This window comes from Bufo gargarizans, chromosome 3, assembly GCF_014858855.1.
Source record: "Bufo gargarizans isolate SCDJY-AF-19 chromosome 3, ASM1485885v1, whole genome shotgun sequence".
NCBI lineage: Eukaryota > Metazoa > Chordata > Amphibia > Anura > Bufonidae > Bufo > Bufo gargarizans.
Window position 1 is genome coordinate 84,179,180 of NC_058082.1, and position 144,179 is coordinate 84,323,358.

General features: G+C 44.4%; 1 protein-coding gene across 1 annotated transcript; it reads right to left on the bottom strand.

Moving 5' to 3' along the window:
- Window positions 1–4,708: 4,708 nt before the first annotated feature.
- TNFRSF19 (TNF receptor superfamily member 19) lies at window positions 4,709–75,460 on the bottom strand. Its single transcript, XM_044285684.1, has 10 exons — window positions 75,337–75,460; window positions 56,800–56,903; window positions 49,817–49,927; window positions 44,254–44,432; window positions 30,226–30,311; window positions 9,037–9,198; window positions 8,460–8,579; window positions 8,257–8,350; window positions 6,509–6,846; window positions 4,709–5,798 (listed from the first exon to the last, which is right to left on the bottom strand). Exons 2-9 carry the CDS (start codon window positions 56,800–56,802, stop codon window positions 6,525–6,527), a joined length of 1,077 nt encoding a protein of 358 aa, XP_044141619.1. The 5' UTR covers window positions 56,803–56,903; window positions 75,337–75,460; the 3' UTR covers window positions 4,709–5,798; window positions 6,509–6,524.
- Between the last annotated feature and the right edge of the window lie 68,719 nt (window positions 75,461–144,179).

Below are 144,179 nucleotides of genomic sequence, written 5' to 3' on the forward strand. Positions count from 1 at the left end.
TGAATAGTTCAAAATGAATTTACGGTAGTAGTTAGTGAATCCCAAAAACCGCATAAGCGCTTTCAGATTTTCGGGTCCATCCCAGTCCAACACCGCACTGACTTTTTCGGGATCCATACAAAAACCTGAGGATGAGAGCAGGTAACCCTGGAATTGCACTTCCTGATCAGCAAAAACACATTTTTTCATCTTCGCATACAATTTATTATCTCGTAGTATCTGTAACACATGATCCTGATTAGTCTCCATGTCTGGAGAATAAATTAGTATGTCATCCAGATATACAACAAATCTCGCCACCAGATGATAAAAGATGTCATTGACAAAGTGTTAAAAAACCACTGGAGGATTGGTTAACCCAAAAGGCATCACCAGATTCTCAAAATGACCCTCAGGGGTATTAAAAGGCAGTCTTCCATTCATCCCCCTCTTTGATCCTTACGAAATGATATGCCCCCCTCAAATCCAATTTAGAGAACACCTTGGCACCGACAATTTGATCAAACAAATCCGGAATCAAAGGAAGGGGGTAAGGATCACGGACGGTAATACGGTTGAGCTCACGGAAGTCAAGACATGGTCTAAGGGTACCATCTTTTTTTTTTTTTTTTTTACAAAGAAAAACCCAGCAGCCACTGGGGATTTGGATGGTCTGATATGACCCTTCGCCAAGCTCTTGGTGATATACTCTTGCATAGCCTTTCTTTCGGGATCCGAAAGATTATACAACCGAGATTTGGGCAGTTTAGCTCCAGGAATAAGATAGACGGGACAATCATACTGACAATGCTGGGGTAACTCCTGGTTACCACTCTCAAAAAACACATTAGAAAATTTGGAAATGAACGAGGGTACAGTTTTAGTGGTGACCACAGAGAAAGACGCATTAAGACAGTTGTCCATGCAAAAATCACTCCAATCGAGAATCTGTCTTGCTTGCCAGTCGATGGTAGGGTTATGTTTGCTTAACCATGGTAAGCCCAAAATCATCGGAGCAGGCAGACCCTCCAACACATAACATGAGAAAGATTGCTGATGGAAATCACCCACTCTTAAATGGATGTCATTTACCACCTGCGACAGGCATTTTTGGGTAAGAGGTGCAGAATCAATTGCAAAGAGAAATGCTTTTCTCTAGTGCACTAGTAGTCAACCCATGAATACAAAAACTGTCCATCAATCAGGTTAACCCCAGCCCCACTGTCGATAAATAACTTGATTTCCACAGTTTTGGACTCAAGCGTCACCTCGGCAGACAGGAGAAATCGGGTACTACCAGTAAATGACAAAAGTAAGTTTTCTTGCTCCCCACCCACACCACCAATAGTAATTTGTGGATTAAGCTTTTTTTTTTTGTTTACACCTTGGCGCTAATTCGGGCATGTCCAAAGTGCGGCCCTCCAGCTGTTGCAAAACTACAACTCCCAGCATGCCTGGATAGCTTACAGCTATTAGGGCATGCTGGGAGTTGTAGTTTTGCAACAGCTGGAGGGCCGCACTTTGGACATGCCTGCGCTAAATGTATGGATAAATATTCACTAAATGTCTGTTTTTTCCACAACAAAAACAGACTACCTTCATATGACCAGAGCTCTTACTAGCAGTCCCAGGAGTGGCTCCTCACGAGGCATAACAACAGATGTCTCTTTACCATAAGTGTCAAAGGAAGCCGCCACCTTATTTGAAAGTACGTCCTGAGGGTGAGGACCTTTAGATAGACGCCTGAGGGGGAGATCTAGACGTACAGCAAAGGACATAGTTGCTTCCAATGACGCAGGTTTTTTCATGAAAGGCCAACGTGTCCTGCAGCCTCTCAGATAGACCCTGACAGAACTGGCTACGGAGAGCAGGATCATTCCACTCCTTATCTTTAAATTCAGAGCAATAGATTTCCACGGAGCATTCTCCCTGCCGTAAAACACGTAACTTGGTCTCAGCCTGAGAGATCCGATCCGGGTCATCATAAATAAGACCCAAGGCTCTAAGAAATTCTACCAACTGGAGGGACGGTGACCCGATCGGCAGAGAAAAAGCCCACGACTGGGTGTCATCTTCAAGCAAAGAAATGATCATACCTACATGTTGACACTCATCCCCAGAAGAGTATGGACACAGCTTAAAGTACAACTTTCACGATTCCCTGAACCAAATGAAAGTCACTACCCCAAAAAAATCTGTCCGGGAGTTCAGGGCAGGCCTGGTGTGAAGGACATGCTTGACGGGGATATTTTCTACTACCGTCACACCTGGTACCCACCATCGGAACCAGACGCCTGTCGTCTCTGAATCCGTCTCGCAGAGGTCAGATACCTCCAATGACAGGCTCTGCAGCTGTTTGACCAGTGCAAATATAGGATCCATAGCTGCACTGACCTGAACGAAATGGAGGTTTTTATGGCGGTAGATAATGTCACGATCAGTGTGGGGGGAAAACTCCACACTGAACACAGGAGAGGGAAGGGGAACAGTAACTGGGCCTGGAAACTGGGGAAGAAACAGGACACCTCCTAAACAACCCTAAACAGGGCCCTAGCTACCTATCAATATGAATAGCCCTTGAAGGTAGGAATATTCATATGCAGGATACCTAGGCCCTAATTCCCCTATAAGGCCCTGGAATAAAGTTAGGACCAGAGACAACCCATTCCTCCCCAGATGGACGAATGGAAGTCTCTGTCTCAGACCCAGATACAAACAACAGGGAATATAACAAAACACAAACAAACGCAACACTTAACTTCTGTAGAGATGGAAGAACAGGAACACCAGAGACGACCTCACACCAGCTCAGCCAAACCCAAATGAAGCTATCTACCGCATAGTCAGAAGGGTGGGGTCAGACTATAAAGGGCAGAAGTGATGACCACTGAGCAACAGCTGAGAAAAAAAGTTATTAACCCTATCAACACTGAATCAAGAGAAATCAAGGAGGTAGCAAGATTCCTGCACGCTCAGCCAACCTCCTACATCTCCTGACTTCAGTCACCTGAGGGGCCGTGACAAGGTCTCAGTGAGTAGTGCTGTCTTGTCCTGTTTTTTCTATGCCATGCATGCTCAGCCGCAGCTTCATTCAACTCTTCATTGCATGACAGTACATAAAGCTCAGGACCTCTATTATATAGGACCCCATACACATTGGTCTATTGTGAACCGGGTGGGATTAAGACAATGGTCTAATGTGTATGGGACAGGTTCCAGGAGGGAGAAAAGGATCAGGGCAAACTGAATTTTTTCACCTAATTCTCCTAGCCGATAAGACACTGCCAGAAGTATCTGGCAGCTACTTTCTGTTCTCTCACCACTGACAACATGTACATGCTAGGCCAAACTGAAAGTGTGTTTCTATCGGTGAGTCGGGAACAGAAGCTATCAACTTTGTATGGCCAGCTAAAGTGTTCCCCAGTGGCCAGACATTTACCACCTATTCTGTGGGGCAGCTGAGCAGGCAATTATTGGGAACAAACCATTCTTTCCCGATAACTGCCTGCTGTCCGAAGAGGTGAAAGCTGCATTGACATGCAACAATCACCTCTACTCTATGGTACGCTGGACAACTTTCTGTCCAGGAATGATTTAGGGGTCAGCATCAATGATTAATTTGGCTGATGAACTAGCTTGTTCATGAGGTGATCGGCTTTGCCTTTACATGGGTCAATTATTGGGAACAGGTGTTCGTATGAACAATCATTCCCAATAATTGTCTAATGTAACAGGACTATGAGTGAGTTTTCCATCCAGAAGTGATGCGTGTAAATAACGCATAGCACCTGCACTGAATCCTGACACATCCATTTCAATGGGTCTGTGTCTGTTTTGCAGACAAGGATAGGCATTGTTACAATGGATTTGCAAAAAAACTGATGCAATACGGATGTTACACTGACGTCATCCGTATTTTTTGCGGATCTGTGTTTTGCAGTCGTGTGTATGAGCCCTAAAGGATATCATATTACTAGATGCTTCTCTCATGCCGACACCCATGCAAACATTTTACTTAATAACCAAAGTTTTGTAGGTTCAGAGGTCAACTCTACCTAGAAAGAATTGTGAGTTTACCAAATCCTCAGTGTGCATACGTTACTGTGAAAAGGATCAAGTGTTTAAGATACATTTCAAGTGTCTGTTGGTTGGATGTCACAGATACCACAGATAATCCTTGGCTTTCTTTGCAGGGATATTAAGTTCACACAACCTCAGTGTTTACATGTTGGAGTGGAGCAGACAAAACCGCATAAACTGTACTCCACATCGGAGGAACCTGTACACCCAGGGAATGTGAGGCCTAACAGCACGTCAAACGTATACCCATAAAATTATATTACAGGATGACTTGGGTCAAAACATTTACAGAGAGTAAAGAAGAGAGGTTCATAGGAGGTCATTTTGGATACTAGTCCAAGGTGCATAGTATTGGACTTGTCTTGTGTTAGAGCTATCTTTTCTGTCCCTTATACTGTATACATGGCCCTACACATGAGATGATAGCTAACTCCCCCCATACGCATGCATTTGTTGAGAATAGGAGAGGGGAGAAAGCTGCTGTCGGACTCATCGAGCAGATGACTTATTTTTCCAACATCATAAGAATCGGGCATCTTGACATCCAACATGCTCGACCCTTCTCTACCTCGACATCTGCTGTTGGAAGAGAGGTGGGAGGCCCCTATACATGTTACATGGTCAACCGATCCTACTAAACACACAGCTAAAGTGTATGGCCAACTTTTTATTATGATTATCAGATATACTGTACTAGTTACTGGTCCCCTATAAAAGTCCATCTTGGCCTTATCAGACCAAGCAGAAATAGTGGAACAGGTGCTACTAAGCTCAGGGGATAACCCTTGTAGAGACACCACAAACGTCATAAAAAAAAAAAAAAATCAGCTACAAATTTAAATAACAATAGTCTAGAAAACATTGTAAGCAAAAGCAAGAATAAAAAATAAAAAAAAAAGACCTATCATACAATAAAAGGCTTCATATAAAATGTACATACGTCACAGAAATAGTGCTTATAGAAAATACACGTGGCGGTGTCTCAAAAATGTCATTAACATGCGTTCATATAGACATTCCCCAGCATAAAGGGGTTAATAAGGGTCCAGCATAAGTGCATTACATCTAGAAAAGTCAATGTAGGTGACCATGGCTCTGATGTTCCAGGAAACCAATCCAAATATTTAGGGAGCCAGTCAATGTATTCAGCAGATTAGAAAGAGTTGTAATGTGCAGACCTCATACAATACTCATTTAACTGCACTGTGCAAGCCCATAGAAAATAATGGGAACCGTGCTTTAAATATTTTTGCAGTCCAAAGATGAACTGTACAATTTAATGAAGGTCACCACATAAATAATGAAAAATCACATTTACATTCTGCTTCGCAATTAAGTCCCACACTTGTCTTCTCCATTCAGCTTCATCCAGTAGTTGCTTTTTGATTAATACATTTCCTCGCATATCTCCATTGGATCAATGTGCTAAAAGAAATTCCTTCCCAGGAAACACACATCCTCAGGTCCATAATGATCTCTTAAGAGGTCTTAAAGGGTGAGCAACTGGTCATACATCAAGCGGATTCGTACAAAACATGGAGGCTCGTTCTATAAACCTTGTAGGCAATCAAGGCGCAGATCTCCAAGTGTCAAATGAAGAAATCGATCTCCAGGTGGCGTTGCTGGTGGTAGGTCTAAAAGAAGATCTCTAGAAGATGGTTCCAACATATCTTCTGGTCTGGTGATCTAGAAATAGACCTCTAAATGATGGATCTTGAAGTAGATATCACTCAGCATTCCTGAAAAACAAAATCAATAAAATTATTATTACTTTGTGATGAAAAAAATGGAACAAAGGTAACAAAGAAATGTTAATAGGCAATGATATCTATATACCAGACAAAGGATTAACACACCAGGGGCAGTATTTACATAAGATCTCGTTAAGCATGCCCACAGTGGTAGTGTTGCTTTGTCTCAAACATGAAGGCACTCCCCCCCCCCCCCCCCCAAAAAAACCAAAAAAAAAAAACACATTACAAAACTGCACTAATTTACAGTGAAGTGTGGTTCTTGGCCGTGAAGCGCACTACCAATATCTACAAAGGCACCCTAAAGGTCTTTTTATATGGATCGATAATCAGGCCAATTATCGGGGTAAGCATTTGTAGAAACGCTCGTCCCCGTTTCTGGGCCCTGTGTTAAAGATGCCAACGATCACCTGATGAACGAGCAAACCCTCCAAAAAAAAATCTAACCAAAAATGATAATTTCTGTGCAGCAGATCGTAATATCTAAACAGCAATCTGCTGCCCACGAACAAGATATTCTCTAGGGACATGTGATCGCTGTAGGGATAAATTGCCCCCATGCAGCAGAGGTGATTGCTGCATGTAAATGGAGCCCTCATCTGTGCGGACGATCAGGAAATTATTGGAAACGTTTAGTTTGTTGCCGATAATTGCCTGATACATTGGCCGACTGGATCACACTGATTACGCCACTTCACCTGATTCTCATCTTGGTTACAAGTGCTCTTCCTCAGGCTGGTTTCCCTCAGCACCTTGACAAGCATCCAGCTCGAATAAATGAAGATGTTTTGAAGACTCCGTCTCTGCACTGATACTCGGCACACTATTTGTGTGTAAAATACTTGGCTCCTCTGTATCTTTGTTCAAAGTGTCTGCATCTCCTCCTATTAGCTCCGGATATGGCTCACAGACAGGAGTGCTATCACTGCCAGGAGTTGTTTGCATAAGAGGCCAAGTTTCTGCAAGCTCTCTGCAGGCCGAGTGTGATGTGGGTCCAAAATATGCCGGAATCATGTCCGGTGCAGAATCCACGTTCCTGAAAAAGCAGCAATTATTAGAAATGTCCCTAAATGATTCTAAAAATTACCTTGCACAAATCAGTCACACAGCCCACACAGTGCACATGAATTCTCAGTTTACAGCCAAAAATAAAGTCACAGAAAATACAAGGCAATAATCTGGTTGAGTGTATTACACCTGGGGGCTCTGCTCTCTCTGCAACTGCTGCGCCCTCTGCACTTTGACAGGACCAGGTGTGATGATGTTCGCACTGCCTGGCCCCATCAATTTTTTTTTTTTTTTATTGACAAGAATAATGTTACAAATTCACATTGGATATATAAGGTCATATTAAATAAACCTATTGGATACAATCCACTTTGTTCTTTCGAGTCATTTTATAGATAAGTAAACATATGAAAACCTACCCCCCCCCCCCCCCCCCCCCCCAGTATTCCCTACCCCCCTCTCTTACCCTTACTCACTCCGGCAATGGTTCGTCTCTTTACCCTATACTCTTAGATCACAATGTGGATATGAGACATCCAGTTACTTCATAGCTTGTCAAACTTATGTGGGCTGGCACGCCAGTTGCAGAGAAAGCAGAGCCTCTAGGTGTAATGGCAACGCCCCCCTTGCTCCTAGAGGCCCATTTGCACATATTAAAACATCATTTTTCTCAGCAGTGCGGGCTCATATGAACATGGGACCAACACAGATGCCTTCAGCTGCCAAGCGCACATGTAACAGGTCAGCCAGTGTCATAGGTACAAATCTGCTGACAGAAGCCCTTTAAGAACTGTGTAAACTTTGACCATGTAGATCTGAACATTTTTTTTTTTTTTTCCTACTTGCATTCCAGCAGTCATAAGTTTTTTTTATTTTATTTTATTTTATCTTAACTGATGATATAAATATATAGTGCAGGTTGTTAATAAAATGTGTATATATTATTTTATGTTTTGGGACAAAAAATAAATAAAGTTTATTCATTTTAAGAAATGCATACATTTTGAACTTGACTTTTTTATATTCACTTTGCTTTTTTTTTTATCCCATAGGGGGATTTTTATTTTTAACTAGAATATAGTGGCATAGATCTATAAGACAATACACTGGCCTGTGTACTAATAATATATAGGCAGTTCAGGCATGCCGAGGTATGCCCTAGCAAAGGGAGATATGGTCAGACATCAGTGAGGTCCTTTACCAGACCTTGAGTTGCCTGCCCATAGTAAGTATAGGCCTTGATTGTGATTGGCATCCAAATGATGTAACTGCGGTAACTCCTCTGATGAGAAGGGCTATGTATCACAGTGTTGCCCTGATCCTCATCATATGGGCAGACTAAACTTGATGCGGCAACTGTTTGTGCTCATGACGGGCACACTCATCAAGTGTCCTAGAAGGGTTAAAGATGAATAGGAGTAAAAGAAAACCCACTTACCCATCGTACAATGTGCTGTGTGATGGGAATAGAGAACCAGGCTCAATGCTGTACGTCTCTTCACAACACAATGATGGAATCAAGTGAACGGGGCCTAAGGGGGAAACATATATGGATGACCACTGAAGTAACAGAGCCTAAATGACAGTATCTGCAGCTCTGTATCAAGTGTCTCAGGTCTCAGCGTGTTAACTATTACTTACCACAAGCCTGTGGAGGTTCTTGCTGACAGCGGCAGTATGTCCTATGGTCAGTGACCTGTGGTCTGTCGAAGCACAAGAGCTCTGATCCAGAGTACTGAACTTCTTGAGATCTGCTAGACCCTTTATAATAGAAAAAGGAAGATGTTAAACTCAAAGGCAGTAAGGGAAAGGAGGAAGTAAGGAGGGAAAAAGGGAAGTAAAGATGGAAAGGAAAGGAGGAAGTAATGAGGGAGGGGAAGAGGGATGGGAAAGGAGGAGGGAGGAGAAGGAAGGAAGGGAAAGGAGGGATGGAAATGATGAAGTAAGAAAAGAAGGGGTGAAGAGGGAAGGCAAGGATTGAGGAAAAGGAAGGGAAAGAGGGGCAGAAAGAAGGGAGTAAAGAAGTTAGGGAAAAGAGGGAGTAAGTAAGTGAAAGGAGGGAGTAAGGAAGTTAGGTAATCACTGCATGAAATAGCAGCGGTCTCTTCCACTAACGAGCAGGCGATTGTCAGGAAGGAACGCTTTCCTCCCCGACAATCGCCTGCTAATCTGAGGGTCTAATACAGCCTTAAGGCAGAAACTAAACTTTCATGCTTACAATTTGGCTTCTTTTCCATGAACTGGCGCTTGCAGTAGATAACAGAGAGGATAAGCAGAGCTAAGAGCACTGTGGACAAGGCACTGCATATCACAGCAGCCAGAGCCGTATCCCGGGGACTTGATGCTGTAGCTGTAATCTTCACAAGGTTTACTTTGCTGCCTGAAAAGAAATAGAAATAGTTGCAGATGAAGAAAAATTTAAATGTGACAACTTTTTGAAAGAGGTGGGTAAATTTTCTGATGTTCCATATGCTTTCCATTTTTCTTTTGTTACTGACTTAACCGGGTTGTCAATTGGCCAAAATTTTTGGTGGCCAAACCTTTCCAAGCCCCCGTGATCCAGCGCTTCCGCCCCATCCTCTCCATCGGGCTGCAGCTTCGACATAGTGTTTTGACTGGAGTACTGACATGCCTATATACCACAAGTGATCGCTGCAGCCAATCTCTGGCCTCAGTGGTGTATGGCACAAGACCGCTGAGGCCAGTGACTGGCTGCACCATACAGTATATGGGCATACCACATGGTTTTCACTCCCAACAACACCGCAATGCAGTGTGTGAACATGGTGTTAGCATGAAGTGGTACTACCATTACTTCACATTGAACAGATTATGTGACCTTTAACACAGTACTGTTGGAAAAATGTTTCTCATTTCCCAATTTTGTAAAAGGTTTGTCAGAAATCACAATATGACTGCCATATGTGAATACAGCCTGAAGCAAATCTGCTGTTCTTGTGATAATTTACAGAAGGTGTTTAAGAATAAGGCATTGAATTATTCTGCGCCACTGTAACTCTCGGTGGGGACTGTTTCTCCTTGCGGGGATGCCAGCTGGCGTAGGGGGTCCTACAGGCAATGCACCCTGAGAAAAAGCTACAGACAGTTTTCTTCCTTCTGCGGAGACCCAAGAAGGTATACACGTGTATATAGAGTATGCAGAATGTCCTAAGGCCAATAGGTACAATGGTATACAGAGTATAACTGCTGATAAGTATACATGTGTGTCTTCATCAATCTATCTGAATTAACAAAAAACCAGCACAAGGACAGATCTGAAGATGCCAGATTATTGGAATTTTACAATAATGTATATTCATTAAAAACACACATTTATCTTAAAAAGGAGTTGTCCACGTTCAGGGAGCCCCATGTCAGTGAACTAGCGGAGGGAAGCATACTTACCTCATCCCTGCCGCTGGGTTCCAGCTCCTTCGGTACCCCACTGTCACTGACGCATGTTTCAACATCTGGTTTGACGGGGGTCACATATGTTGCTGCAGCCAATGACTGGTTGCACCAGTGACATGTTCCCCAAACATCACATAACCCATTGACGTGAAGCTTTGCAGGCAGTCATTGGCTGCAGGGGAGTAGGTGACCCCTATCAAACCGGATGCTGACACATGGGATTGCAGCAGGGGACCAAAGGAGCCAGGATCCAACGGTGGGGAGCAGGTGGGCAGGTAAGCATGCTTCCTTCTCTAGGCCTGACTAGGTGGAGGAGGACTCAGGCTGAAAGGTACCCTAATACAGACAGCAACTTTAATGAAAACCTATTTTCTTAGTCATGCAGTTGTCCACAATCATGCGGCTTACCTTCCTACTGACATTGAGAGGTTCTGTTCACCACATAACAAGGAGCAATGGTGAGACCCAACCGGTACCATGTGGAATCAAAAACATATTTTCAGCTATGGCCAATATCCAAAGAGCTTATGGTCAAACCACAGTTGTCAAAACGTTCTCCACTAGCCAAGCACAAAAATACTTGTCTGCGCCACCACAAAGCGCCAGCTTCTCCACATTCCCATCCACGTTTCCATTCTTATCTTCCAAACCTCTGAAATAGCTGAGTGACCAGAACAAATTCATCCCACGTCAGTAGACGGCGCGCCGCGGAGTGGGATTTGGAGATATGAAATAGCAGAAATGAGCTTTGAAGGCAGCCACAATCATCAAAGCCAGGAGCAATCATAGGAAAGCGGCTCGACTACAGTGGAAGATTGTGTTTCTCTACATAAACTCATTTATCAGGCGTTTCTGACGGTTTTTCCACATGAATTATTTCCTAAATTGACTTAGCTTTGGTTCAGTTATAAGCAGAACGTGGTTATTTGCCTCACCTACTCTACAAAAGACCTCACAAAGGAGTCACACTGGAAAGGTAAAGTCATGGCGCCAAACCTCCTGCTGTAGACCGTGCAGGATAAATAAGGCAACAGTAGTGTGGTGGCTGAAGGCACTGGGAGAGCAAGACTCTCTGCTGCAGGCATGCAGCAGCGGCCTGCAGTTGGTGACTGCGTCAAACGTGTTTGAAATCAACTTTGCTGAAATTGCATCGATTGTCTCTTTACCATGCTTACTACACTGGAGCATAAAAGAAACAAAAAACAGCAAGCTAATTCATGGAGAAAGGATTATCATGCCAATCAGGAAAGGAAATATAACCTACCAGTGAGAAAAGGAACCAGATACACCGAGCCTTTAAAAGGGGTTGTTTCACATAATGTAGAAACCCCTTGTCCCTATGCCTAGACCATCATTAAAGGACCTACACCCCTTTATGAGACCAGCCTCCAGTTCTGGCAACTTGAGTCGTCCTTGTAATTCTCTATTGGTCCTGCAATGGGTTCACAGGAGCGGGACGACCGCACTATAAATTGTACAATAGAGTAATATTAATTTAAAAAATAAAAATAAAAAACACAAAAAACTAACAATTGGCTCTGAAGAATTCTATCTTTTTCAATGATGTAAGAAGCAGAAATTTGATCAATGTGGTGGGCAAGGGCATGGCATGGCATAAAGCAATATCTTTCCCTGACCCATCCGAGTGCCTAGTGGCTGATGTACCCTCTTTACCCCCAGCAGTTACACCACTGATGGAGGGGTTTGTGGATTGGAGATCTTTTAGCACCAAGAAGTTTCGCTGGGACATCTCACCCGGTATGCCCAGCATGAGCCTCGACACTGAGCCACCATTCTTTGGTGTAATCGGAGCCAGCAATGGATATTCTGAATAGGACATACAATCATCTCCAGGAACTTAACAACTTAGTGAAGTATGGGCTTATGTCTTCAATGTGCTAAAGGTTGAGATGTGTTTATAGAATCTACTGAGTGAATGGTTGTAATTCTTCGCATCATGTAAGCAGAACATCAAGTGTCCTATTCTAAGTTGGTCTCTTCTCTCATCGTTGTGTCAACATTCAGACACTGCAATCAATCAAGACCACGGCAGGCAATCCTAAGAACTGGTCTGGTGGCTTCTCAAGTTTGTGCCATATCCAAATGTATTTTCCGTTCTTCAGAAAATGAGGTTGCCTGCATATTGCTGTATCATATCATGGTGATCTCAATGGCCATCAAAAGCACAATATCTTAAGAGGTATGCTGAAGATCTCCAGTGCTAAAAATCTTTAACCAGGGGAAAAAAAAGGTTTAAAGGGAACCGGTCATCAACTTTATGCTGACCGTACTGAGGGCAGTATAAAGTAGTGACAGAAATGCTGATTTCAGCGATGTGTCACACATCAGCTAAAAGTAAGTGGTTGCCGAGAACCAGGATCATAATCATTGCAGCCCAGGCCTTGAAAAGAGTCAAATCTACCTGAGAAGAGTCATGGTTATTCATGAATTCTTGCTCTCCCTTCCCACGTGCTGATGAGTGACAGTCTTCTACCTAGTTTTCTCCCTTTCTCTCTAGGAGAGAACTGCCAATCATCAGTAGATAGGCTGGGAGAGCAGGAATTCATGAATAACCATGACTCTTCTCAGGTAGATTTGACTCTTTTCAAGGCCTGGGCTGCAATGATTATGATCCTGGTTCTCGGCAACCACTTACTTTTAGCTGATGTGTGACACATCGCTGAAATCAGCATTTCTGTCACTACTTTATACTGCCCTCAGTACGGTCAGCATAAAGTTAATGACAGGTTCCCTTTAAATGCTGTGCAAAGAACTGTGCCTAACTGGTGTGGGTAGACCAGTACCAGTGCACTTTTCTGACATGCTGATAGGATATGTCAGAAGTAGTGTTGAGCGAGCATGCTCGGCTGAACACCAGTTTGGCTCGAGCATCACAATGCTTGGCACATCGCAGGCTGAATACCTAGTGTGCTCGAGCGCGATGCTTGAGTCAGTGTATTTAAATCCAATTTAGCCTCTATTTCTGAAATTTTTTTGTCGGGATTTGAACTCACAACTTTCTACATTATAGGCAAGGACTTTAACCACTCCGCTATAAAGCTGAATGATAAACTGTGTCAGAAAAACCTCATAGTACAGTCGTGACACAAATATTAGTTTTCACAAAGTTTGCTGCTAAACTGCTTTTAGATCTTTGTTTCAGTTGTTTCTGTGATGTAGTGAAATATAATTACACGCACTTCATACGTTTCAAAGGCTTTTATCGACAATTACATGACATTTATGCAAAGAGTCAGTATTTGCAGTGTTGGCCCTTCTTTTTCAGGACCTCTGCAATTCGACTGGGCATGCTCTCAATCAACTTCTGGGCCAATTCCTGACTGATAGCAACCCATTCTTTCATAATCACTTCTTGGAGTTTGTCAGAATTAGTGGGTTTTTGTTTGTCCACCCTCCTCTTGAGGATTGACCACAAGTTCTCAATGGGATTAAGATATGGGGAGTTTCCAGGCCATGGACCCAAAATGTCAACGTTTTGGTCCCTGAGCCACTTAGTTATCACTTTTGCCTTATGGTGCTCCATCGTGCTGGAAAAGGCATTGTTCTTCACCAAACTGTTGTTGGATTGTTGGAAGAAGTTGCTGTTGGAGGGTGTTTTGGTACCATTCTTTATTCATGGCTATGTTTTTGGGCAAAATTGTGAGTGAGCCCACTCCCTTGGATGAGTAGCAACCCCACACATGAGTGGTCTCAGGATGCTTTACTGTTGGCATGACACAGGACTGATGGTAGTGCTCACCTTTTCTTCTCCAGACAAGCCTTTTTCCTGAAGCCCCAAACAATCGGAAAGAGGCTTCATTGGAGAATATGACTTTGCCCCAGTCCTCAGCAGTCCATTCACCATATTTTCTGCAGAAGATCAATCTGTCCCTGATGTTTTTTTTGGAGAGAAGTGGCTTCTTTGCTGCCCTTCTTGACATCAGGCCATCTTCCAAAAGTCTTCGCCTCATTGTGCGTGCAGATGCGCTCACACCTGCCTGCTGCCATTCCTGAGCAAGCTCTGCACTGGTGGCACTCTGATCCCGCAGCTGAATCCTCTTTAGGAGACGATCCTGGCGCTTGCTGGACTTTCTTGGACGCCCTGAAGCCTTCTTAACAAGAATTGAACCGCTTTCCTTGAAGTTCTTGATGATCCTATAAATTGTTGATTAAGGTGCAATCTTAGTAGCCACAATATCCTTGCCTGTGAAGCCATTTTTATGCAACGTAATGATGGCTGCACGCGTTTCTTTGCAGGTCACCATGGTTAACAATGGAAGAACAATGATTTCAAGCATCACCCTCCTTTTAACAGGTCAAGTCTGCCATTTTAACCCAATCAGCCTGACATAATGATCTCCAGCCTTGTGCTCGTCAACATTCTCACCCGAGTTAACAAGACGAATACTAAAATGATCTTAGCAGGTCCTTTAATGACAGCAATGAAATGCAGTGGAAAGTTTTCTTTGGGGATTAAGTTAATTTTCATGGCAAAGAAGGACTATGCAATTCATCTGATCACTCTTCATAACATTCTGGAGTATATGCAAATTGCTATTATAAAAAATTAAGGAGCAACTTTTCCAATTTTCTATATTTATGTAATTCTCAAAACTTTTGGCCACGACTATAGTGTGTCATGTAGTAAGTATTCCTATACAGCAGAAGTATCATTTCATATTTCACTAACATGTAGCTGTACAGCATAGTGGTTAAGGTTCTTGGCTCTAATGTAGAAGGTTGTGAGTTCAAATCCCAGCAGAAACTTTTCAGAAATAGAGGCTAAATTTTATTTAAATATATGTTTTAGCCATAATATATTTACATATAATATTATATATTTAGAATATATAATATATTATATGTAAATATATTATGGCTAAAAACAGTAGTAGTTTCCCACATATGCATTCATATATATCAGAAGTATGCTGCCAGGATTTGAACTCACAACCTTCTACATTAGAGCCAAGAACTTTAACCACTACACTATACAGCTACATGTTAACCTGCACTGAAATATGAAAAGGTACTGCTGCTGTATAGGAATAGTTACTACATGACAAACTACTATGAGGTTTTTCTGACATAGTTTATCATTCAGCTTTGTAGCTGAGTGGTTAAAGTCCTTGCCTCTAATGTAGAAGGTTGTGAGTTCAAATCCTGGCAGAAACATTTCAGAAATAGAGGCTAAATTAGATTTAAATACACTGGGTGTCTCCAAGCACTGACTCCATATATGGACTCAGAGCAGGAACTCCTAAGCCGTGGACTCACACTTAGGGATTCCCTCACTGTACAGCAATCTTCTGAAAAAACCTCAGTGGGACCCGGCACCCCTCTTCAGAGCAGGGAGTGCCTGGTTTAATGCTTGGTTTCTCCCGTGTGCTCTGTAGAGCATCGCAAAGTGTTCTACCTGAGCACTTTGGTGCTTGATCAACACTAGTCAGAAGACAGAGTTCAACTCTCTGAAGTGAACCGTCAAGCAATTACACAATATCCAGTTTTTGCAAACAATATGGTCAATTCTCACCCATATGGAGAGCCTGCGATCCCTTTGTGCAGAGCCTTAGGGACTCTGAATGATCCAGGAAGGCTCGGTGCACCCATCCCTGCCATGTGCCCACGGCCTTGAGGTTGTTTAAAATCATGTATGTAAGATTCTGGCACACTCAGCACCAAAGTATCTGAGTATTGGAAACTCCAATGTTTATATGATGTTAACCAAATGTAAAAAAAAATGAAAACGAAAGAGGGGTCTTTCTGTGACGAGGACACTGATGCCCCTAACCTGGCATTAGGACTTTGACAAAATCCCTAATATCTAGTTATCTAATATCTAGATAACTCCTGATAGCACCTTTATAAGTATTTCCTCAAAGCTGCCCTATTAGGCTCTTTGCACATTCGAGCATGTATGCTGAGAAAACCTGTAATATTTCAATAAGGTTGCATTCACTCAACAGTGGTCAAAAGAGTGTCCGTTATTGGAATGGGCTTTGCTATACAGAGGACTGCTGCAAAAAACTAAGATGTTGTAAATATATATATATATATATATATATATATATATATATATATATATGTATATGTAAAAGCAGCACACCTTAAACTTGGGTGCATGTCCTCCTGGGGGCCTGTGACCAAGGTCCCAAAAGCATATAGAAGAAAAAAGGCAGCACTCCAAAGTTACTTTGGAGTGCTGCCTTTTTTCTTCTATATAACAATGGACCTTATGGGCAAAATATGTCAGTGGCATATGTCAGAGCTGTCCATCAGAGATATATGTTGTGAACTCTTCCCAACATATACCTCCTATGAAATGCCCAGATTCAATGTGCACAGAGCCTTACACAAATGGATCAGGCTCTTAAAGAGAACCTGTAAACTCTCCTGACGTCTGTTTTAGTATCTACTTTATTTATTCCTTTATTATTTTTGCTAGAAGTTATGAATGAGTTGCAAATAGTTTGCAATGAATCTCTAGTTGGATGTTACCAGTTTGGGGGTGTCCCTACACAGTCTGACACTGGCAGCACTGATTGGATAGTGCCAAACTGTGCAGGGACATCTCCCCCTCCCCCCCCCCCCTAACTGGTAACACTCACCTGGAACTTCACTGTATACTGCAAGTAACTCAATTATAACTTCTAGCAGGAATAATCCAGTAATGGCACAACATACAGACATAATAATAGATGCTCCAGAATTGTTATTACATGGGGAATGCAAGTAGTTACTAAAACAGACATGTCAGGAGAGGAGACAGGTCCTCTTATAAAGGAAACCATCTGTGTAAAGCATCCTGCACATTGTGTTTGAGCCTTTCGTAGGCAGAATATGGGAAGATTTCCTGGCATGAAGGTTGGAGGTTTGCCGCTGTATGCTACAGTGGGAATACTCTTGACAGTGGATTTCTGTATAGGAAAGCACACTGCAGTTGGAAAATACTGGACAGATGGAGGCCCAATGGACACTTTTTGCCTCTGTTCTTTGAGCAGAGTCCTATGGATTTGCATGATCTATATGCCGGTAGCTTTTACAGGCATATACACCAGCTCAAAACTGAACGTGCACAGCGCTTAATAGATATAAAAAGGAAACTCCTCATATTAGAGTAGATGCAAGGTGCAGCTTAACAATATTCTGACACATCTACTGGTGCACAATGTGACGTTGGTGCAAAAACATTGGCTTAATCAGTAAGTCACACACAATGGGCCAGGATTAGAAGGTGTTGATTCTAGATTAGTGATTTATAGTAAGGTCAGCAGAAGATCAGTGGTATAGCAGGTTTATAGACTCTAGATAAGGCTTTATTTTTCACAAATATTGATTCTGGATAAGGCATATTCTATCTGCATCCCAATCATTGAGCACAGTGGATATAATGTAAACATGTGATAGGGCTTGTAACCTTGCACTCTGGTTAAGTTATTTTAGCACGTGGGTTGAGAAATGTTGAAGTCTTCTGATGAAAGGGGATCAACTGCAAGTTCCAGGAGAAGAAGAAAGGCCAATCCTCAGATCAATTAGTGCTACCAGACCTCTGGCTTTAGCTTATCTCCCCAGGAACAAAAGGATTGGGCCGGTTGATATCCAACAGCCTAATGCCTCATTTAGACTGCCAAATTATCGGGCAGATTATTGGGAATGAAAGTTCCTACGAGCGCTAGTTCTCGATAATCTGCCCATTCCATTGGGTGAAATGATGGTTGGTTTAGACACCTCAATCATCATTTCTGGGCAACAGATTGTGGTGTCTAAACAGCACTCTGCTGCCCAAGTACAATGCAGCTGTATGAGGACAAGCAATACTAGTAGCCATCAGTTGACCTTATACTGTGGAAGTGATCGCTGCATGTAAATGGAGTTTTTCATCTCCGCTAACGAGTAGGCAACTGTAGGGAAAGAATGCTTCCTTCCGAAAAATCATCTGCTCATCCTTCTCTCCCTTGATATATGCCATTGGGGGAGAGTTGGGAGGCCCTGCACCCATACACATTGGATGGTTGGCCGTCACACCAAAAATGTACAAGTTCAGCCACCCCTAAACTAATGCGTATGGACATCTTTACTTGGCAAGGCCAGCATATAACAATTGTTCCCTCAACACATGCCTCCACCAGGAGAAATTAAGTATGACATGGTGCCTTTTTAAAGTAATGGGCTGTTCATGAGTGGCACAGATGTGCCGGGTCCTCTGGACAGCAAGAGGCACTCTTTGTAGTCAATGTTTGCCCCGTCTGATTTATGGTCCTGAAATAGGGACTCCAGCCTGTAAACTTAACATTGCCTAACAGTTTTTTTAAACCAGACAAGCACTTTGACTGTACATATCTAAAGGTAGTGCAGTGGTGGACGTAAATTTCAGCTTTTATTGATAGTTACAAGGTGATTTATAGGACTTAGAAAAGGAAGTGCTGCTGTAAAGCATGTAATAAAAAGTAAAGAGCGCACAGAGCAGTCCTCCTCTTCTACATCCTCTCCACATCTGTGCAGTAGGATAAGACATAAAATAGCTTTTGTGCCTAAAATATAAGTTTCCACAAGGATTAGAGGACGAGGCTGCCAGCTGGGAGCTCGAACAAAGACCACAATCGGAAGGGCATAGGCTCAGATTGCTCTGTTCGGACTCCAAAATATTCTCCAGAATGCTTTCCCTGAGCTGCCACTGCACAATCACAACATATCTACAGAGAAGGACCAGTCATCTGCAGCAGAAAGTAGCCAAATACTCTAGTACTTGACACATGGATCAGATAGGATATAGATATAATACAAAAACGCGAGGCTCCATCGTTCATGGAGATAACCTTGGTTTGTGAAGACTACAGAAACAGGGGGAGTTGTGTGAAATCCGAATCAGTGACTAATCCAACGTATTTATTCATGGAGGTCTAGGGTAGAACCAGATTCCTTGTGGATTGTCTACAATTTCAAGTATTTTTTTAAAAAAAAGTATTAATTGAGGGGTTGTAAGAGATTAGAAAAAAGTTGCATCTTCCCCTCATACACAGCACCATTCTTGTCCACAGCCTGAGGCTGTCATTGCACTAAGTGCTGACATTTGGCCTCCGACAACAATTTCAGGGTCCTTTGGCTTTGGGGTTTGAGGTAAGGATATACTTGGCTATCATACATTTTGTCTCTAAGCATGGTAGTTCCATATCAGTTTAAATAACAGATGGGAATACTCCCCATGTGCAATTTGGCCAACTTGGGAAAAATTGGATACCTATGTTTTCTATGAAAACTGTTAGAAAGTGATGACAATTTGTTTTTTACCATAGTCCTGTGTACTATGGCAGTTTACACAAAAGTTCCTACAGACTGTTGTATGGACATGATAGGTACATCTATCACATAATATAGATACCCTACAGTCTGAAATCAAACACTGCCCCCATATTACTTGTAGTGTAAAACAGTTTTTTTGAAAATAAATATCCAAGTAGGCTTTTGTTTACTGTGTGGAAGTCTGGACTTGTTTGGTGATGACTATCTCTTGACATTTTCATAGGGGCACACTGGTTAGCCCAACTGCAGACAAAGACATCAATTTCCAACCAGGCCAACATCTGCATGAAGTTTGTATGCCTCCTAAAACCATGCTGGTAGGCAGCTGGCTTGGACGGATGCTGAGGTGAATGAGAACATTCTTTGTCAAAGAGCCACGAAAAATGTAATGGTAAACACAATTTTACACATTTTCAAGCACTTCATGCATACTGTGAGGTATTTAAGTAGTTGTTAAACTGGTAAATCAGCTGTCTAGTTTAGGAAAACTCATTCAAAGAGATCCTTTGTTCAGGATCTTCATCTCTTGGACAGGGTGGAGAGCATCTCTCACTCTGGAGGACATGTTCTATCTGGACAACCCATTGATTCAAACGGACATTGTGTAATGCTACAATTTACCCTGTGATAGTACCACAGGGAACACTACAAAACTGAACGCTAAAGCTGGCCATACACATTAGATTAAAGCTGATTGATGGTTGAACAGACAATCATCTGGTAAAGGTTCGTTTCACAGACACAGCCTTACACACTTTAGTCCATATTGGCCATTACAGGTGTTCAAATTCCTCATACATGTTCAATGAAACCGAGCAATGGAAGAAAGAACTTTCTGGGAACGTTCTTTCAAAGAACATCTTTCGTCCATGAATTATCTTTCAGTTGGCTAAAACTATTGCCTTGGTTGAAATCGTCCATTTTGATAAACTTTAGTCTAATGTGTATGGCCAGATTTCCAGGTGAGGGGGTTAAGGGACCCTTGTAAGAACTGTAGAGTGGAGAACCCATGCAAAGTAAGCCCAAAGGTTCATCCATACAAATGTTTTATTAACCCTAAGTTGTACAAAGCCATAATACATGGCCCATGGGGTGCTAAAGTATCTCTGTATGCCTTAGATTTCATACAGAATTTTTTTATGTGTTTTTTTTTTATCAGAGATGCCATATAGCGGCACATAATGTCTACCTCTCCCTAATATGGCGTCAAAGGGACTTTGTGATTCTCCTTACAAGCACCGTGCCCATAGCTCAGCATGACACCAATGGGCTTTGGTTTTCCATTTCTAACTTTTATCTGGATCACAGACCCAAGGTACTTGCAGCTTGCACAAGATATAAAGGAGGTCCAAGCAACTCTTAACTGGAAATGTGCTGCACACAGGCTCGGTGGCTCTCCCCCTCCTACCGAAGAGCGAGTTATGAATGCTTGGCACACACATTGTTTGGCTTGACATTACATTTATGCCTTTTGTAATGAGATAAATACACACAGCTGAACGGGTCACGGAGGCACAATGAAGCCCTTTAAAACATTCTCTCTCTCAACAAAGAATACACCAATTGTTTTAGGCTGAGAGGGAAGATCAGACATCCAGTGTAATGTGACTCCTCAAACACAAGCCGAGAAGCCATTCATGTAGAAAGCGGGTACAGGAGACACTCTCATGCACCTCTGATGTGTCGGATGCACAATTGCTCAAGTGGCCGTGTGAGGTTTACTGAGGAACAAAGCCATTTTTTTCCCCACTGCTCAGCAACTTGTGTGGAGGAATATGGAGAGGGGACATACTGGTGGTGGGCTTCACTTCATCTTCTTTACATCCAGTGGTCTACAAAACAAGAAGCACAGCATGTTCCAGGCAAAGAGAGACCCCCTTACGTGATGTATGAGGGCTAAAGTACTAAATTATAGGAAATCTTTAGCAAAATGATTGCTGCTATAGGCGGAGGAACACGCCATTAAAGAACAATTCACAAACAACAAGGTGGTTAGTATGTGCAATTCTATTTATGTACTTCATCTAGGATTAATCTTAATCTAGGTCAAGCATATCGCATTAATGTCAGCCAAACCTGGTGATCTAAGTGGGATCTGCCAACAAACTAATATGAATTTGGTCTCCTGACTTCCGCTCCCCAACCATTGTGCCGGGGAAAGATGGATCGGGCTGATGGATATCAACGAACCCAATTATTTTGTTCTCGGCAGAGATAAGAGGTTTCTGGCAGTGGTTTATGCTGGATTTAGATGCCCTGTTCCTTTCTGATAATTGCCTGCTTGTCAGTGGAGGTGAAGAGCTGAATTTACATACGGCGATCACCTCCACCGCAGTAGCCATCGCACATCCTCAAACAGATTTATTGTTTCTGGGCAGCTGAGTGCTATTCACACAGCAAGATCTGCCACCCAGAAATGATGACTGAGGTGTCCGAATGAAAGATTTGCGGCACCTTTACACAGGTGGATTATTGGGAATGAGCTTCCGTAGTAACGTTTGTTCCCTATAATCTGTCCGACAATTGGGCAGTGTAAACCCGCCATTACTCTCCTCTCCCCATTCAGCTGCTCGTTCTTCACTGCAGGGCTTTTCAAATTTATTAACTAGAAAACCGCGCCAGACTAGTGCCCGCTATCAGTCAATTTTCATCACTACATCAGCAATGACACTAGGGTCAAATTGACATAATGCATCTGGGAAGATTGGAGGCTTGGTGCCACTTATAAAGAACACGAAGGCCACATGGCAGTACAAAAGTCTTCTGGCTGCTTCAAAATCCCCTCTGTCCAGGGTCCAACTGAACTATCAGAGGATCCTCTGGTGGGCTCAGGCCCTCATACAATAAGGATCTAAACATAAAACAGGGCCTCAAAGGTCCAACAGAAGACAAACACATTTTGAGCCAACCAATAGGTCTTTTCCTTATGAAATTATTCCCAAATAACTCGCTTGACCTTATACAAGGGTGTTGATTGACAGAACCAGGTGGAAAAACAGTGATGGAGGGGCTAACCACAGAAAGGGGTGGAGCTTGGGTGCAACAAGAGCTATAGTGATACCTTTATCGCATCAAATGCCTACCGTATTTTTTGCTCCATAAGATGCACCCCCCCCCCCCCTAAAAAAATTTTTAAAAAAGGGGGGGGGGAAATGGCAGTGCATCTTATGGAGTGAATATACTAATGAGCGCTTTCATTATGCAAATGAGGTTTGATGAGGATTGGGGGTCTGATCTGAGGTCTGATCTTCCATCCTTCAGCTTTCAACAACCATATATACTGTTACAAGTTCTGAAAGTTACAGAGAAAGAGCTGCAGAAGAAAGGATACACCCCCTGGTCTGCAAGCTAAAAGAAATGTAGAACAGCAATTACAGCAATGAATGAGGAGATCTCTGGATCCATGTGAGGTACAGGGCTGGTTCTAGCTTTCTTAGAAAGAGATTGTCATGTACTATGTGATGTCTGGTTTTCATTTTTTTTTTTACAATAATCATGGGATTGTCACTTTAGACCAGGTGGGCTGCATATGCACGAAACTTGTCACACTGGAACATGCAATTTGATGATAGATTTGGTGCAGCTTGATAGACATGTTACACATTTTTCTCAATGCCCCCTCTTGGGTAGCTTACTTTAGACCAGTATTTTGTGCCAAATTGTGGCACATGCCATTTGTAAATCTAGTGCAGTTTAGAACTCCTCTTAGCCCCCTCTTATAGACTTACAATTCTCTAAAGGGGTACAAAGAGATTCTAAAATGTATAATCTGGTGCATTGGGTGTACACCAGTTTTCTGGTATAATTTGCTTAGTAAATCTGCCCTTATGTGCATGTGTATAAAAGGCGGCACAACCTTTTAAAAAGTTTGCTCTAGTTTAGAACATGTGCACCAAAATGATCTGTAGCCAAGACTGTCCATGCAACACAAATAAGATTTCCATGTATGCGATAAAAGGATAAGAAAGGCAGCAGACTCTGAAATTGATGGCCTGAATGTATAACATTCTTCTAACCGAGAACTTTGATCAAGCGGAGATATGTGAAAACCTAAACACACACATCAGTTCCCCCATCTGGATGGTGTTTTCAGCAGCCCTCACTGTCACAAATGATTTAAGGACCCGAATGTTAACTAAATAACTAATGGGTGTGGCGTTCAGGATGATTAAGAATTTCAATGTAAAAAGGGCAGTCTCGGATTCTGCTCCACAATAGCTCATCAGTGCTAATACTAAAACAAAGGCTGCTTTAAATACACAACCATCACAGAGAAAAAAAACTAAGAAAATCATGTCGGCCCCTATGGGCATTGGAACATCAGGAAGGGCATGCTGGAATGGATATGCCTATAAGCAACTAAGAGATAATTATGGATACAGGTTTTTTTTTTTCTTCCCAATGTTGTAGGAAGGTGCATCTGGCCTTAAACGCCTTGGGATGAAAATGACACAGCAACCTAGGGCTTGGCAAACTGCTGTGGGACAAGTGACAGACTATTCGATCACTTTAAAGGGGTTGTCCAGGGTTTAAAAACCATGGCTGCTTTCCTATGAAACACCTATCCGAGGGTTGTGTGTGGTAATGCATCTCGGTTCCCCCCATGCATCACATCACTGGGTCACATGATGCATGGCGGACACGGCATCACTGCAGTCAGTCATTGGCTTTAGCGACCACATGACCGGTGTCAAATTGGATGTAGACACCAGAAGAATGGAAGTGGTGGAGAAGTGAGGGAGCCAGAACCCAGCGTCCAGGAGCAGGGAGATATTCTTCTGTCCGCAGGTCCGGCAACGGTCTTAGGGGCCCCTGCACAAAAGGCCCTCTGGGGGTGACAACCCCTTTAAACTTAGGCTACTTTTACACTAGCGTTTTGGCTTTCCGTTTGTGAGATCCGTCATGGGCTCTCACAAGTGGTCCTAAACGGATCAGTTTTCCCCTAATGCATTTTGAAGGGAAAAAGATCCGATCAGAATACATCAGTTTGCCTCCGTTCCGTCTCCATTCTGCTCTGGAGGCGGACACCAAAACGCTGCCTGCAGCGTTTTGCTGTCCGCATGACGAAACTGAGCCAAACGGATCCGTTCTGACACACAATTTAAGTCAATGGGGACGGATCCGTTTTCTCTGACAATAGAAAAACGGATCCGCCATGGCTATAGAAGACATAATACAACTGGATCCGTTCATGACGGATGCATGTGGTTATATTATTGTAACAGAAGCGTTTTTGCAGATCCATGACGGATCCGCTAAAAACTCTAGTGTGAAAGTAGCCTTAGTCTGTGCCACTGTATAGTTGGGGCCACAAGTTTTGAGACTGACAAATTTTGTTTTTCACAAAGTTTGCTGCTTCATTGTTTTTTTTTTACTTTTATTGACAAGTTTTTGCAAAGACTCAATATTTCTTTTTCCAGACCACTGGCAGGTGGTGGAGGGCAGTTCAATTTCATACCATAAAATGGTCATAAACAGTAAAATGTGAAGTTCCTTTTACCTAATGTAAAGGAGTAATCTCTTCTGTCAGTCCGGGCTTTCTCAACCTTCAGTGTAAATGACTCTTATCTACCATTACTGATAAGTGGAGCAGTATGCGCCCTGTGCAAATACATCATGTGTACAGGTTCTTATAATAAAAAAATACTTGAAAAATGAACCGACACCGATATGTTTTTGAAAGCCTTTCATAACAATGTTATTGTAATGGATAATATATCCTGTGTAGATAAAACTGTCAACTAGGCCATAAACATATACTAGGTGTAGGTCCCATCTCTGGTACCAGTACCTATGTCAAGAACATGGATTTCTCAGGTGGGACTTGCATCTATCAGACATTTATAGCATATCCAGTGCATACTGCCTAGTAGAGTTGATCCTGCTGCTATACCAGTCTTGTGATCGGTTGCGGTGTTCCTGAGAAAATAAAAACTTTAATCTTTATTCAAATGAGGGTTTCAGTGAACTTCTGTGAAAGCTAAGGAGCAGAGGTGCACCGAGGAGCTAAGGACCACCCCTTGGTGCACTGAAGCCATTAGTCTGTGTACAAAATAAGTTTTTTTGTTTTGGAACAGGAATGCTGCAACCGATTTTCACAAGACCACTATCGCTTTAATCAGCAGGATCAACCATATTAAACCTGGCAGGGGTTGATCCTGCTGACAGATGCTTTTTAGTAAATCCGGAGATCATGTAGATGGTTCCAGCTTAGGACACAGACTGACTCATGGAGTAGTCTAGCTGGCTCCTGCAATGGTCTACTCTACTGTAACATGAAGTACGAAGTGGGCGATGGATTTAAAATTGTGGCTCATTGTTCCAATGTGGAAAAGATGACCTTCCACCAAACATTTCAAGGCATTGTCTAGGAACGTTGTTGCGGTGTTCATGACGGGCTGAAGACCCTTGGGCCAACCAGAGGAAAATGTTCTGAGGGCCCTCCCTTATCATTGCACATTTAGGATGTATCATCAATAAGATTTAATTGGATATCTGGTTTAGAGACAAAATGTAAGGGGCCCTTGTGCAAAAAAAAGTGTGTGGGCCCCCTTGATATGCAGCAGTACAATCTATGACAATAGTTAACAGTATTTTTCATGCAATGAAATAGACATTAGGAAGCATTGGTGCTTTCTAGGTTAGATGGTGTTGTGCCTTTTTTCCTACTCACAGGGGCCCACAACAGCTTTTGGGTCTATTACTGTGTACAAGCTTGGACCCACCAGAGGATCCTTTGGCCAAATTTGTAAAGGGAAGCCTGCTTCCTGCCGCTGCATCCCGGCTCTCTCGCTAGGGTCCTCCGCTGTCAAAATCTGTTTGATGCTGCTGCAATGGAGATCTGGCCCGCTGGTATCACATGACCGACACTATGCAAGGGGGGCAGGTCACTACTGTGGCTGGTCACTGGCTGCACCAGCGTCAAAGCGTATGTTGACAGTGGGGGACCTAAGCGAGGCAACGGGAACCAGGCAGAGAAGGAGCCGTGACCCAGCCGTGGAGAGCAGGTAAGTATGCTTCCCTTTGAGGTCTGGTCAGGAGGGTGGGTCTGCCCAAACCCCCCAAAAGGTGAACATATAGTGTCGCAGTGCAACATGCAAATAGCTGCAACTACGACACGACAATCCCAGAGAATCAAACACTTGGAATTTTTGGTTGCAGGGCGCAAGCCGCACCAGACTTTGCTGTCACAGACCACAATGCAAGTTACGTGGAACAGGAAGTTGCAGAGAAGTCACACAAACGTTACTTGTTGCAGGACTTCTCTGAGACTTGCTGTTGTGCGACACGTTACTATGTAGCCCCCAGCCTTAAAGGAGTTGTCCACTTTTGGCGGCTTTTCAGCCAGATACCCTCACGTCACTGGACCTGCAGAGGGAAGCATACTTGCCTACTCCCCACCGCTGGGTTCTAACTCCAATGACTGTCCACAGTGGTGACATCCACCATTCGCCACATGGGAAACACGTCACTGCTACGGCCAGTCATTAGCTGCAACGGTCAAATGGAGACTCCGGTCAAACAGGAAGTTTACAGGTGGCACCAGAGCGCAGCAGGCGAATGAAGGAGCTGGAACCAAGCAGAGGGAGCAGGCAAGTATGCTTCCCTCCACAGGTTGTAGGGGGGAGCTCTGGACGAAAGGCTCCAGGAAGGTGGATAACCCCTTTAAAATGTTCACTGAGTCTGCACAACCTACCTCTTCAGGGCTGGAAATAAGTTCTGTCTCTATCATGGAACCCTGCTAGCAATGTTTGGATGTTACTACTGTGGGGGGAAACTGAACATCATCTATGTGCTGAAGGACCAGAACAAGCACCAGCGGACCAAGGACACTTGGCGTGCATTTTAAAAGGCAAGCATGGTACCTTTTTTTTATTTTTAGGTACCTGTATTTGTATCCTACTGCCCATTTTCTCAAAATGTCAGTAAACCAGAGCTCTCTATCCATTTAAAAAATGACAGATCATAGGTCTCGACCACACAAATAAACTGGGTTATCCAGAAGGGGACTGAGTGTAGATCACCTTCTTAGAAAAAAAAAAAAATCATAACCTAAACAAGTTATTCTGTACTAAAAATACATTCTATATGAATGAAAACAAATCAAAAAGTTTCCAAAATTTCATTATTGCCTTATTAACAATTCTTTAAGCCAAAGTGACCGCCCAAAGTGCTGGGTATCAACTCTGCAAAGTGCTTCTACAAGGAGGTCTCCACCATCCCTCCTCCGGCGGAGGGTAAATGTTTAAACCAGTGAATGAAAGGAAGACGGGAGATTTATTGCCAGCTGGGTAATAATCAACTGCTACTAGTTCTTAGAATTTCTGATCAAAGTCTTAATAAACTCGCTCCACTCTATAAGCCTTTAGCACAGGAAGTTCATGCCCCTTACAAGTGTTCACAGGCAAACAAAACACTTGCCAAAGTATCTCAGGGATACAAAAGACTTTGTTAATTTATGGGGGCCCCACAGGCATTAACACTTTCATTGGCCACCAAAGCACTTGAAGAGGGCTTACAAATATTTGCCTCCTCCTCGCAGACCACTTGGGTTTTATGGTTGAAATCTAATCTGTGTGCGCCGTCCTGTAATACACACACACATCTGCTGGAGACTGAGCTGCTTTCAATGCTCACATCAGAGCTTTCTTGAAAAATATTTCACAACCAAGATCTAAGCTGCCGACTATAGGGGAGAGTCAATTTATCAACTCATAGCTACTTAGGATCAACAATGGCTTTTGCTAGAGTCAACACCATACGGGACAAGATGCTATAATAGGCTTTAGGTTTACTCTGACTGTAGCCCATGAAGTAGAGAAACAGAAAGGGGTCGGAGTCATCGTTAAGGGATTGAAAATGATGCTATTTTGTTAAAGAGAGTGCAGTCTTGTCAGATGAATTTGCACAATATTTTGGGTACAAGATTGATAAGGTACTGTATAGAAAAAGACATACAAAACATATAAAATAAAACAAAATAAAACTTTGCAAATAAACTAATAAAAAATTACAAACATTACTAAAAACAAATAAAAACTTTTTTTAAAACATCCATAATCAAAGTCAGTGCCACTGAGCTGAATGAAGATATACACTGCATATAAAATAGCTCTCCTAGTGCCACCTGTACCCATTCCCAGTGGGCACTGCCCTAAAGACTTCCTAGCTTTTACTGGATCTCTGAAAGGTCAATGAGACTAATGGAAGCTTCTATGGGCAAGCTTTTTAAAGGGCAAGGGCAGAGTGGCCATATACCCCACAGGGAAATTTTCCAGTAAGCCGATGGCCAGGAGGGCTACCTGAGCCCTTCTCCTGGCCGCCATTCGGGTACATAAGGATCTGATACTCTCAGGAGCATCAGATATTAATACAACCAGCCAGCAGTCAAAATGAAAATGAAATTCAGAGTTACTGGGGGAAGAGTCCAGGACTCTTCTCTGGTGGCCTCAGGCACATGCGCACTCCACCGATGAAGCGGGCGACGGTACACCTTGCTTCACTGTGTGAGTGACTGTAATATCAGACAACTCCTTTAAAGAGAACCTGTCATGTCTCTAGTAAATAATCAGATTCCCCATAAAATAACCATTCTGCCACATCTTGTCTTAGAACCCTGTGTTGTGAAATTCCTCTGTTATTCCTCAGATATGTATATAGGAATTAACATCTGGGTGTCACCACTTTGGGGTGTGCCCTTACAACGTCTGGCACTGTCCAATCCGTGCTGACTGTGCAGGGACATGCAAAACTATAAATATTATTTGTGGTCGTGGCTGGAAGATGAGACACTGTGGTGAAAGGGATGGCTGGGTAGCCAATAGTAAACTAACTGAATGGCTGGTGGTGTGCCCTTAGCCAAGTGCATGGGTAGGCCTATAAGGGGGCATACCCTGGGTGAGTGTGAAAGATCAAGGGAGGGAGGGTGGGGGTACCGGAAGCGCACACAGCCAGCAAGCACCCCCCTGGGGGTATATATATCTATACGCTCCTCCCACAAATGCAGGCTGAGAAAACTCAGCCTTCTAACATATCAAAATGGCCTAAACAAACTAGAGAACCTATTTTAATAATTTATTTTGGTGTCAGTTTGAATATTTAAAAATTAAAAAGCTTTAGTTCGCAAATAAAAGTTTTCTATACATTTTTGCAGTTTTCCCAAAATAAAAACTGAAAAAAAAATCCTCTGAAAAACCAATAATAAAAAGTCAAGTAAAAAGAAACAAAAAACCAAAAACACTGGAAAAAACCACATCCCAATGTTCTGACAACCAGAAAAACTTCAACAAACGAAACCTCTCAAATCCACTGCACAAATGCAATTTCAATTTCACGTGAAAAGGTCACCAAGTGAGATGTTACCAAATGACATTGTGTAGAAATCTAACGTTCAGAGCTCTCATAAGTCTCTCCCACGCAATTCACAAGACATCTGACCCAAAGCTGGACCTCGTATTGTCCTCACACGCTTTCCATCTGCCCAGAGCTGTTGACAAGGGGAATGGTAATATCTAGCTGCCAATTTATTAATACATTTCCAAGAGGAATAACAGAAGAACAGAGCACCACAAATTCTGAGAAAATATATGTATATACAAACACATGTATATACAGGGGGGGACTACAGCGAAACTGAAACATAATATAGACAGACCAACACGAGAACAAGCCTAAGTGATTGATGTGATCTACTTACACTGAGGCTCGTATGTTGGCGGGGGATCCCCACAGGGAACGCACTCCATGTCTTGAAATCCACCAAGCTTTGTCTTCCTATAGAACCTGTAACACACAATGTTACATATTCATGAAATTTCTTCCACATCTGGTTTTCTAAGACTTAACCCCCCCCCATCTTCTGTTCATACTTTCATTTCATTCCAGTACAGTTACTATTTCTTCCTTTGGTACAAACAGGGTCATTTAAAGGGGTTTTCCGAGACTATATTACTAATGACCTAGCCTCTGGATAGGTCATTAGTATCTGATCGTGGGGGTCCGACACCTGGGTCAGACCCCCACCGATCAGATACTGATGACCTATCCAGAGAATCATCAGTTGTAATGTCTCAGAAAACCGTGAAAATTGCTAAAATCCAAAGCACACACTGATTTCCCAACAGAACAAAGGATTTTGCATGTTTGAAGACCACCGTTACCAATAAAAAGGTGGAGGTGGGAAAAGGAGGGTATATTAATAGTGTGGCATAGCATTGTACAGCCGTCCAGGAGTGATAGGCAGGAGCCTCACCAATTGCCCGTCCTCAGATCCTATGCACTGTGAAAAAGACCTGTGAATAATATTCTTCCCTTTCCTATAGGAAATCTCGTTCAGTATAAAAAAAAAAATCTCTTTTCTGATCACTGTCATCCCATCACAAAGCCTTATTGTCCCCAGATCACTAGGCCAGACCTTATAATATGGCCAGCATCGGTGCAGACAAACGCAGAATGATATGGCAATGCTGACAATTTTTTTTTTCGCAGATGTCCATCTTTATGAATGCAGCCAAATGTCACGGAGGTTCCCGCGACAGGTGGCAGGAGATCGGTGAGACTGCCAACATGTGGTTTGATCTGACATGTTTTATGTTACGTCTGTGTTGTTTCTGGTGCTTGCCACACCTTCTTTCCCCAGGTGTGGCTATTATAGGTCATTTAACCTTCTCTATTTATTGTTGTGTCTCCCACTATGCTATGCGGTTTATAGCTTCTGTTTGAATTGTGGATTGCTGGTGTGTGGATCTTGGCTGAGTTCCTGGTGCTGCCATAGCCACTTGAAGTTAAGTGTTTTCTTTCCCTTTTGTATTTTTGTTTGGGTTATTTTGTATGTTGCATTTCCTTGTCATTTGAATTAAGGCCTGAGGGAGACTCCTGTTCGTCCTTCCTTTTGGAGGAACAGGTTGTCTCAGTCATGACATTAGTACCTAGGTAAGTTAGGACACTAGGTATTCCTGTGTATGAACTCACCTACCTATGGGTTCTGTTCATACTGGTAGTTAGTCAGGACTTTGATTAGGGTTTTACTAGGAGGTGTCCTATCTCCTTTCCCTAGTTTCCAGGCCATATTCCCCCACCCATTTCCCTCCTATGTTCAGTGTGGTGTTTCCCTCTCACACCCGAACGTGACACCAAACCAGTGTGGTACTCCTCTGACCCATCGGAAAACAGTTAAAAGGGGTCACAATGCTGGAGGTTTTGTTCATTTGGCAGTGCTTGGTACTGCAGCTCGGCACCTGACACAGTTGCACAGACACGGATGCTGCCGTTGGTGCAGTGAAGGTCACACCCCCTCAGAGCAAACACTTTAAAAGGGAATCTATCAGCAGTTATGACCTTGCTAAGCTGTTGACAAGAGTAGGTGGGGGAGCAGCACAAACTAACTTTTTGTGGACCTTTTATCAGAGGAAGTGTAAACATGAAGTTTTATTCTGCCAGGTTCTGCTCCTGCAAGTGCACTGGAGGTGGAGCTTCACTGTGAAGTGCTCTCTGCACTGAGCTGCTTCACAGCCCCTCCCCTCTGCTCTAAGTGACAGCTGTGTTGGTCTCCTGGTTGGATGCTACAGCTGTCACTCAGAGCACAGGGGAGTGGGTGTGAAGCAGCTCAATGCAGAAAGCACTTCACAGTGAAGCTCCACCTCCAGTGCACTTGCAGGAGCAGAACCTGGCAGAAGAAATTTCATTTTTATACTACTCCCAATAATAAAAGCCCTGCAAAAGGTATGCCTGTCCTGCTCTGCCAACCCACTGCCTAATGCTGTCAGCTTGATCAAAACTGCTGACAGATACAAGCTCACCAACGGAACCAGACAAGGGTGGGGTTATTCCTGAGAAATTCTGGACCTGGTTTTGAACGTCCTGCGATCTGTGGTTCAAATAATGACATGAATGTCCTAAGGATATTTCATCAGTGTTACATCTGGAAAAACCCTCTAAGGGAAGAGCCAGTCCACGATGCATCTGCAGACGCTTCCCACTTAAATAAAACAAGAGCCTAAAGATGTTCTGAGTTATCCCGCTACGAGGCTGCTCTGTAGCGTGAGATCACTGCGTGGCATGTAAAAACAATTGCTGCATTCCTGACAACATGGCTGCTCCGAGTTACTTCAGTCAGGCATGGTCATTGCAACTTTGGAATCACAACAGAGAAGTCTGTGGACTTAACCAAGCAGAGTGGAACAAATACTCTAAAAATGTACGAACACAATCAGAAGCAGAAAAGCCTTCAAAGGGCCGAAAAATGATCCGGGGTAGTGAGAGCAAGTTACAAGCGTGCCGAAAAGTAAATGGGAATTTCATAGTGTTGTGAAGGAATGCGAGCAGAGAGCGGCCCTGAAACGCGTGATGCCATTTTTTATACAAGATAGGAATTGGCATTTACAGCAAACATCTTTCATCTGCTAAAATTGAGCACAAAAATGTACTAAATAGAAGGTAAAGGTAAATTGCGATCTACACCTCCTGTGTTTGTCAAAACAAGTATGTGATATTTTCACTTCTCGACACAAATTACGGCTGATATCCCACACAGATTAGTGGCTTTCCAGACTGTAAAACTGTTCTGTGCTTTAAAGCAGAACCAGTAAGGCCCTGTTTTCTGCTAATATGGGATGTATGAAAGGGGTTGTGTAACGGGGAAGCCGTTGACACGCTTCCTCCTTGCGGCGGCGGCATCCCTCATCTGTGCAGGAGTGAGGACGCGGCCTGTGTCCTCGTCTCCATTGGGGCGGGGAGGACCCAGCCGCGTACGCCTCCTCAGCACGGCCGGCATCCTCCTTGCTGAAAGAGGTACTCAGCGCCGATCGCAATTTATCGGCGCTCAGATGGTTTGGGCTGGACTTGGGTCACGTGACGATAGCCACGTCATGTGACCCACTTGTTCTGCTATTTAAAGAGGCAGCCTGCTGGCCACAGGTTGCCTGTGAATGGTCTTGCTACCCTCACCAGAATTTTCGTATTGTGCCTTCTGTGCGTTTTGGACCTCGGGTCTGTTTTTGACCTTGTGACCTCCCTGGAATTGACATGACCTCTTGGCTTCAGACTCCGCATTGTGTTTTGACTTCGTTATCGGATTGTTCCCTGTGTACTTGCGTGACCTCCTGGCTTTGACTTTGGCTTGTCTGACTCTGTTACGGTACTTCTGTTATCTTCTTAGGCCCTGGCACATATCTAAGCGAGGGACTGCCACCAACTTGTACGTAGTCGGTTAGGACTGGCCGTGCAAGTAGGCAGGGACTGAGGTGGGGTGGAGTTTAGTGCTGCACTTATCCCTACCCTCTGTCGTGACAGATTTACAGGCCTTACCTATACCATGGACCCTATGCGAGTCCTCACGGACCAGGTACATAGTCTCTAGGATTTTGTGGAGAGGCTACAGCAGCAGGAATTGCACCAGGCCCCACCTGTAGTGGCCTCCTCAGCTCAAAATCTTGAACCTCATGTCACACTGCCTGACTGTTTTTCAGGGGATAAGTAGTATTTCCTGACATTTAAAGAAAGCTGTGAGCTTTATTTTCATTTATGTCCACATTCTTCGGGCGGGTTCCGAACAGCAAAGGGTAGGTATTATCATCTCTTTGCTGCAGGGAGATCCGCAAGAATGGGCCTACTCCCTCCCTTCGTGGACTCCCCCTGCCTAACTACCATTAAAGCATTTTTTCAGGCCTTAGGGGTACTCTATGACGAACCCGATAGGTCGACGATGGCAGAGTTCCAGTTAAAGTCACTTTGTCAGGGGGACAGACCTGTTGAGGAGTACTGCAAGCCAATTCCGGAGATGGTGCGTTTCCTCTGGCTGGAATGACCCAGCACTTAGGAGTCAATTCAGGACTGGACTCTCCGATGAACTGACAGACATGTTGGTCTGTTATCCCACCCCTGACATTTTAGAACAGACTATGACTCTAGCTGTCAGACTAGATTGACGTATTAGGGAAAGACGGCGAGAACTTCTGACTTTTCCACAGGTGGTGGTCAAACCGGACTCTTTACCCTTGAGAGTAAAGTTGGAAAGTAACCCAGAAGAACCCATGCAACTTGGGATGACCAGGAGGGATCTTAAATGTCAAAAGTGTGCCTGTTTCTACTGCGGAGAATCTGATCACTGGGTACGCCTTTGCCTCAAAATTCCTCCCTCCAAGAGATCCTCCAGGCCTGATGATCAGAAGGATAAGGTACTTCCAGAGGTAGTAAAAGGGTCTGGGAAGGCGTTCATTGATTCTGCGTCCCCCTCTAATTTTATTGACTATAATTTTGCGTGGTCATTGGGATTACCTAATTTGTCTCTTCCCAAGCCTATACACATTATAGCTATTGATTCCACTCCTTTGGTGGGCGGTACTGTGGAATATTGTACGCCTGAGGTAACCTTGATGGTGGGGGTTAGTCATATGGAGAGTTGTTCCTTTTTGATATTAAAAAAATGTACCTGTGGAAGTAGTTTTGGGCATGCCCTGGCTTCAAATTCATAACCCAATTATCAACTGGTCCACGGGTGAATTAGAGAAATGGGGACAAAAGTGTGAGTCGTGCCGTTTACCGGTTATTCAAGCTGGAATCGCTTCTGAATCGAATAACCTGCCCCCTTACATCAGTGACTTCGGTGATGTGTTTTCCAAGTCTGATGCAGAGTTCCTCACCCCCTCATAGACCGTATGATTGTGCTATCAAACTTATTCCAGGATCCAAGTACCCTAAGGGTCGTATTTATAATCTATCTGGCCCTGAATGGAGGTCTATGAGGGACTATCTGAAGGAAATTTAGCAAAAAGGTCATATTAGACCTTTGGTTCCCCCTATGGGGGCAGGATTTTTCTTTGTTGAAAAAAAAGATGGTGGATTAAGGCTAGTTTCACACTAGCGACAAGGGACTCCGGCAGGCTGTTCCGGCGGGGGAACAGCCTGTCGGATCTGTCCTGCTGCTAGCGCACGGGTGCCTCCAAACTACTGCTCCGGCCCCATTGACTATAATGGGGGCGGGGTGGAGTGGCAGCATGGCAGCACACGCCTAGAGGCCACCGGAATAAAAGTACTACATGTCATACCGGTACTTTTATTCCGGCGGCCTCTCGGCATGCGCTGCCGTGCCGCCATCGGAACTCTGCCCTGCCCCCATTATAGTCAATGGGGCAAGAGCGGTAGTCCGGGGGCACACTGTGCACTAGCGGCAGGACAGATCAGACAGGCTGTTCACCCGCCGGAACAGCCTGCCGGAGGTCCGTGCCACTAGTGTGAAAGTACCCTAAGACCTTGTATTGATTATCGAGAGTTAAACAAAATTACTATAAAAAAAATCAATACCCTTTACCGTTGATTCCAGACCTGTTTAATCAGGTCCTTGGAGCCCAATGGTTCACTAAACTCAACCTCAGGGGAGCATATAATCTCATTTGTATCAAGGAGGGGGATGAGTGGAAAACTGCTTTTATCACCCCTGAGGGGCATTATGAATATCTAGTGATGCCATTTGGTTTAAGCAATGCCCCAGCGATTTTCCAGAATTTTGTCAATGCCTGAAAATATCAATTTATTGGAAAATTCTTGATAGTTTATTTAGACAATATTTAGATTTATTCACCCAATTTGGATTCTCATGTTAGCCACACTAGACAGGTACTAGAGGTTCTTCGAGAAAACCAACTATTTGCTAAAGGTGAAAAATGTATATTTGGGGGTACAGAAAATTTTATTTCTGGGGTATGTTCTCACTTCCCAATCCTTTAAGATGGATCCAGGGAAGGTGCAGGCAATTCTTGAATGGGCAAGGCCCTCCTCTCTAAAAGCGTTACAACGTTTTTGGGGTTTTTCCAATTACTACCGGAAATTTATAAAAATAAATAAATTGGTTGTCGTTAAGCCTCTGACCTAACTAGAAAGGGAGCGGATTTAGTGAATTGGTTGCCCGAAGCCACTAAGGCTTTTGAAACACTCAAGAGATGCTTTGTTAACGCTCCTATTTTGGTCCAACCTGACCAAGAGAAGCCTTTTGTGGTCGAGGTCGACACCTCTGAGGATTGGGTAGGAGTGGTACTCTCCCAGGGGTCATCAACTTTTACGAACCTGAGACCAGGCGCATTTTTCTCTCGTAAGTTTTCTCCTACCGAGAGAAATTATGATATTGGGAGCCGAGAATTGCTTGCTATTAAGTGGGCCTTTGAGGAGTGGCGTCATTTTTTGGAGGGGGCCCTACATCGTGTTACAGTTCTCACTGACCATAAAACTCATGTTTTTGGAGTCTGCTAAACGTTTAAATCCCAGGCAGGCTAGATGGGCGTTGTTCTTTACACGTTTTAATTTCTGTATTACTTTCAGGACAGGAGCATCCAATACAAACAAATTGCAAATTAGCTGAATATGTGCGACACCATGCAAGGAATCACCAAACAATCACCAACGCACATATAATGTAATGACATTTTATTAATAGAAATAGATACAACATACTGTAAATCAAACATCATACAAACCGGATTCCAAAAAAGTTGGGACACTATACAAATCGTGAATAAAAACTGAATGCAATGATGTGGAGGTGCCAACTTCTAATATTTTATTCAGAATAGAACATAAATCACGGAACAAAAGTTTAAACTGAGAAAATGTACCATTTTAAGGGAAAATATGTTAAATCAGAATTTCATGGTGTCAACAAATCCCCAAAAAGTTGGGACAAGGCCATTTTCACCACTGTGTGGCATCTCCCCTTCTTCTTACAACACTCAACAGACGTCTGGGGACCGAGGAGACCAGTTTCTCAAGTTTAGAAATAGGAATGCTCTCCCATTCTTGTCTAATACAGGCCTCTAACTGTTCAATCGTCTTGGGCCTTCTTTGTTGCACCTTCCTCTTTATGATGCGCCAAATGTTCTCTATAGGTGAAAGATCTGGACTGCAGACTGGCCATTTCAGTACCCGGATCCTTCTCCTACGCAGCCATGATGTTGTGATTGATGCAGAATGTGGTCTGGCATTATCTTGTTGAAAAATGCAGGGTCTTCCCTGAAAGAGATGACGTCTGGATGGGAGCATATGTTGTTCTAGAACCTGAATATATTTTTCTGCATTGATGGTGCCTTTCCAGACATGCAAGCTGCCCATGCCACACGCACTCATGCAACCCCATACCATCAGAGCTGCAGGCTTCTGAACTGAGCGTTGATAACAACTTGGGTTGTCCTTGTCCTCTTTGGTCCGGATGACATGGCGTCCCAGATTTCCAAAAAGAACTTCGAATCGTGACTCGTCTGAACACAGAACAGTCTTCCATTTTGCCACACTCCATTTTAAATGATCCCTGGCCCAGTGAAAACGCCTGAGCTTGTGGATCTTGCTTAGAAATGGCTTCTTCTTTGCACTGTAGAGTTTCAGCTGGCAACGGCGGGTGGCACGGTGGATTGTGTTCACTGACAATGGTTTCTGGAAGTATTCCTGAGCCCATTCTGTGATTTCCTTTACAGTAGCATTCCTGTTTGTGGTGCAGGGTCGTTTAGGGGCCCGGAGATCACGGGCATCCAGTATGGTTTTACGGCCTTGACCCTTACGCACAGAGATTGTTCCAGATTCTCTGAATCTTCGGATGATGTTATGCACAGTTGATGATGATATTTTTCGCTGGGTAACACCTTTCTGATATTGCTCCACTATCTTTCTGCGAAACATTGTGGGAATTGGTGATCCTCTACCCATCTTGGCTTCTGAGAGACACTGCCACTCTGAGAAGCTCTTTTTATACCCAATCATGTTGCCAATTGACCTAATTAGTGTTAATTGGTCTTCCAGCTCTTCGTTATGCTCAAATTTACTTTTTCCAGCCTCTTATGGCTACTTGTCCCAACTTTTTGGGGATTTGTTGACACTGTGAAACTTTGAATCAACGTATTTTTCCTTTAAAATGATACATTTACTCAGATTAAACGTTTGATCTGTCATCTACGTTCTATTACAAATAAAATATTGACATTTGCCATCTCCACATAATTGCATTCAGTTTTTATTCACAATTTGTTTAGTGTCCCAACTTTTTTGGAATCCGGTTTGTATTAAAATATAGCAGCAAATGCATAAATTGCTATGACAGAAAAAGACTCCCTTGCAGGTAAACTAGGTCAGATATACTGACACTGCTATGGATATGAATATGCAAAATAAATAACCCAAGCCAAACTTGGCAATAATGTTTAATCCACAGCCTACTTCTACAAAAACTGGGAGATGCCCAAACCTGGTGTAAATAAATCACATGAACAAGGAGGAAAACATAATCCAATCCATAAAGCATCCACTTGATTAGCCACCAGACACACATAGGCAAAACATTAGTGTATATACATGTAGAAGGGAGATCAGAAACTAACCAAAACCTTCAGGGAGCAGGTTATGTTTTCCTCGTTGTTCCTGTGATTTTTTTACACCAGGTTTGGGCATCTCATAAGGAGAATACGGTATATATTTTTGTAGAAGTAGGCTGTGGATTAAACATTATTGCCAAGTTTGGCTTGGGTTATTTATTTTGCATATTCATATCCATAGCAGTGTCAGTATATCTGACCTAGTTTACCTGCATGGGAGTCTTTTTCTGTCATAGCACTTTATGCATTTGCTGCTATATTTTAATATGATGTTTGATTTATGTTGTATTGTATGTATTTCTATTAATAAAATGTCATTACATTATATGTGCGTTGGTAATTGTTTGGCGATTTCAGGCCAGGAAGTAAAAATATTACAGTTGATGCCCTGTCCTAAGTTTCTGTGCTTTCCAACCTCCCGACACTCCACCTCAACCTATATTGCCGGCAGGCAATCGGTCTTCGCTGATTTGACTGACTGAAATTTATGCGTAAAAACACTTGGCTCCGGTACAATCTCCTAGTGAAAAATTATTTGTCCCTGGTCATTTACTCTGCTTTTAGTGGACATCCAGGTCTTAATGCTACCAAGGAACTTGTTTCCAGTTTTTTTTGGTGGCCTTCCTTGTCTAGAGATGTTCACTCATATGTTTCCGCATGTGAGGTTTGTGTCAGGTCCAAGACTTAGGCCCTGTCCTGTGGGTGAGTTACGACCACTGCCCATCCCAAATAGACACAATCGGTCCCATATTTCTATGGATTTCATCACCGACTTACCGGTTTCTGAGGGTAAGTCAGTTGTGTGGGTGGTGGTGGACAGATTTAGTAAAATGGTACACTTCATCCCTCTGTCAAAATTGCCTAATGCCAAGACTCTGGCTTCCCTGTTTGTTGATCATGTTATACGTTTACATGGAATCCCTAAGAATGTGGTTTCAGATAGAGGTATCCAATTTGTTTCAAGGTTTTAGAGGGCTTTTTTTGTTGTAAATGTAACATCTCTGTCTTTTTCTTCGGCCTTTCATCCAGAAACCTATGGTCAAACTGAATGTTTGAACCAGTTTCTAGAGCAGTATTTAAAGTGCTATGTCTCCGATAACCAACAGCTGTGGGTGAAACATCTGCCTCTCGCTGAATTTGCCATTAACAACCAGGTGAATTAATCTACTGGTATGTCTTCTTTTTACTGTAATCAATTTAGTTTGTTTTTGCCATCCTCTTTGCAAATTCCAGAGGCTGATGTAATGGCTAGAGAACTGTGCACACTCTGGGTTCAGTCAAACCTGAGAAAAGCCCAGGAGATTCAGAAAAGTAACGCAGATAAAAAGCGCTCTTGAGGAGTAGATTTTGGGTTGGCTGATAAAGTGTGGTTGTCCACCAAAAATTTGTCTTTGAAAGTACCTTCGAATAAGTTTGCACCACGGTTCATTGGGCCTTATGAGACTGTGGGCATTATTAATCCTGTATCTTAAGTTAAGATTACCTTACTCCTTTCGTATCCATAATGCTTTTCACAAGTGTTTACTTAAAAAGTATGTGTCGCCTGTATCCCCTTCACAGGAAGCTACTCTCAACCAGAATTCGAGATCTCTAGGATTATTGATGCGAGAAAAGTCCGGAACTCTCTGCAATATTTGGTCCATTAGAAGGGCTTTGGTCCTGAGGAGAGGTCTTGGGTGCCGGCTAGTAAGATGCATGCTGCGAGGCTGGTGAGAAGGTTCCATTTTACTCACCCGGAAAAACCCGCTCCAGTAATTATGGGTCCGGTGGCCCCTCGTGGAAAGGGGGGTACTATAACAGGGAGCCGGTGACGCGCTTCCTCCTTGCGGTGCCGCCGGCATCCCGCATCTGTGTAGGAGTAAGGACAGGGCCTGTGTCCGCGTCTCCATGGGGCGGGGAGGATCTTGCCACGCACGCTTCCTCAGCGCGGCCGGCATCCTATAAGCTGAAAGAGGTACTGAGCGCTGATCGCAATTTATCGGCGCTCAGATGGTTTGGCCTGGACTCTGGTCACGAGATGCTGGCCACGTCATGTGACCCACTTGTTCTGCTATTTAAACAGGCAGCCTGCTGGCCACAGATTGCCTGTGAATGGTCTTGCTATCCTCACCAGCATTTTCGGATTGTACCTTCTGTGTGTTTTTGACCTCGGCTCTGTTTTTGACCTCGACCTTGTGACCTCCCTGGAATTGACGTGACCTCTTGGCTTTAGACTTCGGATTGTGTTTTGACTTTGTTATCGGATTGCTCCCTGTGTACCTGCGTGACCTCCTGGCTTTGACTTTGGCTTGTTTGATTCAGTTACGGTACTTCTGTTATCTTCTTATGCCCCTGCACATATTTAAGCGAGGGACTGCTGCCAAGTTGTACGCCGTCGGTTAGGACGGGCCGTGCAAGTAGGCAGGGACAGAGGTGGAGTTTAGGGCTGAACTTATCCCTACCCTCTGTCATGACAAGTTGACTGCATCAACAATATGCATATCAGAGGGTCCCAGTGCTGGGACTTCCAGTGCTAGGCTATGATCTGTGGAGCAGTCCTGCAACAAGTGTCACAGTCCCTGGTTACAACACTAGTGTTCAGTAGGATGGCCAGATGTCCGGTTTTAGGCCGGACAGTCCAGTTTTCAGGCTCCCTGTCCTCCATCCGGCGCAGGGCCTGGACGGACGCAGGGATGTCCACCTTTTCAGTAGCTCACGCTCAGACAGCAGCACTGCGCTGTCTGAGCGTGAGCTGCAGCAACTGACTGAGGCTTCTCTCACCCCCAGTCAGTCACTAGAGCCTGCAAACTCCCTGTGGCTGAGTGAGGGGAAGAGAAGCACCCCTGCTGCCCACAGCTCTCCTTCCCCCTCCCCCCGCTCCGGGTGGGTGATGGGGGCATGGCTTCACTGAGCTGGGGGCGTGGTTTATCCATTTGGGGGCATGGCCGGTGAGGTCCAGCTTGGGGACCTATTCTGTAAGGCTACCGTCCACCTCCGATATAATGAGAGCATGTACAACTGTTTTGGGTGTATCATGGATGAGAAGAGGAGGTTGGAAATTACGGGTCAAGTGGCCAGTGGATGTTATTTTTTGTATATTTTACTCCCACAATCTATGCATCTGCTGTATATTGGGGGGGAAAATCATACAGTGGTCATTCAGCCTGGAACAGTTACATCTAATTAGTGTTGAGCGAACTTGTGTTTTCAAGTTCGGCGTACAAGGTTTGAGATATCTAAGAATTCCGTTATGGATTCTGCTACCACGGACCATAAGTTATGGTCTATGATAGTGGAATCCATAACGGAAATCGTAGATAACCCGAACCGGAATCTTGTACACCGAACTTGAAAACAGAAGTTTGCTCATCCCTACATCTAATCTTTAATAAATCCCTTCATTGGTATACAATGAGAGAGGTAGTCATTAACCGACAACTCCTCCTGTACGTCTATACTACCCGTGGCAGCGCAGGCTCGGCAGCGAGGACTAAGTGCATTTGTTTCTTCACAAAGGAAGATGGAATTAAGAATTCAGGACAAGTTCCTCGCTTTAATTGAGAGCTCCCTTTTTTTTTTTTATTCATTAGAAAAATATTTCGCTCCTCTCCACTCTTAAGAGGGGCGACGCTCAGAAGTTTCGTACCATGTGGGGAATTCATTTCATGTCGACAAACCTCTGCAGTGGGCCATTGAAATGCAGAAGGGCTAATGAGCAGCAACCGAGCCTGTCTAAGCTGTATTTAATTGATCTACGTCTGTCAAAATAAAGTATTATATCCGGCAAAGGACTATCACTCAATGCCCTGTACATGGAAAAAAAGGGAGAACTGGTGAGAAAAAGATTTGGAATCCAAGAGAACCCATCCTAAAAAGCTGCCAAACAGATGTAGCAGAGCCGCGTATGTCACTTGCTACAAATCACTGAGATAGGACAAGAGAAGCTGTCATTTCTCATGACTTGACTTGTTTTAGCAAATATATACACTGAACAAAAATATAAACGCAACACTTTCGGTTTTGCTCCCATTTTGCATGAGCTGAACTCAAAGATCTGAAACATTTTCTACATACACAAAAGACCCATTACTCTCAAATATTGTTCACAAATCTGTCTAAAGCCTCATGCAGACGTCAGTGTTTCACGGACGTGTAGCTGTATGTGTTCTCCAGCGGACAGCACACGTCCCTATTCATTTTAATGTGTGTATTCACACATCAGTGTTTCCGCACGGTCCGTGGGTCAGTTTTTTTTACCACGGATGCATGCTCTATTTTGTCAGTGTTCACGGATCCATCACGCCCATTATAGTCTATGGGTCCGTGAAAACCACGGATGGCATCCGTGTTGCATTTGTGTTTCACTGATCATTAACAGGAGATTCTTTGAAAATAATTTTTCAGCTGTTGAGTGTTGGTGAAACACGGATGCAACACGGACAGCCAAAAACTGACCCACGGACCCAACATGGATCTGTCACGGATTGAACACGGTCCGTGTTACCACTGATCCAAAACTGACACGGACGTCTGCATGAGGCATAAATCTGTGTTAGTGAGCACTTCTCCTTGGCCGAGATAATCCATCCCACCTCACAGGTGTGGCATATCAAGGTGCTGATTAGACAGCATGAATATTGCACTGGTGTGCCTTAGACTGCCCACAATAAAAGGCCACTCTGAAATGTGCACAGTTTTGTCTTACTGGGGGGGAGGTCTGAAGGACTTAGTTGTAACTAGGGATGAATGAATCGACTTCGGATAAAACATTCGAAGTCGATTGACATAAAACTTTGTTCTAATACTGTACGGAGCAGGAGCTCTGTACAGTATTAGAATGTATTGGCTCAGATGAGCTGAAGTTATTGCTTTATAAATTAATTTCTATTGTAAAAAACAATTTCCTGAACTGGGGTTCGGTTCCAAGTGGTACCTTGGAACTGAACCCGAGTTCGGGAAATGTTTTTTTACAGTACAAATTAATTTATGAAGTTATTACCTGAAGTCTCGGCAGACTTCGCGAAGCAATAACTTCGGCTCATCGGAGCCAATACATTCTAATACTGTACGGAGCTCCTGCTCCGTACATTATTAGAACAAAGTATTATGCAAATCGACTTTGGATGTTTCATCCGAAGTCGATTCTCTTACCCCTAGTGGTAACCACACAGGAGAGACTGTGAAGGTGGAGAAAGGGTCTTCACTCGTGGATTTTCCACGTTTTCCATAAAGAGTGACTTGAAGCCATGCAGCAGGTAAACCTACATCCAGTTATCAAGGTGCACAAACAAGGCAGCTCCAGTCAAGTTATAAACTGAGCTCTGCTACATCTGCGATTCAGGGATTCATCCATCTACATACATGAGCACAGGATGTACAGTATAAAACAGGTTTCATACCCTGGTAAGCATTCTCCGCACATGGCGTTCCCAGTGGCGGTGCAGTTTGCTTTCTGGTAGCGGTTGACAGATGCACAGTCGAGGCAAGTCTTGCATTTCTGGAAACCCCAATCTTCCTTAAACCTATTCGGCCGACAGGGTAAACACTGTGCGTCCTCCCCATACCCGAAGCCGCATTCCTAGGGGGAAAAAAAGCCATGACAGTTACAAGGTCTAGGAGCCTTTATTAACTGCATTATATTAATAGATAGGAAACTTCTCAAAAGCTGCACATAAATCAGCAGAAATGAGCTTGTGACTGCACCCGGCGGGCATCAAACATGTGCCGGACCCACTTCATAGAATATTATACATGTATATACTATATGTGCAGCAGCTGCAGAGACAGCAGAGCCTCTTGGTGTAACGGCAACGCCACCGTTGCTCCTAGAGGCTCATTTGCATATAGTAAAACATAGTTTTTCTCAGCAGTGCAGGCACATATGAACATGGGACCAACACAGATGTCTTCAGCTGCCAAGCGCACATGTAACAGGTCAGCCAGTGTCATACGTGCAAATCTGCTGACACATAAGGGGCTCATTTACTAAAGCAAAATTGACGTTAAAAAAAGTCGCAAGATCCCATTTTGCAACTATTTAACGCCCATGTGAGACAATATTTTGTTGCACGCAATGTTTTTCTTAAGAGTGGCGGGCGCATGTTGGGGGCTAGGCCGAACCATCAGCCCCGGCATATGATTTCACCCTGATTGGAGTAGATTTTCACTCCAGGCACACAGACCGCCATAGGTGCACCTAATTTATGACAAGTAGCATGCCTCCAGCAGTGCAAAGAGGCCTCAAAGACCAGTGCCAGTCTACGTAAATGACCCCCATAGTGTTGGCTTTGTTGCTGACTTTTGTGCTTTTTCTTTCTGGAAAAACATATGGGGAGTCATTTATCAAACTGGTGTAAAGTAGAACCGGCTTAGTCGCCCATACCAACCAATCAGCTTCCACCATTCATTTTGGACAGCTCCTTTGGAAAATGACAGGTGGAATCTGACTGGTTCTACTTTACACACCAGTTTGATAAATGACTACCATAATGCCAGCGCCAGATGTTAGCCCATTTATCTATAAAAATGATGAAACTACAAAACACAGGGCAATTTTTTGTTAAATATAGTGGCTTTTTTCCAACTGCTTTGGATTTTTTGAGGAGATTTATTTATTATTTAAAGGAAAACTGGCTAAGTTGCCCATAGCAACCAATTAGATTCTACCTTTCATTTTTCAGAGCTCCTTTTTAAAATGAAAGTTGGAATCCGATTGGTTGCTATGGGCAACTGAGACAGTTTTCCTTTACTCCAGTTTTGGGTCTATTTTTCTATTGCAGCATGTTGTGGCAATGGCGTTTTTTCAGGTATTTATATATTAATATACAAGATGTCGTACATGGACGGGGGCAGACAGCTGGTGCTGCATACACATTGGTAGCATACGAAGGGGGGGGGGGGGGTTACTAATTAATTGGTCTTCTCTCTAGACCAAGTTAGTAGATCCAGCGTCTTAATGATCACAGTGCTGGTCAGAGACAAAGACGCTACCCGCAGGCTTGCAATGTGTTTTTCAGGGCTAATAATCTCCTTTACTCCTATAGGCGAGGGCTAGCCATCCGCTGCGTATGAGAAAGGCTGGGGCATTTGAATGATAAAGGGTTCTCGAGGGCTCCCACTGCTGCATTATCAGCAGCTTATGGCGGAGCTCAGTGAGGTATCTGTTTTCTAATGAAGTCAGCGATGTGAATGAGCAGGAGCCGGGTAGACGTTCACACGCAGGCATTCCACTTAACCGCTGTGAATGGAAACCACACCTTTCTCTGGGCATTGCCAAAGACATGTCATGCCGCGCTGGCCCCTCACAGCAAGGCTCGTCGATGGGGACAAGGGTGGAAATACATCGGCAGGGAAACAACAGCCTGCAAACTGCACGAAAAAAAAAGGAAAAAAAAAAAACTAGAAAAAAAAGTCGTATTTAAAGGGATTTAAAAAAAAAAATATATAAAAAAATTGTACAGAACGTTGTATAGTTCTCTATGTATAAAATGTAATATGGAAACATGGTTTGATAAGTTACAGGACCACTATTCCTGTTCAGCCTGGTCATGGGAACATTTTATAGCTTTCTGATTTTGCGCATATATAGCCAAATCATTTTCAGCCTCTCTGCTTGCAGTGAGGGAATGGAAATATTTCTCACTCCACAGGCTGAAAACCTTTCCTTATCATGTGCAATTTTAAAGGGAGTCTTTCACCTAAACTGACCATTATAGAACACTAACCCCATGATCTGCATTATAGTCGCCATATTGGAATGCTACTTACCGTATAACTGTCCGTAGCTTATTTTCACAAAAAAACACTTTGATTGAATATGTAAATTAGGTTCTGAAGGTGCCCAGGAGCGGCATGCAAGCTGCCAGTGCCCAGGCCCCTTGTCGCGTTTCATATGAAACCCCTGCCCTTTCACCCCTCTGGCCCGCCCTAGGTTCTTCAGAAATCCAGCGCCAGCGCTGTTCACAAGATTCGCCGCTCCTGCGCACTTCATTCCCCATTATGGGCAGAGGCATAAGAGCGTTCAATGCGCATGTGCCGGCCCGTACATCTAGCCGGCCTTGTGCCTCTGCCCATAATGGGGAATGAAGTGCGCAGGAGCGGCGAATCTTGTGAACAGCGCTGGCGCTGGATTTCTGAAGAACCTAGGGCGGTCCAGAGGGGTTTTATATGAAATGCGACGAGGGACCTGGGCACCTTCAAAACCTAATTTACATATTAAATAAAAAAGTGTTTTTAGTGAAAATAAGCGACGGACAGCTATACAGTAAGTAGCATTTAAATATGGGGACTATAATGCAGATCATAGGGTTAGTGTTCTATAATGGTCAGTTTAGGTGAAAGACTCCCTTTAAAATGTGCAAATGTTTTATTTTTTTATAGGCAACTGGCAAGCCCGTCCTCCCCGCCCAAGCAATCGCCACCATCGCTTATTGGTGGAGGAAGAGGCAACAATCAGTGATAACCAATATGGTTTGCATAAAAGCTTCCGCAAAGGACGCCGCTCCCCTTTCCTAGACCCTGAAGATCAAATCGGTTTAGGTATATTAAGTGAACCCCTTAGACAGTGGCAAAGTTGTTAAAAGCCGAGTGACAACCCCTGTGTGAGAAGTGATGGCAGCTGTATTGGTTGTCACCCACCTTACTTGAGGTATGACTGAAAAAAAAAAAAAAAACAGCTACACAAAAATTTTACACCTTGATATTAAAGTGACGGCTCGAAAGCTTAAATTTACGTGGCAGGCTGGGGTTACACGGCAACTTTGGCCACAACAAGCATCATGCCACTAAAGTTCGCAGTAGAGTAGTGCAGCCTCATATTATAGTATTGAATGGGGGGGTTGGGGTCGCAAGTAGCCATTGCCCCAGAATTACTGCCATTGCAGGCTCCATTGCTGCTCCATGATCTTTGGTTGTGCAACGCTTGTCACAACGTCCTCGTGTAGCCTCATGAACACAAACTCATTTTTTTATTTGTGTCCGATACGCATTTTTTGTGGATCGCGCACAGACCCATTCGTTTCTATGGGTCTGCAAAAAAGACAGACAGCATGTGGATGTCATCCGTGTACTCTCCGCATCCGTGTGTTTGTTAAGCAAATTATAGAACAGGGTTAGGCAACGGTTTGGCACTCCGGGTGTTGTGAGACTACAACTCCCAGCATGCATACTTCCTCTGCTCTTCTCAGAACTCTCATGGAAATGAATGGAGCATGCTGGGAATTGTAGTTTCATAACAGCTGGCGTGCTGTCCCCTGCCCGTACTGCAAACAAGAATAGTAATTTCTAGTGATGGGAGTGAGAAAAATGTGGATTGCATGTGCTGATCCATGGTTCGCCGCCCGAAATACAGACATGGTCGTGTGCATGAGGTCTTAGAAGTAAATGCGTCCTAATTCTCAGTACAGGAAAAAAAAAAAAGAAACCCCAGCAAACTCTGCATGAAGCAAATCCCCTCCTACGAGTAAGCTGTCTTCCAGGAATCTATGTCATTCCACTTTTACGGCCACATTCCTTCTTTTACTGAGCGCCGATTCTGCAGCTCCAGAGATGTGCGCTCTCCAGCTGACTGTAAATCAAAACCATCCACATTTTATTCATCTCGGCTTCAACAGATGTTTGAGGTTACTGCCAAATCCTAAACCTGCAATAAGCCCCAGTACACAATGTCATGCCCCCCTGGATCGCTCCTTATAGTCAGCGGGTGGAACTTATCACGAGGGGAATATTTAGAAGTCAGTTTTTAGTTTTTTTTGTCTGCGTTGGCGCACGTTGTTTAATTGGGCGCATCTTTAAACCAAATACTTTTATCTAGTGATGCTACTCCAGTTTTACTACACCCCCCCCCTTCCCCCACTGGAGTGAGTTTGTGATCATTTTTGGCAACTTTTCACACAAAAAAAAGTTGGAGTGCTAACTGGGGAGTGAAACGAATTAAGGGCTCATTCAGACGACTGCGCCGTGTTTTGCGGTCTGCAAATTTCGGATCCTCAAAACACAGATGCCGCCTGTGTGCATTCCGCAATTTGCGAAACGGGCAGCCCTTTATAGAAATGCCTATTCTTGTCCGTAAAGCGGAAAAGAATAGGGCATGTTCCATCTATCTTTTTTGCGGGGCCACAGAAAGGAGTAATGGATGCGGACAGCACAAGGTGTGCTGTCTGCATCTTTTGCGCCCCACTGAAATGAATGGGTCTGCACCCATTCCGCAAAATTACGGAACGGATGCGGACCCATTCATACGGTCGTGTGAATGAGCCCTAGCATAGCTAATAGGGATGAGCGAATCGACTTCCGAAGTCGATTCGCATACAACTTTGTTCCAATACCATATGGAGCAGGAGCTCCGTACAGTATTAGAATGTATTGGTTCCAATGAGCCGAAGTTATTGCCTTGGAACCGAATCTGGTTCGGACTTGGAAAAAAAAAAATACCGTCATGTGCATGAGCCCTAACCGTCACAGCTTCTTACAGTAGACCTGGCTGGTGTCAGTTCAAGGATAGAACTGCACATGTGTGACCACCTCAGTATGCGGGCATGTTCATTACTATTCAAATTAAACACCAGGGGCGCCGTTATCATGAAGTAAGGACACGATCTCACACTTTGAGATTTACAAAAGTAACTAGTTTTTCATGATTAATTATATTAAAATAACATTTAAAGGTTCAAATAAGACCCAGTAGCTTCATATTTCCTCAATTTTCATGAAGACAATCCCTTCTCTCAAAATAGTCACCCCAGAAACCAACGGTGCGCTCGGAGGCCATGGCAGTGAGCTGCCGTTTGGTCTGACCACACATGTCCCCCTGTAGCAGCCATTGCTCTGGAAATGTCCTTTCCATTCATGAATGTCTGTCTCTTTGATGGGTAACTGGTACCAGTTCCTTCACCCCCGGTGGGGTGTTTATACATATGTACTATAATTCACACCACATTTACTAGTCCGTAAGAACCACTATACCTTTGATAGCTCCTTGCCTGGGCCACACAGCCTGCAGGGTCGACAGATCCCGGTGTTATCAAAGTACTCCTGCTCCTTGCAGTCCCCAACTTCACAAAGTGCTCTGCTAACCTAACAAAAAAAAAAAAGAGAGAAAAAAAACCCATCATTGATGCTCTAGGAAAATTTGCTACTTGGAAATACCATATTCAAAATGATGCATTCATGCATGGCATCCCAGTTCATTAGAGGCTGATGCCAACATGTAGCAACTACTGCAATGATCTGCACAGAAAAAGTAAAATAAGCAATTATTCTTGTTTGTTCATATTTGGATCACCGATGAGAAGAACATAAAAAAGACATGTATATTTTTTAAAGATGCACTGGAGCAATAAAAAGTAAGCAACTGTAGTCTTGATTAAAGAAATCCTACCGCTTTGTGTCTACAGCTATAATGCTATCTATCTTTGTGTCTCCATGACTACAGACTACATGACTACAAAGTTTTCATCCAGGAGTCACACAGTGAATGGCCACTTTACTACAGACACACATCTAGTAGTGCGTTACACCTCCCTTGTCCTTTAGAACCGCAGCAATTCATCGATCTGCAGGAGAGGATAGCTTCTCGCACATACCACATATTAAATGGAGGTACTCACATGCCTCTTCCCGGTGATGCTCTATAGCAGTTTTTGTCATACCCCTGCATACCCCAGGGGGTACATGCCACAGGGTGAGACTGCACTAGCATCCAGCAATATCTAATTGTTGGTTGCTAGGGCACTGACATAGGGCCGCTCCCCATTTAACTTTAAACATACTGCAGCGAGGCAGGGAGCCAATGTCTTCCTGCCCCGCTTTTCTCTTCATAGGCCACTAGGACTTTAGTCTTTGAGAGGACAGCACAGTTGGTGTGACGAAGTCATCAGGACCGTCCGAAACAGGGCACAGGCAGCTCAGGACACAGGGTGGAACAGTGGCATAGGAATGGGTGTACAGTATTTAATTTTGATAATTTCCTTTGCCACTTTGAGGAGCCATACTATTGGGCCACTACAGGGGGTCATTACAACTACTGGGGGCACTGTGGGTTTTTTATTGCTAATTGAGGGCACTATGAAGGAGTTATTACTACTTGGGGCACTATAGGGGGAATTATTACTGTGGGGGAATTATATGGGAAATTATTATTGCTGAGCACACTATGGAGGGCTCTACATCTAAAAGTTTATTTACAAGAAAAATATAGCAGAGCTGTAGAGAGTTCGGTGGCAGGAAACCAAAGTAGTAAATCTAGTGATTGCTGGATTTCTGATTGCCAAGAAACTTGGTTAATGCCTCATCTGAGAATGGACGTGTATCTACCATACTGCGTAACCTAATTACACAGCAAGGTTAAATAAAAACTCCAAAAAAAGTTACATTTAACTGGGGGAAGGACATGATCTTAAAGGGGTTTACTTAAAGGCGATTGCCACATGTATGGCTGCATTTTACTCATTTTGGGCTAAAAATATTTTTTTTTCAATTGGTCTTTATTAAAAATGTTCACCCATTTCTGAGATACAGAGGTTAGAAATCAGTCTATTTGCCAGCTATCACTTTCTGTTTTCTTTAAATCCTGTCATCGGATGGCTCATGTGCAGCACTTATCTCTCATCTCCTGACTTCATAAACACTAATTACAGCACCATTCTTATTAAACTGATAAGAATATGGCTTAAATAAGTGTTTATGAGGTCAAGAGATCAGAGATAGCAGCTACATATGAGCCATCTTCGGGATTCAAAGAAAATAGAAAGCAACAACTTGGAAACAGACTGATATTTAAAGGGACTCTGTCACCACTTTCTAACCCCCACTTTTTTAACTATCGTTTTATTCATGGTGCCCTTCTGATTACAGTTGTCATCTTATATGTTAGATCTGCGGTGCCGTTTAGGTAAAAAATCGATTTATATCACCTGTCAATCAGCTAGATAAGGTGCCCAGGGCGTTCCTCTCCTCTTGAATCTGCCGCCTGCCGCCGCCGCCGTTGGTGCCCAGCTCCTCCCCCGGTCTCGTCAGCGCTGCCTCAAACAACACAGATCCGCCTCCGGCTCTCCCTCAATGCCCCCTCCTTTTTTTCGGAAATCTCGCGTGTGCGCACAGGCCTGCGCCCGTGCGTACGCATCCTTTTCTCGCGCATGCGCATAACGCGAACTTAGAGCGATGATGCCGAAAGGATGCGTACGCACGGGCGAGATTTCCGAAAAAAAGGAGGGGGCATTGAGGGAGAGCCGGAGGCGGATCTGTGTTGTTTGAGGCAGCGCTGACGAGACCGGGGGAGGAGCTGGGCACCAACGGCGGCGGCGGCAGGCGGCAGATTCAAGAGGAGAGGAACGCCCTGGGCACCTTATCTAGCTGATTGACAGGTGATATAAATCGATTTTTTACCTAAACGGCACCGCAGATCTAACATATAAGATGACAACTGTAATCAGAAGGGCACCATGAATAAAACGATAGTTAAAAAAGTGGGGGTTAGAAAGTGGTGACAGAGTCCCTTTAACCCCTGTATCGCAGAAATGGTTAAATATAAATAGAAAAAAATATTTTTAGCCTAAAATTAATAATTAAAAATGCCCCTGAAAGATGTACATAGTTTTTTTCTGGACGAAAGCAGCCACGTTACTTTGATCAGGGACAGCCCCTTTAATATTTGAGGGGTGATCTGAAAATGTGTTCATCAGAACAAAGGATTGGGAATGGGACAATATTTCACTTTTTGTATATTTGCTAAATTTTGACCAAAAGTTTTTTGGGCTTTGGACGGGATAATTTATAATGGATTTATTTATGCCAGGAAAAGCCAATGTACAGCTATGGTGGGACTGACCTTTTAAAAGTAGTCTGTTTATATGTGGATTGATCCCTTCAAGGCATTCTCCAGTTCTCCATCAGTTTACATCCTAGATCAGTGATGGCGAACCTATGGCACGGGTGCCAGAGGCGGCACTCAGAGCCCTCTCTGTGGGCACCCGCACCCTGGAAAAAGTCTATGGTGTACCAATATGCCTTAGACTTCTCCTGTCAGTCATCAGCGCAGGGCGCACTATGAGCGGCACATGCAGCACATGGAATGTAGGCAGGGTATTGTAGATAAATGATAAAGTACATGGAAGATATTCTATATTGGACTGTATTATTCAAGGTAAATTGCTGTGTTGGCACTTTGCGATAAATAAGTGGGTTTATGTTGCAGTTTGGGCACTCGGTCTGTAAAAGGTTCACCATCACTGCCCTAGATCATTTTATATCCTGAGAAATAAGCCTAAGGGAAGGTGTTAAAAGCTCCCTCTGTGAATCATTAAGTCTGAAGCATTTACTTCTAACTTAGGCTACTTTCACACTAGCGTTCGGCTGTCCGCTCGTGAGCTCCGTTTGAAGGGGCTCACGAGCGGACCCGAACGCAGCCGTCCAGCCCTGATGCAGTCTGAATGGAGCGGATCCGCTCAGACTGCATCAGTCTGGCGGCGTTCAGCCTCCGCTCCGCTCTCCTCCGCACGGACAGGCGGACAGCTGAACGCTGCTTGCAGCGTTCGGGTGTCCGCCTGGCCGTGCGGATCCGTGCGGATCCGTCCAGACTTACAATGTAAGTCAATGGGGGCGGATCCGTTTGAAGATGCCACAATATGGCTCAATCTTCAGGCGGATCCGTCCCCCATTGACTTTACATTGAAAGTCTGGACGGATCCGTACGAGGCTATTTTCACACTTAGCTGTTTTTATGCTAAAATAATGCAGACGGATCCGTACTGAACGGAGCCTCCGTCTGCATTATTATGATCGGATCCGTTCAGAACGGATCCGATCGAACGCTAGTGTGAAAGTAGCCTTAACTGATGTCAGACTGTACATCTAGATGTCGTAGATGGTGGAAAATCATCTTCAGTTCCAATCATGGCTGGATAAACCAATAGCTGTACAGGATGCAGAGTCGTTCATAGATTGCACAGAAGGATAGCAAAAAGTTAATGGTTAGAGCACGTGTACAGGGTAGATGTCCGTCATGGACGGATCCGTTCAGATAATACAACTGTCTGCATCAGTTTAGAACGGATCCGTTTGTATTATCTTTAACATAGCCAAGACGGATCCGTCATGAACTCCACTGAAAGTCAATGGAGGACGGATCAGTTTTCTATTGTGTCAGTGAAAACGGATCCGTCCCCATTGACTTACATTGTGTGTCAGGACGGATCCGTTTGGCTCAGTTTCATCAGACGGACACCAAAACACTGCAAGCAGCCTCCAGAGCGGAATGGAGACGAAACTGATGCAAACTGAGCGGATCCTTTTCCATTCAGAATGCATTAGAAGGCAAACTGATCTGTTTTGGACCGCGTGTGAGAACCCTGAACGGATCTCACAAACGGAAAGCCAAAACGCCAGTGTGAAAGTAGCCTAATCTGCAAGGCCATGTTCTGAGAGGGGAAGGTGATTCCAAACAATCCTCTTACAAAAGTCATCCTTATTTGGAGGTCATAAACAAGCCACAATCATATCAGTAAGATAAGGATTGAGCTTTAATGAGTGTTTATAATGTCAGAGATCAGAGATAAGGAGTCCGCCTGCTACTTAGATGACGGAAAGTCATTGATGTTAGAAAACTGGTGCAAATCCTTTTTTATGAAAGTGGTCATGTCGACGTACAATGGTGTTCAAAATGTTGGGTTTCTGTAGGGTTTCCAATTTGCCATTTTCTGTATAGATCTGGCATCCAGGATCATTACCCATACCCTGAAAGAAGAGATCTCATTACCCGGTAAATAGCCAGATATCTTCTACTCCAACACAACAGAATCTATTCAATGGCCCAAATTACAAGAAGGATATAATCTTCTGAGTACACATCAGGAAATTAATGCAACATACAGTATATTACAGCAGATGAGTCCGATATTTAGGTGGAGGGAGGATAATTCATGCAGCAGGACAGCCCCACAGAGAAGTGGCACACATGGTCAATGTCTACCTTACGCGCCCAGTAAGTAATCTGCTCAGAGCGAGCTCATTAACATATGGGCTGCAGATGTCAGCACGATCGCACATTTATTTAGAAGCAATTAATCTTCACGGACTTAAATGAATAATTGATTTTGGTGGATGAATTAGTGTTTATTAACGGAACTGTGCCAAACTATGCCAGCTGCAAGCGGGAGGGGAACCATTACATTGTGGCCGAGAGAGGAGCCAGAACATCAAATGCAAAAAGTCCGGTTTTACTTATCTAAAAATAGTAGATGCTGAATGTCCGCTGCTGGAGGCAAAACACAAAAAGGACTGCTTGATTGTAGAATTAATGGAAATCCATAAGAATCAACGCATATAAAGGCCCCATACACATTAGGCTGCTGTCAGACAAATTCTCAGTTTTAAGAGGAAGCAAGCAACATAGGGAGCTCCTGATCCTCCCTCAACATAAAGTGTCAGGTAAAAGAAGAGTTGGATGAGCCGAATTAAAAAAACTGGTGACCTTGTGGAAGGATCTCTGGCCCTAACCTCACCAGGAGTACCATAACCTGAACATATTTTAGCTTAAAGGGGTTGTCTCATCTCACAGATGTATGGCATACCACTAGCATATGCCATAAATGACAGATAGGAGCAGGTCCCAGAGGTGGGACCCACACCAATCTCCAGAACGGACCCCACCACTGTGAGAGTTCAGAAAATAGCCAAGAGTTGGCCTAGTTATTTTTGAAAGGTCTAAAGAGGTGAATGGAAAGGTGGTCATCAAATGTCTCCTCTCCTTGTAGAAACAGTCAGGTGTCACATAAGGACATTCATGTGTGCTCCTCTTGCGGCGATGCTGTTGTGACTACTGGGAGGAATTAAACACTAGGAACATGGCTACTGTTACTACTGAAAAAAAATCGGGTGGACAAAAACTATGATTACTGGGGAAGAGAAGTGACAATTATTATTACCTAAGGAAAAGCACTGAGGGATGACTGTTAATACAAATTGGAACTCTATTCTGACTACTGGGGAGCAAAATGTCAAGTGATGGGTTGAAAACCCCCTGATAAAAGTGGCCCCATGTCGTAGACGGGTCCAAATTGTCAGAAGGTGGGACAACAGAAGTAGACGGGACCAGCCATACATTATTGCAGGGAAATATACTGGCCCAAGTGAACCAAATCTCACAATGCAGCAGAAAATACTGCCCCATGCGCCACAGTATTCAACTGTATCGCTATCCTGAGGACATTGATACAATTGAATTCAGGAGGGCACATGTGGCTGCTGATCAGGTGCGTAAGAGAGAATCAGATCATTATGAACCTGGCTGGCGGCTGCAAGCAGGTGGCCCTCCTAGGCATTGGCCTACCCGGAAATGTCCCTGTAGGGTCTATGGCCAACCCTCCCCTGCTAACATCATGGAGAAGACTTGTGTGCGCATGCACGGCAGTCCTGACAATGTATTTCAATACAGCTCAGGGAATGGGGGGGCAGTAGGAAAATAGAAAATGGTGATCTGGACTCCATATCTGCAGTATTACTCATGTAAATGGTCCAAAATGGGGGTGACAGGAGTTAAAGAGTCCTCAAAACAAGTACGTGTCAAAGTAACTGTGCTGTAGGATAAATGTAAAAATACAGTATAAACCCATAATACTTGTGGCAGTCTAACAAAGGGAAAATAATCCACCACCCAACCGCAACTAACATGCAAGTCCTCTATTTGGTAGCTTCTCATTAACCACACATTTTTCTCCCTGTGTATGGTATCTGGATTCAGTTGAAGTAGAAAGACTTTGAAGTTGTTGGATGTGTTATGTAGAGACACCACAGCTATGCCGAGCGTGTTTGTACAAGACGGCATGTGATTATTCACTTCTGCTGATAAACAGGATTCTCTAATGAGACAGTATATACTGCAGGACGCAATCTGAGACCTCGAGGGATTTCCAGACGGTTCTAAAGTAGCAACCATCTTCCACATTACTTACCATGCATGTACAGTATAAGCCAAAGCATCTTTAGCAAAAATAGTCCTTTCGTCTGAGCTGCTGTACAGTCCATGTCTTTAGTCATCCCCTCAATCCTCGGGTACCTGAAAGGAACACAACACAAGCATGATCAGTCCTGAGTTTGGAGTCTGTGGAGCACGTTCACCATGCAGACACATATGTATAAGTGGACACAGGAATGGCAGATATGAATCTTTCCCTAGTATAGTATAGAAAGTATACATCAAAGACACAAATGTAACATCAAGAGAAACCACCTGCTAGTCATGATGAGTAACTGATATCTTAGGTTCTAGCAGTTTCCTGTCTTGCTGCCATCAGAAATTAGCGAGTGGGGTCTCATAGCTGTAACGGCTGAAAAGTCATAGGGCGAGATGTATCATCTCTCTGTCGACTTTTTAAACGGCACTGTGACTAAATGTAGTCACAAACGGCATTTGTATGCCTCCTTCACCACTTTCCAAAAAGGTGCGCGGTGACGGCAGGGTCAGCAGGCCCCCACATTTATCTTCTTTTACGCCAGATTTCTGGTGTAAACGAAGACTGAAATCTACGGCAGCTACGTGCACACACAAGCGTTTTTTTATTTTTTGCTACTGGAGTTTTTATTCTTCATTAGGTGGTGTTTTTGTCTTTTTATTTTTTTTGCTCCTTTTCAAATATGCGACATGCTGTACCTCTTGGCGTTTTCACATCACCTTCTTTATAGAGATAAAGCACAGCGCCATCAGGGGACTACAGACAAGATTGGACAATCTTGCCGTTGTCTGTGGTCCCCTGATGACGCCGCCTAGGCGGCGAAACATGTCGGGCTGACAGTAGCGTTCATCAACTGCTATTTTAATAGCACTGCACTCTATGCAATATAATCAACTGGGTATCTGGAACCCAGTTGTGAGATAAATGGTGGAGGTATAGATAGTGAGTCTAAGGCCTCATGCACACGACCGTTGTGTGCATCCGAGGCCGTTGTGCCGTTTTCCGTTTTTTTTCACGGACCCATTGACTTTCAATGGGTCCGTGGAAAAATCTGAAAATGCACCGTTTGGCAGCCGCATCCGTGATCCGTGTTTCCTGGCCGTGAAAAAAATATGACCTGTCCTATTTTTTTCACGGCCAACGGTTCACGGACCCATTCAAGTCAATGGGTCCGTTAAAAATCACGGATGCACACAAGATTGTCATCCGTGTCCGTGATCCGTGTCCGTTTTTTCCTATCATTTCAATGGCAAACTTGACTTAGATTTTTTTTTTCATTTTTCATGTCAGTGGATCCTCCAAAAAACAAGGAAACATAGAATGTGTCGGCAGATAAGAACCATTTGGCCCATCTAGTCTGCCCAATATACTGAATACTAGGAATAGCCCCTGGCCCTATCTTATATGAAGGATGGCCTTATGCCTATCCCATGCATGCTTAAACTCCTCCACTGTATTTGCAGCTACCACTTCTGCAGGAAGGCTATTCCATGCATCCACTACTCTCTCAGTAAAGTAATACTTCCTGATATTACTTTTAAACCTTTGCCCCTCTAATTTAAAAGGAAGACCCACGGACGAAAAAACGGTCACGAATCACGGACCCCGTTTTTGCGGACCTTAAAAAAAAAAACGGTCGTGTGCATGAGGCCTAATACTCAACAAATCTCCCATACAGTGAGGCTATTATTTAGTGCACCTCCTACATTACAGATCTACAGGATGCAGTTGCGAAACTGTTTTATTACACTCTATTAGGTATAATTGGTTTTAATATGAATAAAGTAGGTTTTTAGGGAAGGGTTCATTAGAGGGAGGCTGATAAATAATCAGGCTGAGTCCTGATTGTTGCTTGATTTTTTTTCTAGCAAAAACAGCACCACAGCTTGTGTCTGGTATTGCAATTGACTGGTGCTACGCTGCAATACTAGACACAGTCTACAGACAAGAGTTAGGTCTATTAGGACTTTCGATGTAAGTCAAGACGGATCCGTTTTGACTTAGATTTTTTTTAATGAATAATACAAATAGATCCGTTATGAACGGATACAAGCGTTTGCATTATCGGTGTTGATCCGTCTGTGCATATACAAGATGGATCCGCACCGAACGCCAGTCTGAAAGTAGCCTTAACACAAACGTTTTCTTTTTCCGTTTAAGTTCCGTTTTTTGCGTTCCGTATACGGGACCATTCCTTTCAATGGATCTACAAAAAAAACGGAAGGTACTCCGTATGCCTTTCATTTCCGTATTTCCGTTTCGTTCAAAGATAATACATGTCCTATTATTGTCCGCATAACAGACAAGGATAGTACTGTTCTATCAGGGGCCAGCTCTTCCGTTCCGCAAAAAACGGAATGCCCATGGACGTCATCCGTATTTTTTGTGCATCTGTTTTTTGCGGACCGCAAAATACTGAAAAAGCCATATGCTCATGTGCAAGAGGCCTTAGGGCTTGTTCACACGACCGTATGTATTTTGCGGCCCGCAAAAAACGGCTCCGCAAAAAATACGGATGACGTCCGTGTGCATTCCGTATTTTGCGTAACAGAACAGCTGGCCCCTAATAGAAAAGTACTATCCTTGTTCATAATGCGGATAATAATAGGACATGTTCTATTTTTTTGCAGAATGGAAATACGGACATATGGAAACGGAATGCACATGGAGTACCTTCTGGGTTTTTTGCGGACCCATTGAAATGAATGGTTCCATATATGGTCCGCAAAAAAAAACTGAACGGACACGGAAAGAAAATAAGTTTGTGTGCATGAGCCCTTATAGCGGGATATCACCCCCACAATAACCAAAAAAGTAGTACCATAGTAATGAAAGTAAAGAGAAGTGACAAAAAAACAAAAACAAAACACCAATACCAGGAGACCCACCATACCTGACGAATTCTGAGTGAAAGGTTTGTCACGAGTGGCAGGTTCCCTGGTGTTAGTGGTTTTTTTTTGCCACTTCTCTTTACTTTCATGACTAAAATGCTCCGTTTAGGTTATTGTGCAGTGGTATTATTCCATTAAGGCCTCTTGCACACGACCGCGTGTCCCCCGTGGCCATATTGCGGACCCGGCCGTGTATATTCCGCATCACGGAAGCGGACCCATTCACTTCAATGGGTCTGCAAATCCAGAGATGCGGAACGGAACCACGTAACGGAAGCACTACGGAGTGCTTCTGTAGTGTTCCGTTCCGCAAAAAGATAGAACTTGTTCTATCTTTTTGCGGAACGGACAGATCACAGACCCCCTTCAAATGAATGGGGTCGCGATCCGCATGCAGCTGGCTCACGGTCAGTGCCCATGCATTGCGGACCACAATTTGCGGTGCGCAGCACACGTTCCTGTGCAAGAGACTTTTATGGATTTTTGCCCTCCTACATGTTATGTCCACTGCTCTGTTTTTATTCTCTTATGATGTTTTTAATGACGAATTACTAAACTTATGTTTAGTTTTTTATTATTGGACTTATGGTCCTGCATCTTTTTCTTTTCTTGGTGTTGTCCGCTCAAGCTAGTACGGCTAAAATCTGATCTCCACGAAACGATGGATCTCGGCCTAATCATTAACATTCTGACAAATTCATAGCTCCGCCATCCATACCGTCCACATGGAAGGTAGTAATAACTGACCGATAAACATCACAGTCTAGGAGCGTGGCGTTGCGCTTGCTAAGTAAGAGTTTATGGTGCATTTAAATGTTCCTTGATCACATGGAGCAGTTTCATGCCACATAAACCATCCGGAGACTGCAGGAAATTAATTGAATTGTTTATTGTGAAACAATGGAGACTTTTTAAGTTCAGAGTTGTTCCGAGCAGCTTCTGGGAAGGCAAAAAGGAAAAAGAAAAGAAAAGAAAAAAAACCACAAAGTACAAACACTTTATTCTGGACGAGGTAAATGACCAGATGAGGTTTGTTTGTACTATTTTCTTGTAAGTGCAGCGATTTCCTTCCAGGAGAATTCTCTCACACATAAAAGGAGAAGTAGACTCGCATCTACATATTTAGATAATTGCAAGGTCAGAGCTGAAAAGACCCCGGGTTCAGACTGCTCGGCACGGTGTCAAGACCTGCAGCTGAAGGCGTTCTCCTGCTGCCGGATCTTGGATGGCTTCAGAATGATCACTTTCATCTCACTTCCCCAGGCTATCGCAACAACGGCCATTGACTCCGAGCCAGAAGGCTTGTTGGAGAACAGGTATTTCTTTTCAGCAGCTCCTCATCCCACAAGGCTAACAAGTCTACTAATAATTAGTGCGCTCCAATTATCTTCTGCCAGCCCCAAAATATTCCAAGTGGGAAATACCAAGTTTTTGTGATAGAAAAGGACAAAGCCATTTTTGGAGATAATCTTACAAATAAAGGTCTCCCGAAAATTGAGATTGAGTCAAACCCAGTGGCAAATTCAAAGGGATGACACGCAACATGTCGCACTCCTACTGAGCTTACAACTTTTTTGTTTTGTGTGACTGATGAGGTGTGTTTTTATACTTTTTATTCTTAGGTTGGATTCACACACAGCATATTGCTGCGTCTTTCGTGGCGTTTCAGATGGCATCCTTTACAGCAGGGGTGCACAACCTGCGGCCTGGGGGCCACTTTGCGGCCCTCGATACTATTCTGTGTGGCCCCCAACCATCTGGTAGCAGACATGTCTTGTGGCTGCTCACATGCATCTTTCCTGTATTCTCCCATTAGATGGAAGTACGGTACTAGAAGTGTAAATAGACATTTATGATATATACTGTATGTTCAATAAGCCATAAAAATAGTATTTCAAATGGTAATACCTCTAAGTTTTATTTTGGACCCTTGGAATTGGTTCAGTCTGACAATGTGGCCCCCGACCAGAAAAGGCTGTGCACCGCTGCTTTACGGCATTGTTTTAAAGGTATAAAATGGGGCAGCCAGATGCTACTTTAGTGATTATAGTAAAAGTGGCGTAGCAAATTTTGCTGTGTGTGCTGCAACACAATTTGCAACTTTTTAGCTTTCTCCGACACCCTCACCACTTTTCCAAAAATTGGGCAGAAGGAGACGGCCCATGATAGGAACCTCTGCAGCCTGACTCCGTTAACTTCTGCCCCATAAAACTGCCGCACATCACACCAGAAATCTACTCCAGTTTCTCGACAAAGTAGATTTTAGTTCTGGCGTATGGACAGCAGAAGGTGCGACAAATTTATTAAGAGGCGAGCGTCTCTTAATAAACTGGATCTTTAGTGGGGCTTTTACTATTGGCGCATTCAGACGACCGTAGTGTGTCACGGATACCGCAATTTGCGGACCGCACATGCAACCATAATAGAAAATGTCTATTCTTGTCGAGAATAAGACATGCTTTATCTTTTCTACGGAGCCACGGATGCGGAAAGCACACAGTGCGCTGTCCGTATCTTTTGCTGCCCCATAGAAATTAATGGGTCCGCACCCACTCCGCAAAATTGTAGAACGGATACGGACTCATTTATATGGCTGTCTGAATGAGCCCTAAGACTGGCATGTTAAACGCCAGAATTTAATAAATTAACTCCACTGAGTTATTATTATAATTTTTTGCACTTTTTGGTATTTTTATTTAATTTATTTTTTCCAGAATGTAGCATGACCTTATTTCTGGCGTTTTTCTTATAGGCCTCTCTATAGGACTTGAAAAACACGTTTAGGGTCCATTCACACGTCCGTTTTTTCTTTCCTGATCTGTTCCGTTTTTTGCGTAACAGATCAGGACCAGATCTGGACCCATTCATTTTCAATGGGTCCTGGAAAAAAAAAAAAAATCGGACAGCACAATGTGTGCTGTTCGTTTCCGTTGTTCCGTTCCGCATGTCCGTTTAAATATAAAACATGTCCTATTCTTTTCCGCAAAATTCGGATCCTGGCACAATCCAAAGTCAATGGATCCGCAAAAAACAGAAGACATTCAGATGTCATTCCGTATGTCATCCGTTTTATGCGGAATCCGTTCCTGGAAACACATAACAAATTTTTTATTTTATTTTATTTTTTAAATTTTTTTTTTAAGAAATCCAAACAACTTTATTTGATTATTGAACTTTATACATGTTTCCGTTTTTTGCGGATCCGCAAAAAACGGATGACATACGGAAACATTTTCAGGAACAACGGATCCGCAAAAAACGGACCAAAAATCGGGATATAGGAAAATACTGACGTGTGAATGTAGCCTTAAAATGATTTTTTTTTTTTTATCCACCCAAAAAAAAAATGCAAAAACGCCTTTAAAAACGCAAAAAATGCAAATTCTTGAATGCAAAACGGACAAGAACAGGACATGTTCTATCATTTGCGGGATGGACAATAAATGTGGACAGCACATGGATGACATCCGTGTCCAAATGTTTTAATTTTTTTTTTGCAGTCCCAGAAAAACTAATCCAAGTTTGAACCGCAAACAATGCAGATCAGACACAGACGTGTGCATGAGCCCTTATATTAACTTTCAACCCAACCACCAACACATGCAGTTGAAGTCCCATAATTGAACTACCCTAAATTGTTAATGGATTATTAGCCCAAAGTTAAGGCCTCTTGCACGCGGCCGTTGTGCGGTCCTTCCGTGCATTGGTGAGCAGGCCCCATCCGTGCGGCAAGTTGAATGGGTCCGTAATCTGTCTGCACCGTAAAAATATAGAACAAGTTCCATTCAAGTGAATGGATCCACATCCGTGATGCGGGAAGCACATGGCCGGTGCCCGCATATTGCAGACCCGCTCTTTGCAGGCCAGGGCCGTGTGCATGAGGCCTAAACCTGAACGTGAGTCTGCCTCCAAGTCATCAACTACCTCACCTGCCACCATCAATGACAAAATCTGCATTTACAAAGTATATACAGTATATATATATATATATATATATATATATATATATATATATATATATATATATATATATATTGGAAAAACAAAGTATGATTCAAGTAGTGAATTAGCACCATCAACATAATCACTATGGGTCTTAAGACTAGAAATTAAAAATATATATACATTTTTTATGGGTTTTAGGTTATAACCAAAATTCCAATGCAGTGATCTTAATGGGATTTTCAAGGCTACAGACGTTGATGACTAAGGGCTCATGCACACAGCAGTGGCCGTATTGTGGCCTCAAACAGCGGGCTTCCGTGGGTTTTCTCTTTGTGTCTCCGCACTGCAAAAAAAAAAAAATAGTGCATGCACTACTTTTTTGCGGTGCGGCCCGTCAAGTAAATGGGTCTGCGATCCGCATGCGGCGGCCCTATGGTCGGTGCTCATGCGGACTGCAATTTGTGGTTTGCAGCACGGGCCCGGAAGGCAAACTTTCATGTGCATGAGCCCTTATTCTCAGGATAGGTCATCAGTGGAGGACTGTTTTGGGTACTGAGAATGTGTACAGTGTACAGAACTTGAAGCAGCCGCACACTCCATGGTGGCCATGTCAGGTTACTGCCGCTCAGCTCCATTTCAAATTAATAGAAGCTGAGCTGCAGACTGCTGGTACTGGAAACAACACGGTGCATGGAGACATCTGCTTCCGCTCCATACACTGTATAGGTCCTGCAGCTGCGGCTGCCGTAAACCGCTGATCGCTGGGGGCAGGGCAGTCTTTAATGTGGGGCAAAAGGGGTAGCTGCCCTGGGCCCAGTTGCTCCTGGGGGGCCCAAGGCAGCTGCCTCTTGAGCTCTGCTGGCCAGTGGCATAGCGGGGGGGGGGGGGGGGGGGGAAGAGCAGCGGCAGGGCACAAGGAGATTAGCACTTCCGTTGTAGAAACACTGATCTACATAGTCATCTGTATTGCTGTCCTCAGGACAGCAATACAGATAGATGTGCTGCGGCGGGGCAGGGGAGGGAGAGGAGTCTCCCTTCCCCGTTCCTCTAATGGGCTGCAGGTACTAGGCTTGCGAGGCCGGTGCAGGCGGCACGATGACGCCATTGCACTGCCTGAGCCGTACAGCGCAGGACACAGGCCAGAAGAGGCCTACATCGCATTGCTGCCAGCCTGATGGAGGTAAGTATAAGTTGTTGTTTTTTATATGGTACTACTACTGGCACATTATTGGGGGGCATCTATGGGGGCACTTGTTACTGGCACATGATTGGGGGGCATCTATGGGGGTACTTGTTACTGGCACATGATTGGGGGCATCTATGGGGGCACAAAGAAGGAGAATTTTATATGGAGGGGCTCTATATAGGGGTATTTTATACTGGGGCACATTATGGTGGGTACTATGGGGAAGGGGAGAGAAGATTACTATGGGCTCATCTATGGGGGGCACTAAGAAGGGGTATTTTATACTGGTACATTATGGGGGGGGGGAAACTAGGAAGAAGGGAGGAAAGGAGCACTATGGGGCATTTACTGGGGGAACTATAAATGGGTATTTTATACTGGCACATTATGCGTGCACTATGGGGACATTAGCTCAACTGGGGCATTAAAAGGGGGTATTTTTTGCACATGCACATTATAAGGAGAATTATTACTACTGGGGGGAATTATGATGGGCTTCATTACTACTGGGGGGGTCTATGGGGAACATGATTACTAGTATGAGCACTATGGGAGCATTATTACTTCTGGGGCACAGTGGGGACATGTTGGGGGCCCTGTAGGAGCACTATTACTACCATGTGTGCTCTAGCAGAGAATTATTCCTATTAGTGGGACTTTTGGGAGCACTATTACTGTGGGGCACCTTGGCACAGTATCAGCTTACCACAATTATTTTTGGGGGACGTTGTTTACACTATTGGTGTCAGAGGCACTATGTGCTGGGTGCAGTTATTTTAGGGCAGTGTGTGCCAATAATTATTGAAGGGCACTATCTGCATGGTACTACTATTATGAGGGGGTTTATCTGTTTCTTCAGTATAGTATTGGGGATGGTAGGATGATTTGTCCAGAAGATGGGAGGATGATGGAAAAGTAGTAAACTAAGATTTTGTTTGTCAAACTGCAGAGAGAAGAAATGGCTGAAAAATGGTGTCTGGTCTGAAGGTCTGATAGGAGAAGATGAGGAAAGAGAACATCTACATCAAAGAGACGTCACTGGATGTAAGAGGTATGTGGCGCTGTATTACCCTGTATGTAGGGGTGTCAGAAGTTGCGCTTTTTTAATTTTTAGAAATAATGACACAGCCATTTTATTTGATACTTTTGTGCTGATTCTTTTTTTTTTCTCTATATTAAGGGACACTATAGTCACCAGAACCACAACAGCTAAACGTAGTAGTTCCGGTGTCTATAGCGCGTCTCTGCAAGCTTTGTAGTGTAAACGCTGCCTTTTCAGAAAAGTATTTACATTACTGCCAAGGAAAACCTCTAGTGGCCACTCATCATTATTAAAGTTTACTGCTCTACGGGGTGTATGGATTTTTGTGTGTGTTGTGGTGGAGGGCGCGATTGCATGCTAGGGTGTGGGAAGGCGGGATCCAGGGGGCCCAAGTAAAGTCTTGCCCAGGGTCCAATCAATATTAAAGACGGCCCTGGCTGGAGGTACAACATGTCGGATAGGTCATCAGGATGAGAGGTCATCAATATCTGTAGCCAGGACAATCCCTTTAACTTTCTAGAAAAGAGAAATTCTGAATCTGTAGCGCCTAATGGTATAATTACAATGTTTTGCCAAACTGGAAATCATAAATCATTTCCACAATTATTTCGTAGAAAAGCAATTAAACTCCGCTCATGTCTGTACATGTGTTAAACAGCAATACACACGGTAATCAGATGGCTGTTCTTACCTGCCATACCGACAAACAGTCTCACATTGTTCAATATGAAGATGTCACTACATTTCCATATAAAAGATTATCTCCCTCTTAACATAAAAAATAAATATGTGCCCATAAACATAAGAGCAGAAGTTGGTCGAAGCTGCCGATTTTGGGGCTTATCTTATGTGTATAGGGGTGTGCCTACTCTCCCCAGATCAAAATCAGACACCATATACTACATAGGAATCTAACAAAGGTAGAACTGGCCCTGTACCTCACATGGATCCAGAGCTTCTCCATTCATTGGTAACTAGATTTATTTCAAGCTGGCAGCTCAGGGGTGTGTCCTTTCAGAGGGGGCAGAGTCCTTTCTCAGGGGGCAGAGTCCTTTCTCAGGGGGCAGAGTCCTTTCTCAGGGGGCAGAGTCCTTTCTCAGGGGGCAGAGTCCTTTCTCAGGGGACATGCCCTATCATATGCAGCTCTCTTCCTGTAACTGTCACAGCTTCTAATACAGCTGTAGAGGTCGCACTTAGCGTTTCTGAGGAGTAATTTTAGCCAAGGAGGAGTATGCAATAAAGCGCAGGGTGGCTGTTTTTTTTTTTTTTTTTGGGCCGTTACTTTTTCTATCCATGCAGATGTATGATAGATTATCTTTTTTCTAGGCTAATTGTATTTTTGAGTGACACCATTTTAACCGTAGTGCTGCCATGCCCGTGTTGCGGACCAGAAATCGGTAAACACGGCCATGTGAACTCTGCATCATGGTGAGGACCTATTGACTTCAATAGGCCCACCATCCGCAAGATACAGCAGAAGATAGAACTTGTCCTATGTTTTGCGGCACGGACCTGGAAACACACAGAAGACCTTCCATGTGCTTTGGGGTTGGCGCCTCTGGGCTGTAAAAAAGATTGCCATATTTTGAAGATCGCAGACCCATTGAAGTCAATCAGGAGTTCACACAGCCGGTGTCTGTGTTTTGCAGACCAGCAGTTTGTGGTCCGCAACATGAGCCCGACGGCACTAAAGATTTAACTCTGATGCCGGCCTTTACGGCAGGAGTCCGGTGATCAAGAGAGCTGTGTTCCTGCTGACCACACCAAGATTAATGTTTTGGGCGGCAGGGATTGAGCAGACCAGACAGGCTGCACTGATAGAGCTTTCGGGACCACAAAAAGTCTCAAGCATAGAGATATGTATGAAACTTTTTGTAAAAAGTAAATATGCCTGTACAGGCGTTTATGACTCTTTTAGAGGAATTATTGCAACCTCTGTATGGCTGGCTGCAGTTGAAAGATGGAACTAAGCATGTGCGACCACCTTAGGTGGCCAGAGAAAAAAAACTAAAAAGAACAAACAGCAGGTGGAGCTATACAGACAGATTTTATTGAATAACTCAATGACTATACAAGATTTTACATGCAATTACTGGTTTTGTGTCCAGTCACTAAACTGAATGCTGCCGCAACGGAAGACATCCTGAACGGATCTCCATCTATTCAGAATGCGTGAGGACCAAACGGAAACGTTTTTTCCGGTATTGAGATCCTCTGCCTAAAGAGCAAGTGTGAAAGAAGCCCAAGATATTTTTTAGATTCCCTATTTAGTAGAAAGGGCTCATGACAATAAGCTCATCAGAAGCATTTTACTGCTGCAAACTCTAGCGATCAGCTGTAATTTGTGGAGAAGTCAATCAGCAAGTGTTCAAATTTCCCTGCACTGCCTCCACAGGAGAAATGGAGCATTACACATTTCTCATTATAAGTGCTCTTACTGCGGACCGCAAATAGCGGGTCTGCAATATACGGGCACTGCCCGTGTGCACTCTGTGCTGTCGATGCGGACCCACTGACTTTAATGTGTCTGCCATTCGCAAGATAGGACATGTCCTATCTTTTGGATAATCCTGCGAATCACGGACCCATTCATGTCAGTTGTTCCACATCTGCAGAACAGAGTGCACACGGCCAGTGCATTGTGGGCAGGGAGCCCTTATGTTCGTAGGCATGAGCCCTAAGGCATGGATGTGTTGGGTCCTCCAGCGGCAGGAACATTCCTTACAGCCAGCCTTGCTAAATAGCAGACCCAATCTATTAACTCTGAATTCCCCAACAGGTAGCGGGTCTTCTCAACCAGGCAACCCCTTTAAGGATATCTAAACCTGGCAACGTGCCGAACTGTATTCCTTTAATAAATGAGTGTACATGAGATTATGAAAGCACGCTAGGAGTAAAGTAAGGTTGCATTTTCTCAGGACTTTATTACAGTCCTTTACAAAGTCTGACTTGGCGTAGGCTTAATCCAGCCTTCAGCTAAATGAGTTACTTATCACAGCTAGCGGTATCATAAAGCCAAAATATCTGGAGGCTCAGTCCTCAGATGTGTCTTTGATATAAATCCCTCTGATCACTTGGACGGAGCATGCAGTATTTAGAGGCCAGCTCCGCAGTATATTGCACATCTGTCTTTTGTTCAGTCTCAACCAGCCCCGCAGAACAGTAGCATTTCAGGTAACCCTTGCAGGGCCGGAGCGATGCGCGACAGATCGGAGATCAAAGTTTCTGCGCTTTCAATGGTGAACGTCTTAAACCATATCTAATTGCAAGAAGAATTACCATTCTGTATCTATTTACAGTGTCTATGCCAAGGCGAGAACAATGAGTTCACCTCTCCGGCAGCTCACCGTAGGTTTTTTTTTTGGCATGCGGGACGTACACGGATAAAATGACTGGTTTCTTTTAAGGAGTTCGTTCCACGAGCCTTAAAAAAATCCATTCATCTTACAATGAAAGGGAAACCTCTGATCGTTCCTTCTGGCTAACCAAAAACCTGATCACATCTAATCTGTAAGGGATACTTTTAGAAAACAGTTCCTATGCCAGGGAATGTGCCATGATAGTGTGCGAGGGGGCCGTGGCTTATATAAAATCGCCAATTAGTAACCAGACCAGTCATTTGTAATGGTTTTCACTTGCACAGGAATTAAAGGCAGCGCAAGGGATTAGAAAAAGGGATCTGCTCATTCTAATAAACTCAGGGCTTGTTCACACGACCGTATGTATTTTGCGGTCCGCAAAAAAACGGATCTAAAAAAAATACGGATGACATCCGTGTGCATTCCGTATTTTGCGGAACAGCGGGCCCCTAATAGAACAGTACCATCCTTGTCCGTGATGCAGTCAATAATAGGTCATCTTCTATTTTTTTGCGGAACGGAAATACAGACTACTTCAATGGGGCTGTAGAAAATACAGAAGTTACTCCGTGTGCATTCTGTTTCCGTTTGTCCGCATGGCCGTTCCGCAAAAAAGTAGTGCATGTCCTATTATTGTCCGCAAATCACGGTCCAAGGCCCCATTCAAGTCAATGGGTCCGCAAAAAATACAGAACGCACACGGAACACATCCGTATGTCATCCGTATTTTGCGAAACCATACTGTAGAAATGCTATGCCCAGCCCATATTGCTCATGTGTTTGGTGATTAATAAGTTACTGTTTCTGTATACGATCCGCAAAAAACGGTTCAAATATGGAAACCATACGGATATGTTTTGTGCAATAACGGAACGGAAGAGGACTTAAATCAGAGAGAAAAAAACTCAGATACGGAACAACGGATCAATGAAAAACGGACCGCAAAGCAACAACGATCATGTGCATGAGCCCATACGGAAACGGAATGCACACGGAGTAACTTTTATTTTTTGCGGACCCACTGAAATGAATGGTTCCGTATAAAAAAAAACGGAATGGACACAGAAAGAAAATAAGTTTGTGTGCATGAGCCCTTATGAGCCGTATTGCAGACCACATTTGCGGATCCGCAATACATGGGGACCGTTCCGTGTGCATTCTGCATCACAGATGCGGATCTATTCACTTCAATGGGTCCGCAAATCCAGAGATGCGGAACTGAACACTACGGAGGGGTTCCAGTCCGAGCCTCCGCACCGCAAAAAGATAGAGCATATTCTATCTTTTTGCGGAACGGAGGGATCGCAGACCCATTCGAGTGATCCCCATGCGGCTAGGCCACGGTCGGTGCCCGTGCATTGTGGACCACAATTTGCGGTCCACAGCACGGGCTTCACACGGTCGTGTGAACAAGCACTTAGGCCTCCTGCACACGACCGTATCCGTTTTGTGCAGTCTGCAAATCTTGGATCTGCAAAACACAGATAACGACAGCGTGCGTTACACATTTTGCAGATCGGTATGTCCCTCTTCTTGTCCGCAACACAGACAAGAATAGGACATGTTCTATATTTTTTGTCAGGCCGCGGAACGGTGTGCTGTCCGTATCTTTTGTGTCCCGATTGAAATGAATGGGTCCCATCTGATCCGCAAACAATGGACCAAAACCACGCTCGCGTGCACGAGTCCTTAAAGGGGTTGACCCATCTGGGACATTGAGGGCAAATCGGTAGAATATGCCACCAATGTTAGATAGCAGTTATTCACAGAGGTGGGACCTCCAGATAGGGACCACCCCGAAGTGAAGAGAGAGCAGCCGTGCATGCGCGGCCACCCTCTGTTCACCGTTAAGGGAGTTCCAAAAAATAGCTTGACGATTACTGAAACTTCCACCGCAGTGAGTGAAGAGGTAGCAATTGCGATGAATGGAGAGCACGCTGCACAAGCGCAATGAGCTCTCCTTTACTTCGGAGGAGCCCATTTTGGAGACAGGAGCGGGTCCCAGACTTACACCTTTCTGACACTGTTGGGCTATCCTAAAGATATGCCATCGGTGTCCCAGATGGCACAACCCCTTTAATCATGTGCTGTGTCTGGTATTGGGGCTCATTCACATTGGATTGAATGGAGCGTAGCTGAAATATCAGACAACCAAAAGACAAGAGTGATGCAGTTCTTAAAAATAAAAATAAAAACCCTTTTTCTAAGGCCTCATGCACACGAACGTAGTTTCATTTTTTGCAAAAGATGCGGACAGCGCATGGTCTGTTCTGCGGCCCCACACAAAAAAAAAATTTAACATGTCTTATTCTTGTCTGTTTGGAAAACAAGGATAAGGACTCATTCAGATGGCCGTATGTACGGGTCCGCATCCGTTCCGGAATTTCGCGTAAAATGCCATGTTAAGTTTCATTCAAAATTTAGGACTTTTTAAAAAAGTCGCAAAAAAGTTGAACACTCACTCCAGTGGGGGTGGTTTTAGGAAAACTGGAGAAGCATTTATAGACAGTAGTGTTAGTTTCAAAGGCTATGGACATCTTCAGGAGCAATTTTTTTATGTTTGCATTTTACTCATTTTGGGCTAAAAATCATTTTTTCACTTGGTCTTTATTAAAAATCAGCAGCAGTTTTTGTCCTACAAAGGTAAGTTTCAGCCTAGCCGAGTATCTTAGTTTCCCATTTGCTACTCTGATCTCTGAACTCCTGACAGCTCGTAAACACTCCTTTAAAAGAGGTGGTGCAGTGGCTTAATATTGATGACCTATCTTCAGGATATTTGGCAAATAGATCACAAATCTAAAACAGTAAAGGGCTCGTGCACACGAACAGGGGGTCCACAATATGAGGGCCCCAACCGTGTCCCCCCACATCACGGATGCGGACCCATTCACTTGAATGGCTCCACAATCCGGAAGGTGCGGAACCCCATGGAAGCACTACGGAGAGAGCTTCCGTGGGGTTTCTCTCCGTGCCTCTGCACTGCAAAAAATAAAACATGTTCTACTTTTCTGCAGTGCGGGTAGATCACAGACCCACTCAAGTTAAATAGGTCTGCATCTGTCTGGGGAAACCGCACGGATGTTGCCCGTGCATTGGGGATCGCAAATTGCAGTCCCCAATGCAAGGAACGGCAGTCGCACGTTCCTGTGCATGAGCCCTAACCCCCTCATCGCCAATACATTAAATAACGCATGAAACCTTTTAGATATTCCCCTGTATAACAACCTTACAAAGTAGTTTTTGTATTATTATTTTTTTTACTTTTTGATTTTTTTGCGTTTACATGACAATTCAAGACTACGGGTGATAAAGGGATGATGATCTATCTGGAGTATATAACTCTCAGCCTGTAACATGTCTTGGCAGAGAATGGACGCGACACAATTACTGTTTTTTTTGTTTGTTTTTTAATAGTGTGCAGTCTCATTATTAGGAAATACCCTAAAAACACATATAGTGGTCATTTACATGACGGTATTTTTTTTTCAGTGTGGAATCTGTTTTTAAAAGAGATAGTACATTGATCCATGCCAGCTAATAGAGCTATTCACACATTCTGCTTGAGGCATTAGCGCATGCTACGTCTTGGTGGGGGCTGTGGGAGACCACAAAATGTTATTTTATTTTTGACACTTTTTGCACCTCGATCAACAGTTTTGAAATGTAGACGGAGCATGTCAATTGTCGGAGTCATAAAATATATGACACTGAGTCCTCGTTGAGACTTTGATTTTAATGTGGTTGTTCACACATCAATGATTGTGGGTCAGTAAAAAAGAAATAAATCACAGAGAGATGCACCACTTTGGTCAGTGATGTGAACCAAACATGCCTAATGAAGTCTACGTGTCCGCGAAAAACGGTATGCGTGTTCCAACTTCCGTCAGTGGTTTTTCACAGACCATTGGTAGGAGATGCTCTAGAAATTAATTTTCAGTCTTGCAGAATACAGATGACGCATGGAGGGCAAAAAAACTGACACACGTACCAAGCACAGATTCTTTACTGAAGTCTTCAAGGATGTCAAAAAGACACGGACATGTGAACAAGGCCTTACTAATGAGGTGCTTCATGTCTGGTGCAACATATTGGTATAAAGTACACGTCCATGAGGTGAAAATCATGTAAGGGTGCCTTCTTCACACTTAAGGCTCATGCACACAAACGTATTATCTTTCCGTGCGGACTGTATGCGGAACCATTCATTTCAATGGGTCCGCAAAAAAAAACAGAAGTTACTCCCTGTGCATTCCGTTTCTGTATGTCCGAATTTCCCTTCCGTAAAAAAAGACTGTCCTATATGTCACATTACGGAAGGACTGTTCTATTAGGGCCCGGCTGTTCCGTTCCACAAAATACGGAATGCAAACGGACGTCATCTGTATTATTTTTTTAATCCGTTTTTTTACGGACCGCAAAATACATATGTTCGTGTGCATGAGCCCTTAGCGTGAAAATCTACACGTGTATTTTTAGGTTCATGCAGATTTCAATGTGAATTTCATTGCGGATTATGACTTCCCACTGAAACCTATGGAGAAACCAGGTTGCACAAAATCAGCATCTTTAGGCCTCATGCATACGACAGTGGTGTGTTTTGCGGTCCGCAAACCACGGATGGCGTCCGTGTGCGTTCCGCAATTTGCGGAACGGCAGGGACAGCCTTTAAGATAACTGCCTATTCTTGTCCGCAAAACTGACAAGAATAGGACAGGTTATATTTTTTTTGCGGGCCACGGAACGGAGCAACGGATGCGGACAACACACGGAGTGCTGTCCGCATCTTTTGCGGCCCCATTGAAGTGAATGGGTCCGCATCTGAGCCGCAGAAACTGCGGCTCGGATGCGGACCAAAACAATGGTCGTGTGCATGAGGCCTTACAGTAGACAAATCTAAACTCCACAAAAATATGAGGGGAACTATGATTTTCCTGCAAATGTATTCCGTCACGTGTGAAGGGACCCTAAGAAATGTGTGCAAAACGTATCCTTCTGCACGCTCCACTTTTACAAATTGGGCACAAGTTGCACCATCCTATAAAATGACATTATTGAGAACTTCACCCAAAACTGCTGAAAATTGCCACAAAGATAACCTAAAACGTGTAGACTAATGGCATACACCCGAGGGTAACGTTCACCCCGTGGAGCACAGACTCCACGAATCCAAAATCACAGTCTGCACGTAAACCTATGGTAGCATGACGGGGTTAATAAGTACAGTATATAACATCACATTACATAATAGCAATGATCCTGAATAGCAAACAGTAGTATCCAAAAGTAAACTATAACATCAATATACAGTAGGTTTCAACGGCCAAAAGAACGTCTTCCGACGGGTTAACACCGGAATACTTTTAATCATGCTCAAAACTGTAAAAAAAAAAAAAAAAATGGATCTGCTACGGTCTGCGTTTATCCATAAGGCTACCGGCACACCTTGCAGATTATGTGCGGTTTTTCTGCACGGATTCTCCTGCAGCAAAACCTCAGCGAAACACAGTCCCAGCAAAGCGAACGAGACTTGCCAAATCTTAGGCACACTGCGTGCGGAACTGAACCTGCAGATTTTAAAATCCGCAGCATGTCAAATGCTGATTCCGCACTTTCTGTAGAGAGGTTTTCTCCACAGACTCCAATGGGTCTGTTCCCATAAACGTACCAAAAAGTGCAAAAAAACGAATGCACAAAAGTGCGGATATTCTGCATGCAAAGTGTACAGGTAGCCTGAAAGTCACGGCGTACAGGAATATCATTTTTCTTAGGACAAAAAAAATATAAAAACATATACCTCCAATTTACTGCCAAAAGTGGGGAGAACAGCATGTGCTGGTGGACCCCAAAATACAGACAGCATTGTAGACCCCAATGGAAATGCTGCAAAAAGGTGTGCGAAAATACCTGGTGCACAGGCGAATATAATAAATGCTGAAATCCCTTAATATTAAATGTAACAATATTAAATGTAACATATATATATATATATACGCACACAGGACTATAGGGGGACAACCTGTGCATGGTATATACTGTATATGCGGTGTCACTGTAAGTACACCCCCTCTGCACTCTCCCAGCGCCATGCACACACATACACACCCCGGCGCCCACCTGCTGCAGTTGGCCCTCCACGGGTGACCCCCGGCGGTGTTCCGTGCAGGGTAGCACAGCCTCAGCCTTCCCGCAGCCCGTCAGCTCCTGCGCGGCAGCCCGGAGCTGTGTGTGAGCAGAGCTGCCGGAGCAGCGGGAGAGCTCATCGGCGTCTCCTAGGAGATAAGCCCCGCCCCGATTCCCGCCTCCTCCATTCTCTCTACAGCACGATCCCCGGAGCCCGAGCTCTTTATACTCCTATATAAAACTAGTGCAAAAGGAAACTCCAGTAACCAATCACCTTACAGCTTTCAACTTTCTGAAGGAAGTTGAAAAATACAAGATGGATTCTGATTGGTCGCTAGGGGCAACAGCTGAGATTCTCTCTGGCGCCACTGTAATATAATATACTTAGAATTTCCCCATGGCTCATTTAGTGATAATGCACACGGGCTATTACAGAGCTTTGTATTTTCCCGACTTTTTTTTTCTGTCACATTTTTATATGAAATACAAATAAATTAAAAAATATAGAAGATGTGCCTATATGCTCCACATTGTATGTTTGGGTTGTTACAAAAATGTATGTGGAGGGAAAAACAGCAATGAATGTACACAGAGATGTGCCAATGGATGCCCTGTTACCGGAGGTGTCAAGCTTGGTGGCCATTGACTGGTGGATAGTGCCCTAACAGGCGGTAGCAAAAATGAGAGTGGCCTTTTTCAGGATGTGGCTTACATAGTAGCGTGTGGCTAATCTATTCAGAATACAGTACAAGTGGGCCCTCAAGTTACAATATTAATTGGTTCCTGGACGACCATTGAATGTCAAAACCATTGTAACTTGAGTAATCGGTTCCAAAGCCCCAAAATGTCATCAAAGATAAGAGAAAATGAAGATTTAAGAAAAGTAAACAGACTAAGACAGATAAAACAGGTCCTTACATATAACAGTCAGGAATAGCTGATAACTAGCAGCTAATAAGCTATTTTATTAGAGAAGTGGCCTTGATTGGTTGGATCTGAGTCTGAGGCGTTGTACGATGAGTCTAGTTTTAACTTATGATAGATCAGAAAAGACCATTGTATGTTGAAAATATTGTATCCTGAGGCCATTGTATCTTGAGGGACCACTGTAGTAGCCAGTGGCGTAGCGTGGGTTGTCAGCACCCGACTGCCTGGCTCCCCCTGCAATTTGGCGCCCGGGGCAACGGTTCCAAAGGCCCCCCCCCACGCTACGCCCCTGGTAGTAGCATAGATGGTGTAATTCCAAACTCATTATATAAATACAGCACCAGAGCCAAGCTCAGGACATGAACAGCACCAGAGCCAAGCTCAGGACATGAACAGCACCAGAGCCAAGCTCAGGACATGAACAGCACCAGAGCCAAGCTCAGGACATGAACAGCACCAGAGCCAAGCTCAGGACGTGAACAGCACCAGAGCCAAGCTCAGGACGTGAACAGCACCAGAGCCAAGCTCAGGACGTGAACAGCACCAGAACCAAGCTCAGGACGTGAACAGCACCAGAACCAAGCTCAGGACGTGAACAGCACCAGAACCAAGCTCAGGACGTGAACAGCACCAGAGCCAAGCTCAGGACATGAACAGCACCAGAGCCAGGCTCAGGACATGAACAGCACCAGAGCCAAGCTCAGGACATGAACAGCACCAGAGCCAAGCTCAGGACATGAACAGCACCAGAGCCAAGCTCAGGTCATGAACAGCACCAGAGCCAAGCTCAGGACATGAACAGCACCAAAGCCAAGCTCAGGACATGAACAGCACCAGAGCCAAGCTCAGGACATGAACAGCACCAGAACCAAGCTCAGGACATGAACAGCACCAGAGCCAAGCTCAGGACATGAACAGCACCAGAACCAAGCTCAGGACATGAACAGCACCAGAACCAAGCTCAGGACATGAACAGCACCAGAGAAAAGCTCAGGACATGAACAGCACCAGAGCCAAGCTCAGGACATGAACAGCACCAGAGCCAAGCTCAGGACATGAACAGCACCAGAGCCAAGCTCAGGACATGAACAGCACCAGAGCCAAGCTCAGGACATGAACAGCACCAGAGCCAAGCTCAGGACATGAACAGCACCAGAACCAAGCTCAGAACATGAACAGCATTAGAGCCAAGCTCAGGACATGAACAGCACCAGAGCCAAGCTCAGGACATGAACAGCACCAGAGCCAAGCTCAGGACATGAACAGCACCAGAGCCAAGCTCAGGACATGAACAGCACCAGAGCCAAGCTCAGGACATGAACAGCACCAGAGCCAAGCTCAGGACATGAACAGCACCAGAGCCAAGCTCAGGACATGAACAGCACCAGAGCCAAGCTCAGGTCATGAACAGCACCAGAGCCAAGCTCAGGACATGAACAGCACCAGAGCCAAGCTCAGGACATGAACAGCACCAGAGCCAAGCTCAGGACATGAACAGCACCAGAGCCAAGCTCAGGACATGAACAGCACCAGAGGCAAGCTCAGGACATGAACAGCACCAGAGGCAAGCTCAGGACATGAACAGCACCAGAGCCAAGCTCAGGACATGAACAGCACCAGAGCCAAGCTCAGGACCTGAACAGCACCAGAGCCAAGCTCAGGACATGAACAGCACCAGAGCCAAGCTCAGGACATGAACAGCACCAGAACCAAGCTCAGGACATGAACAGCACCAGAGCCAAGCTCAGGACATGAACAGCACCAGAGAAAAGCTCAGGACATGAACAGCACCAGAGGCAAGCTCAGGACATGAACAGCACCAGAGGCAAGCTCAGGACACCAACAGCACCAAAACCAGTCACAGTACATATATACAGCACCAGAACTAAGTTAAGGACATAAATACAACACCAAAACCAAGCTCAGAAAATAAACAGCATCAGAACCAAGCACAGTATATATACAGCACCAGAACCAAGCTAAGGACATAAATACAGCACCAGAAACAAGCTAAGGACATAGATACAGCACCAGAACCAAGCTAAGGACTTAAACAGCACCAGAACCAAGCTATGGACATAAATACAGCACCAGAACCAAGCTAAGGACTTAAACAGCATCAGAACTAAGCACAGAACATAAATACAGCACCAGAACCAAGCTCAGGACATAAACAGAACCAAGCTCAGGACTTGAACAGAACCAAACTAAGGACTTTAACAACGACAGAACCAAGCACAGTACATAAATGCAGCACAAAAAGTGGAATTTGATCCAAATTTCAGGAAAATTTTGATTCGCCACGAATCCAAATTTCCTGGAGCTTCGTTGTAACAAATCAATTTTCCCTGAAATGGTGTTAAAAAGAAAAACAAAACATACTGACCTCATCCTTTTGAGTGCTAATAGGTAGTCTCGACCATCTTGATTGAAGAAAACGTGGTAATTCTCTCGCGGGTGGACGTGTGACGTCATCACGCTGGGTGGGCGCAGTGATGTCATCAGTCATGACATCACCGCACATGCCCAGTGTGATGACGTGGTGACGTCTGCACGCACTCCAATTGGTGCGCTTTCTTCAATCAAGATGGCCATGACGGCCTCTCTGCGATCAAATGGATGAAGTGAGTGTACATATTTTTTTGTTTTAACCACTGATGGGCTGAATGTGACTCTCAGATGCCTCAATCAGCATTAAATGTGGAATCTAAGGGGTTAAATGATGGGGGCAACGCGATCGCCGTTCTCCATCATTGCGCCCGCTCCATACAATGGAATGCGATTCATTACAAAGTCAATCGAATTTCTTGACTAAATTTGGAGAAGCAGCCGAGTCAAATTTTTGAAAACTTTGCTCATCTCTAATCCTGAGAATAAGCCATCAGTATTAATATCCCCGAAAACCCCTTTTTAAAAACCACTAATGCAAAAAAAACGTATCTGTTGAAAACAAAATCTCCTCACCTTTCAAGAAACCCTCCATTTCAATGCTGCAGTTCCCAGCATCCTCTACACTACTGGAAGTGACAGGGAGCAGTTCTTAGTCATGAACCTGCTGCGGCCAATCAATGGCCTCAACAGTCACGTGTGCAACAAAGGCATGTCACTAGCCACAAGATCACCGAGGGAACTGATTGGCTGCAGCAGTCTTGTGACCAAGAACTAATCCCTGTCACTTCAAGTCTGGTGGGGACTGCCAGGAGCCACGGTCCTAGAATAAAGGGCATCTGGAAAAGTGAGTGAGCGTTTTTTACTTTTTGAAACACCACTGCAGACATACTGTATTTTTCGCCCCATAAGACGCACTGTTTTCCCCAGTGCGTCCTATGGGTTGAAGCAGTGAATGCAGCACTCCCTAGGCTTTGTACTCAGCGCTTCCTGATTGGCTGTGCTGTGACTGCGCACAGTGTGAGGATGTCAGCGCTCTGTGACCTCATGCTGTGCGCATCAGGTCACAGAATGCGCGGCAGGAAGAGATAGAGCTGGATCCTTGGAGCGGAGGTGGTGGCGGTGTCCGTAGCAGGAGAGGTAAGTTGATAATTTTTTATTTTATTTGCTCTGAGCAAGGGGGCCTGTACTGTGGTCTGGGGGTCATTTACATTCAGGGGTCTGATCTGAGGTCTCATCTGGGGTGTTATTAGGGTCTTATTAACATTGGGTCTGAGCTGAGGTCTGATTGAGGGTCTTATTAACATTGGGTCTGAGCTGAGGTCTGATTGGAGGTCTCATTTGAGGTGTTATTGGGGGTCTTATTAACATTGGGGTCTGAGCTGAGGTCTGATTAAGCGTATTATTAACATTGTGGATCTGAACTGAGTTGAAAATATTTTTTTTCTCATTCTCCTCCTCTAAAACCTAGGTGTATCTTAGGGCAGGTGCGCCTTATAGGGTGAAAAATACTGTACATTTTCTGTAAGCCCCTTTCTAGACACATGATCACAGAGGGAACTGATTGTCTGCAAAGTCTTGTGAACAAGAATTGACCCCCGTCACTTTAAGTCTGGTGGGGACTGTTAGGAGCTATGGTGCTGGAATGGAGGGCATTTGGAAAAGTGAGTAACTGTTTTTTATTTTTAAAAACACTGTTGCAGACATACATTTTCTTTATTAAGCCCTTTTCTAGACACATGATTTGCTTGTATGATCAGAGAGTTGATCACACATTAAGTCTCATGCTATCAGTATATAGCTCTGCCTCTGTTTACACTGCAGAAGTGGTAGTTTGCATTACCGCTGACCTGTAGATAGTAATTTTCTAAATTAGGTGTGAAGTAATGTCTCACTCTGACAAGCTTCTATTATCGTATCCTGTGGGCGCTATGGAAATTCTTCTTTTCAGGAGTGAACTAACTGTTTAATCCTAATGACAGCACTTAGACGTGCCATGGAAAGCTCAATATATTCTTTGTTAATACAATGTAAATAGTTGAGAGCAGGCGAAGGCAATGCAGCCAGTATACTGGTCTCTAGAGAAAGTAGCTAGGAGTTAGAGAGCCTCAGTCAGCATTATCAGCCCTATTAAACCAGGCATATTGCCTGTTAGAATTGATCATGCTGAGTAAAACGATATATTTCTTTGTGCCAACTTATATTATTTTTTATGTTTATGTAAAATAGGTATTTGGTGCACCAAGTGGCTGGTCCTAGTACTAGGAGCACCACTACTACAACACCCCCTGCGCTCTCTGTACTCTCTTCTACCCTTTGAATAACTGGGGGGAGTACAGAGAGCACAGGAGGTTTAGTGCAGTGCTCCTAGCGCTATGGCCAGCCCCCTAGAGCTCCAAATACATAAAATAAAAATTCATATTTGTTGGCTGGTTTAATATAGTTGATCGATCATGCTGACAGAGGCTCTTTAAGCACACATCTGAGGCCTGCGTAGGCCCCCAACCTAGGTAACACCACACCGTGACCACTGCCAAGGACTGAATTATATTATCATAGTATTACTGAAAAAAAATAAAAAATTGCAGAGACCAGTATTATCACCATACCATCATGGTAGATATTCATGTTACACAGGTGTTATGTAGATCATATAAATGATTATAGTTATATAGTTATAATTTCCTTGTATTTTCCTTCTGGTCTGGACCACCATGACGACTTCTTCCAACCATGGCAATAGACACATCTTTGGCTCCTCAGTTTTCCAGTACTACACAAACTCTCTATCATGTTGATACCCCCAAATCTTTTGTCCCATCTGCCCCTATTACTGTACTTACCTTGTGGCACGATGCCCCCAAAAACTGGTCTTCATAAATAGCTTCATATCTATAATTACTCCACAAAAATAGTGCCACTGTAACAGCTGCTTACCACCCCGGTCCCAGGCACCGTGTTCAGTGGTGATCTGCTGCCAGTGCTTCCCCATTCACCGCTGCAGTCCTGGGCTCTGTCCATGTAGGTACTGTTGTTCTGGGTTTTAGCTCCACAGTTTCCTTTCAGCCCTGTCCACAGCATACTTGCTGTTTGTTCCCTGCAGCACTTCCTTAAGGGCCGGCGCGCGTCACTTCCTGTGCTTTATGGGTTAGATCATGTGACCTCGCTGACCAATCCTAGCTCTCCTGCACATATATAAGTGGCTAAGCCCCCTTCCCAGATGCCTCAGCGTCAAGGTCCTTGTGTCCTGCTAGGTTGCTGTTATCTCTGCTTGTGTTCCTGTGTACCTAACTTGTACTTGTGTTTCTGGACCCTGCTACCTGTTTGATCTCTGCTTGCTTGCCTTGACTCTCCTGTTGCTGATCCGGATTGCCTGACCTGTACTTGTGCTGCCTGCTCGGACCTATTGCTTGTTTGACTTCACCTCTGCCTCATCCTTCAATCCTGCACTGTTGCTCCTGGTTACGATTCGGCCTGCTGACTATGTCTGTACCTCTGGCACCTTGCTCAAGTACCTCCTGGTCTTCCTGGACCAGCTGCCTTGTGTGCTAATCCTCCTCAAGAGGTAGCGAATTGGTGCCTCCCTCGGGAAAGTCTATCTCCACCATCAGGGGTACTGTGAAGATCGAGGGGTTCACTTAGACAACGCCCTTAGTGATAAAAAGACATATGGCACAGTGGGTTCACTCCCGCTGGTTTGTGACAGCCACATAGACAGAGATTGGGCCCAAATATAACAGTGTCAGATAGAACCCATACTAAGGGGGCAGCACTATTGGGGGGGGGGGGTGGTAACTAAGGGTTTATTGTACAGTGTGGGGACATTAAGACCCCTTTCACACGAACAATACGGATTGTGTCCGGATCTGTTCAGGAAAAAAACTGAATGTTTTGCACGCAAATATAAATGCATTCAAGCATTGCACCCGCACGGAAAACTCGCTCATGTGAAAGGGGCCTAAGGGAGCATTACTACTGCGTGGGAGCACTAAGGGAGCACATCTACTGAGTGGGCGCACTTACAAGGAATTTTTACTGTGAGGCAATAGCGTAACTTCAACGGAGGCAGACCACATGACTGCTACTCCTGAACTTCTTCTGTTCCTGAGGTTTCTAATGTGAAAACACTGTGTTTGCATGCAGCAGCCCCTAGGGGGAGCTCAGTGCAAAAGAGATGATTACAGCTTTCATTGCAGACAATGTTAACTGTGTAAATCCCCATGCATTCAGCTCCACCTAATAGTGGCTGCAGGCAGACAGCTTTGTAATATGTAAAGTTAAAGGGGTTATTCAATTCTAAAAATTGCCCCCCACAATGTCCAGGCTCCTCCTATAGATCATATATACCCGCTCCCCTGCACCCTTGTCAAGCTGGATCCCTGCACGGCCACTGCTGCATCTCCCTGTCACACGGATCAAAACATCTGCCGACATGGGGTGCTGCCAAAAGCAGGCCGCGACGGTGACCAGCCTCCCTAGCATCATGGGTGATGACAGGAATAGAGCAGCTGAGAAATCAACCCACTGCTAGTTTTCTCCAGCACAAGCTCACTGTGTGAAGAAACAGAGCATTGCATTCTGTGGCTAAGGATGCTGTCGCGTCACCAGGGGACATGACTTTGCAGCGCCTTTCCCGGTTGGAGATCTCGCCATTGGGTCCTGGACAGGTAAGTTTGTGACAGATGAAACAATTTTTTTTTTTAATTGCACCTGCGACTTTTTAACTCCACTTTTCAGGCACAAGGGAGATGATAAATCTTTCCCGAAGGGTACATTCTACTGTGAATGGGGCATTAAGGGAGCATCACTATTGTGTGGGGCACTAAGGGAGAATAACTACTGTGTGGAGGCACTAAGGGACCATAACTACTGTGTGGCGGCATGAAGAGAGCATTACTTCTGTGTGGTGACACTAAGGGAGCATTAACACTGTGTGGGGGCACTAAAGGGGGTATAACTACTGTGTGTGGGCACTAAAGGGACATGACTACTGTGTGGAGGCACTATGGGAGTATAACTAGTGTGTGGAGGCATGAAGGGGGCATAACTACCTGTGTCGAGGAACTAAGAGAGCATAACTACTGTGTGGGGACACTAAGGCAGCATAAACACTGTGTGTGGGCACTAAAGGGACATGACTACTTTGTGGAGGCACTAAGGCAGTATACTGTGTGGAGGCATGAAGGGGCCATAACTACTGTGTTGAGGCACTAAGGAAACATAACTACTGTGTGGAGGCATGAAGGGCGCATAACTACTGTGTGACGGCACTAAGAAAAGATAACTACTGTGTTGAGGCACTAAGGGAGTGTAACTATGTGGAGGCACTAAGGAGGCATAACTACTGTGTGTGGGCACTAAGGGAGCATTCTATTGTGAAGGGTGCACTAAGTGCATAACTACTGTGGCGAAAAATAACGTGGCCACTGGTTTTGGGGGGGCCTGTTTGCCAGCCTCTTGCCTCAGGATTATGGCCCATGTACTAACTTTGGAGGAGAAGGTAGACCGGCCGCATAGCCTAAATCTGTGGAACTGTTTTGGGCAGGAAAGCCATGCTTGCGGTCGGCCAAATGTGGCTTCCATGGAATTCGGGAACCCCTGCTCGGATCTGGGTGATTTTTGGATATGTTGTTCACCCAGATCAGAGCTATCCATGGATGTATAAATTATAGGGATATGTGGGGTTTTGAGGTGGTTTCTGTGTTTTGGGAAAAAAATAGTGATTTCTGCCTGTGAGTGATTAAGTTAGCCTATTATGTTTGGTAATTGTATCACAGGCAGAGCCCATTGTGTTTTGGTAATTGTATTTTGTTGATTGCGTCAAAGAAAATGCCTATTCTGTTATTGAGTGCGTCACAGGCAATGCCATTGTGTTTGTTGAATGTATAGTTTTTGTGTTTAAACTGTAAGGATTGGCTGCTATGTTATGTCCTCAGTTCCCAACCAGGTCCATGGAGGTGGTAATCTTGTTGGAAAATGTGTATATAAGTCAATGCTTGTGTGTTCAAGAAAGAGTTCCTGTTTTACCCTTCATCATGTTGAGGCTGGTGTTTGGGTAACTGATCGACACTGGGGATTGCTATTCGCTGAAGATTTGCTATACTTCCCTGGCTATAACTACTAGATCTTGTAAGAGCTGTTCCTGTTCCTTGTTCCTGTGGTGGTTTTGGTGTAGAGCGGAGTGCTTGGAGTCCTCGGGAAGCGCTAGGAGCATCCATCAACGGAGGTACCCGGTCAGGGTGCCAGGAGATCCGTTACAACTACTGTTTGGGGACACAAAGGGGACTTGGTGGGATTGGGTGTGTATAGACAGACACTGGACAGATTTAGAGACGTGGCTTAGTGTAAAAAATGTGCCTTTGCATGCACTGCTGATCTAGTCCTTCCTTGGTCTTTTCAAATGTTGGGAGGAATGACAGTACCCCTTATAGTTTTCCAGATGTTTATAGTACTACATAAAAAACCCAGATTTTGCACCCCACAGGGTTATAGTTCTCTGTACAATAATAGTGCCCCCACAAAGTAATGCCCTCCCTGAGTGCCCTTTAAAAGTTATAATGACCTTAAAGAGGACCTTTCACCCAGTGGCGTAACTAGAAATGACTGGGCCCCACAGCATATTTTTGAATGGGGCCCCCCTCCCCCAGTAATTTTTTCACAACCCCTTCCTTTCATGCCGCCACCATTCCTGTGGCTAGTAAAGATCGCTCTCAGACCAGGCCCGGCAGCTGTTCCATCTATTTTGTACACTGTCTATACTGTCACTGTATATAATTTCATTGTGTAATCCGGTAAGGGGGCCCTGACAAAATCTTTTAGTCCTCCTCCTCCTGGATGGGCCCCTTCGGGGTCAGGGCCCCAAAGAAGCCGCTTCCCCTGCTTCCCCTATAGTTACGCCTCTGCTTTCACCGATCCTGACATTGTGAACCAAGTATACAGACATGGAGAGCGGCGCCCGGGGATCTCACTGCACTTACTATTATCCCCGGGCGCCGCTCCGTTCTCCCGGTATAGCCTCCGGTATCTCCGGCCACTAAGTTATAGTAGGCGGAGATTTATTTAGGTCACTAAGTTATGGTAGGCGGAGTCTGCCCTTGTTCTGCTCTAGCGCTGGCCTATCGCAGCGCAGAGCTCACAGCCTGGGAGGTTATTTTCTCCCAGGCTGTGAGCTCTGCAATGTGATTGGCCAGCGCTAGAGCAGAACAAGGGTAGACTCCGCCTACCATAAGTTAGTGACCGAAATCTTTGCCTACCATAACTTAGTGACCAAAGATACCGGAGAGCATAGCGGGAGAACAGAGCGGTGCCCAGGGATAATAGTAAGTGCAGTGAGATCCCCGGGCGCCGCTCTCCATGTCTGTATACTTAGTTCACAATGTCAGGATCGGTGAAAGGTCCTATTTAAGTGTCTCATTAAATAGTAATAATGCCCTTTAATGCCCCCTTAAAATGCAATAATGCCCTTAAGTTTTCCCTTACAAGTACCCTCTTAAAAACAAACAATGCCCTGAAGTGACCACTTAAAGAGTCATAATGCCCATAAGTGCCCCCTTAGTAAGTAATAATGTCACCTACGTGCCCCACATTTTAATATTTATGCCACAGAAAAAAAACATTTTACTCCGCCAGTGAGCGCTGCGACCGAGTCCATGTACACTAATCATAGCCGAGCAGGTGGCGCCATGACATGATCATCCTTGATTGGTGCTGGTGTACTGCTCACTCAGAAATCCTCATTCCTCTCTTGGTGGGTCCTAACATGTGAGTAGACCAGAAGTCGTTGCCCCCTCCCCTCACCTACACTCCCCCTAGCTATGCCTCTGGATATGGACAAACTTTATTTTTATTATTATACTGGTTATGGCCACCCAAATGAAGCCACCTACAGCTCCTCCTAGTGTTTTCTGTCACCATAACCCTATTTAAGGACATGGGGGGGGCAATTATTTATCATTCTGTCCATTCCTTGGGGGAGAGATGGGGGGCATGACTTGCACATAAGCTAACCATTCCTTATTTTCTAGCATTGTAAGGCCTGTGTGTCACGGCTGTAGGTGAGCAACAAGAGCCTACACAGTGAATAGCAACTGACCGGACCCAAACTAGGAAGGATAAAGGGTGACCCCTGTCAGACCCTAAAAGCTCTCCCTAAGCTGCTAAGCACATGTCCGGATCCAGATAGTGGATCGAGACATGCCCGCGTACCTAAGGCTGATGACCACTGAAACCCCTACAATAGTGGAAGAGGCACGGCCATCGGTGCCCTGCTCAGTATATGGACGGAACCGGGGTCGCCTCGGATCCAGTCAGCAAAGAAACAGAAACACACAATGTCTGAACACTTAACTGAAGGAGCTGCAGCTGCAGTGAAAACAGATCCAAAGTCAGCAGACAATATCCGAAGTACTTGCTTCAGCAGAACACAGATCCAGTGAAAAGATATCACACAGGTTAAGATACTCAAGCGAGAGATACAGCTCAAATGAAAAGTATAATCCGCACCTCTACAAAGGAGGAGGGGTGATTTAAAGGCAGCGAAATCAAACACAGGAGGGACAGCTGGGAGGAAGGAAACAGAAAGTAAAGACTTCATCACAGGGGCGGAGAAACAGGGCAGAGGGAACTCCTCCAAGCTCTAGTAGTGACATCATCACAGGGGTGGAGAAACAGAGCTGTGAGAACGTCTCAAAGCTCTGGTAGTGACACTGTGATTCTGTGAAAAAAAAGCACTGCACTAGAGCACAGCACTGATGGTGAAAGCCATGAGGATAGTCAAATCTGGGGCATACATTACACAGAGGCAGATTGTGGACCTTCTATGGAGATCCAACCATAACAGGTCCTCCTCCCTCTTTAGAGGAACAGCATTGTTAGCAAGCAGGAGGGCAAGTATGCCTATAGGTGGTCTCTGGTTGAAGGTCCATCACAAAAAGAAAATAAATTATTCACAATATTTTTTATTGCCGTTGAATTAGTGAATGCATTAATTGAATGGGGTTTGTAATTATGTACTAAGTACAGGTGTACCATGGTTAGCACTCCCGCTGTTAACTCAAATTTCTTAACTCATTTCATTATCTTGAGACAAAAGCCATTGAAAAGCAATTGAAGGTGTTTGCTTAGATTAGATAACCAAACTCAGAAATCTCAGAAAAAAGGAGTGCTAACCATGTAACATCGGTACACACTGAAGGGCTGTCCCATCTGGGCAACCCTAGTCCATACTGTATGTCATATTAAGACATCATAGAAGGAGGTCTCTGGGACAGCTCCCACTCTGCTGGACCTAGCACATCCATGCATTACATGGACTGCCCTTCCCTTCATTTCAATGGCAGGCATGCAGGAGCTGACTGGAAAACTAAAGTGGCCCTGCAAAAAAAAAAAAAAGTGGGTCCATGTTGTAGGTGGTTCCAAATTGACAGCAAGTGTGAAACACAAGTATGCAGGGCCCAACACATGTAGGAATAGACAACAGAAGTAGGCAGGGGCCAGTAATACTGTAGTGCATAGCAAAATACCGTCCAAACAGAACCAAATACCACAGTGCAGTACAAAATACTGCCACAGTATCAAAATACTGCCACAGTATGAAACTCTATCATCATTCTGAGGACAGCAATACAGTTGAATTCAGGTGAGCCCCTGCGGCTGCTGACCAGGTACATAAACGTCTGATGCTCCTACATTATTTAATGCTGAGACCATCAGATCTCTATGTATGTGGCTGATGGCCATGGGGAGGTCTTAGGTGGCCCCCTGGGAATTGGGAATTTCCCCGCTGGCTAGTGATGGGCATTTCCACTCTTTTTAGTGATCCATTTGGCTCAGCTCATCAAAAAGAACATATTTTTATTGGCATGCTGTATATTGTGCCATATTCAACATATATATTCAACAGTGAAACACGTATTTAGGGCATGCAGTCACTGCCTCTGCCGCGTGGCTGATTGTGGTGTATGGATTGAGGAGGAGGGCTCAATAATGACATCATGGTCCATGCCTCCAGTTCTTGTATAATGCAATCTACTGCTTGTTGCTTAAAGGGGTTGTCTCACTTCAGACATTGGGGTTATATCATTAGGATATATCCCCAATGTCTGATAGGTGTGGGTCACAGAGGTGGAATTCACCCCTATCTCTAGACTGGAGCCTGCAAAGTAAGGAGGGCTCATCAGTCCATGCGTGGCCCCCCTCCATTCATTACTATGGTAGCTGCAAAAATAGCTTGGCTATATTTGGCAGTCCCTTTAAAATGAATGGGAAGTGCACAGCACAAGCGCAGCCACCGCTCTATTCACTTCTATAGGGCTGACAGAAAGAGCCAAGTCAATCCAGATTAGCCCCACTTTTTTAGGAAGTTTTATTGTTCGTGACCTGATTCCTGGGATTCTGCTCATCTGTAATCACCAAGGAAAGCTGCCAGTGCATCCATATTATCTTTAAGTAAAATAAAGTATTACACAGCACCAATTGCAGTCAATAGGCGACAATAAGCCGTACGCTCCATAGAGTTGGGCTTTATGGCAGAGTGGCCAGAAGAAAAACATTACTTTCAGCAAAAAAAACTAAAAGGCACGTTGTGAGTTTGCTAAAAGGCATGTCGGAGACTCCCAAAATGTATGGAGGAAGGTGCTCTGGTCTGATGAGACTAAAATTGAACTTTTTGGCTATAAAATAAAACGCTATGTCTGGCGCAAACCCAACACATCACATCACCCAAAGAACACCATCCCCACAGTGAGACATGGTGGTGGCAGCATTATGCTGGGGGGATGAGACTGGGAAACTGGTCAGAGTTTAGAGAAAGATGGATAGTGCTAAATACAGGGATATTCTTGAGCAAAACCGGTCCCACTCTGTGTGTGATTTGAGGCTAGGACGGAGGTTCACCTTCCAGCCGGACAATGACCCCAAACACACGGCTAAAGCAACACTTGAGTGGTTTAAGGGGAAACATGTAAATGTGTTGGAATGGCCGAGTCACAGCCCAGATCTCAATCCAATAGAAAATCTATGGTCAGACTTAAAGATTGCTGTTCACAAGCGCAAACCATCCGACTTCAAGGAGCTGGAGCAGTTTTACAAGGAGGAATGGGCAAAACTCCCAGTGGTAAGATGTGGCAAGCTCATAGAGACTTATCCAAAGCGACTTGGAGCTGTGATTGCCGCAAAAGGTGGCTCTACAAAGTATTGATTTTAGGGGGGTGAATAGTTATGCACATTGACTTTTTCTGTTATTTTGTCCTATTTGTTGTTTGCTTTACAATAAAAAACAAACATATTCAAAGTTGTGGCATGTTCTGTAAATTAAATGATGCAAATCCTCAAACAATCCATGTTAATTCCAGGCTGTGAGGCACCAAAACATGAAAAAATTCAAGGGGAGTGAATACTTTTACAAGGCACTGTACATTCATGCTTTGCTCACAATGACATTCTTTATTTGCACTGTGCCACACTATTACATACAGAGATGGTAGACACCTTTTTATTGTTTATCTGCATCCTAAATACAATCTTAAGTAAGTTTATCAATAGTCTTCATTAAAACTTTCCTAGCAGTTTTCTTTTGCAGAGTGTGTATAAATCCTTCGTCTAGCTGCTGGTGCTGCTGAAATCCATCAGCACACTTCCCCTGCTTTGGACTCCTCTCTCTGCTCTCTCCCTCCCCTCTCTCACTGTTACAGATAGCAGTAGTAAGTTGTGCACGGCAGATGTGTATGGAGAGGGGAGCACTGGATCCAAGGAGGGACGTTTACACAGGTTGTAGATAGATAGGAGAGCACAGACAAGGCAGTTTGTACAGAAATGCGGGGCAGCAGCATCCTGGACACACAGATCAAGCATGCAGACTTAAACTTAATGCAAGCTCTTTTTTTTTTTTTTTTACTGAAGGTAACCACTAATGTATGTAAAAATCAAATTTTTTTTTCCATGTAAAAGGTTCTCATAGTTACAGTGTTAGGGACTGTGTAAGAACCTACAGAGGCTGTCCTATTTAGACAACTCTTTTCCATATACCCTGTTCAGAGGTTCTCCTCTATTAGTCAGGTGCCACCAACAAGGGCAGCTACAATTCTGGAGGACTCAATGCAAATGTTACTAGATGCAATAACATAGAGTAGCTCATACTACTTTATATAAAATTATCTTCCCGAATGATGATCCAAGCGTTCCAGCCTGCAGAAGATACTTGTTTTTTTTGTTCATTCAGATGTAGTATGAGTGAAATTGTCTGTGCGGCCAAGTTGAGGTTGTCATTTAACAGAGTTTCTTGTGCTGCAATTTTTTCACAATCGTGTCAGTTGCACGATCTTCAAGTGATATTCTCAATTTCTGTAAAATAGACTCTAATGAAAAGTTCCATGCACAAACACACACCGATCTCTCCATTGAATTTTAGAGGGACAGTGGCCACTGTGAATAGGTAATTGGGGGTCAAAGGTTTCCTGTTCCTTCTGACAGGTTAGGGTTCTACAGAATCCACACCTTTCTCCTGACAGGTGAGGCTCCAAAAGAATCCACATCTTGCTCCTGACAGATGAGGGTCCAAGAGAATCCACACCTTCCTCCCAACAGGTTAGGTTCCTAGAGAATCCATACCTTTATCCTGACAGATGAGGGTCCTAAAGAATCAACACCTTCCTTCTGAGAGGTTAGGTTCCTAGAGAATCCACACCTTACTCCTAACAGGTGAGGGTCCTAGAGAATCCATACCTTCATCCTGATAGATGAGGGTGCTAGAGAATCCATAGCTTCCTCTTGACAAGTGAGGTCCTACAGAATCCACACTTTCCTCCCAATAGGTAAGGGTCCTAGAGAACTTTTTATAGCATATACTGAGGATATGCCATAAATTATTACTTGAAAACCCCAGATCAAAATTGGTCAGGCAATAAAATTAGGATATACAGATATCATAGATGGGCCCCCCACTTGCGACCCTCCTGTATAAACTAGAACAGAGAGTTGCTTGAAAGGATAGCTTCAAAATTCTGGCAGATAACATAAAAGCTTCCCTGGTGCTATCAGCTACTAGTCACATAGCCGCGAGTCCAGTTAATGATAACATAATTCTGAGGAGTGGTTGGGACATAATAGATGGAGGTAAGCAGTAAAAAATTAAACTTGATCAAATAACATACTTTTTGTACTTGAAATCTACGACCCAGCAGCCACGGGTCCTCACTGCTCCAGTGTTTTGGATCCATAGTGCCATCATGAAACAGCTCAGGTTCATGCAAATGCCCATCATATGCAGGCAAAATTCCAAACGTTCAGTGTGGATTACATCATACTTTCTGCAAAAGTGCAATTTTTCTTCTTCTGGTATTTTAAGTTTATTTGCATCTGCTTTCTTTTATGGCAGTTTAAGTACAAACTTCAAGCAGTGTTTAGTTGAGCAATACAAATAATTCATGAGTGTGACGGGTTTAAAGAAAATAATGCCGTGGACATGTCTGTATAAACTAAAATCCTGTGTTGCTGTTATCAATCAGGATTATATAAAGCCTGAGGCATGGCTGTTGACAAGGAATTATGGCTGAATTTGTGCCTGGCCAAAAACTGTCTTACGGCTGGATTCACATGCATCATCTTGTGGCATTTTTTGGGGGGCGTTTTAATTGATATTTTCAACAGCATTTTTTCCCTGTTTTTGTGGTCAGATGTTAAAGAAGCCCTGTCCCCTCTCCTGACATGTCTCTTTTAGTAACTACTTGCATTCCCCATGTACTAAAAATTCTGGAGCATCTTTTCTTTTGACTGTATATTGTTCAGGTCTTATATTAGTCCTACTAGAAGTTTATGAATGAATTTTGAGCAGTTTGCAAGAAAAGTTTAACTGGGAGTTACTGCTGCAAACCCAGGAGGAGCAAGAGCAGAGGATGAGAGTGGTAGTGGCTCCGGCTGTAAAAACAGGTGCAACCCTCACAAAAACCTCTCTAGGGCCAGGAAAGTGATAGGAGGGCGCACCCTTTCTTCCTTTGGGACACACCCTGTTGTTGGGGCTCCTCCCTGATGGTAGTTGGGCTGCCTTTGGTGTTATGAGTGTTGTACAGGTGCAAGACAGGAGGTGTAGGTGTTGTGGCCGGCAAATGGTAATGGAGTCAGTAACCAGGCCGGTTGTAGAAGATAAATGATAAGTGCAGAATGGGAGTTGTAGTAAATCCAGCGATATCAAAGCACAGCTTCAAGGTATGTCACATTGCAGTCTCCTCCCAATAGCTGTAAATAGGCAAACTGCAGCAAAGATAATAGGAGTAGTAGTCCCCGAGCATCTTCTAAACACTCTGCAACCTTTCCAAGATGATCACATTCTCAAAAGTGTGGACTACAAACCATTCACATATCAAGAAAGTGTGGTAGGTACCAGAGACTGCAAACCATCCACACGCAAAAAGTCTCACAACTAGCTCTGCAGTTTCCAAATGAGGGATGCAAATGTTCACATGGTTGGACAAACTGTTATATAAGGCCTCATGCACACAACCGTTGTTTTTGTCCGCATCTGAGCCGCACTTCAATGGGGCCGCAAGAGATGCGGACAGCACTCCGTGTGCTGTCCACATCCGTTAATACATTCCGTAGACCAGCAAAAAAAACATAACATGTCCTATTCTTTTCCGTTTTGCGGACAAGAATAGGCATTTCTACAATGGGCCGCCCGTTCCGCAAATTGCAGAACGCACACGGGCGGCTTCCGTGTTTTGCAGATCTACAATTTTCGGACCACAAAAAACGGAACGGTCGTGTGCATGTAGCCTAAGTTGAAAGGTGCTGTTAACTATTACTCCTTCCACAAGTAGAAAAGTCTATAGCCATAAACAGCAAATATTTTGCAAGCACACACTGCCTACTGATCCTGGACAGTTTATAAATGTCTTCTCCGGCTTTAGCGATCCCTTAGGGATTGTTCTCTCAACATAAATGATGTTTCTCCTGGAGCTGAACTGGCATCTGCCCTGAACAGCAGGCAAAGCTAAAGTCTCTGATGTGGCTGATGCAATCCTGACTACAAAGCACCTCCCTCAGAGGGGAAAGCTAATTCCCTCTGCTGAGAATGTCATAATTTACTAAACAGTGTCACCTGAAGACAGCTTTTGGGAATGCACACAAAGCATAACACAAAGCATGAACAGATTAAATAACCTCAAATCAAGAACAATTTGCAAGTACCTTGGGTACTGCATTACCAGTGAGAAGGTGCAGGAATGCCCCGCCCCCCAAACTGGGAACGCCCAGTTGGACTTATTTCAGACTTTTGGCAATTCATGCATAAAATTTTAGTAGGCATATTAGAGGAATGGCACAACAACATAGGGATATATGAAAAGATGCTCTGCCATTAGTTTTTTATGGGGAATTCAAGTAGTTACTAAAACATATATGTCTCTTTTAAAGTTCATTATTCTTAGAATTCTCAGCACTTTGGAGTATAGGGGCTCTGTGGATGGAGTCTTCATGTGTGCATGAATAATTCCATGAACAATAGACTTGACCTGATCACAATGCAGAGGTTGAACAGGACGGTAATACAGTCGTGAGCATAAACTAATTTTCCTGACCTAGGTGCCGACAACACCAATGCAGAAAGTAATTAAAAAAAAACACTAACCTCTCCATGGTTCCCCCACTGCACCGTTCCCAGCCACTTCTGGTTCCTGCAGGAACAAGAAATGGTTTGGCCTCGTTCCCACTAAACCCAACACCCAATTACAGGCCTCGGTGGTCACATCTACTTGAACTTCCATTTCCTGGCTCCTGCATGGACATAGTGGAACTGTGGACAGGTGAGTGTATTTAAATTTTTTTATTTTTAACATGGCAGTGATTTGTTGCATTGGGTTTGTCAGCTCCTAGGCTGGAGAACCCTTTAGTAATTTCTGTAGGTGTAGCCAAAAGCCAAAATAAGACCGAAATCATTTAGCATAAACCATTTGCAAATCATTCCAGGCAGCTAGCAGCGATTATGGGAACCATAAGACAATATAATAAACACATAGTAAAATCTAGTTTATACATACAATGTCTTGTTTGCTGTTTGTTATATGAACATTATTTTTGGCTTCTGTTTGTTCAACATGGATTGTTGCAAATGTGGTTCGTGAAAGATCATCAGCTTGGACGAGCTGGGACGTATCTTGTTAAGAGGATGAATAAAGCATCCAACTGATTTTATAACTAACAATTTGCTCCAGCCGTAAAGACACAACACTTGAACTTCATTTTCTAATTAGCTGTAGTCCTTGGGTACATCGTGTACACACAAATAACAGATGGAGAGCAAGAAAGCCATTCATAAACAAGTTAATCAAAATCTGCAGCGCTGCTTTTACAAACAACATAGACTAATCCTATTGCTGGAAAATTATAAATTTTGTCCAGAGGCATAGATAATTAACATAGATGTGATACTCTCTTAAAGGGAAGGTTCACTTTTATTGTACCATTGCATCTCACTTGAAAAATAAAGCCACTTTGCAAATATCCTTAGTTTAAAATAATTTTGGCTACAGCTCCTACGTTGACCTGTCTGTCTCCATAGTAACAGACTACAAGCAAATCCGGTGTAGTCTGATCCCGCAGACATAATCCTTGCCTTCTGTACCCTACTTCCTACTTGCATAAATATTTTTATGTTAGTTAGAAGTAAGGGATGGATGGGCGTGGCCTGCGAGCGCATGGATTGAGACGCACCGTTCACTGCTCCTGCTAGTATCCTGTACTAAACTATCGGTAGCACACCTCATTTTCTTGAAATAACCTTACCTGGTGAGAGGGAAGTGTCCGGTGGGTGCTGTGTTGAATTTGGGAGCCTGAATATGCAGAGAAAGTCGAGCAAAGCCACGAAACCTGACAGACTGGAGGCGGGCCAACATGGCGACGATGGTGGAGTGACGATGGCGCCGCAGGAGATGGTGAGCCAGAGCGCGGCAGCTAAACTCAGCAAGTATGCCCGTACAGACAGCGGAGTGGGCGATTGGGCTACTGATAAGGGGACTGACATACTTACCTCCTCTAACCAGGAGGACGGTTCCTTAGATGGCAACGGCCTGGAGGCGGCCGATCAGCCTTTACCAGCTCCTGCATGCCCTGCTAATGTTACAGTGGGCCTTAGGGCCGCGTCTACAGAGGAGCCCACTCTGAAAGACATTATAGTTGCTGTGGCCAGTTGTAACAGCACCCTGAAAGTGCTCACAGTACAAGTTGGCAGTTTGAGGTCTGATGTCTCCATAATAAGTCACGACCTACACAAGATCTCTGAGCGTACCTCTGAACTGGAGAAGAGGGTGTCATCATTGGAGGACATAGTTCAGCCGTTGCAAATGGCGTCCAAGACGTCTATGAGGGATATTGCTGCTTTATATGCCAAGGCGGATGATTTAGAGAACAGATCGCGAAAGAACAACCTGCGAATTGTGGGAATGCCGTAGAAGGCGGAGGGGGCCAATGCCACAGAATTTGTGGAGAAATGGTTGTACCAGTTGTTTCATGAGAAAGGCCTATCCTCCCTGTATGCGGTGGAGCGGGCGCACAGAGTGCCCATGCGGCCGCTTCCACCTAGCAGACCTCCTCGCCCAATTCTTGCGAAAATATTGCACTTCAAAGACCAGGACACTATTCTGCGGCAGTCCAGAGATAATGAAGAGATGGTCCTAAACAGGGTCAAAGTGTCCATTTTCCCGGACTACTCGAATGAGGTACAGAGGCAGAGGAGCCGTTTTATGGATGTCAAGAAGAGGCTTAGAGGGTTACAGGTTCCATATGCTATGCTATTCCCAGCTAAATTAAGAGCGGTGGCACTGGGATCCACCAGATTCTTTGAACATTCTGAGGAGGCGGCACAGTGGCTGGACGTCCACGAACGGCAATTGAGAAATGGAGCCCTGGACACTTGAAGGAGGCAGATATGCAGCTTGGTTTAATTCTCATATATGTTTGCTCTTTAATGTCACATTATTGTTGTACCAGTTAAGAAGCGTATTCTACTATGCTACCATGTGGTAAATTCTGAGGTGGGAGTAGGCGGTTAGGGGATCATAATGTGTTTCCCAGCTGTGGAGAGGATTCTCTACCTGAGAGAATGTGTTGTTAGAATTAATGATGACTATTATTCGGTAGTGGGCAAGTTATACACGGTTTGCCCTGTTTATGGGTTTAAAGTTGGAAAGGGGGGGACAGTTGTTCTCATGTGTAGTATGCTGATATGTGTAGTATGCTGATAATAGGGGGGAGGGATGGGGGGGTAGGGAGTTAGGTAGGGGCAGGTGCTGGGGGGAGAACTCTGCATGGATGTGGTATGAGTGGGGTGTGAGGTGTAGGTATATTGAGCTGTTTTACCATGACACAGGTGATTAAAGTTTTGAGCTGGAATGTGAGGGGTATGGCGGATGCACGGAAAAGACAGTGTATTTTTCATTACTTGAGGCGTTTTCAGCCTGCCATCTGCTGCCTGCAGGAAACGCATTTGACTAGTGATACTGTACAATGGCTTAGTAAAAACTGGGTGGGACATGTGGTACACGCGATACATTCCTCACATTCTAGGGGAGTATGTGTGTTAGTGCATAAAAGTATTAGATATGAGTATGTGCAGCAGTGTGTGGATGCAGAGGGTAGGTATGTCTGTGTTGTGTATAAGATTGATGGGATCCAGGTGGTGTTGGTGTCAGTGTACGTGCCTTCTCCGTTTGCTTCTCCTCTGATGCGTGCAATTACGACCTTCGTGGCGGACTTCCCTGGGTTGCCATGGCTATTAGTGGGGGATTTCAACTGCACGCCGGATGATTCCTTGGATAGATGTCGGGTAGAGGGGTCAGGTGGTTCACCGGGTAGTGCTGCTTTAAAGAATATTATGACTGAAACTGGTCTTTTAGATGTGTGGAGAGTACACAATCCTAATAGGCGCGAGTACTTGTGCAGATCTGCTACGCATCATTCACTATCACGTATAGATCTGGCTCTTGTCAATGATGTAATGTTACCTCTGATTCGGGGCGTTGTCTATCACCCTCGGTCGTTGTCTGACCATTCCTTGGTGCAGATTGACTTGTGCCTGGGGGCGCTCAGACAGGGACCGAGGTTGTGTTAATGCAACCCGCATTGGCTTAATTTACTGGGTGATCTGTCTGAGGGGGGTTAGTTTTTTTTTCTTTTGGGGTTGTTCCGTACCTTAAGACAGCTGTTTATTAATCTGATAGTGTACATTGTACAATATTGTCTATCCTTTTGATGGTGTGTACTACTTAATGCGGAAATGGATGTATCTTATGAGGATGTCTTATGTTGCCTTATCTTTTGTTTCTGTATTCGGCATTTTGATGGAAATGACAATGTACTTGAAGAAAATGCTTAATATTTATGAGCAATAAAAATGATTTGATTAACAAAAAAAGAAGTAAGGGATGGATGAATGACAGCATAGCGACAGATTTATGGAACCAATAAACATAAATCGGTTGTGAAGGTGGCCCACCCCTTGAAACTAAAAAACTAAACAAAAAATAAAATAAAAGCTGACTTACGTGATCAGCTTGGGTACATTAACTAAAACTGCAGGTGACCATATGTGTTAGATATTTACAAAGAAGACAAAGATGTAATCACCCCAGTTTGTGTGTTGTCATCAAAGGTTTGTTCACATTTTCTGGACCAATATTAGAATTTGGCTTCTGTCAACAAGTCTTACACAGACCCTTCTAGTAATTTAATCAGGAAACATAATTTAAAGCTCATTATAATATTGGGAACTACTATTAATAGATTTGGTAAAGTTTAAAGTAGAACTGTCTATATACTATATTTAATTACTACCAGATTAACATTTTCCTCTAAGCAGAAAGTGTTTACTCTCGTAATGAGAAGGTTTTACCCTTAAAGTGGATTTCGGAGAATACTATGGTATTTAACAGATATGCTCATGTAGGATCTCACCTTGTGTACATCTTTCTCATGCATTTTTTTTTTTCAATTTGGACTCTCCTGACACATCTTTACTATATAAACTAATCCCTCTGGTTTGTTTCCATCCTGTATGTAGCACTTCCTGTTCCTGTATCCAACCACAGCTCCAGCACTGCCCCTAACCACACCCAGCTAGTTTATGGCTCCTCCCACCCAGCTAGTTACATAGACACTCTCCTCTCACTGCCCTGTCCTTGGACATAACTTCACAGGAGATAAGAAAGAGCTGCATGAACATGGTCATTTGACCACAGCCCAGAACGGAAGCAATATAGGGAAAAGAAATACATTACAAAATTACAGCTATCCTCATAAAGGATGTTGATACAAACTGAAAAAGTCCTTTAGAGGGAATCTATCACCTGGTTTGGGCCACTTCACCTCCAGCATGCCATTATGCAGCTGGAGTTTAGGGTCTCAAACCTACTTAGAGCAAACTCATCCATCCCCACAAAAGAAAGTAAATGACATTCAAGCTGACAAGGAGAAGAGTCCAGGACTTTTTTACTGCTCCGTTGAAGTCAGAGATAATATATTTTACTTCTCTGTGCATCTGCTTGATTTGCAGTGAAGCTAGTTTAATGTCCTCAACTTCAATGGCACAGAGAGCATATTTCTGATGCTACGTCGTGCGTTCCACTGACCGGAAGTTTGTCTTCTGGGAAGTGTGAGGCGCGTCGGCACCCCATTTGAATCCCCACGGCCTGAACATGTCTCACTGCCTTACCAAGCACCCGTTCAAAGGCAGCCTGGCAACGGATGGGGCACTTCACTTGTTGCATCCTCTCCTACTAGCCCTGCAGAAACATGTGATGTATCGGGTACCCATTTATAAGTCTGCCTAATCTGTCGTATTTTGTGTTCATCTTATTATATCAAGTATTACCACCAATATAGATCGGACTATTTCTAACTAGTACCGACCCCCTGAGTAACCCAACCGGGGGAAACGCGTCGGGGTATAAAAAAATTCAAACCATCTAGGGCATTCCAGGGTCTTGCAGGACAGGCACGAGGACAGGGAAATCCCACAATCAGGGGTTGTCCCTGGGCTGACACTGAACACGGCCTTTCTAGGGAAAGTGTTCCCCGCTCGCTGTTTTCAACCTGCACTGTCCCATGACTCTGTTCTCTTCTTTATATGAATATCAAGATTTTTGCTATCAATTGGATACTACATGCACAATGTTAGTTGGGCTAATTTCTTTTTTTGACCATAGTTATTATCTATCCTCCTTAGGGTTATAAGGGGGATTTTAAACTTATCCCTAATAAAATTTATGTTTTAAGGGTCCTTTTTTTGCAATTTATATTAACTTCTAATTTCTGAGGACACCACTACTATCTTTTCTATTTATATACTTCTGTTTTTTTAACATGTAATTTTACCTGCTTGGTGTTGGTCGTAATAACAAAACCCAGAAAGGAGTGGCAGAATTGCTGCCTTTTCTTTCCTAACTCCCAACAAGTAAAATAAAAAGCGATCAAAAAGGATATATATATGACAAAAAAATGACATTTTTACTTTTCACCTCCATTTTTCTTTAATTCCTGAGGGTTAACAACGTTTCTAAAACCTGTTTGGAATAATTTGAAGGGTGTAGTTTCTAAAATAGGGTCATTTATGGGTGGTTTCTATTGTGTAAATCCCTCAGTCACTTCAGAGCTGAATTGGTTCTTAAAAAAGTGGGTTTTAGATATTTACTTGAAAATTTGAAAAATTGCTTCTAAAATTGTAAGACTTCTAATGTCCTAAAAAAAAAAATTGAATAACATTTACAAAATGATGCCAACATAAAGTAGACATATGGTGAATGTTAATTAATAACTATTTAAATTGGTGTCACTATCTATCTTAAAAGCAGAAAAATGTAAATATAGAAAAGTGCTATTTCTTCAACCCAAATTTACCACTAATATGAAGCTGTGAGATGGAGCAACCCCTTTAAGCTAAATTCTTATTAGTTTGATAAGAATTAGTCTCAGAGTGTTTAGGAGCTGTAAGGAAAGAACAGATAAGAGCAACAGATCGAGCCACCAAAGCAGCTCTCTGACGGATTCACTAAAAAGCGAAAGCAACATTCTATAGATGCAGTGAAACTGAAGGCTGTAGTGGAAAAACTATTGAATTCTAATTAAATAAAAAGACTATTAAAAAAATGATTTTTGGCCTGAAGGGGTGTCCATAGGCCCCAAAGGTGTCCATAGCCTTTATGGCTTATCCACGAAGGTTAGCCCAGTAGGGTGGAGTATTGTTGTTATGTTGTGCTGTGTAGATCTTGCACCGACTTTCAGCGCCAGATCTACAGAGGAACAGCTGATCGTCTGGAGGGTGGGATGTCCTGAGTATAGGCCTTCAATATTTAAGTACCACAAAGACCCTTTTGTAGGTGTCGCATTGAAACAAAAGGTACTTCCTGCCTTCAGCTCAGGTCGCTGTGTTCAGCTCTCAGGGACTGAATTGGAACAGACAGCATATTACGTACAACATTAGAGTGCTATATATTTTTATTACCATATTTATAAAAGAACATAGGATCCCTTTAAATAGACGCACAACTTTAGAAGCAATTTTTTTGTAATTCTGGTCACACAGCATGTCCAGGCAGTGTAAGACTAATTACAAAATTACCCATTAGGCAGTGAGCAATTATTCCAAAGTACTGTAGTAAGTAGATTAATAAAGTTTTATGTAATTACAGACATTGCTACAATCAGAGCTGTTATTACATTGGTAATGCCCTGAAGCAGGAAACGCAGGGTCAATCATATTTTAGACAATTGGGTTAGGGTCAGCACAGGATCTATGACGACGTGCAGAATGACAAGGTGTGACACATTGGGATTGTAGCATTATCTCTGGGACCAAAGCACAGAAGAGGCGTAAAATCTATGAATTTTTTCACTGTAGATTCGGCTCTTGGTTTTGGCTAACAAATATTGATGCACAATACTGGCCAGATACTGACCATATGAAAGGGGCCTAAGGGTCAAGGGCGGACTGGTCATAGACCCTAGAGATAAATTTTCCATAGGGCTGATTGCTAGGCCACCACCTGAGATCTCCTCACTGCCGCTGACCAGATACATAATGATATGACGCCTGAGGCCTATAAGGCTGAACAGCAGGGACGGGAGCCAGAAGTTACTCTGCCCCACTGTAAACCACGGCAGGACTGCTGTTGCTTGTGGTGAGATACTCATCTCAAATCATGGCAGAGGCTGTCTTGGCTGTGGCCCGTATCTCACCTCCTAAGCCCTTTGCTCCTTATCTTAATTATAGACAAGTGGAGGAGGACAGAATGTGGCAGATGGTGCTGGCCACCACAGAAGGTCAACTTCTGGGTTAGTATTTTGTTCTCCATTGTGGTATTTGGTTCTGCTGAGGCAGTATTTTGAGCTTCATTGTGGTATTACTGATCACCACCTGCTTGTGTTGGCCGCGTCCTTTGTCAATTTGGATCTGCCTACAACATGGTGGCCACTTTTAGGTTATTTTCCAGGGTCACTTTAAGTTCCCAGTCAGCCCTAGCAAGGAGTCCTTTTATATTTTTACATCAACGTAGCTCTGAGAGGACTTGCTTTTTGCATAGTGAGTTATATTTTTCAATGGCACAATTTTAGGATACATATAGCTTATTGATTAACATTTAAAAACAGCAATTCCGACGTTCCTTTTTGGGGTTTTAAAAATGTTTGTTGTCATTCACTTTGCAGCATAAATAACATTACTTTTTTCTATGGCTCAGTTCAATTACAGGGATATCAGATAGTATTTTTTATGTTTTACTACTTTTGCACAACAAAAACCCTTTCTATTTAAAAGCCCTTTCATTGGTACAATTTTTGGGGCACATATGACTTTTTAATCTTTTATAATCAAATCTTTTTTAGTAAGCCTAATGAACAAAAAATAGGAATTCTGGCATTACTGTTATTTTTCTTTTTAACAATGTTCACTATGGTTCAATATGGTTTATTTAGTTAAATATATGGATTTTTATTGTATTTCTTTTTGTTTTAGTCCTACCTGGGGACTACTACTTCTTTGCACTTAATAACTCATACAATACACTGCAATACTTACTTCCAAAAATGGCTACTAAGGACTTACCCCTAGCCCTATGGCTGTTTACAGCCCTTACTGAGGACCACCACCACTATCGCTACATATCACCAGCAGGTGATATATATTTACATTAAGAGGAGGAGATGCTCCTCTACCAATTTACAAAGGCATCATACAGTTGCACATAGAGTGCCTATGGCCTCCATAAAGGATCCATGTACACGGCTCTGCAAATGTGCATTAGTCCCATTGTCACCAACTCAAAAAACTTCAGCATAGTTACTGAAATCATACCAATTATGTGTTAATCTCAGAATCTATCAGATATTGGGTGAACGTTGGGACTTAGTATAGGAGCTCCGTTGAAACTTATTATGTGGATGTACAATGAAATACTGTATCACAGATGACACCTTATTAAAAAAAAAAAAAAATTAGGTATCATTACCTTGTGTGACAGGTTAACAAGGATGACTTGTGTGAAAGACTCCACTTAGTAGGTAAATATTCAATAGACTTCCTACCCGAATTTCAAGCATTTACTTGAAGTCATTTACGAGTGACGCCTAACCTGTCAGACATCGAAACGTCTGTCACTATAAAAAGGTCACTCAGTTTCTTTGCTTCCATATTGGTGTCCAATGAGGCATTGTCTGTGAAGTGTGCGCAGATCACTTGTCTGGAAGAACTGTGCCAAGCTTGAAGAGAACATCAAAATTAAGAGGTCAGAGGTGCACCAAATAATTGACAAGGTCATTCTAGGCTCTTCAGTAAAAGACAATGTTAACTTAGTGCAGGAGTCTCTTTTCTTGTTCACATATGCGTATGTTAATAACAGAAATAACAATGCTGTTCTGGAGTCATACGTTGAAACCTAATGGTGCGTGATGGACCCCATTGAATTTTAATTGGGTTCCATTGCGGTGTTCACCATTCAGATTTGATGAGCTGATGGGGGAGAACCAATGTGAATGAAGTAATATCAGTTATACTGCTGTCATCATGGCCAATAGAAATGCTATATAGTATATTTTGGTCCATAATGAATAGGAACTAAACTAAAAAAAAAAAAAAAAACGTGCGTAGTGATGTGTACGTCCAGAACAATTTAGAGCCATATAACTACAAGGACGTTGATAGGGACAAAATAATAAATATTTTATTAGGTATAATTAGATAATTAGGAATGTACATACATGGTGTGTGACCTAAAAACATAGGCAGAGGAGTGTACATCGCATGAGGCCCAACAATGTAATGGTTAGTGAGGTGGGTGACACCACTAACAATGGCACTCAATGGAGGTACCGTGACGAAGCACAAAGTACAGTGCTGGGCTAAATGCAAAGTCCAGTGCTGGGCAACACAAGGTGCCACAGTCTTACAACTGGATAATGATACAGTTACCCCAGGGGACGGCAGATTTGCAATCCACTAGGGACATAGAATGCAGGTGCTAAACTGGGAGCAGTATAGGACACCGCCAAATGGCTAAGGTACAACCATTCGGCGGTGAGAACAGGCCCCAGTATGGTAGTGAGGAGCTCAACGCGTTTCTGTGCAACAGTGGCGGAGCACTTCCTCAGGAGCTGAAGACATATAGCACAGATTGTCGTACAGCCTGTCTACACTGCGCTCTCTAAGCTGAGAGCCGTTATCAGATAAAGCACAGACTGTAAATCTAGCCTGCCTAAGCTGTACTCTCTAGGTTGAGAGCCGCCGGCCGGCGTATATTGTGGCTCGGTCGGCTAATCCGGCGGGAGGTGCGGCTCTGACGGCATCGGTCAGCTGACCAGCAGGGAAACAGAGAACGCCCCGGGGAAAGCGCATCAGCGATTAGTGTCAGTATAAGGGGAATACTACGGACGTTGACCGCATCTTAATACAAAGGGAGGCTCAGTGGATTTTTAGATTGAACATTTTTAGGAAGCCCACTGCCACCAACAGTCTCCTACGATGGGAGAGTTCCCATGGCCCTTAACCGGGGTATACCTGAAGGGCAATATTTAAGGGTAAGGAGGAATTGCTTGCAGCTAGCGGACTTTAGATCAGCTGCTAAAGATCTCAAGGATAGATTCATCAACCGCGGTTGTCCGCAAAGTATATTGAAACAAGGCTACCAACATTCTCTGAGTACCAATAGGGACCAATTGATCACTCCCAAAGCCAGAGAGAATGTAGATGAGATAGCTAAGATCATTGGTACGTATGACAGAGCCCATTTTGAGGTTCGCCAGATTCTGACGTACAATTGGGATATACTTAAGTCCCATCCTGACATTGGGAGATTACTCCCTAATAAACCTGCGATTACGTATCGCCGTAGTCATAATCTACGGGACTCTCTCCTCCATAGTTTCTATCAAAGTCCCAAACATGAGTCCTGGCTGCGCAATTCTCTCACTGGCACCTTCCCCTGTGGATCGTGCAAGTTCTGCAAATACATTGATAAGAGTAAATCTTTCACGGACACTACATCTAATGCAGCAGCAAGAGACCAACTAGTTGCTTCTACAACACGTGATGGCTTTGCAGACAGCAGGAGCAACCCCAAGCGTACACGATGCCCGGAAAGCAGTCCGTGCAGCGATCCCTAAGATGACACTCACAGATGACATCGAAACCTACCTTGCGATGTATGAGAAAGTGGCCACCAGGGAAAGGCTGCCCCAGGACCAGTGGGCTGAGGTCGTCGCTCCTTTCCTGGCATCAGAGTCTCAGCGGGTGTATTTCGACTTGCCGGACGATCAAGTGGCCAACTACCCAAAGGTAAAGGGTGAAATTTTGGCAAGGCTGGGGGTGAATGTGCTGGTCCGGGCCCAGCGAGTGCATCAGTGGGGGTTCAACCCAGCTGAGCCTGTGAGACCCCAGTATTATAACCTGCTCAACCTTTTCCAAAAGTGGCTACAGCCTGATGTGCTGGGCTCCACTGCTATGCTGGACCAGTTGTTAGCAGATATGTTCTGGAGGGCTCTGCCATCCCCTCTCCAGCAATGGATTGGCCAGGTCTCTCCAGGTAATGCGCTTGAGATGGTCTACTTGGTGGAACGCTATGAGGCAGGGGGCAGTCAAATCCCGTAACTCTCCACCCCGGACCCGGTGACTGGTGCCCACCAAACCCACCCGGGATGTAACCCCTGTGGACCCTGCTGGCAGTGTCGGGAGCCTGGCCATGTTCGAGCTGACTGTCCACATCAGGGAGAAGCCATGGACACGAACTATGGCTTCCGTCAATCATTGTATGCCAGGAAACTGTGTGTAGTGGGTGCTCCGGAGTCACTGAATCACCTGTGCCAGGTGGAGGTGGGAGACACTCCAGCGGAGGCTCTGTTGGACGCAGGGAGTTTGGTGACCCTGGTAAGGGCTCCCCTGGTATGGAGTCATGAGTTTACTGGCCATAAAGTCGGAGTCATGTGTATACATGGGGACTTAAAAGACTATCCTACTGCTATGGCGTCTCTGTCCACGGTTTATGGTTGGTGGACCCATGAGGTGGCTGTCGCAACCTGTGTGGACTATGAACTTATAATAGGGAGAGACTTCCCGGCACTGTGGCCTGTTTTGTGAGTGACTGATACCCAGGAGACAGGTGTAACTAGCAGAGTGGCCCGGCTCAGGGGGGAGACCAGAACCCTGGGAAACTGAGTCCAAAGGGCCAGCGGAAGGGGTGACCGCCACTTCGGTGGAAGAGGAGGAGACAACCCCGCTAAGTGTAATGGTGGGAAACCTGGAGGACTTGCCACCAGGTCCTGAGCTGGCAGACCTCAATGTCTCCTGGGATAATTTCGGTACTGCACAACACTGAGATCCAACCCTATCCCGAGCTTGGGAAAATGTATTAATGGTAGATGGTGAACCACAACAACCAGAGGCAGAGACGGTATTCCCCTGTTTTGTTGTTTCATCAGGGTATGTTGTATCGTGTGAGGTGAATCCATTGAACAATTGGTGGTGCCCCAGGCTTATCGCAAACTCGTGTTAGTGTTAGCCCATCAGCATGTTCTCGAGGGTCATCTGGGAATGCAGAAAACACAGGACTGGATACTACTACGGTTTTACTGGCCCAGTGTGTTTAAGGAGGTAGACGAGTTCTGTAAGTCTTGCCCGACCTGCCAGGCAACTAGCCCCCAGCACCTTTTCCGCAGTCCCTTGGTACCTTTCCCGATCATCGAGGTACCGTTTGAGCGAATCGCTATGGACCTAGTAGGCCCAGTACCGAAGTCCGCTAGGGGACACCAACACATCTTGGTTGTCCTTGATTACGCCACACGGTACCCGGAGGTGGTGCCACTGCGACATACATCAGCAAAACTTATAGATAAGGAGCTAATGGAAATGTTCTCCCGAGTGGGGCTACCTAAAGAGGTTCTGACTGACCAGGGGACCCCTTTTATGTCCAAGGTGATAAAGGAACTCTGTAAGTTACTGTATATCCGACAGTTACGGACGTCCGTATACCATCCACAAACGGATGGGCTGGTTAAAAGGTTTAATAAAACTCTAAAAACCATGTTAAAAAGGGTGGTGTCCAAAGATGGGAAGGATTGCGACCTTCTTCTGCCCTATCTCATGTGCGCTGTGCGAGAGGTACCCCAGGCTAAATTCAATGCATATCCCATGCCTCGGGTAGATTAACTTATTGAGAGGTTAAGCCAAGCCAGGTATTTTTCTGTTTTGTACCTCACCAAAGGGTACTGGCAGGTACCCTTGACAGAGGCTGCCAAAGATAAAACTGCCTTCATTACACCAGAGGGGCTGTACCAATATAAGGTATTACCCTTTGGCCTGCATGGCGCCCCCACCACTTTTCAACGTCTAATGGATATTGTACTTTGTCCACATCGGCGGTACGCCTCGGCTTACCTGGACGATATTATCATTCACAGTACCGACTGGGAAAGTCCCTTCCCCAAAGTACAGGCTGTAGTGGACTCCCTTAGAAAGGCGGGACTAACAGCTAACCCAAAGAAATGTGTGATAGGGTTAGAGGTGACTAAGTACCTGGGGTACGTCATTGGGCGCGGAGTCATCAAACCCCAAGTAAACAAAATAGAGGCTATACGGAATTGGCCCAGACCTGTTACCTCTAGACAAGTAAAGTCATTCCTGGGAACGGTGGGCTATTATATGAGGTTTGTTCCCCATTTTCCCACTTTAGCGGCTCCGTTGACAGGGCTCTTGAACGGTCGGAAGTCCGTAATAGTCCACTGGAATGACCAGGCGGAAGAGGCTTACTCCGCTTTGAAGTCGGCCCCGTGTGGGTCCCCGGTTTTGGTGACGCCCGACTTCAAGAGGGAGTTTGTCGTACAGACCGATGCCTCTGAAGTAGGCCTCGGAGCTGTACTCTCTCAGAAAACCAATGGGGAGGAACATCCCGTTGTTTTCCTGAGCCGTAAACTTACCCCAGCCGAGACCCAGTACAGTACAGGGAGTACAGAATTATTAGGCAAATGAGTATTTTGACCACATCATCCTCTTTATGCATGTTGTCTTACTCCAAGCTGTATAGGCTCGAAAGCCTACTACCAATTAAGCATATTAGGTGAGGTGCATCTCTGTAATGAGAAGGGGTGTGGTCTAATGACATCAACACCCTATATCAGGTGTGCATAATTATTAGGCAACTTTCTTTCCTTTGGCAAAATGGGTCAAAAGAAGGACTTGACAGGCTCAGAAAAGTCAAAAATAGTGAGATATCTTGCAGAGGGATGCAGCACTCTTAAAATTGCAAAGCTTCTGAAGCGTGATCATCGAACAATCAAGCGTTTCATTCAAAATAGTCAACAGGGTCGCAAGAAGCGTGTGGAAAAACCAAGGCGCAAAATAACTGCCCATGAACTGAGAAAAGTCAAGCGTGCAGCTGCCAAGATGCCACTTGCCACCAGTTTGGCCATATTTCAGAGCTGCAACATCACTGGAGTGCCCAAAAGCACAAGGTGTGCAATACTCAGAGACATGGCCAAGGTAAAAAAGGCTGAAAGACGACCACCACTGAACAAGACACACAAGCTGAAACGTCAAGACTGGGCCAAGAAATATCTCAAGACTGATTTTTCTAAGGTTTTATGGACTGATGAAATGAGAGTGAGTCTTGATGGGCCAGATGGATGGGCCCGTGGCTGGATTGGTAAAGGGCAGAGAGCTCCAGTCCGACTCAGACGCCAGCAAGGTGGAGTACTGGTTTAGGCTGGTATCATCAAAGATGAGCTTGTGGGGCCTTTTCGGGTTGAGGATGGAGTCAAGCTCTACTCCCAGTCCTACTGCCAGTTTCTGGAAGACACCTTCTTCAAGCAGTGGTACAGGAAGAAGTCTGCATCCTTCAAGAAAAACATGATTTTCATGCAGGACAATGCTCCATCACACGCGTCCAAGTACTCCACAGCGTGGCTGGCAAGAAAGGGTATAAAAGAAGAAAATCTAATGACATGGCCTCCTTGTTCACCTGATCTGAACCCCATTGAGAACCTGTGGTCCATCATCAAATGTGAGATTTACAAGGAGGGAAAACAGTACACCTCTCTGAACAGTGTCTGGGAGGCTGTGGTTGCTGCTGCGCGCAATGTTGATGGTGAACAGATCAAAACACTGACAGAATCCATGGATGGCAGGCTTTTGAGTGTCCTTGCAAAGAAAGGTGGCTATATTGGTCACTGATTTGTTTTTGTTTTGTTTTTGAATGTCAGAAATGTATATTTGTGAATGTTGAGATGTTATATTGGTTTCACTGGTAAAAATAAATAATTGAAATGGGTATATATTTGTTTTTTGTTAAGTTGCCTAATATTTATGCACAGTAATAGTCACCTGTACACACAGATATCCCCCTAAAATAGCTAAAACTAAAAACAAACTAAAAACTACTTCCAAAAATATTCAGCTTTGATATTAATGAGTTTTTTGGGTTCATTGAGAACATGGTTGTTGTTCAATAATAAAATTAATCCTCAAAAAACAACTTGCCTAATAATTCTGCACTCCCTGTATAGTGGAGAGTGCCTGGCCATTAAGTGGGCACTCGAGTCTCTCCACTATTATCTGTTGGGGAGAAAGTTCCGTCTGGTGACTGACCACTCTCCTCTCAAGTGGATGAGCCAGGCCAAGGAGAGGAATGCTCGGGTCACCAGGTGGTTCTTGTCTCTACAGAACTTTAAATTCTCCGTGGAACATAGGGCAGGCAGATTATAGGGAAATGCAGATGCCCTGTCCCGGGTACACTGTCTGGCAAGTGTTCACCCCCTCAGGGTTGAACAAAGGGGGGTGGTATGTAGGAGGGCGCAAGGGGTTGTCATTTACGGAAGGTGCGTGTCGCCGATATTCCTAGTCTCGGTGAGATAAGAATCGGTAATTTTGTGTGTCAGCAGCAGCTAGTGCTGTCTGACACTGTTGTTTTACTTAGTATGGCTGTAAAGCCGATCCGGGACGGTTCTTATTGGGAGCAGCCAAAGAGCAGGGTGGGTGGCTGTTCCCCACGATCCAGGCCAGGTTTTGGGCTTGGCTATAAAAACCCAGCCAGCTGGGTGGAATTTATCCTCTATCTGACAGTGGAGCGCTGTCAGGCTCTGCTGTGGGACCTAAATGTTTTGTACCGTGTTGGAGAGCCACACGCTGGGAATCAGGCGCCCTAAAGCCGGCTGTGGACTGCTGTGGATAAATCAGCCTGCCAGGTGACATGTTTGTTCTGTGGACTTTGTGCTGTGTGAATTAACACCAGGACTCTGCAAAGTGTTTTTACTTTTTTCCTTTTGTGTGAATAAACACTGAACTTTTGCTTTCCTACCGTGTTCTTGCCTCTGTACTGCGTCCGCTTACCCTGCCTACCAGAGCAAATCCCTACAATATAAACATATATACAGGCCACCACAAAAAGGACACATGAGAAGTCTATTACCTGCAAATGTGTGTACTTACTGCACCCCTCTTAGAAATATGTTGGCACCTTATCATCTTGTGGAGTTTAGTAGCTTTACTTGCCTATCTCTTGGCTACAGTCTATTGTGATGACAATATTTTGCCATCTCCTTCACAATGATGTGTACCTCTCTCAGAAGGACGCTCTTAGCTGCACTTTTCTGAAGGCATGAAGAGGTAAGTGGTATTTGCTGTTTTGGAGAGTTGAATGCCTTTCACCTGTGCCCAAGGTTATTATTACATATTTACACTTGCTTCTCTTTCATACTTTCTAAGTACACACTTGTCTAGTGTAACTTTCCTTTCTTAAGTAAATTCCAGAATTGACATGTTTTATAGACTACTCCCATGCCGTTGGTGTAAATGAAAATTTTAAGTTTCATTGCTGGCCACCCTCAGGTATACTTAGGTTCTCTACAAGTTGTGTTTGGTATGTGTTTTCATGGTAGAAAGCATTTAAAGCAAACCTCGGGCCAGAAGCCCAAAATTGATATGCAAATTTGTTCAATACCCATGGAGGATGTTACCTGGAATACCCATGGAGGATGTTACCTGCTGTTTATTTTCCTCAGATCTAGGCTGCATTTTAGCTCAGCTCCATTTGGGCAGAGCTGTGATCTGTGATTACAGTATAGATACAGTGCCTACAGAGACTCTAAGGTAGTCTGAAACATACCTCCTGTCTCCTTATTGGTTCAGCCTTTTGTCCTGCAAAGCCCGAACCAATGAGGAGACAGAGGAAGTGTCTTAGACAACCTCAGACCAGACACTGAAGTAAAACTGTAGTCACAGATCATAGTTCTTCCTTAATGGAACTGTAGCTAAGCTGATAAGCAGCCAAGGAGCAAGATCTGAGGAAAATCAATAGCAGGTAGGTAAGTATGACTTCAGGTCCCTTTAGACGGGACCATTCTCCAGGCAATTGTAGAGATGAGCAAAGCTTTTAAAAATTTAATTTGGCAACTTTGCTGAAGTTAACCAAGAAATTTGATTTGTTTCCAATTCATTTGTCATGAATCGCTATAAATCAGGTATACCATTGCCACTCTGCCTGGGTGGCATCTATGTTTAGGAGAGCAGGCACACTAAATGTGCAGGGCCTGCTCTCCTGCACATAGATGCCCAACGGTATAGGTAGGTTTAGAATAGGACCTGCCTGACCTGAGACCACCTTGGCGCGGGTAGGCGGGCACAGATGTGTTTTAATCAAAATATATTGGTTAAGAGTCTCGGATTTTATCATATCAGAGTGAGGGCTTAGTCCATATATAATGCTTGCATCTGTCATTTTAGTGCATTATTATCTGTTTTCTGTGATTTTTTTCCCCCGATAAATGTAGCCATGGGCATCCGAATATTTATTTATCATATCGTGCAGGATGTTTTTATCTTAGTTTTTTCTCTGTGATTTTTGCTTAGTTCGTAGTATACACTTGAGGGAGTGACACCTTCAAGTGTGAATGCGCTTCTATTTTATCCTGGAAGTAGCATTCTTGTGTACTTTTGCCCTTCTTATCAAACAGGCCGCCTTGATTAGGTAGTACATATAGCTGTGCGGGCTCCTCCTCTCATTGGTTGCTGGATGCACATAGAGGTGACTAGGAGCAGCACACTATATGTGCAGGGTCTGCTCTCCTGAACATAGATGCCCATAGCCATAGGTAGGTTTAGAGTAGGACCTGCCTGACTGAGACCACCTTGGCACGGGTAGGCGGGCATAGATGTGTTTTGATCAAAATATATTGGCTGAGAGTCTCAGATTTCATGATACCAGAATGAGGCCTTAGGCCATATATAATGCTTGCATCTATTGTGTTAGTGCATTATTATCTGTTTCTGTGAATTTTTTCCCCTATAAATATAGCCATGAACATACGTATATTAATTTATCATGTGCATAATTGTGCAGGATGTTTTTATCTTTGTTTTTTTTCTCTGTGATTTTGACTTTTATAGGACTTTAAAGGATGATTTGGCAGAAGTAAAGCCAGGAAAAGATGCGGCTGGTCATCATTAAGACCTGGCCCCCCTAAGCCGTGCAGACTGGATGGTATTGGTTGGCACACTGGAATAATAAAGGCTTCCATCTTATTGGTATTGAATTACATATCTTAGTTCACGACTGATGTAGGAATAAATAAATAAAACTGACACAGCATAAGTCTCCCTACACTCTCCCTGTAGTCTCCCTGCAGTCTCTCCGCACTCTCCCTCTCCAATATTATTCTTTTAATCGTTTTGAGCAACATTGTCCCTAGCGCATATGCGTTTGCCACACCTCTCCTTATGCTCAGCTCAAAGGACAGTGGCGGAAGCAATGCAGGATGAGGGATTTATAGGGCTGTGCCATCACAGGGTATGGCTATCTGCAGATTGGCTGGGTGCATGGCATTATGGGTGATCTTGCATTCCTGGGATTCTTACTTTGACTTTGTAACATGTGACACCATTTAGGCAAAACTGATTTGTTACCACAAAGTGCAAGGAAATTCTGATTAGTTGCGAATCGAAGTTTTCATAAACTTTGGACCGAATTCCACTTCAAATGTTTTGCTTCATTCAACACTAGGCAATTGTCAGTGAGAAACTGTTCCTTCCCGGCAATCACCTGCTTGTCAGTGGAGGAGACTACTGCATTTACATGCAGCGATCTGCTCCACAGTATGGGAAGGAGCGATCGCTAATGCCATCTCTTGTTCTCAAACGTTGTTTGCCAGGAGCAGAGCTTGTTTAGACGGCACAATCTGCTGCTGGCAAACGACAATTTAGATGCCTACACAAACAATCCAATTACCCGACCAACGAGCACCTTTACACTGCCAGATAATCACTAACAAGTGTTCCTATGAACGCTCATCAGCGATTATCTGGCAGATTCTCGGACTTCGTAAAGGGCCCTTTACATATCATTTTTGACCTCCTGACTGGAGGGTTGCTTTAAAAATAAACTACATACATAGCTTACTATATAAACTACATTGTCCCTTTGTACAGTTTTCAACTTTGACTAAAACTGGTCACACAATACAGATTTCAGATGGATATTTTCTGAAAAGCTTGTCGTTCACAGTTGGTTTGTGAAGGTAGGTGTACTGGGTGACAATACCATAAGTTAAAACAAAAGAATCAATCAGTGCTTTGATCTGTAACTCTGGCTGATCCTCCTACTGATGGGAAGTGCTCAATGACCAAAAATTCTATATTCTTCGCAAATAAATTTTGTACAAAATTGTTTGGGCCCGTCTGCCGATGTATTTTTTTTTTCCGTTTTTGTTCCGTTTTTTTTACAGGTCTGTATGCGGAACCATTCACTTCAATGGGGCTTGAAAAAAACAGAAATGTGTCCGTATGTCCACATGTCTGTTCTGCAAAAAAATAGAACAGGTCCTATTCTTGTCCATTTTGCGGACAAGGACAGGCATTGTTACAATGGATCTGCAAAAAAACAGATGCAACACGGTTGTCACATGAATATTATCAGTTTTTTTTTTTTTTTGCGGGTCTGTGTTTTGCGGACCTCACAATACACACGATCGTGTGCATGAGCCCTAACTTTGTTGCATCTTCTGCTACCTGGAATTGAAATCTGCTCCTGCCTGGAGTTGAAGTAGTGTTGATCGCGAATATTCTAATCGTGAAATTTTATCGCGAATATTGGCACTTCGAGAATTTATGAATATCTAGAATATAGTGCTATATCTTCGGAATCGCAAATATTCTAAAAAAATTTCGGCAGTACCCATGATCCCTCACTGCGGGCCAATGAGAAGGCTGCAATATCTTTGACTTTAGGAGTAGTGTTGATCATGAATTTTCCAATTGCTGATTTTCGCAATCAAGAAAATAATGACGAGATCTCGAATTCGCGAATATATGACGAATATTCGCCCAAATATTTGTGAAATATTGCAAATTCGAATATTGCCCTGTCGCTCATCACTGTTTTTAAATGAGTCGGTCACGGAGCTCCCATGGCCCACCTCCTCCCGGCCACATCTCTCCCACATTTTGTGGAAATGTCGAGGGTGTCAAAAAAAAGCTTATTTTTTTTGCAAAATGGCACTTGCCACAAAATTTGGGACTTTTCTACTCCTATGGTAAATTACCCCCAATTATTTTTTTTTTCCTGTAGGCAAATTAAAAAATAAAATAAAATTGGGAGGAGAAAGGAAAATGTGGCCTAAATAGATGCAAAAATGGATCATAAAGGTAAAAAAAATATTAATAGACAGGACGGGATGAGATCACGTCATAGGAATGCTGGACAACCCTTCCCTGAGAAAGCCTTAGGGCTTGTTCACACAGGGCAGTTTTTGTGCAGTTTTACAATTCTAATGACCATTAATACACAGGAGAACACACAGAACAATCCCAATTCCATTAAGTCATTACAACCTACGAACAATACAACACGGCTAAACATTAAAGCAATTATGGAAATGACTGGGTTCTGTCAATAGCACCACAGGCCTGTAATTATCAAGTGGTTTAATAAAATGTACTTATAAAATCTCTCCGGGGCTGGCTTCCAGTGCTGGAACGCTGATGCAAGGAAATATCATCGGGCCGGGTTCCCACATAGCTCTCATGGTGCATTACATTCTCTTTTATCCAATCCTACTGGCTGGGAAATCCACAGTATCACACCACAACTGCTCTCTAGGCAGCGCCAGCCTCGTGCTGGAGGATGGAGGACTTTTTATGGCACCTTCCTATAAAGTATACAGTCTACAAATAACCATAACCATAATGACCAATTATAAGTGCCAATATACAGTACCTTGAAAAAGTATTTATATCCCTTGAACCTTTCCACATTTTTTCACTTTCCATCCACAAACGTAAATGTATTTTAATGGGATTTTATGCGACAGACCAACATAAAGTGTCAAGTACGTGTGAAGTGAAAAGAAAATGATACATGGTTTTCAACATTTTTAATAAATAAAAATCTGGAAAGTGTGGCGTGGATTTGCATTCAGCCCCCTTGAGTCAATATTTTGTAGGACCACCTTTTGCTGCAATTACGATACAGCTGCAAGTCTTTTGGGGTATGTCTCTACCAGCTTTGCACATCTAGAGGCTGAACTTTTTCCCCATTCTTCTTTGCAAAATAGCTCAAGGTTGGTTGGAGCAGAAAAGAAGAATGTCCAAAATGTTTGCTCTGGAGAAGTCATCAGTATCTGATCGGTGGGGGTCCGACACCCGAGACCTTCGCCAAACAGCTGTTTGAGAAGGCACTAGCACTCCTCTGAGAGCCATGGCCTTCTCGTAGCTCATCAAGCTCAGCGCCTTCCATTGTATAGAGGCTGTGCTTGGTATCACGTCGTCACTGGCCTAGGGAATGCTGCGAAAAGGCTGTGACACTTACTCTTTAAACAGATGATGGGTGGGGTTCCTGGGTGTCAGACCCCCACAGATCAGATACTGATGACCTATCCAAAAGATAGGTCATCAGTTAGTGATGGCAGGCCTAGGGTATGAAGCCGTTTGTGGGAGTCCTTCAGCAGCAAATGTATATTTTTGGGAACTTGTGAACCTGCCACCAGAATTTACCCTCTATACACCATTGTCACCACCTTATTTGACCTGAAAAGATCTTTCTAAAAACTGCATTGTGTGCTAATGACTTTACAAGTGTCCTCTGGGCACATCAAGGCGAACAGAGTGTCCTGTTGAACATTTGCTCATCTCATCCCGTAACTTTCCCCTTTTATGTTCTTGAAGCGTTATCCATATAAAAGCTTCCACTTGAGCAGTGAAGTTGAAAACCAGCACATGTGCAGTGTGTTTACCCTTGTGTGGGTGTGCACCTAATCAGGGCCGATCACGTTTGCTCTACTGCTCCAAATTAATAGTAACCCAAAGGTTTTACGTGCACGGAAGAAAATAACTATGACACACACACTGGGGTCAAAGCAAATTCTCATTTATTACAGGAAGTACAGCAGTTTATAACGTCATCAGATGGGCATTCCCCCTGAGGCATGTGGCATTGTTACATTGGCTAACATATGAAAATATGAAAAGAGATAACACTTGGCATCTGCGCATTGTTTTACTAACTGTGGTATGTAAACTATGTGTCACAGGGCCCGGCGGCATGCTTCTCCCCTCCTGTGCCGCTGCCGTCCTGGGGTGACACGGTGGCAGTCTCGCTCACCGCGTTCTTCTGTTGCGCCAAGCAGGGAGCCGCTCGGCGTCCAGCTTGCCTGTGATTCATTGTCCAAGGCTAGTTGTTACTTTGTTCCCAGTGCTATTTGGATTCTGACCTGTGCCCGTTTTTGACCCGGTACTGTTTGCTCCTTAGTTCTAGACGTGACCTCTTGGCTGGACCTTCGGCTTGTGACCTGACCAGTTCGTGTTTATTCCTCTGGTACTGATTTTCTCTCCTGGTATTTGACCTCGGCTTTCCTTGACTATTCGCTGCTTTCTCCATTTGTACTTCGTCGCCCTCTCGGTATTGACTCGGTCTGTTCACTATCCGTTGTTTGTCTTGTCTGTCCTCCCAGCACGTATTTTAAGCTAGGGACTGCCGTCCAGTTGTTCCCTGTCATCAGGACTTGTGTGGCAAGTAGGCAGGGCCAGTGGTGAGGGTGGAGCGCAGTGGTCACTATCCTTCCCCCCCTGTGTGTGCGTGAACGTGACCGTGACACTATGTAAATATCTAGCTGTGCATTTGGTTAAATGAATGGAGGAAGCTGATAACCAGGACGTGAGCCTGCTACCAGTACATGCACAGAACAAACAATTATTACTCTGCCCTCAAATATAGTGCGCATGTGCTGGATTTAGACTCCACTGCGCAAGAGCAAGGCCTGTGGAAGATGATCTTCCATTTTTAAATTTTAGTTTTTTTACTCTCTGCCTAATTTTTCTGTTCACATAGCTGTTGTTTTTGCGGCACACGTTGTACTTTTTAATGGCACCATTTAATAGTGCATACAATATAGTGGGAATCTGAAAAAAAATCCAAATAGGGTGGAATTGGGAAAAATAAAAACGTAATTCCGCCTCAATTCTTATGGGTTTGTTTTTATGGAATTCCCTAAGCGGTAGAACTGACCTGTGCCCTTCATTCTCCAGGTCAGTATGATTACAGTGATACCACATTTGTATAGTTTTTCTTGTGTTTTAATACTATAAAAAATAAAAACGTAGGAAATGTTTTTTTTCTTTTCATCCCTATATTCTGATCTCCAGAACTTTTTTATATGTCCACAGAGCTGTATGAGGACTCATTTTTTGCGGGCCAATCTGTAGTTTTTAATTGATAAAACTTATGACCTTTCGATCACTTTTAATTCAATTTTGTTTGGGATGTAAAGTGACAAAAATTGCCTTTCCCCAATCTCAGCCAGAGGAAGGTGTCTTGGGCTGTGGAGTGCTCTCATGACCATGGTATCTGAGGGGTTAAATGTCGGTATTATCCCCAATCTCACACATTAGCTCTGTACCTCAACTGTTTAAAACATCAGAAACCCGGCGGTTATGGCGTTTTCTGCACTCTCAAATGGGCACCATCTTTAAAGACCGGACCTCTGCGGTACATATACGGCAGAGGTCCAGAAACGTTTGATGACTCCAGTTGCAATATTGCAACATGCTAGCAGACTACTTAAAAGACTGTAATGCACAACACAACCACTGGGTGGCTGCACATAGACACATATAGGATAGGCATCCTGTGACACAGTATCAGAACGTTTTTTTTTTTCTAAAAGCTGTTTATCAGTGCCAAGAGGAAAGGTAGAACGTACATACTGGTTTTACTTCTGATGGAGGAGGCATCAATTTGTACAAAATCCAACAGGGATAAAACTCTACATGCTGCCATATGAAGCCAGAGGGATATGGAGGTGCAGTAAAGGCGTCATGCTCTACTATGGGGGGGCTTATTAAGGATCCATGAAAAACTGAGCCACGATGCAGCTGTGTTTATAATGCCTTATAATGTAAAAGGAACCAACGCAGCCAATATTTGCTGACATGAGTAATCTCAGGTTGCCGTGACCTTTATAACAGCAGGGAAGGAAGCCTGGTAAGCCCTCTGTGACATCTAATATCCATTTAATTTACAGGAAGAAGTGGAGTATCACAGCAATTATCACCACCGCTTTGATCTAATCTGCAAGGCAGGAAATGAATACAGATAAAACAATCCGTATTATAACGAGTACCAGCCAGGATTGCCAGCTTTATAGCTCTGTAATACCTGCCCATGCTGAGATTTAGCTCAAGTTCACATGGAACAGTTTGATCTACACAATATTTTTCTCCCATTAGGATCCGTTCAAGGTTTTGACTTAGAAACAAAACAAAAATAACCTATAAAATACACAACCGACATCATATGGTCGGGCTTTGGGATTTGAATTGTGGCCATAACATCGGGGCCCCCTGTTGTTCTACTAAACCACACTGAGATCACCAGACACAATTATCTGGTGTAAATACATTGAGAAATACGGTGTTCAGAATCGGCGCCATATTTATGAAGCACCTGTTTTTCAACATGGAAGTCAGACGCAGCATAAAAAAGTATACAAATAATAATAATATGAAATCTGTGTAGTCGTGCTCTATTGTAACAGTCCTACAGGCTCACCTGAGTCAGAGGACAGCTGGCTGGAGGTAGGAGTGGAGCCCAGTGGCAAGGACCGCAGGCAGGTAGTAGGTGCAGGAAGTCTGGCAGAGGCGTAGTCGGTAGGCAGGCGGTGGGTCAGGGCAGGCGGCAGTAAGCGTGGTCAGACAATCCGGATGGCAACGGTGGTAGCAGTTCAGTAGGTAGTAGCAAGAGCAGCAGATGAGGAGAAGCTTGATCAAGGCTCAGGAGCTCAATAATCAGCAAGCTAGAGTGCAAGGGGCTGGACTTATATAGGGAAGGACCAGGTGTGGGGAATCAAGGGTGATGAGCAAGGCTTGGCAAGACTGAGGTTACATAATAGGTTTCAGGGAGGAATGTCCAGAGAGGATGGTAGCCTAGTAAGCAGGGCTACTGCCTGGGATGTGGCTGGTCACGGGTTTGAATCCCGACAGTACTCCCCCCCTTCCAAGGTGACCTCCGGGCACCGCAGGGGCAGGCTTACCGGGGTGCCGTTGGTGGAACTCTTTTACCAGTCTGGGGGCGTGGACATTTTCTTCTCGCTCCCAGGAGTTATCCTCGGGAGGGTAACCCTCCCACCCAATTAGGTATTGTAGTCTTCCCCGGTGGATCCTGGAGTCGAGAATCTTTGCGACAACGTATTCTTCTTCACCCTGTACCCTCACAGGTGGTGGAGGGGGCGAGTGGCGGCCTGTGAAGGTGTTCTCCACGTATGGCTTGAGGAGGGAGCAATGGAAGACAGGGTGCACCCTAATGGAGTCCGGAAGGTCGAGCCGGAACGTGACCTCGTTGATTTGTGCGGTGATCCGGAACGGACCCATGTATCTTTGGGCAAATTTTTTGGAGGGGACCTTCAATCTGAGGTTCCTGGTGGACAGCCATACCTTGTCTCCCACATGGAAGCCCGGGGTGGGTTTGCGACGTCTGTCTGCTCCCTGTTTAAAGCGCCTCTGGGCAAGCTGGAGGTTGTCTATAATGTTCTCTTGTGCCTCCTGTAGGGTTGTTAGGCGTTCGGCCACTGCTGGGAGGGTGGAGGCAACGGGTAGGTGGGGAATGAACACCGGGTGCGAGCCTGTGTTAGCAAAGAAGGGGCTGTGCTTGGTTGAGCTGTGCTCAGCATTGTTGTAGGCGAACTCGGCCGTGGGGAGATGATCAAGCCAGTCATCCTGCAGGTGGGAGCTGAAACAGCGTAGGTATTGCTCTAGGGTCTGATTAGTTCTCTCCGTCTGCCCGTTTGACTGAGGATGGAAAGCAGAGGACAGGTTCACTTTAACCCAGAGCGCCAGGCAGAAGTTCTTCCAGAACTTTGAGGCAAATTGCACACCTCGGTCGGAGACCACGTCGTCCGGGATCCCATGCAGCCTGAAGACCTCTCTGAGAATAAGATCGGCCGTCTGTTTGGCTGTGGGTAGGCCTTTGTAGGGGATGAAATGGGTCATCTTGGTGAGACGGTCGACCACGACCAGGATGGTGTTCATCCCTTTTGAAGGAGGAAGGTCTACCACAAAGTCCATGGAGATCGAGCCCCAGGGGCGGGAGGGAATCGGGAGGGGTTGTAACAGACCCACGGGAGAGGAACGAGGAGTCTTATTGCGGGCACAGACCGTGCACGAGGAGATGTACCTCTTGATGTCCTCCTTGTATGTTGGCCACCAGAAGGAGCGGGAGAGAAGCTCCTGGGTCTTTCTTGTGCCAAAATGGCCGGCCACCTTGGAGTCATGGTTGAGTTTGAGCACTTCGAGCCGTGCGATTTCTGGTACATATAGTTGTAGGTCCTGATGAAACCAATGACCGTTCTTAAACGTAAGGCTGACATTGCCTGTGGGGTGGGAGAGGAAGGGGTCATTTTCATATCCTTCTTTGATTGTGCCCAGGAGTTCTTTAGAGTAGGTGGCCCCTACAACCCTTCTCTCGGGCAAGATGTTATTTTGGCCCTTGTTACTCTGTGAGGGCTCGGAAAACATTCTGGAGAGGGCGTCAGCCTTGCCGTTTTTTGATCCAGGGCGATAGGTGATGAGATAGTTGAAGCGGGAAAAGAATAGGCTCCATCTGGCCTGTCTGGCTGAGAGTCTCTTAGCGCTGCGGATGAACTCGAGGTTCTTGTGGTCAGTTAGTACGATTATGGGGTTGGTGGCTCCCTCCAGCAGGTGTCTCCACTCGGAGAAGGCATCCTTGATCGCCAGTAGTTCTTTGTTCCCGATGTCATAGTTCTTCTCAGAGGGGGACATCTGGCGGGAGAAATATGCGCACGGGTGTAATAGCATCCTCTCCCCTGTCCGTTGTGACAAAACTGCCCCCACCGCAGAGTCTGATGCATCCACTTCGACTGTAAATGGGAGCTCGGGGTTCGGGTGGATTAGGATTGGGGCAGAAGTGAAGAGGAGTTTCAACTTGGTGAAGGCCTCCTGGGCCTCGGGTGTCCAGGAGAAGGGGACTGCCTTCTTGGTGAGTTGGGTGATTGGTGCTATGACCTTGGAGAAGTTCCGGATAAACTTCCGATAGAAGTTGGCGAAGCCAATGAATCTTTGTATCTCCTTCTCGTTTTTCGGAACGGGCCAGTTCATCACAGCTTGGACCTTCCCCGGGTCCATACATAGGCCCTCTGGGGAGATGATGTATCCGAGGAACTGAGTGGTGGTTCGCTCAAACTCGCATTTCTCTAGCTTGATATAGAGAGAGTTCTGTCGGAGTCTCTGCAGTACCCTGCGGACGTGTTCGCGGTGCTGCTCGAGGTCTTCAGAGAAGATCAAGATGTCGTCCAGGTAAACGACTACAAACAGGTCCAGCATGTCCCTGAGGACGTCGTTAATGAAGTGCTGGAAGGTGGCGGGAGCATTGCAGAGTCCGAAAGGCATGACCAGGTACTCGAAATGACCATAACGTGTCCGGAAGGCGGTCTTCCATTCGTCCCCAGGGCGGATTCGGACGAGGTTGTAGGCCCCTCGAAGGTCGAGTTTAGTGAAGATCTTCGCTGCCCGGAGTCTCTCAAGGAGTTCTGAAACCAGTGGGAGCGGGTACCGGTTTTTTACGGTTATGTCGTTAAGCTTTCTGTAGTCTATGCAGGGACGCAGGGAGGAGTCTTTTTTCTCTACGAAGAAAAAGGGGGCTCCCGCGGGGGAGGTGGAGGGCCGGATGAACCCCTTCCTCAGGTCCTCGTCCAGGTACTCTTTCAGAGCCTTGAGTTCAGGCTCTGAGAGGGAGTAGATACTGCCAAAGGGTATTTCGGCCCCGGGCAACAGTTCTATAGGGCAGTCGTAGGGTCGGTGTGGTGGCAGCTTGTCTGCGTTTTTCTTGTCGCAGACATCCTGGAACTCGCGGTATTGAGAGGGTAGCAGATCCTTGACGGATAGTTTTGAGATGGTGGTGTCTTCGGGTGGAAGGACGGGTTTGTGGGAGCAATTTAGCGAGCAGAACTCGGACGGGAATCGTATGCAGCGGGTTTCCCAGTCCACCGAGGGGTTGTGGGTGGCCAACCATGGGATGCCCAAGATCACTGGGAACTTCGGGGAGGCGATCAGAGAGAAGTGGATCTTTTCACGGTGATCTGGTTCTATGAGGAGTTGTAGTTCGGTGGTCTCGTGAGTGGCCGGCCCCGAGGAGAGTGGGGATCCGTCGACGGTTTCCAGGTCAACGGGGGCTGCCTTGATTGTCAGTGGAATATTCTTTTCGCGGGCGAAGGTTAGGTCCATGAAGTTGCCTCCCGCCCCGGAGTCTAACATCGCTGAACAGGGGAGTTGTCGCCCCTCAATCTCGATGAGGATGGGGACGATGAAGTGGGATCCATGAGCCGCCGTGTTGTTATTTTCAGGGGCTGCTGGTGGGGTTGGAGTCTGTGGTTGCTCCTTTAGTTCCGTGACGGCAATAGTCTTTCGGATCTTATGAGGACATTTGATGGCAAAATGACCCGGCTCCCCACAGTAGAGGCAGAGGTTTTCGGCCAGCCGTCTCTCCTTCTCAGCTGTGGATAGAGACCTACGTAGAGCGTCGACCTGCATAGGTTCAGTTGCTGACTGGGGGTCGCGCTGGGCGGTGGAAGAGAAGGAATAAGTGGGTCTGTGGTCCAAGGACCAGAGTCTTTCTTTCTTCCTCTCGGAGAGTCTTTGATCTATCCGGATGCATAACTGAATGAAGTCATCCAGATCGTCCGGGGCCTCAACTCTGGCGAGTTCGTCCTTTATTAATTCGGACAGGCCTCGCCGGAATTGGCTCCTCTGTGCCGCTGGGTTCCAGGTGGTGTCCGTGACCCAACGGCGAAACTCAGCGGTGTATTCGGCGACGGAGCGTCTCCCTTGCCGCAGACTATGTAGTCGCGCCTCGGCTGTCGCACAGCGGTTGGGGTCGTCGAAGACTTGGCTCATTGCGGTGATGAAGTTGTTTAGGTTGTTCAGGAGCTGACTGTTAGTCTCCACGTATGGTGATGCCCATGCTAATGCTTCATCCGTCAGGAGATTGACCATGAATAGCACCTTCTTTTTCTCGGTGGTGAAGGGGGCCGGGTACATCTGAAAATAGATGCGGCATTGGTTTAGAAACCCCCGATACTGGCGTCTGTCACCGCCGAATTTTGATGGGAGTGGCATGCGGGTGTCTGCAGCCGTGCCGCGGACGTCCAGGAGTTGCCTCTGTAGTTCAATAATCTCGCTCTGTTGGCTTTGGACTACGACTTGGAGCTGGGCAAATTTCTCCTGATATGTAGTACCAAATTCTTGAAGTTCAGAGACCTGCTTACGCAGAGTGGCCACTGCGGACTCCATAGTGTGGCTGATTATTCTGTAACAGTCCTACAGGCTCACCTGAGTCAGAGGACAGCTGGCTGGAGGTAGGAGTGGAGCCCAGTGGCAAGGACCGCAGGCAGGTAGTAGGTGCAGGAAGTCTGGCAGAGGCGTAGTCGGTAGGCAGGTGGTGGGTCAGGGCAGGCGGCAGTAAGGCTACTTTCACACTAGCGTTCGATCGGATCCGTTCTGAACGGATCCGATCATAATAATGCAGACGGAGGCTCCGTTCAGTACGGATCCGTCTGCATTATTTTAGCATATAACAGCTAAGTGTGAAAATAGCCTCGTATGGATCCGTCCAGACTTTCAATGTAAAGTCAATGGGGGACGGATCCGCCTGAAGATTGAGCCATATTGTGGCATCTTCAATCGGATCCGTCCCCATTGACTTACATTGTAAGTCTGGACGGATCCGCACGGATCCGCACGCCTCCGCACGGCCAGGCGGACACCCGAACGCTGCAAGCAGCGTTCAGCTGTCCGCCTGTCCGTGCGGAGGCGAGCGGAGCGGAGGCTGAACGCCGCCAGACTGATGCAGTCTGAGCGGATCCGCTCCATTCAGACTGCATCAGGGCTGGACGGCTGCGTTCGGGTCCGCTCGTGAGCTCCTTCAAACGGAGCTCACGAGCGGACCGGCGAACGCTAGTGTGAAAGTAGCCTTAGCGTGGTCAGACAATCCGGATGGCAACGGTGGTAGCAGTTCAGTAGGTAGGGACAAAGCAGAAGAGTAGTCGGTAGGCAAGCGGTGGGTCAGGGCAGGCGGCAGTAAGCGTGGTCAGACAATCCGGATGGCAACGGTGGTAGCAGTTCAGTAGGTAGTAGCAAGAGCAGCAGATAAGGAGAAGCTTGATCAAGGCTCAGGAGCTCAATAATCAGCAAGCTAGAGTGCAAGGGGCTGGACTTATATAGGGAAGTACCAGGTGTGGGGAATCAAGGGTGATGAGCAAGGCTTGGCAAGACTGAGGTTACATAATAGGTTTCAGGGAGGAATGTCCAGAGAGGATGGTAGCCTAGTAAGCAGGGCTACTGCCTGGGATGTGGCTGGTCACGGGTTCGAATCCCAACATCTATGTTCCACACTGCCTGGGAGCGTTTGACGCACACCTACTGGGTGGGGAAGGGGAGCCAAGACTATGTTTTTCTATGGGGCCCTAAGAGACCTGTGTACGGCTCTGGCCCTTGCTGAAGAGTCTGAACCGTTATCCAATAATTGATGTAAAAATGTCTAATCAGACATCATCCAGTACCTAACAACTTCTTTCCAATAGAGCTAGAACCAGCCGTGTACCTCATGTGGATCCAGGGACCTCCTCATTCATTGTTCCAATTGCTCTGCTAGATTTATATCAAGCCGTTAGCTCAAGGGGGAATGTCCTTTCTGCTGCAGCTTTCTCAAGTTAACACAGCTCAGGAGGCAGTTGAAAGATGAAACTGAGCATGTGCGGACGAAGAAATAAGTAAAAACAAAACGAACAGCAGGTGGCGCAATACAGATACATTTTAGTGAATAACTCTGTGGCTATGCAAAATTTTTAACTACATGCAATTACAAAAGTATTCAGATCCAGGTGCTGGTTTGAAAACTGTAGAATATATTTTGTGGGACGACCCCTTTAAGTCTGTTTCATCTTGTAAGACTATTGTAGCTTGTCACCCTACGGGAAATCAGTTAAAAGAATTTATACCTAGGTGCGCCTAATTCCTTTCGCCATCCTACGTTCTTCATCCACCCTTGCTGTAATGTCTCATCCCCTTACATACAAAAGCTTGACTTTTCTAATCCTCCCATCTTTCTTGTTTTATATAAAATTGGACATATCTTGGAAGTCCTAAATCCAGGAACTAAAATGAACTGGCATCAGATCAAAGCAGAGGCACACCAGCACCAAACGGCGGAGGAATGACCCACTGCCAAGCATGAAGGAGCAGAACCTTTCCTTCCTGCGAATACCAAACTGGCAATAACACAGGTTCACTCCCTGGTCATAGATTTACGGATGTGCAAACAGTTTCTCTCTGGTGTTTCAGAGGAGGCTTTCTAATAATGGTCGGGCCGGATCGGTTCACAGCAGAGTGACACAAAGTAGAGTGAAGATTACGTGTTGGATTCTTGCCTAGTGCCAGCGGGTTTTACTTAATCCTTTTCAACTCACAAAGAGACCGATCCCATGACATCACTTACTGCTGCAGGACCAGTGACAAATACTCATCTCATAGACGCAGCCTGTGGCAGAATTTCACATAGCTTCTACCGCACTTGAGATGCAATATGTTTGTTTCATGCACAGTTAAAGTGTCAGTTTACCTGCGATTTCCTCGCCTTAACTTCTTTACTGCCAAAGGGAAGCTATGCAATCAAAGGTTTATTGGTTGAAAGAAGAAGGCAGGGAAAAAATAAAACCTCAAGAAACTTAACTGAAATCTGGTGTTTACACACTTAGACCTCATGTACACAATAGAGCCATGTGTCGGGACCTGTACGGCAACACTAGCCGTCCTTTCCATACATGTTTCTACGGTGCCTCCAAATGGCGCCACATTATGCAGATATTCTCTGTAATATCGCATCCAATCACTTGTTTTGATCAGGTTTGGGGTGGCTCCCAACACTATGCTGGGTCCCCAGACACCCTTGAGGTGTCACCATGTGTTGCTGTTCTCTGGAGGGGATGGTAAGGTGTGGTGCACCCCAATGGGAAATAAGTCCAAGAGTCAGGGTTTGCCATAAACCAGTGTGGTGCTTTAGTGGAGGAACTCAAGTGCAAAACAATACAGGCGAGGTATAGGGCTGGCTTCTCCAGTCTACTCCCTGGCAGAAGAAGGGTTTGATGCTGAGGAAAGGCAGGAGCTAGCTGTGTCTCTCTCAGAAGGTTGGTTTCCTGATCAAAGGCTGGTGGCCCAGGGTCTGGGGCAGAGTATCTCCATCTCTGCATCTTCTTCTGGTCACTCATGTAGACTGGCAGAGTCTCCACTACTATACACTGGTCCCTATTTGCAGACAACCAGGGCCTCTGACTGCTCTACTTTTATACAGTTACTAACTGCTCTAGAACCTTCTTGTGGGAGAGGTGAAGCTGGAGAAGCACCGCATAACAGAAACAATGTCGCAGATCACAGCTGCCATCATGGGTGGACTGGCCATAAACCCTACAGGGAAAACTGATTAAAAGATGCCCAGGGGGCCGCCCAAACCCTTCTCTTGGCAGTCAGCCAGGTACATAAAGATCTAATGTAGGCCTCATGCACACGACCGTTGTTTTGGTCCGCATTCACTTCAATGGGGCCGCAAAATATGCGGACAGCACTCCATGTGCTGTCCGCATCCGTTGCTCCGTTCCGTAGCCCCGCCCAAAAAAATAACATGTCCTATTCTTGTCCGTATTGCGGACAAGAATAGGCATTTCTACAATGGGCCGCCCGTTCCGTTCTGCAAATTGCGAAAGGGCACATCGGTTGTGTGCATGAGGCCATACTAAGCATTATTTAATGTAGGAGCATAAGGCACTTACTATTTGCATGTGGCCAGCTGCTGGATTCAACTGTATTTCAACTTGCCATACTTGGGAGGATGATATAGTTTCATACTGTGGAGCGGGTGGTAGTATTTTTTCCTGCACAGTGATATTTGGTTTTGCTGAGGCAGTGCAGGTGAAACTCGAAAAATGTTAATATTGTGCAAAGTTCATTTATTTCAGTAATGCAACTTAAAAGGTGAAACTAACATATGAGACTCATTACATGCAAAGCGAGATATTTCAAGCCTTTATTTGTTATAATTTGGATGATTATGGCTTACAGCTTATGAAACCCCAAAGTCACAATCTCAGGTCCCCTTTGCTCAGGGGGTATGGATTAATCAGCTGACTAGAGTGGGACACTTTGAGCCTAGAATATTGAACCTTTTCACAATATTGCATTACTGAAATAAATGAACTTTGCACGATATTCTAATTTTTCGAGTTTCACCTGTATATTGTGCTGCACTCTGGTATCAGGTTGTGCTGGGGCAGTATTTTGTGCTGCGCTATGATATTTCTTTCTGCAGGGGTGATATTGTTTTATACTATGGTATTGCTGGCCTCTTTAACTGGTGTTGTCCCACTTCTTTGTCAATTGTGGACCTGCCTACAACATGGAGCCACTTTTAGATTTTTTTCCGGGGCCACTTTAAAGTTTCCAGTCCACATGTGGCTGCACACACTGATGTCAGAGCACAAGCATAATGCACAGTGTTGTCACAATGTAAAACAATGTACACGTTTATGTCAGGCACAAGCACACTATGTTTTTTATCCCTGTACTATGACATCACTTCTGTTTATTATCCCTGTACTGTGACATTGTTTATTATCCCTGCACTGTGACATCACTGTGTTTATTATCTCTGTACTGTGACATCACTGTGTATATTATCTCTGTACTGTGACATCACTATGTTTTTTATCCCTGTACTATGACATCACTTCTGTTTATTATCCCTGTACTGTGACATTGTTTATTATCCCTGCACTGTGACATCACTGTGTTTATTATCCCTGTACTGTGACATCACTGTGTATATTATCGCTGTACTGTGACATCACTGTGTTTATTATCCCTGTACTGTGACATCACTTAGTTTATTATCCCTGTACTGTGATATCACTGTGTTTATTATCCCTGTACTGTGACATCACTGTGATTATTATCTCTATACTGTGACATCACTGTGTTTATTATCCTGTACTGTGACATCACTGTGTTTATTATCCCTGTACTGTGACATCACTGTGTATATTATCTCTGCACTGTGACATCACTGTGTTTATTATCCCTGTACTGTGACATCACTGTGTATATTATCGCTGTACTGTGACATCACTGTGTTTATTATCCCTGTACTGTGACATCACTGTGTTTATTATCCCTGCACTGTGACATCACTGTGTTTATTATCCCTGTACTGTGACATCACTGTGTTTATTATCTCTGCACTGTGACATCACTGTGTTTATTATCCCTGTACTGTGACATCATTGTGTTTATTATCTCTGTACTGTGACATCCCTATGTTTATTATGACTGTACTTTGACATCACTGTGTTTATTATCTCTGTACTGTGACATCCCTATGTTTATTATCTCTGTACTGTGACATCACTGTGTTTAATATCATCACACTGAGCACAGGTCCTTTGTGGGGGTCCTTTTCAATCAAGAGGGGGGCGAATGCCTCTGCATGTGCAAGTGGATGAGGTGAGTATTTATTTTTTAACCTCTAAAAAGCCATATTGTCCTAGTGTACCTGACGGGTGCACTCCTGTCTAAGCGGCAGTTAAAAACGGCCCCATTGTTTTCATTGGGGTCCGTCTGGCCAGGAAACATGTCCCATTTTTAGATGGCTGCTATTCACTGTCCATAAAAAAAAATGGTCATGTGAATAGCCCCATAGACTGCAATAGTTCTGTAAACGGCTGTGACGTTGTGTGCATGTAGCCTAAGTCCTTTGCTTTCACATGTCTGGACATTGTTTTTCTATATTGTGACATCACTGTGTGCATTGTGCTTGTGCTCTTTGCGTGTCATTGTGTGCTGACATCATGGTACCGCGCTATCACTGCAATCTATTACTCATCTCTATGGACATCTGTTGTGTGGAATGACATCACTTCAGCGTTTCTCTGCTAATACTGTATAGTAGAGCTATATCTATTCTGTGTGTGTTGATTAATTAAAGGAAGACAAAAATATGAAGCAGAAGGTAATTTTCCTTGTCTTAGGCCCCTTTCACACGGGCGAGTATTCCGCGCGGGTGCAATGCGTGAGGTGAACGCATTGCACCCGCACTGAATCCGGACCCATTCATTTCTATGGGGATGTTCACATGAGCGGTGATTTTCACGCATCACTTGTGCGTTGCGTGAAAATCGCAGCATGCTCTATATTCTGCGTTTTTCACGCAACGCACGCCCCATAGAAGTGAATGGGGCCGCGTGAAAATCGCAAGCATCCGCAAGCAAGTGCGGATGCGGTGCGATTTTCACACATGGTTGCTAGGTGACGATCGCGCTGGGGACCCAATCTGTATTATTTTCCCTTATAACATGGTTTTAAGGGAAAATAATAGCATTCTGAATACAGAATGCAAAGTAAAATAGTGATGGAGGGGTTAAAAAAATAAATAATAATTAACTCACCGAGTCCACTTGATCGCGTAGTTGCGAATCTCTGTCTTCTTCTATAATGTTGAGCTGCCGGTGTTCTGCCAGATTTCTATAGTTTGCCGAAAGTCTATAGCGGAAGTGACGTGGTGCGCTGCGCAAGCGCACAAGCGTACTTCAGCGAAGCATTCCTGCTGCCTCCACTGGAGTAGTTCGCACACCGCGCGTGCGCAGACTTAAGGTTATAGCTTTCTTAAAGTGACAGTCATCTCCATTAATCTACATGAATTTGTACGCTCGCTGCGCTCGGCATTTAGTAAAACTAACTCTATGCCGCCATTGATAGTAAAGAAGGAAACGGATGGTAAAGAAAGAGATGGATAGTCTCTTTCTTTACCATCCATTTCCTTCTTTACTATCAATGGCGGCATAGAGTTAGTTTTACTAAATGCCGAGCGCAGCGAGGCCGTGCCCGATGCGTGGCGAGCGAAGCGAGCCCGCGAGGGTACAAATTCATGTAGATGCTGTATTTTACTGGAGGTGACTGTCACTTTAAGGCGATGATTCGGATGATTTGTGGAAGTGCGCTTGTGCGCTTGAACAGTGCACTACGTCACTTCCGCTATAGACTTTCGGCAAGCTATAGAAATCTGGCAGAACACCGGCTAAGGACCTGTGGTGACATCACATCACATGATCCAATCACATGGTCCCTCACCATGGTGATGAACCATGTGATTGGACCATAGTGACGTCACCACAGGTCTTTTGCCAGGTCCTGAAGATAGAACAGAGACCGGCAGCTATGGAGCAGGTAGGTTAACTTTTTTTTTTTTTAACCCCTCCATCCCTAATTTACTTTGCATTCTGTATTCAGAATGCTATTATTTTCCCTTATAACCATGTTATAAGGGAAAATAATAAAAATTTATACAACACCTAACCCAAACCAGAACTTCAGTGATGAAGTCCGGGTTTGGATCTGGGTACCAAACATGGCGATTTTTCTCAAGCGCGTGAAAAACGCATTCAAATGCTTTGCACTCGCGCGGAAAAATCGCGCATTTTACCGCAACGCACCTGCATCTTATCGGGCCCTCACATGCCACGCTCGTGTGAAAGAGGCCTTAGGGGAAATAGTTTTTAAATTGTACTACCTCTTCAAAGAGCTTCATAGCTTCCTATTATACTGAAACCTCCTTTCTTCTAGAGGCTGTCCTCTTACAGCAGGGGTGGCCGACCTTACAGGCACAAAGAGACAGAAAAAAAACCACGTATGACTGCCAGGAGCCAGAAGCTATACATTTACACAAATATGCGCGCACACGACAGTATTACTGCAACTGAGTTTTCAAACATTTGGCCCATAATAGAACAGTCCTATCCTATTTTTTGGGCGGACAAAGTGACAAAAAAAATTTGACTTCTCGGTTTTTATTTTTTTCTGTTTCCGGCGTTCACCACATAGGAGATTTTTTTTATATTTTAATAGTTTGGACTTTTTTCGGGCGCGGCAATTTTATGTATAAAATTGGGAAAGGGGGTGATTTAAACTTTTCATATTTTTTACTTTTTATTTAATAACTACAGGGCAGCAGGGAGCTCGCCATGGCAGCCAAGGCTTTAGTAGCGTCCTGGATGCCATGGCTCAGATCGGAAGCTACCAAAGTGATACATGATGGGGGTTAATGTGAGGCACAGGTCCAACCTGTTCCTAGTGATAACCCCCATGTGCCTCGTAATAACCCTATCAAATATCCATATCCTTGCATAATGGGCAACATGGGGCTATTGGCACAGTCAATCCATGTGCCTCATATTAATAGGTGGCCTGTATTCTGTAACTCACATTAACCCCATGTTGCCCAATATGTGAGATGGTACTTTGGTGGTCACTTACTATTAATTATGGTTGCGGACATGTGCGGTCCGAAAATTGTGGAACACACATGGCCGGTGTTCGTGTTTTGCGGATCCGCAAATTGCGTATCCGCAAAGCCATACCGTCGTGTGAATGGGCCCTTACCCTCATCCATTTGATCGCAAAGAGCCAGCTGCCGCCATCTTGATTGAAGATCTAGAGCGAAATCTCGCGCGGCCCAAGATGATGTCATCACGTCAGCCGGCGTGGAGACAGCGTACACCACCGCACACGGGATTTCTGGCGGGATCTTCAATCAAAATGGCAGTGGCCGTCTCTTCGCGCTCAAATGGATGAGGTACATTTTTTTTACCGCCATTCAGGAAATATCGATTCGTTACCACGAAGCATTAGGAAATTCGGCTTCATGGCAAATCGAATTTTCACTACGTGAACTTCGATCCGCTCAACACTAATGATGTCACAGGGCAGTTTTCCGAACCATTTCAGTCTATGGGGCTATACACATAGCTTTTTTTTGTTTTTTGTTTTTGTTTTACAGCCATTGAATAGTGGCTTTAAAAAATAGGACATGTCATGTTTTTGGCCATTTTGATGGCCAGATGGACTCTATTGAAATCAATGGGCCCATTTTAGTGGCTGTTTAGACAGAAGTTCACCCGTGTAACGGCCATTAAAAATGTGTTCATTATATAAAAAGAAAATACTAATCTTTCCACAGGCAGTCACCAGGAACACTCACTGCTGAGGCAGCAGGACCTGGTGCTCCCAGCGTAATCATGTCAGGTCCTGCTGCTTCATTGCAGTGGGAGTGTTCCAAGTGAGTGTCTGTGGTGAGGAATTTTTATTCATTTTATTATCTATACTGGGGGCCCAAATGAGGGGCATAATTTCTCCAGAGGCACTAATTAGGGGCATCGTTTTTCCTGGGGGCACAAATGAGGGGCATAATTTCTTCTGGGGGCACAAATGATGGGCATTATATATATAGATATACTAGGGACACTATGGGACATTATATGTACAGGGGGCCATTACAAATACTGGAGTCACTAAAGGGGGCAATAATATATATGAGGGCACTTCAGAGTTTGAAGCTTTAAAAAATCTATGAAATTCCTTTATTCTTAAAAGGGGTATTCCAATCTGAGACAATGGGGACATATCACCTCTGGGACCCGCACCTGCACCAAGAATGGAGCGGGGAAGGTGGTGGCCGGATGACCCTGGATTTTCCCAAAGCTCTCTCCCCATAGTAGTGAATGGGACCCGCACAGCGCTTGCGCGGCCACCGCTCCCAATCCTTTTCTATCGGGCTGACTGAAATAGCTGAGCCAGCACTTGGCTATTTTCGGCGGCCCCATAGAAATGAATGGAGGGCGGCTGCTCATGCGCAGTGCGCCCTCCACAACCTTCGGGGCTCTATTCTCAGTGTAGGGACCCACACCTATCAGACAATGGGGGGCTTATCCTAGAGATATGCCTCCATTGTCTGAGATGGGAAAACCCCTTCTAATACCCGTTTTTAACGCATTTTAAAAACAGATGCACACACTGATAAAAATGGCCATGTGTGAATGTACCCTAAAGACATGTTCACATCTGCATTAGAGGCTCTGTTAGTGGAGAGATAAGTCCAGGATACAGGACTCTTTCCTCTGCTAATAAAAATGTTCCCCCAAACGGGTGCCATGATAGTGAATGGGATCTGCTAGGCTCCATTCCTATCAGTTATATTCGTTCTTCTGCTCCTATAGCGAAGCACAAGGACGGAATTAATGGTGCCAATGTGGAAGTGCCCTGCCCAGGACCCTTCTCAGGCAGCCATGACTCTTTTCCCAGCCCAGGCTATGGTGATTATAAAGCTGGTTCATGGCAACCACTTACTTTTATCTGATGATGATAAATGTATCACTGATATCGCCGTGTCCGCTGCTGCTCCATGTTACCATCAGTGAGAGAAGCGTGAAGTTGAAGACAGGTTCCCTTTAATCATTACACTACAGGAACGTCTCTTTTAAAACATTGTATTTTAGTAAAAACCCAGCAATTTGCATGCAAAATATGTCTGTACACAGGATGCGCATCCTCATTCTTCTCCCACTCATTGTTTTCATTATGTACCAGAGCAGCCTGAAAGGATTAGGGAGAAAACACCCGATCGGATTCTCAAGACCTGCAGTGTAATATCAGTCCTATGCAGTTGTTTTTTCATGGCAGATACTATCTAGAAGATGAAATGTCAGTGGGAGGAAAGTTGTACGCCTTGTGCCAGCACAGAATATACTGCACATAGTCAGGGCCGTCTTTAATATTGATTGGACCCTGGGCAAGAATTTACTTGGGCCCCCTGGATCCCGCCTTCCCACACCCTAGCATGCAATCGCGCCCTCCACCATAACACACACAAAAATCCATACACCCCGTAGAGCAGTAAACTTTAATAATGATGAGTGGCCACTAGAGGTGTGACTATAGTGTCCCTTAATATAGAGAGAAAAAAGAATCAGCACAAAAGTATCAAATAAATGGATGTACCGTATCATTACTCTAAAAATTAAAATCGCACGACTTCTGACACAAATACATAGTATTTTGCAGATTACGTTTTTTTTTACAATGTGCAGATAGTACTGTACTACTAACCCCTCCATCCACCCCTACATACAGGGTAATACAGCGCCACATACCTCTTGCATCCAGTGACGTCTCTTTGATGTAGATGTTCTCTTTCCTCATCTTCTCCTATCAGACCTTTAGACCAGACACCATTTTTCAGCCATTTCTCGTCTCTGCAGTTTGACAAACAAAATCTTAGTTTACTACTTTTCCATCATCCTCCCATCTTCTGGACAAATCATCCTACCATCTCCAATACTGTGCCGCTGTGCTCCCCAGTACTATACTGCAGAAACAGATAAACCCCCTCATAATAGTAGTACCATGCAGATAGTGCCCTTCAATAATTATTGGCACACAGTGCCCTAAAATAACTGCGCCCAGCAAATAGTGCCCCTGACACTAATAGTGTAAACATAACGTCCCCCAAAAATAATTGTGGTGAGTTGATACTGTCCCAAGGTGCCCCACAGTAATAGTGCTCCCAAAAGTCCCACCAATAGCAATAATTTTCTGCTAGAGCACACATGGTAGTAATAGTGCTCCTACAGGGCCCCCAACATGTCCCCACTGTGCCCCAGAAGTAATAAGGCTCCCATAGTGCCCATACTAGTAATCATGTTCCTCATAGAACCCCAGTAGTAATAAAGCCCATCATAATGCCCCCCCAGTAGTAATAATTTTCCTTATAATGTGCCAGTGCAAAAAATACCCCCTTTTAATGCCCCCAGTTGAGCTAATGTCCCCATAGTGCCCCCATAATATGCCAGTATAAAATACCCCTATATAGTGCCCCCAGTAAATGCCCCCATAGTGCTCCTCTCCCCCCTTCTTCCTAGTGCCCCCGTAATGTACCAGTACAAAATGCCCCATATATAGTGCCCCAGTAGATGCCCTCAGTGTCTTCCATAATTTGCAAGTATAAAATACCCCTTAGTGCCCCCCATAGATGAGCCCATAGTACTCCTCTCTCCCCTTCCTCATAGTACCCACCATAATGTGCCCCGGTATAAAATGCCCCTATACAGATCCCCCCATATAAAATACCCCTTCTTTGTGGCCTCAGTGGAAGCCCCATAGTGTTCCTCTCCCCCCTTCCCCCATATAAAATACTCCTTCTTTGTGGCCTCAGTAGACGCCCCCATAGTTCCACCCAAAATTATGCCAGTAAAAAGTGCCACCAATAATGTGCCAGTAACAAGTACCCCCATAGATGCCCACCAATCATGTGCCAGTAACAAGTACCTTCATAGATGCCCCCTAATCATGTGCCAGTAACAAGTGCCCCATAGTTGCCCCCCAATCATGTGCTAGTAACAAGTGCCCCCATAGATGCCCCAAATCATGTGCCAGTAACAAGTGCCCCATAGATGCCCCCCAATCATGTGCCAGTAACAAGTGGCCCCATAGATGCCCCCCAATCATATGCCAGTAACAGGAGCCCCCATAGATGCCCCCCAATCATGTGCCACTAAGTAGTACCATATATAAAAAATAAACACTTATACTTACCTCCATCAGGCTGGCAGCAATGCGATGCAGGCCTCAATGGAAGTGCTCATCATCCTGTGCCCTGCCGCCGCCCCCACTTGTCACAAGGGCTGTGCCGCCTGGGGCCATCACCTCACTTTGCCTAATTGGCAGTGCGGCCCTGCTAGCGCCCCCTGGAATTTTACGCCCGGGGTAACGGCCACCCCATGCTACACCACTGGCCAGTGGGGCTCAAGAGGCAGCTACCTTGGGCCCCCCAGGGGCAACTGGGCCCGGGGCAGCTTCCCCTTTTGCCCCGCGTTAAAGATGGCCCCGCACATAGTAAATTTATACAGTTGCAAGAAAAAGTATGTGAACCCTTTGTAATGATATGGATTTCTGCACAAATTGGTCATAAAATGTGATCTGATCTTCATCTAAGTCACAACAATAGACAATCATAGTCTGCTTAAACTAATAACACACAAAGAATTAAATGTTACCATGTTTTTATTGAACACACCATGTAAACATTCACAGTGCAGGTGGGAAAAGTATGTGAACCCTTGGATTTAATAACTGGTTGAATCTCCTTTGGCAGCAATAACTTCAGCCAAAGGTTTCCTGTAGTTGCAGATCAGACGTGCACAACGGTCAGGAGTAATTCTTGACCATTCCTCTTTACAGAACTGTTTCAGTTCAGCAATATTCTTGGGATGTCTGGTGTGAATCGCTTTCTTGAGGTCATGCCACAGCATCTCAATCGGGTTGAGGTCAGGACTCTGACTGGGCTTCTCCAGAAGGCCTATTTTCTTCTGTTTAAGCCATTCTGTTGTTGATTTACTTCTATGCTTTGGGTTGTTGTCCTGTTGCAACATCCATCTTCTGTTGAGCTTCAGCTGGTGGACAGATGGCCTTAAAGGGCTTCTGTCACCCCACTAAACCGTTTTTATTTTTTTTGTTTACTTATAATCCCTATACTGCGATTTATGCCTACATAATCTAATTAATCATTTTGGTCCAGTAGATTGTGTTAAAATACGTTCTTTTAAAATATGCAAATTACCTTGCTACCAGCAAGTAGGGCGGCTACTTGCTGGTAGCAGCCGCATCCTCCGACCCTAAAGACGCCCCCTCCGCATGTTGATTGACAGGGCCAGGGAACGGGATCGTCCTCTGCTGGCCCTGTCTGCTATCAAGATCTCACGCCTGCGCCGTAACGGTATTCAGTCGGCGCAGGCGCACTGAGAGGCGGCCGCTCCATCCTCAATGCGCCTGCGCCGATGACATCACATCTACACCCCCCGCAGGCGCATTGAGGATGGAGCGGCCGAGCGAGCGTCCGCCTCTCAGTGCGCCTGCGCCGATTGAAGACAGGTACGGTGCAGGCGCAAGATTTTGAATGCTAACAGGGCCAGCAGAGAACGATCCCGTTCCCTGGCCCTGTCAATCAACATGAGGAGGGGGCGTCTTTAGGATCGGAGGATGCGGCTGCTACCAGCAAGTAGCCGCCCTACTTGCTGGTAGACAGGTAATTTGCATATTTTAAAAGCACGTTTTTAACACAATCTACTGGACCAAAATGATTAATTAGATTCGCAGTATAGGGATTATAACTAAACAAAAAATAAAAAAAACGGTTCAGTGGGGTGACAGAAGCCCTTTAAGTTCTCCTGCAGAATGTGTTGATAAACTTGGGAATTCATTTTTCCTTTGATGATAGCAATCAGTCTAGGCCCTGACGCAGCAAAGCAGCCCCAAACCATGATGCCCCCACCACCATACTTCACAGTTGGGATGAGGTTTTGATGTTGGTGTGCTGTGCCTCTTTTTTTTGTGTGTTTCTTCTAAACAACTCAACTTTGGTTTCCTCCCATGAAATCCATTCTTGTTTAGTGTTTTACGTATCGTAGATTCGCTAACAGGGATGTTAGCCTATGCCAGAGACTTTTGTAAGTCTTTATCTGACACTCTAGGATTCTTCTTCACCTCATTGAGCAGTCTGCATTGTGCTCTTGCAGTCATCTATACAGGACGGCCACTCCTAGGGAGAGTAGCAGCAGTGCTAAACTTTTGTCATTTATAGACAATTTGTTTTACCGTGGACTGATGAACAGCAAGGCTTTTGGAGATACTTTTATAACCCTTTCCAGCTTTATTCAATTTAACAATTCTTAATCTTAGGTCTTCTGAGAGCTCTTTTGTGCGAGACATCATTCACATCAGGCAATACTTCTTGTGAAAAGCAAACCCAGAACTGGTGTGTGTTTTTTATAGGGCAGGGCAGCCGACACCAACACCTCTAATCTCATCTGATTAATTAGACTCCAGTTGGCTGACACCTCACTCCAATTAGCTCTTGGAGATGGCATTAGTCTAGGGGTTCACATACTTTTTCCACCTGCACTGTGAATATTTACATGGTGTGTTCATTAAAAACATGGTAACATTTAATTATTTGTGTGTTATTAGTTTAAGCAGACTGTGATTGTCTATTGTTGTGACTTAGATGAAGATCAGATCACATTTTATGACCAATTTGTGCATAAATTCATATCATTCCAAAGGATTCACATACTTTTTCTTGCAACTGTATACAGTGTGTACAGTACAGACCAAAAGTTTGGACACACCTTCTCATTCAAAGAGTTTTCTTTATTTTCATGACTATGAAAATTGTAGATTCACACTGAAGGCATAAAAACTATGCATTAACACATGTGGAATTATATACATAACAAAAAAGTGTGAAACAACTGAAAATATGTCATATTCTAGGTTCTTCAAAGTAGCCACCTTTTGCTTTGATTACTGCTTTGCACACTCTTGGCATTCTCTTGATGAGCTTCAAGAAGTAGTCACCTGAAATGGTCTTCCAACAGTCTTGAAGGAGTTCCCAGAGATGCTTAGCACTTGTTGGCCCTTTTGCCTTCACTCTGCGGTCCAGCTCACCCCAAACCATCTCGATTGGGTTCAGGTCCGGTGACTGTGGAGGCCAGGTCATCTGGCGCAACACCCCATCACTCTCCTTCATGGTCAAATAGCCCTTACACAGCCTCGAGGTGTGTTTGGGGTCATTGTCCTGTTGAAAAATAAATGATGGTCCAACTAAACGCAAGACTGGAGGCAAAAGGGGGCCATAACTAGAGTGAGGGGGCACAAAAGTGGGTATCTTTACTGAGGGGACACCTAATCTGGCATAACTACTGTGAGGGGGCACCTAATCTGGCATAACTACTGTAAGGGGGCATCTAATCTGGCATAACTACTGTGAGGGAGCACCTAATCTGGCATAAATACTGTGAGATGGCACATATCTGGGCATAACTACTGTGAGATGGCACATATCTGGGCATAACTACTGTGAGATGGCACATATCTGGGCATAACTACTGTGAGATGGCACATATCTGGGCATAACTACTGTGAGATGGCACATATCTAGCCATAATTACTGTGAGGGGGCACATATCTAGCCATAATTACTGTGAGGGGGCACATATCTAGCCATAATTACTGTGAGGGGGCACATATCTAGCCATAATTACTGTGAGGGGCACATATCTAGCCATAATTACTGTGAGGGGGCAAATATCTAGCCATAATTACTGTGAGGGGCACATATCTAGCCATGATTACTGTGAGGGGGACATATCTGGCATAACTACTGTGATGAGGAACATATCTGGACATAAGTACTGTGAGGGGGCACATATGTGGCCATAACTACTGTAAGGGGGCACATATCTGGGCATAACTACTGTGAGGGGGCACATATCTGGGCATAACTACTTTGTGAGGGGCACATATCTTGCCATCACTACAGTACAGGGAGCACATATCTGGCCATAACTACTGTGAGGGGGCACATATCTAGCCATAATTACTGTGAGGGGGCACATATCTAGCCATAATTACTGTGAGGGGCACATATCTAGCATAACTACTGTGAGAGGAACATATCTGGACATAACTACAGTCGTGACCAAAAGTTTTGAGAATTACATAAATATTGGAAATTGGAAAAGTTGCTGCTTAAGTTTTTATAATAGCAATTTGCATATACTCCAGAATGTTATGAAGAGTGATCACTTGAATTGCATAGTCCTTCTTTGCCATGAAAATTAACTTAATCCCAAAAAAAAATTTCCCCTGCATTTCATTGCCGTCATTAAAGGACCTGCTAAGATCATTTCAGTAATCGTCTTGTTAACTCAGGTGAGAATGTTGGCGAGCACAAGGCTGGAGATCATTATGTCAGGCTGATTGGGTTAAAATGGCAGACTTGACCTGTTAAAAGGAGGGTGATGCTTGAAATCATTGTTCTTCCATTGTTATCCATGGTGACCTGCAAAGAAACGCGTGCAGCCATCATTGCGTTGCATAAAAATGGCTTCACAGGCAAGGATATTGTGGCTACCAAGATTGCACCTCAATCAACAATTTATAGGATCATCAAGAACTTCAAGAAAAGAGGTTCAATTCTTGTTAAGAAGGCTTCAGGGCGTCCAAGAAAGTCCAGCAAGCGCCAGGATCGTCTCCTAAAGAGGATTCAGCTGCGGGATCGGAGTGCCACCAGTGCAGAGCTTGCTCAGGAATGGCAGCAGGCAGGTGTGAGCGCATCTGCACGCACAGTGAGGCGAAGACTTTTAGAAGATGGCCTGGTGTCAAGAAGGGCAGCAAATAAGCCACTTCTCTCCCCAAAAAATATCAGGGACAGATTGATCTTCTGCAGAAAATATGGTGAATGGACTGCTGAGGCCTGGGGCAAAGTCATATTCTCCAATGAAGCCTCTTTCCGATTGTTTGGGGCATCAGAAAAAAAGGCTTGACCGGAGAAGAAAAGGTGAGCGCTACCATCAGTCCTGTGTCATGCCAACAGTAAAGCATCCTGAGACCATTCATGTGTGGGGTTGCTTCTCATCCAAGGGAGTGGGCTCACTCGCATTTTTGCCCAAAAACACAGCCATGAATAAAGAATGGTACCAAAACACCCTCCAACAGCAACTTCTTCCAACAATAGTTTGGTGAAGAACAATGCATTTTCCAGCACGATGGAGCACCGTGCCATAAGGCAAAAGTGATAACTAAGTGGCTCAGGGACCAAAACGTTGATATTTTGGGTCCATGGCCTGGAAACTCCCCAGATCTTAATCCCATTGAGAACTTGTGGTCAATCCTCAAGAGGCGGGTGGACAAACAAAAACCCACTAATTCTGACAAATTCCAAGAAGTGATTATGAAAGAATGGGTTGCTATCAGTCAGGAATTGGCCCAGAAGTTGATTGAGAGCATGCCCAGTCGAATTGCAGAGGTCCTGAAAAAGAAGGGCCGACTGTACTGTGAGGGGGCACCTTATCTGGCATAACTACTGTGAGAAGGCACTCATGTGGCCATAACTACTGTGAGGGGGCACATATGTGGCCATAACTACTGTGAGGGGGCACATATGTGGCCATAACTACTGTGACGGGGCACATATGTGGCCATAACTACTGTGAGGGGGCACATATGTGGCCATAACTACTGTGAGGGGGCACATATGTGGCCATAACTACTGTGAGGGGGCACATATGTGGCCATAACTACTGTGAGCGGGCACATATGTGGCCATAACTACTGTGAGCGGGCACATATCTGCGCATAACTACTGTTAGGGGGCACATATGTGGCCATAACTACTGTGAGGGGGCACATATCTGGGCATAACTACTGTGAGGGGGCACCTAATCTGGCATAAATACTGTGAGGGGCACTAATCTGGCCATAACTACAGTACAGGGGGCACAAAAGTGGGCATAACTACTGTGACAGGAACAAAGGTGGGCATAACTGCTGTGAGGGCCCACAAGGAGGACATAACTATTGTGAAAGGGCTACAAGGTGGGGTTAATTTCTGTGAGGGGCCACAATGTGGGCATTAGTACTGTGTCGTAGCACTTAGGGGAAATGTCCTAGATAACCCTGCTATACATTGGCATGGCTCAGTTTTTCAGGCCAGCACAGCGCCCCCTGCTGGGGATTTCACAGGGGCAGTTACCATCCCTTCCTTATGTAATTATTCTTCACAGGGACATTATTTTGGATCCAGTGAACATCACGCCGACGCCAGTGACATACTGGATGAGGTAGGAACAGCTTTTATTAGATGGGACTGGGTGAGTGTAGCCATGCATTGGGCTTAGTGGGTTTAACTGCCGCCTCTTTGTATAAATTGTGTGTGTGTGGGGGGAAGGGGGGGGGGGCGATCCAAAATCTGCACTGGGGCCCATAACACTGTAGTTATGTCACTGCTGACGCTCCTCATGTACTTGTGCAAGTGCATGAGGGGTCTATTTTTTTAATCCCTGAAAGGTCCTTTTTGTTATACCGTTTTTTTTTTAACGGCCATAAGAAGAATGCACTCCTGTCTAAACAGCTGTTAAAACCAGCCCCATTGATATCAGTGAGGTCTGTTTGGTCATGTAAACAGCCACAAATAGGGCATGTCCTATTCTTTTGAAAGTATTTTTTTACTGGTCAATTAATACAAGTAAAATAAACTCTCAAGGCACAGAACCCTATATATGTACTACTAAGGCTGGGTTCACATCACGTTTTTCCTATTCATAAAACGTATACAAAAAAACGTTAAACGGATGTCACAGACTGATGCCATTCAGTGGCATCTGTTCACCATAGAGTTCCATTGTAAAAAAAAAGTATGCTTTTTTTTTACTGGATTGTGCAGGATACAAGAATGTGGTGTGCTGCATTTTTGTATCCTTTCTTTTTGTGTAATGTATATGTCAAACAGAGGCATAAAAACGTGATGTGAACCCACCCTAATATTAATTTTGTGACAATAGATAAGACAATAATGAATATATAAAATTACATATTGAAATGTAAAATCATACAGACATATTGGAAACCCATATATATCCCAATAGTAGAATCCTGTAAGTATTAAAGGGGTTCTCCGGGAATTAAGAAAATGAAAATACCAAAATTTTAATTTATTATAAATATATTTCTAATTACCTTTCATTAGTTATAATGGCTCATTTTGTCTGGGGAGCAATCATTAAAAGATATAAAATGGCCGCCTGTCACGGTCCCTCCCATGACAGAGGTGAGAAGATCGGAGATACTGGCGGGGATATCTGACAGTCTCTTTGTTTTCTCCTTTCATTGTTGTGTTTGGTAATGACTTTACCCCTTGTCAGGGGCAGCTTTTAGTCATTACTGAGGCCCTATTTAGTTCTGACTCACACTGCTTACCATGCGGTTGATATTTCTTGCTGGAGTTGGTTGAGCTGGTGTGTTGTTCCTTTGGATCTCCTGCTCCTCCATTCTACTTTAAGCTAAGTGCATTTTGACTTGCATTTTGTTGCTCGCTTGTGTGTGTTGTTGTCTAGGCTTCAGGGAGATGCTGGTTCCTTCATCTGAGAAGGTACCAGTAGTCTCATTCCCTGCCACCATTCTTAGGGACTTCCAAGGCCTAGGTTTCGGTGTATGAGTATTTCCACCTTCAGGGTCTACTCATACTGGCAGGGTCTAAAAGCCTTCTGGCAAAAGATGTAATCAATTTATTAAGAGGCACGGGTAATAAATTTCACACATCTGTGAGGTCCGTGGGCCAGAAACGGAATCCTCCTTCAGCTAGAAGTTTGGCAGGTTTCAGTTGTCATTTAGGCTCCTATACTTACAGTTTGTAACAGTCCTGTGGGGTGATCAATGGAATAAGACTGATGCTTGGTCTCCCTCTGCTGGCCAAGTGAAAAACTACATGAAAAAAGTATGACAGCGAGAGAGTCAAGTGATGCTGTTTCATATGCAAACAAAGGAGGGAATTAAACAGACAGAAAAAGGAGGTAGAATACATGGAGTGGATTCAAAAAAATACATTAAATATTGACATATAAGCCCAGAATATGTGATAACATTTTTTGATTGTGGCGTTTCTTTTAAACGGCAAAACTCAACCCAGGCTTGATAAAGACTTCTCTGCAAGTCGATAAATTGCTGTGAAGTTTGGTCAATAAATTTACCTTCAAGAAATTGATATAAGTAGAGCAAAGCGTTTTTTTCTACATGTTTGATA

Excerpts from the sequence above, each read along its gene's own strand:
- TNFRSF19 (XM_044285684.1), bottom strand. Across the intron at positions 44,433-49,816 it reads CAGGCAAGGAGCTATCAAAG|GAATGCGGCTTCGGGTATGG; the intron begins GTATAGTGGTTC and ends TTTTCCCCCTAG. Across the intron at positions 8,351-8,459 it reads AGAACCTCCACAGGCTTGTG|GCCCCGTTCACTTGATTCCA; the intron begins GTAAGTAATAGT and ends TTTCCCCCTTAG.